Here is a 144,179-nt window from a genome sequence, read left to right on the forward strand (position 1 = left end):
TCAAAGAGGATATTACACTTTCTTTAATTTATTTTTATTTTAAAAATATTATTTTGTTTTAAAGAAGAAACTAAAGTTATTTCTTTGGGTTTGATTTAAAATCTTATTTTATTTTAAAAGACTAGAAACCCTAAACGTCTAATCAAAACCCTAGTTTCACTTGTGACTGACTGTTTTTCAAATTTCTCATATTTTAACCAAAACCCTAAATTCAACTTATGGGATTGTAAAACCCCTCACATTTTTCTTAAAAATTTCCTTTTATTTGAAACTTATGATTTTATAATAGCCCTACTATCCAATCACACCACAATAAGTGTAAATGAATATAGAAGTAAGGGGTTTCGTTGTCCGTTTTCAAGTTAGAGCAAATTAGGGTTTTCACATTTTTCCATAGTGCGACTATCCGGTACGAAGTGTGGATCAAATTTGGTGATTAAAAGTGAGTTTTAGATGATATTAAGTGTGGGATTAGAGGTGATAATAATAAGTTAGTGAATTATAAGTTAAAACCCTAGTATACGCGATTTAAGAAAAATCGGCTCAAATCGATGGGTATCGATCACTACCGATTAAACCCACCACTTGACCACCACTTCCTTACCACCACATACCCTTGATATTTTTGCAAAATATCCCCCCCTCATCCTCATCCATATGGCCGAAAATTGTGGCCAAAATACAAGGAAAAGAAAGAGAAATTTGGATGGCTTTGGTGGTGACAAGTGTCGGCCACCTATGGCCTTAACCAAACCTTTTGTCTTGTCTTCTTATATCTCATTTCAGCTCATTTTCCCTCATTTCTTTTCTGGTTTGGCCGAGAGCAAGGAGAGGGAAGAGAGTGAGGAGAGTTCTTCAAATTTTAACCTTGAATCCAACCTTTTGAGTGCAACCAAGAAAAACTAAACCGATTAATCACTAGTTGGGAAGTTTGGAAAGTTTAAGGAACCAAAGATTTCAAGGAGAGGTGAAGGATCATCCTTGCAAGCTTGTGTCTTAAGGTATAATGGCTGATCAACCATTCTTTCTCCATTAATCATGATTAAGTTGGGTATTAATATTGGTATTGTGTTTGTGATGCTTGTTTCAAGTGATTTTGATGATTAGATGGATGACTTTTGAGTTAGGGTTTCTTGTGGGTTAGGTGTGGTATGATGCATATATATGGTATATGATCTTGTGAAGGTGATAGTAGTGGTAGTTTCAATGTGAAAATATGAATTATAGTTTGAAATAACAAAAATTTCAGATTTCTGGAAAATTTAGCGTCAGTTCTGTCCGGTTCCATTTCATCATGTTAGAGACCGAATTAGGTTTAGTACAAAACATGAAAGTTGTAGAAAATGATGTTTTATGGTTGTCTAAAAAATTTCAGCTCAATCGGAGCAATGTAGCTTGTAAAAAGACAAAAATACCCCTGACTCTCATAGGTTTAGTCCAGTGGACAATTTTGATATTTCACAACACTAACTGTGTCTGTTCACCTTGATGTGTACTGAATTAGCCTTTGGCCAAAACACAAAATTTATAGTGCTATGTCTTAGCTTTCCAACTCCCCTAGAATGTTGGATTTCGGTAGCTTCAGTTATTATCATTTATACATAATGCGGTTAACTAGCCCGAATGTGAGATTCTGGTTCTGTAAATGGAAATTTTGACTTAGATACACTACAAACTGGATTGAGTGGTCTTCATCAAAGTTGTAGGTCTTTGTCTTAGCTTCGAAACGGTATAAATTTTACCCCAATTCGATAATCGTAGCTTCAGTTGTGTCTGTTACGCAAAACAATGTCAAATCTGTCTTTTGTTTCTTGACACAAACTCCATTTTCGCACATGTTCCTAGCTTGATTTTGTACTTGTATGACTTGGAGCCTATGGAATGGCTATTGAAATGAGATGATTTTGTATATGACTTTGGGTTTGATTGAGGAAAAGAATGAAGTCATAAATGGCTGGAAAATAGATAAATACAAAGGGCGTGCTGCCTAAATTTACGCTCGAAAACTTGGTCGATATACTTGCGACTTGAGTAAGGCTTGAGAGCGAATACCACGTGAACCATCTAGGGTATTTACGTTTTTTTTGCCATTTCAACTCAAATAGCGATTTTAAAGTTTTACAAGTGAGTCTAAGTTTTACAAATATTTTACTTATGTCCTTTGGTTTCAATGTATTCTTTTTCACTACCAAAACCATATTTATACTTTGTACTAGTACGTATTCGACTTGTCTTTGACTCACTTACATCTTTGATGGTTGAAGCATAATGTGTTCGTTTGATTATTAGGGTTCCTTGGTGATTGAGAGTATTATCCGGAAGGAAACTTTGGACGTTATTTTGCTTAAATAGGTGAGTGTTCCTTGTTTGCTATATTTTCCTTGACTTCATGGCTTGTGTTATTATTTGATAATGTGTTAAGTGCTTTCAAGGATTTTCAAAACGAGTTTTCTAGGCGAGCGTGCACTTTATCGCGCTCGACCTAAATGAAACGTGAAATTTCAATGATTTAATGATTGATACATTAGTTGTGCATGATGTAAGCCTTTTGGCTGAATTGGACCCTACCTTTCGTTACCGATCGACTCGAGCCAGAAGCGGATTCGGTCGGGCGATATGGTGACCTTGGGTGTGAACGTTGGTATACTCGAGTATTACCTTGTTGTCGGGTGGAGTCCGGCCAACGTCCGGATGGGGGTAAAATGAAATGAATGAACGAGTGGCAATGAATGAAATGAGGGTTTTACTTACAAAAATGCATTTTCAAATGATTGGAGGAATAAGGGGAATGACAGGAGAATGAATGAACGAACGAACGAATGGATTCTTGTGAGCCCGTATCCTTTTAATGAATGTGTTACTGTCGCTTTCCATTGTAAATATTTCTTGAATTATTGATACTCTATATTTAATGTATTGAATTGATTGCTTGATTATGTGTTCGGAATCTCACTGAACTTTCAGCTCATCCCTTTAGTTTTGTTTTTCTTAACAGGGGAAGGCGAGCAAGAACGAGAGCTTGGTATCGACTAGCCTAGTCTAGTTCTTTGATTTCGTAATGGTTCTCGCCTTAGTACTTGGCACGGGCTGGCTGTATGAAGAAATGAGAACCTTTGTATATTCGATATTTGTACTCCCTTTTGAGATGGTGATGTACATAAGTTTTGCTTTAAGTTTTGAATCGTCGTTATATTTATTCTTGTGGATTTATTCTGGTTTTATTTGAGGGTTGAAGTGAACGACCGAGTCCCAGCGAGAGTTGGGCAGGCGGTCCGCCGAGCCCTTTGGTTCGCCTTAGAGTGAGGTGGGGCTGTCACACAAGGCATCATGACTTATACTCCAAAAAGATTTCTTAGACAGTTAGGACGTGTTCAAGGGTCACCACCCACAATCTATTTGATCAAATTTACTATCAGTTTTGATAAAGGAATCTATCTAAATGAAATTTTGATGAAGATACCAATTATTGATGCTTGGGACACGTTATTCGATGATGAAAATCTTGCCTATATTCCGGACTCAAAACAAATGGATTTAATCACTCTATAATACGAAAATTGGCTCAAAGGTTTTGGTACACAAAGGCCGCAAGAGAAGCAATCCGAGGAACTCAAAAGACTAATGGTTACCATCGAGACAAAAGACAGAGAATGTGTAATTGAGGCAATCCGTAGAAGTTAACAAAAATCTGGCAAAAAAGAATAGAAAGTCATATGAGGAAAATGTAGAAAATTGTATGATGAAACTGAACACATGAGAAATCCTTATTCTAGAGAGTCAAAAGATGCTATAATATAATGCATAGGTTGAAAAAATTTAATGACTTTGTACGAAATTGACTTTGAGGAATGATGTAGATGATGTACATAGGATTCACCAATTTGGCAATGAAATGAGTTTCATCTTTTGCAAAACTATTGAAAATAGGTTTGATGAACAGGGCCCACTTCAAAGGTGCTGTATCATGTTAGACCAACTCTTGGCATAAAATGGTACCCCCATAGAACATGCATTCGAATTATTTAAATATTACTAACTCATATTCTTGTTCTTTTTTTTTTCTTTTTCTTTCAAAAAAATTGCAGCTGTTTAATTGAAAAACGAGTTTCTAAGTAGATTTTTCTACATCTTTAGGTAATTTCAAACATAGATATACGTAGAAATTCCATCATTACAAGGTTCGGCAGCAGAGCCTTGAGAAACCGTGTAAGTATGAGTTCGTATCCGGAACCATCAGAAAGGTCTGCAATGGTCTTCTCATTGGATGTCGCATTTTTAGGGGTTCAGTTGAGTGAAGTGTTGAATAAATTCAATGAGTTAAGTGCAGAAATGGGAGCACAAAGGCCTGTGATTGATCAGTTAGTTTCGAGTAGTCACGGTGCTGTCCAGACTGACCATATGCCTGATGATGGCAATCAACCTGAATCAAATAACCAACCAACTCAACTGTCCAGACCCCATTTGTTACACCTTTTACAAATCTCCAAGAGGGTGCCTTTACTTACTTTAATCCTAATTTCTCATAAGCTCATCTGACCAATATCTTGATTAACCTAACTAATACTCAAATGCCCTAAAATTATCCACAAATCAATGCAAATATCCCACCTAATCCTCAAGAATCCCAACCCCCACCACAGAATCATCCATGTTGGACACCACCCTGTAAGGGAAAACAGGAGTGGATGAACACACATCTGTTGATAAAAATTTGCTGAAGAAATTAGATCGATTTGATGAATTCATAAAGAAAAGTCAGAGTTTGACCAAGCATGGAGGCTTGGATTATGATGAGTTGTATCTCTTTCCTGATGTGCAACTGCCTTTGAACTTTAAAACTCTGAAATTTAGCAAGTATGGTTGAATCGGGAATCCCAAAACACATCTTAAAATATTTGCTAATAAACTTGGTAAACTTGTGGCTGATGAAAACTTGCTTATGCGATTGTTCCTGAAAGTCTGGAGGGCGACACTTTGGATTGGTATTCTAATTTGAAACTCGAAGAAATGAAGACTTGGTTGAATTTGTCTACAACTTTCATGAGATAGTTTGAGTACAACTGCGAGTTTGCACCTATGCAAACGACATTCGAAGGAACTAAGAGAAAACCGTCAGAGGATCACATGATATATGCAAAATGATGGAGGAAACTGGCTGCTAAGGTGGAACCCCCAATGACTGAAGAGAAGATTGTTCACACGTTTATTAAGACCCATGATCCACCATATTTTGAAGAGATTTTTCGCATGACTATAGTTCATTTGCGGCTATCATCAACAAATGTGAAAAATTAGATGAGTTTGTGACGAATTGTTAATGTGTTAGATTTCAAAATAAAGTTGGAAACCCTACAGAACCAAAATAATCTTGAAAAGAAACCTCAATTTAAGAAAAAGGAAGGAGAAACTGCTTTTGTATGGGATCAAGACCCATCTTTTAGATCAAAATTTCAAAACCACTTTACACTCACCTTCTTACCCATACTACTCAAACTCTTGATTTGTTTATCATACCACTGTCAACCCTCCTTGTTCCCAACCTAACTACATAGGTACACTTGCACCTTTCCAAATTTCTCAACCTACCTTTTAAGGTCGATCTCGTCCCCTCTATGATCCAAGATCCACTCCATCAAGTAACCTAACTCAAAATTATTCTCAAGGTAGTGCATCCTAGATCCATAATCAATTCCGAACCTTCACTAATTTAAGCCGATCTATTGATCAACTATATGAACAATTCAAGACTGCTGACGAGATTGACATTGTGCCTCCCAAGATTTATCCTAGGAGTGTTGCTATTGGTTATGATCTCTAGGCCATTTGTGCTTATCATCCTAGAAGTTTTGGTCACTTAATCGCGAATTGTTGGGCATTGAAAAGCATAAAATTCAAGACATGATTGATGTTGGAGATATAGTTTTGAGAAGAAGAGATGAACAAGGGCCAAACGTCAGTAAAAATTCTCTCCCTGAGTATAAGGGTACTATCAAAACTATTACTACTGATGAAGAGTTTGAGGAACTTGCTCAATATATTATAGATGAGACTGAGATAATAGAGATAATTGAGAAGTTGTTTGTGCCAGAAAAGGAACCCTCTGAAGTTGGAGATGTTGGAGAACCTTTCATCATAGACTTGCCACCTTTTGAGCCTATTGTAGTTGAATTTCTAGAGCAACCACTAGTTCACAATCTACAAGAAATGCTGTGGAACTATAGCGAGTCCACCATATTGATTGGAGATAAGGAGATATTGAATGAGGATGTGATTGCTATGACAAGATTTGGAAAAGTCATGAGCAATTCTGAGGTTCATATTCAATCAAAAAGTAAAGGACGGGTTGTCAAAGAAAGAACAGGTGCACATGAACCTAGCATTATGATGGCTAAGGAGATGATCAGAGAAGAATACGAGATAGGAAAAGGACTTGAAAGGAATTTACAAGAGATTTTGGAGTCGGTAGAGTTTTCGATGCAAAATGACATATCTGGATTAGGATTTCAACCAACTTCTAAGGATAAAAAAGAGATGCAAACTCGCAAGAAAGTAGAAAAGGAAGAAAAATAAATTGTTATAAGTAATCCACCACTGCACTACACTTTTTCTCATCCGTCAGGGATAATCCTATCTAAATTAAAGGAAGAAAATTCTATCGATAAGATTGAGGAGAGTCTATCCCAACTGTTTATTGGAGCTACTTGTGAGGATAAACTATTGGAGAGTCTGGAGTTCCTAACAATTCCTGAAAGAGTTATGCAAAACTAGACTGCGGATTATCTTCCTTTTCGAAAGAAATTTTGATAAATTTATGAGCTTGTCTGTGGTTGGAATCCATGTCTAGACAAAATCTTAGACAAGAATTAATTTTATTTTTAGTTATTTGTTTCCTTTCAATATTATATTAATTTGTGTTTGTTTGAGTAAGTCCCGTTCCCGCTATACAGTTCTAGTAGGGATACTTTTTTAACTAATATTTTACTTTGCAAAGTAGTTATCCTTGTTTAGTGTCTATCGGTTTTTTCAAATTCAATGAAATGAAAAATCTCTATTCATTTTTCTATTATTTTCTACTTATTCGTTGTAAGTGTTTACTTTATTTTCGGATGGTCAAAAATAAAACCTTTTGACCTTTTGGACATCACCATTCTAGAATTTAAGTATTGCAATTTCGATATCTTTTATGAATTTGAAATTATAGAATCAAAAATTCAAAACGAGAGTGATAGTGAGGAAGCACATGAGTCTATCTCAAAATTTTTTGAACAATATGAAGAGAAACTCAAACCAAACTTAGAAGGGACAGAAATCATTAATATTGACACTAAGAGGGATGTTAAAGAAATCAAAATTAGCGTGCATTTGAATAAGGAGCAGAGAAAGGAAATGATTGAATTTTTAACTATATTTCAATATATATTTGCATGGTCGTATGATGATATACCTGAAATTTCTACAGATATAATGGTACATAGATTGCCAACTGATCTAAACTTTTCACCAATATAGTAGAAGTCTCGCAAATTAAAATCAAATATAAGTTTCAAAATAAAGGAGCAGGTTGAGAAACAACTTGATGCCAAGATTATTGTGGTGTCTCATTATCTCATTTTGTTTTCAAATCCAGTACCTGCTCTGAAGAAAAGTAAAGAAGTGCTAGTATGTGTTGATTATAGAGACCTCAACAAGGCCGATCCGAAAGACAATTTTTCTTTACCAAATATCCACATGCTTTTGGACAATACTGCTGGATATGAAATTGAGTCATTTAGTGAATGTTTCATCGAATATCATTTAATTTTGATGGCATAAGAGGTTAGGAAGAAGTCCGTTTTCATCACTCCGTGGGAGACATTTTGTTATCGGCTAATATCTTTTAGTTTGAAAAATGTTGGAGCCACTTATCAACGGACCATGACAATCGTATTTCATGATATGATTCACAAGAAGATGGAGGTTTATGTGGACGATATTATAATCAAATCCAAAAAAGCTGAAAATCACTTGGTTGATTTACAGAAATTCTTTGATAGGTTGAAAAAATACAACTTGAAATTAAATCCTCTAAAATGTGTTTCTGGGGATTCTACTGGTAAATTGTTAGCATTTATTGTTAGTAAAAAGAGAACAGAGATAAATTCTGCGAAAATCAAAATAATTTGAGAAATGCCCGTTCTGAAAACTTAGAAGGATGTGAAAAGTTTTTTTTTTGGAAAAGATCAATTTAATTGACAGATTTATCACGTAGTTGACCTCTACATGTGAGTTTTATTCAAATTATTCAAGAAGAATGCGCCAATATATTGGAATAAAGAATGTCAATAGGCTTTTGAGAAAACTAAAAATTGCTTGTTGAACCCTCCGATCTTAGTGCCATCCAAACCAGGGCGACCTCTAATTATGTATTTGTCTGTACTTGATGAGATTGTAAGATATATTTTGGGGCAGCATGATGACTCAAGGAAGAAGGAATGAGTCATCTATTATCTCAGTAAAAAATTCACAGCATACGAGACCAATTATTCTTTTCTTGAGAGGAGCTGTTTGTTTTAGTTTGGGCAGTTCAAAAGTTAAGGCATTACTTATTCAGTCACACTACTTATCTCATTTTTCGTGTCAACCCTTTGAAATATTTGTTGGAAAAATCGATACCGACAGGGCATGTGACAAAGTGGCAAATGATCCTATTTGAATTTGATATTATTTTCACAACCCCAAAGGCAATCAAAGGACAAGTTATAGCGGACCACTTGATAGAGAATCATAGGAAAGATGATTATCAGTCATTACGCACCTATTTTTCGGATGAAGAGATTTTGTTCGTTGACACATTAGAAGACATGAGTGAACAATACCCTGGATGGAGATTATTCTTTAATGGGGCTTCGAATTCTTTTGGAATTGGAATCGAAACTGTTCTTGTATCACCTAAGGAAAATCACTATCAAGCTACGGTCAAGTTGCGATTTTCTTGCACTAATAACATAGTTGAATATTAGGCTTGCATAAAAATGGCTTTAGAGATAGGGGTCAAAGATTTGATAATGTTCAGTGATTCTAACTTGCTCGTGCATCACATACTCAAGTAATGGGTAACTCAAGATTCAAAATTGTGTCATATCATTGTAGTCTGCTTAGTTTTGCTGATAAGTTCAGAAGTTTGGAGTTCAGCCATGTTCCTCGCACTAGCAATATTTTCACTGATGTTTTAGCCACATTGTCTTCCATGATACAACATTCGGATGAGTTGGTAATTGAGCCTATATAGATTCAATTTCAGAAAAAGCCGATGCATTGTCTGATTGTGAAAAAAGCTTCTGATGATAATCTCTAATATAGTGATATCAAAGAATTCATAAAAATGAGATCTTATCCTTTAGATGTTGATTCAGCTGTCAAAATTTTTTTGCACAGGATGTCATCAAAATTCTTCTTAAATGGAGAGATGTTATATAAGAAGATATCAGATTTGGGCCTTCTGAGATGAATTGATAAAGAGAAAGTTGAATATATGATGAAAGAGATACACAGTGGTGTATGCGGACCACATATGAACGTGCATTTGTTGGCTAAAAAAATCATGAGAATAGGATATTTTTGACTCAATATGGAGCATGGCTGTGTAGATTTTGTCAAAAGATGCATCAAGTGTCAAATGCATGGCCATGTTATATGTATCCCTCCTACATAACTACATAGTATGACTGCTTTTTGGTCATGCTCAATGTAGGGAATAGATGTGATTGGAGCTATTGATCCTCCTGCCTCGAATGGATATCGATTCATCTTGGTGGCGATTGAGTATTTTACCAAATGGATTAAACCAATATCTTACAAGCATGTAACGAAGAAGGTAATAGCGGATTTTTTGAAGAACCACATTATCTATCATTTTTGGGTGCCAGAAATGCTGATCACTACCAATGCAAAAAATCCGAATAATGATATGGTAGATGAATTATGTGAATAATTCAAAATCAAATACCGAAATTCTGCTATCTACAGGCCTCAAATGAATAGAGTTGTGAGAGTCATAAATAAAATGAATGGAGTTGTGAGAGTCATAAATAAAAACTTGGAGAAGCTTATTTGCAAGGTGATGAAAAGACACCAAGGTTGGCACGAAAAGTTATCTTATGCATTAATGGATTATCAGACTACAATCAGGATTTCTATTGGGATAATGTCTTATTCCCTCATGTATGGAATAGAAGCGGTAACCTACAGAGGTTGAAATCTCATCCTTGCACATTCTGATAGAAACCCAGTTGGAGGAAGTTGAATGGATTAAACAGCGTCATGAACAATTGTCTCTGATTGACGAAAACTAATAAAATGCTACTTGTCATGGACAATGTTATCAATGGTGAATGCTTTGTGCTTACAATAAGAAAGTCAAACTTCACTGATTTGAAGAAGGAGACAAGATTCTGAAGCGAATGCTTTCAATTCAAGATGAAACCAAAGAAAAATTTGCCCCAAATTGGTAGGGACCTTTCATTGTTAAGAAGGTATTACTCGAGGGATCGCTCATTCTCATGGAGATAGACTGACAGGTTCTTTTTCAATCAATCAATTCAAATATGTGCAAGAAATTTTTCATCTGATTATGTAATTTTTTTTTTGGAACTACTGCATAGGGTGGATTTAAAGATGGACCTTCTTCCTTTTCAATTAAACACTTTATCCTTAGTTTTTCCTTTTGAATATCTAGAATAACTTACTCTTTTGTTTGACAGTCTCTTGAGGATCGCAAACCCCATACTGGGGCAGGTTTTATTTTCACTTGGTTTTTCTGAAAAAAAAAGAAAGTGAAAATATGTACAAAATAAAGGAAAGAGAGGAGAAGACCCAGTCAAAGTTTGAACTAGGGTAATTTTTAGTTTTAATAACCCTATACTGAGACAAATTTTGTAGCATACGACTTCACAATTTTTTAAACCCCTTAAAAAATCTGCTTTTAAGTCTTAACATTTCTTAATAACCCACCTGACCTCATTACAAAAGCCAAAAACCTCCCAACTCCTGCCTTTTGCAGTATTTCTAATAGGAAATATCTTAATCAAGTGGTAAATGATGTAAATACACATTCACCAATTTTGCAAAGGAAGGACTGTCTCACTGATGCCATCAATCTTGAAACATATTTCTAAATTGAATAGAGGTTGTTGATTGGAGCTGTTCATTAAGTGAAAACTCGAAAGGACGTCTTTTCAAAAAGAAGAAGGAAAAAAAAGAGAAGGAAAGAAAAAGAAGAAAAAGAAAAAGAAAAAAATAATAATAAACAGAAAAATGGGTGAGAGTGACCTTAGTAAAAATCCGGAAGGGTGCTAAGGTAGGGTCTTAAAGCACAAAGAGAGCCGGGAATGGAAAATAGGAGTTCGATTATTGAACAGCTGCTGACTATATTCATTTGAGTATCTCTTCACACTGTGGTTCTGTTGGCAACATTGAATTCCTGGAAGGTGATATCAAAAGGGATAAGCATGATGCTTTTTCTCACCAAAGGCTGTCCGGTCATATTTGTGTCTGATTTATTCAGAGTTTCTAAGTCATTCGTAAGCTTAATGAAAGTCATTTTTCTTGGTGAGTATTGTTTACTCTATTTTGTGTCATTGTATGAAATAATCTTGTTTAAAATCTTTATATGCTTTTCATTGAATTTTGCCAAGAGACAATCCTCATAATATATCCTAATGGATGAATGGATATGTATGTCTCATGGTATACAACATAGTTATCTAGTATAGGTACTAGAAGATCCGGAATAGGCTGCAAAACAGTTTTAAATGAGACAATTTCTTCACATCTAAAAGTTCATGCTTATGTGATTTTCAAGATTCGGAGGATCACACAGTGGTGGCATTATATTTCGTCACAATTGTTTTTGTCTTCTATTGCAAGATTGGATTACATGACTATTATTCATGCCTTCTCAAAGGAAGAGAAAGAACAGCACTTGTTTTAGTTAAGTCCAATCTACACTGGGATAAATTTTTGTAAAGGTGATATTTGATTTTATAAGTATGCTCAATATTTGCTTAAAAAAGTAGCTAAAACATCCCAGCCTTTTCATTTAATCAGAACGTATTTTCATTTCTCTGTTATTTAATTAGATTCGAATTTTATCCCACCAATTTGTCATTTAAATAGTTTGAATTTTATCCCACCAATCTGTCATTTAATTGGGATCGAATTTTATCTCATAAATCTATTACTTAATTGGGTTCGAATTTTATATCATCAATCTGTTACTTAACTGCGCTTGTATTTTATTTCACCAATCTGTCATTTAATTGGATTTAGATTTTATCCCACCAATCTATTATTTAATTGGTTTGATTTTTATTCCACTAATCTACCATTTTAATTGGGTTTGAATTTTATCCTACTAATCTGTTATTTAATTAGATTCGAGTTTTATCCCACAAATCTGTTACTTATTTGGGTTCAAATTTTATCCCACTAAACTGTCATTTAATTGAATTTAGATTTATCTCATCAATCTGTCATTTAATTGAATTTGAATTTAATCCCACTAATCTATTATTTAATTGGGTTTGGGTTTTATCCCACCAATCTGTCATTTAATTGGATTTGGATTTTATCCCATCAATCTGTCATTTAATTGGAATTGAATTTTATCCCATCAATCTGTTACTTAATTGGGTTAGAATTTTATCTCATTAATCTATTACTTAATTGAGTTCGAATTTTATCCCACCAATCTGTTATTTAATTAGATTCGAATTTTATTCCACAAATTTGTCATTTAATTGAGTTTGAATTTTATCCCACCAATCTATCATTTAATTGGACTTGAGTTTTATCCTACCGATCTGTTATTTAATTGGATTCGAATTTTATCCCACAAATCTATCATTAATTGAGTTCGAATTTTATCCCACCAATTTGTTAGGTTTCACTAGTTGTTTGGAATTGAGTTGTATACCACTGATCAATCTAGCTTCAAAATAATTTTGCAAATTTTTACTAGTTGTTTGAGATTAAGTTGGATCCTGCTGATCAATTAAAACGCTTGTTAGTTTCACTAGTTTTAATTTTGTTTAAATATTCATTTTGTTTGTTTTGATTCAGTAGCAATTGAAGCAGACAAGTAATTATTTTGGTATCTATATTTTTGTCTCAAATTTTTTCAAAATTCAGACAAAGAGGGGCAAGATGTAGATATCAATTTTTTTTAAGTTAATTTTTTTTATTATTTTCTTTTATTTTTATATTTTTATTTATTTCTAGTTCATTTTCTAAGAAAAATCATTTTATCTAATTTGATTTTTGTTTGATTGGCTTTTGTAGGAAAATCAAAAAAGAAAAGAAGGAAAAACCAAAGCAATAGTACAAGATACTAGTTGGGTTTTAAGGGATCCAAATCCATTTTGACTTTGGATTTTTCCTGCCTTCCAAGCTTTATTTGTACAGGGGACACCTCAACCTCAAATTCTTATCTTGAAAACAGTTGAAAAATTATCCAAGGGACCAAAAATGTGGCCACAAAACCTGGATCATCTCAGCCTTTCCTCTGAGGGTTTTGGTCGATTTTGTTCCATTTAAAGGAAAAGAGAGAGTCTCTAGGAGAAGCGAAGGGTAAGAAAAAATAGCAGAAAGAAAGAGACAGCAAAAAGAAAGAAAAATAGAGAAGGGGAAAGGAAATTTTGCTACAACATTTTTCCAGAAAAAGCTAACTCTTCAACCTTGTTTTGACTTAATTTTCTCCTTCAATATAGCTTCATTTGAGAAGCTTTCGATTTCTACACAATCTAGGAAGTTGGGAGAGCAAGTTTCATTTAGAAACTTTTCACAAAAATATGTAGAAAACCCTCAAATTTGGCCCCAAAGTTGCTACCATGCTATCACTGTGTTTACTGCAATTTTGCTTGAAGTTTCAACAAATTTGCTTCCCTCGTGTTTTTCTTGTTCTAATTTGATCCAAAATCATCCTCAAGTATTCCCATGAATTTTCCTTACTCTATTCGACATTCATGTAAGAGATTTGAGTGTGGTTATGAGAGTTTATGTTTAACAAACTTGGATCTATATTTTTTTAGGAGATTTGATTTTTGGGACCTTGTTTGATGTTTATTTGAGTCTATAATGTTATGAGTTTCATATATGTAAAGATCCGGGTTCTAAAGTTTGAAAAATAGGGTTCCGGCGAGATTCCGACTAACTTGGCCTCAATTTTTTTTAGTTTCCGATGGATCAACCCTCCGAAAACCTTAAACTTACCGGAAGTTTCTTGACTTCTTTTCTTTTATTTTGGCTCCAATTGGTTCTGTTTTGTTTTATTAGGTTTGATCCATTAGAGTGTAAATTGGGTATGTTTTGGGTTTAGAAACTGGGCCAAGATTTTATTTTTGTTTGGGTTTAGACATGGACTCTGAGACTTTAGCCCAACATTTCTTTTAGATTCGGTTTAGTTAAATAAACAGGCTAGTTCATTCTTTTCTTCGGGTTTTTATTTGGGCCGAAAAGGGTCTACGGCCCAAGAAATAATATAAAAATGGCCCTAGTTTGGTTTTCTGGTCAGATCAGAAATGAATTTTATGATTAGGTCCCTGATATTTTGAATAATTTCTTTGTGGCCCTAAAACTTTTGGTTTCTTTCACTTGTGTCCTTAATGTAATTGCATTTTAATCCTCGAACTTTGTCTTTTATTTAATTTTACAATTTGACCCCAAAAATTTTTCAATTTTTGGAATTAGGTCCCTAATCTTTATTATTTCGTAACTACAATTGTTCATCTCTTTTAATTGTTAATCATGTTTCATTTAAATTCATTTAATTAGTAAATTTTAGGGATTTTATATTTATTCATATTTCTTTGAAATAAATAAAGTGAATTTGCTATATGTTTATATTTTTTTATTAATTAAATTAATGCTTTGACTATTTTGTTGGTTTTGGAGTATAAATAGGGCAAATTCTACCTTATTTAATCGCTATTTCAAGGGAATTACTTTATATTATTATTTTAAATTCTTTTATGTGCTCCTATGTATTTTTTGTGTGATTGCATGTTTTGAGTGCTTTTTCTTTTATTTACTCATTTTATTCATTTCAAGTTTTCATTTATTTTATTTTATTTTTGAGGATTATTTGAGAGACATTTAAATGTCAAATTGTAATAGATAGATAACCAAGAAATGTGTGTAGTTAGGCCATTTAATAGATAGATTTTATTTTTGTTAGAAATGTAAATTAGGTAAATGTAATAGATACGTTTATTATTTTCACAATTTCCCTTTTAAATTGTAGTTAGGGCCCCATTGTAATAATTAGTGTTTATTTGCTTGTATGCTTATGTGCTTATGTGTTTTATTCATTTTTCTATAATTTTGCATCTAGATATTATGTTTATGTGCTATGTGCTCTACATGCTCTGTATGTTTTATGTGTTTATTTGTTTTAATTATATTTTATATGCTTTATTTATTTATAATAAATGCATGACGTCACCGCACTAGTTCAAAACTAATTGTGGCCTTTCTTCCCGATTTCTCATTAGTTTAATGCTAGTGAGGATTTATAGAAATGAGTCAGTTCAATGCTAGACCCTTTTGACCGTTTTTCACGCTAAATTCATACTTTGTGTGACATTTATTGCATCTCATGCATCTTTTCCTATTTTTAGGTTATTTTCAATTGCATGATATTTTTCCTACTATTATTTCCTTACCCTCTATATTTTGGACCATATCATTTAGAATTGCATCTTATTTTAGGCAATTAGAAGTAGGCTAGTCCATTTGCTTAATTAAATTAGAAGAGTCACCCTCAAATATGAGAAATCAGCAAGGATGACTCTTTAGTCTTGGCACGCTATTATCCTCTTTTATAAGGAGGAAAATTGTATCACGAATTTTAACTCTTCTGCACCCGTTATGTTGCATACTTCTTTCTAGGTCATGTATATTTGTTTATATATTATAATTTTCATTGAGTCTCATCTTTTGCATTTTTCATGACCTTTTCAAAAAATCATTCTTGAATATCACAATTAATACGAGTAGTACTAATTAAACTTTGAAAAGATATTTCAACCATGTCGATATCCTTTAGGTTTAGATTTGCATCCATATAGAAGCATCCAAAATGTGATAAGGTTTATAGGTTAGATTGGACAAATTTTCGACTAAATCTCGCAACTCGCATTGATTAGGTTGAAAGGGTGCCTTAGATCAAATCTTTGTCTTCCCTTTCTTCAAACGTAATTTTCGAACTCTTTTCTCTTATTTTTTAAAGATTTGGAATTGTCTAAAAAGGTTTTATTTATTTTTATTTAAAATATATTTTGGGTGATTTGGTACACCTAAACTCATACCAAGTGGCGATTCCTATTTTTTTTTTTTTAAAAAACCTTTTTAGACTAATTTTAGGATCCAAACCATCGCACTTTATATGTCCAATTTTAGGTCCTTTTTCTTTTTTTCCTAAAATCAAAAACACATTTTTAAAAATATCCTTTCTCTTTTATTTTAAAAGAAAAAGGGCGCAACACCTTTCTGAGGTGCGTGCTTTGACTACTAGTAGCTGTGAGATTGAGTTTAAAACCTGTCGCGCCCCATTTTTCACGATGGGAAAAGAAAAGGTGTTTACAAAAAATGTGATTTTATTTAAAAATAAGTGAAAAAGGACCTAAAATGGGACTTTGAAGAATGCGACAGTTTGGGTCCAAAATTTAGTCTAAAAAGGGTTTTTAAGAAAAAATAGGAGGCGCCACTTGGTATTGAGTTTGGATGTACCAAATCACCTGAAAAATATTTTTTGACAAAAATAAAATAAAATAAAACCCTTTTCGACAACTCCAGGTTTTTGAAAAATAAGAGAAAATGGGTTCGGGAGTCACGGTTGAAGAAAAGGAAGGCCAAGGTTCGATTAACTCAAACCTAAGGCACCCTTTCAACCTAGTCTAAGCTAGTTGCGAGGTTTAATCAAAATTTTTCTAATCTAACCCTTAATTTTATCACATTTGGATGTTTCCTACATGAATGCAAATCTAAAATATCGAAAGGGACAAAATATCCATCCAAGGGTTTAATTGATACCAATCGCATTACTTGCGAAGGTCAAAATAATTCCTTGAAGGGGTCACGAGTATACGAATGATGAAATTTAATGAAGAGAAAAGAAAATTAAATTATATACATAGATATAAGTGATCAAAGAATAGGGATGCATCATAATAGGTACGGGAAACAAAAACTCGTGACATATTTTTCTTATACAGGGATCGATGGGGTATTTAAACTAAAAAATTATAATCACCCATTTCCCTTGTTTGAAGAATAATTCTCCTAATATAAACCAAGCAAATGAACTAACTTATTCCACAATTTCTTAAATGAGATGCAATTCTAAATGATATGATTAACACATATGGAGGATAGAGGGATAATAGATAATAGGGAATACCATGCAAATGGGAAAAGATCCTAAAAATAAAAATATGCATAAAAATGTAATGAATATCACACAAAAATGAATCTAATGTAAGAACAATATAAGGGTCTAGCATTGGACTAACCCATTTCTAAAAATCCTTACTAGTATTGAACTAGCAAATAAACGGAAGGAGAAGCCACAACTAGCGTTGCACTAGTGTGGTGACGTCATGCATTAACAACACATAGTAGACAAATAAAGTATAAATTAAAACAAATAAGCACATAAGAGCACGTAGCACATAACACGTAAGCATGATATTTAGATGCAAAGATCCTAAGAAATCGAGTAAACACATAAGCACAAGAGCATTCAAACACATAAACAAATAAAAGTGAATAAGAACCTAACTATTATATTTGGGGGTCCTAACTACAATCTAAAGGGGTAAAGAATGAAAAATAATAACCTAACTATTACAATTTGGCATTTAAATGCCTCTCAAATAATCAAAAATTAAATTAAAGTAAATATACAAAATAAAAAAATAAAGTGAATAACTAAATAAAATAAATAAAAACATTAAAAAAACATGCAATTACACACATAAAATCACATAGGAGCACATACGAGGATTTAAAATGACACAAGAAAATGCCTCCTTCACGTAGTAGCTAATGGAGAATTGAATTTACCCTATTTAACTCCAAAATTAACAAAAATATCAATGCACTAATTTAATTAACAAAGAAATCATAAAAAAAGGGAAATAAACCAATTGAAGCACTTAAATGAAGTATAATCAACAATAAAAAAAGAAAAGTAACTTCTGTTGAGAAAATCAAATTTGTTAGGGATTTAATTGCAAAAATTAATAAAGTTTTGGGATAAAATTATAATTATTACAAATCTAGGGTCTAAATTAAAGAAAAATAAAGTTTAGGGACCTAATTGAAAAATATCGAAGTATTCAGGGCCATAGTGAAAATTCTCAAAAGTATAAGGACCAATCTGCAATATTCGATTATCAGATTCTTAACCAAACAGGCCTCTGGGCCATTTTATTAAATGTTTGGGCTAAAATCTCCTTATGGCCCAGACAAAAATCCAAACAAATATGTAGGCCAGCCACCATTTTTCAACGAACAAAACCCAAACCAAATAAATGGGTTTTAATCTGCCAAGCCCATGCTCAAACCCATAAAAAATAAGCCTAAGTCCACTTCTAAAACCCAAACAAAATAAACCAGATTTTATGATTTTATACCAACTCAACCAAACAAACCTCAATCCAACCCTCCAACTATTTTTATTAAACTCAATTAGATAAAAATCTACTAAAATTTATTAAAAACTGATTATACTCCAAAATCCAGAAATAATTTACTTAAAAACGCATTTAAACATGGAAAATAGGATTAGAACTCGATAGGGGCATAAATGTTTCGATTGCAAAAAGTTTTTGGGTCAAAATAACATTATGCGGAACTTGAGGGGCTGAAGTGAAATTTCTGAAAATTTTTCATGCAAAGCCATGAAGATAGCTTTCTTCTTCATTGTTCTGCAACTTTCTTTCTTCAACCCAGCAACCATTTATGCAAAGAAAAACTCCAACAAAAGCCAATAATTTATCAACTAAATTAACACCTAGACCTCAATCCATTTTGTCGACAAAGTTTCATAACAAAACATTTTATTCAAAGAATTCAAAGCAGCGTAAAAATACAAACGAAAGGCAAGGAAAAACAACAAGAGACTTCGGTTTCCATCTGAGACCAAAAAGGAAAAGAGAATCCAATGAAATCTGAAAATCTTCTAGTCAAACAAACTGAATCTCATTCCAAAAAATCCTCCAAAAAGCATTTAAAGTACAAATTTGCATACTCATAATCTTTGCTAAACTATGAACTTATGCAATAATGAAACCCATTACTTATAAGCATATACTTCCATAAGTACGCCCAGATTTTTACATGAACGTCAGATTAAACAAGCAAAAGTTTTGGAGATACCTAGAGGTGCTTATGGACTGGATTTGTCTGAGCAAAAGCAGATGGAAACAGCTTTGAGTGATGTTGCCAGTTGAACCAGGTGTGTGGCAGCAACGATTCTGGAGGAAAGTAGGCTGAAACGTTAGCCTTGTTGTGGGTTTTGCAGAGGAAATTTCTGCGTTTTTCTCTTTTCCTCTCTCGTTTTCCCTTAGCTCATCTGCGGTCTCTCCCTCTCTTTCTTGCTGCTTTTCCCTAGTTTTTCTCTTCCGCCCCCCTCTATTTCCTCTCTTGCTTCTTGTCCCTTTATCTTGTCCAAGAGAAAGTGTCAATAATGGAAGTCGAAAGCTGCTTTTCCTTCTTCTTTTGCGTTTTGGCCTTTTTTCATTGCTTCTTCCATTCCTTTCTGGAATCTTGTCCGCCAAAGCTTGGTCAAAGCAAAATTTGGTGGCCATCATGATATCTAAACATCATGATGGCCAACACCACTTCCTCTTTCTTTTTTTTTTTTTAAAAAAAAAGAAACAAATCTGTAAATATATATAAAAAATATAAGAAAATAAATAATTCAATAATAAAAAAAGTATTCAAGAAAACATTAAAATTTTGACGAAATTTTGGTGTCTATAGCTTGCCCCTCTTTATCTAAAGTTTCGAAAAAATTCAAGACAAAGACGTAGATACCAAGTTACTTACCTGTGTCTTTTAACTGCGCCTGAACTAAAATAACAAGCCAATAATTGGCTATTATTAGGTAAAATTATGCAACAAGGTTACAAAATACGTGACCGAACTCATGTAAAGTTGCCTATGTATCCCGTCATCGGAATCAGGTCAAACGTAGTTCAAATACAAGTAAACCACAATGAAACATGTGCATTGACCATCCGTGATCTTTGCAAAGTCGAAAAAGTCTGAGTTCTCAGAAGTTCTAACACGAAACACAAGATAACTGAGAAAGCACAATAATTAACCAAAACAGTCAAGAAAAGTATACTGTCATAATTTGAAAAAGATGCACAGAGGGACGTGGTTACGCTCCAAAAGGAATTTAAATACGATTGTCGTGAAGTGAGGTAGAAGGGTGTGCGGCGGACACTGAGACTCACCAATAGAAAATTAAATTATCAAGAAGGGAGGTAGAAACGTGCGCGGTGGACGCTGAAACTCACCAACAGAAATTTAAATTTAATGGAAATGAGATAGAAGGGTGTGCAGTGGTGGACGCTGAAACTCATCAACAGAAAATTAAATTTGATAGAAGGGAGATAGAAATACACGCGGTGGACGCTGAGATTCCGCAACAGAAATTTAAATTTGATCTTCTGATCTGTCAAAAACAGAGGTAGAAGGGTGCACGGTGGATGTTGAAACTCACCAATAGAAAATTAAATTTATCAAGAAGGGAGATAGAAGGGTGCACGGTGGACATTGAGACTCAGCAATCGGAAATTAAATTTGATCTTTTGATCTGTCAAGAAGGGAAATAGAAGAGTACGTGGTGGACGCTGAGACTCACCAATAGAAAATTAAATTGTCAAGAAAGGAGATAGAAGGGTGCGCGGTGGACGCTGAGACTCATCAACAGGAAATTAAATTTGATTTTCAAGAAATAACAGATTGGTGAGATATGATCCGAACCCAATTGATAGATTAGTTTGATACAACCCGAGCCCAATTAAAATGATGGATTGGTGGAATATGCCCCAGATTGGTGTGGTGCATTCCGAACCCAATTGAATGATACATTGGTGGGATAAGATCCGAACCCAATTGAAATGAAATATTTTCAAATAAAATTTGATTGTCAAGCAGGGGGATAGAGGGGTGCGCGATGGACGTTGAGATTCATCAACAGAAAATTAAATTGTTAAGAAGGGGGATAGAAGGGTGCGCGGTGAACGCAGAGGCTCACCAACAAAAATTAAATTGATTTTTGTCAAGGATCTAAGTAGTTCAATGGGACTGAATCCAAACCTAAATGCCTATCAAGAGAATGGAAATATGCTTGAAACTTGGTGGACTTACAATCTCTTCTTGATTTTTCGAACTTTAAAAGAAAGGAACTAGTGATTTTTCTTTTCTTTCTTTCGAAATGCACAGCGAAACTTGGAGCTCAATCCTTCTACCGTTGCCCTAGTGTGAATCATGCTCAACTGTACCAGTATTGTTTCACATAATTTTTCCTGCAAAAAGGAGAAAAAGAAAAGAAACAACTGTGATAGAAACAGTACCACCACCATGTGATCCATTTGCCTTGAGTGCCGTGTAAACATGAGTTTCAATATCAACAAATTGCTCCCTTAGATTTGGTCCACAACCTCTTCAGAATCTTTGCAACCTTCTAATATCAATTATCCATACTTTATTATCATAGCACCTTCAATTTCCTGACTCCTTTGGGATAAATTAAAGGGATTGTTTTTTGAATGAGATCAATAAATGAGAAATATAAACAATTAAAAAATGTATTATACATCATGCGATAATGCTGATATGAAATAAATAATGGTACCTAATAAACACAATAGTAAAAAAAAAAAACAAAATTATTAGCTTTATGAACACGGGTCCAAATGTCAAAAGTTGGACACATATTTAGAAGACAGCCTTTGATGAAAATAAGTGCTCCATCTGACCCCTTCGACGTCATCCATTTTATAATTCATTATCGGCAAAAGAATAACAGTATGAAAGAGATCCAAATCAACATAGTCACCAGCTCTCAAACGTCAGTATCTTCTTCTTCGTTGATGATCCTCTTGTATTCCAAAACCCTACCTCAGCGCCCTTTCGTGTTTTCACTAAGATTACCTCCACCCAATTTTCTTTTCTTCTTTTTTTTTCTTTTTTTCTTCTCTTTTTTTCTTTTTTTTTTCTGAAGCCTTTTCAGGTTTTCACCTTAAGACATAGACAAGAACATTTTAACCCCAACTGTATCAATCTAGTTATATTTTGATAATTTGTGGCATCAGTGAGACAAGCATCTCTGACATATTTCAGAAAAGTTGTATTTACATCATTTGCCAATTGATTAAGAAAATTTTTTCTCAAAATACTGCAAAAGATGAAAGTAGGCAACTTTGAACTCTTGTAATTAGGAATGGACGAAATAGTGGAGGAAAGGTTGAGACTTGAAAGTGGATCCTATGATGGGTTTGCAATCATTTGAGATAGCATTCTTTTGAAAACTTGATCCGATCTAGGGTTGAAAGAGATAAAATTTGCCCCAATTTAATTCTAATCCAATTTTTCTATTTTTCTTTTCTTTTTGCTATTTGTTCTTCTTTTTTTGTTCTTTTTTTGTTCTTTTTTTTTCAAAGAAACAAAATTGCCCCAGTATTGGGGTTAGTGATTTTAAGGGACTGCCAAGTGAGAGGAAAAAAAAAAGAAGGTGGTGCTGAAAAGTCAAAAAGGGAGAAATTAGAAATAGAATATCGAAATGAAAAAATGAGAGGAAGTATGCCTTAAATCCGTCTCTTGCAGTATTTTTAAAGAAAAATTTTTTATAATCAAATAAAAAACTTTTTCACATGTCTACATTGATTGATTGGGAAAAAACTTGACATCCATTTTCATAAGGATAAGCGCTCCTCCGGATAATACTTTCTTAACAATGAATGGTCCTTGCCAATTGGGAGCAAACTTCCCTTTAGTCTCATCTTGCATTGGACGAATCTATTTTAAAACCTTATCTCCAACTTCAAACAAACGGGGCTTGACTTTTTTGTTGTAACCCTGGGTCATTCGTTGCTGATAACATTGTCCATGACAGACGGCATTCAATCTCTTTTCATCAATCAGAAACAACTGCTCCTGACGTTCTCTGACCCATTTAGTTTCTTCTATCCGAGCTTCCATCAGAATGCGTAAGAAAGGAATTTCAATCTCTGCAGGTAATATTGCTTCCATTCCATACATAAGAGAGTAAGGAGTTGTTCCGGTAGAAGTCCTGATAGTAGTTCTATATGCCATCAATGCATAAGGCAGCTTCTCATGCCAATCCCGGTGTGGTTCCGTCATCTTACGAATGATCTTCTTCAAATTCTTATTTACGGCTTTGACAGCTCCATTCATCTAAGGCCTGTAAATGGCAGAATTTCAATGCTTAATCTTGAACTGTTCACATAATTCATCCATTATATCATTGTTGAGGTTCTTGGCATTATCAGTGATCATTGTTTCTGGTACCCCAAAACGATAGATGATATTATTTTTCAAGAAATTCGACACCATTTTCTTAGTCACATGCTTATAGGATGAGGCCTCAACCCATTTGGTAAAATATTCAATGGCCACTAGAATGAATCGATGCCCATTCGAAGCAGGAGGATCAATTACTCCAATCACATCCATTCCCCATATCGAACATGGCCACGGAGCAGTCATGCCATGCAGTTCTGTAGGGGGAGCACGTATGACATCACCATGCATTTGACACTAAAAATACCCTAATCCCATGATTTTCTTAGCTAGTAGATGCCCATTCATGTGTGACCCGCAAACCCCACTATGCATTTCATTCATCATATAATCAGCTTCCTCTACATCAATACATCTCAGAAGGCCCAAATTAGAATTTTCTTATATAACACTTCTCCATTTAAGAAGAATCTCGAGGACATTCTGCGTAAAAAACTTTTTGCAATAGAATCAGCATCAGGAGGGTAGGATCTCGTTTTTACGAATTCCTTAATGTAATTGTACCAAGGGCGAATATCAGAGACCCTTTCTGTACCTAGACAATGCGCTGGCCTATCTTGAAATTGAATCTGTATAGGTTCAATCACCAGTTCATCTGGATGTTGGATTATCGAAAACAGAGTAGTTAAAGCATCAACAAAGGCGTTACGAGTGCGGGGAATATGTCTGAGTTCCAAATACCTGAATTTGTTAGCCAAACTGAGCAAACTACAATAATACAATATAATTTTTGAATCCCGAGTTACCCACTGCTTAAGCATCTGGTGCACAAGTAAATCGGAACCACTGAATGCTTTCAGGTCCTTAATCTTCATGTCCAATGCCATTTTCAATTCAAAAATACAAGATTCATACTCGGCTATGTTGTTGATGCAAGAAAATCGTAATTTGACAGTAGCAGGATAGTGTTTCCCTTCAAACGACACTAAAACTGTTCCTGTTCCAGTTCCAGCTCCAAAAGAATTTGATGCACTGTCGAAAAATAACCTCCATCCAAGATACTGCTCACTCATGTCCTCAACTGCTCCAACGAATAGAATTTCTTCATCAGGAAAGTAGGTATGCAATAGCTGGCAATCATTATCTCTTGAATTTTCTGCCAAATGATCTGCTATGGCTTGACCCTTGACTGTCTTTTGTGTTGTGAAAATAATGTCGAACTCGGAAAGGATTATTTGCCACTTAGCCATATGTCCCGTGGGCATCGACTTTTCTAACAGGTATTTTAGAGAATCAGAACGTGAAATCAGGTAAGTGGTATAGTCGAGCAAATAATGTCTCAACTTTTGAGTTGCCCATGCTAAAGCACAACAACTTCTCTCAAGAAAAGAATAGTTGGCCTCATATGCTGTAAATTTCTTGCTCAGATAATAGATAGCTTGTTCCTTCCTCCCAGTTTCGTCATGCTGTCCCAGGACGCATCCAACAGCTTTATCAAGAACAGATAAATACATAGTCAGAGGTCTTCTTGGCTAAGATGGCACTAATATCGGAGGATTTAACAAATAATTCTTGATCTTATCAAAGCTTGCTAACAATTTTCATTCCAATCCATCGGCGCATTCTTTTTCAACAGCTTGAACAAAGACTCACAGGTAGAGGTTAATTGTGTAATGAATCGACCAATAAAATTAATCTTTCCAAGAAAACTCTTCACATCTTTTTGAGTTTTTGGAATGGACATATCTCGAATTGCTCTTATTTTCACAGGATCAATCTCTATACCCTTTTTGCTGACAATAAAACCCAATAATTTGCCAGCAGGGGTTCCAAAAACACATTTCGCAGGATTCAATTTCAAATTATATCTTCTCAATTTTTCAAACAGCTTCTTTAAATCAACCAAATGGTCCTCGACCTTCTTGGATACCTCCATCTCTTTGTAAATCATATCATGGAACAGGGTAGTCATGGTCCTCTGATAAATGGTTCCAGCATTCTTCAACCCGAAAGGTATCACTCGATAATAAAAGGTTCCCCATGGGGTGATAAAAGAGATTTTCTCTCTGTTTTCTTCTACCATTAAGATTTGATGATACTCAGCAAAACAATCACCAAAAGATTCAATTTCATGTCTAGCGGTATTGTCCAAAAGAATATGAATATTTGGCAAAGAAAAATCATTTTTTGGACTGGCCTTATTCAGATGTTTATAATTAACACATACTCGCACCTCCCCAGATTTCTTAAGCACTGGTACAGGATTCGAGAGTCAGATGGGATAATAAGACACCATGATTATCTTGGTATTGAGTTGTTTCATAATTTGTTCCTTTATCTTGAGACTCATTTCTAGCTTAAATTTTCGTGGCTTCTGCTTTACAGGTAAAGAATTTGAATTAGTTGGCAACCTGTGAACCACTATGTCTGTAGAAATCCTTGGCATATCGTCGTATGACCATGCAAACACATCTTGAAATAGTATTAAGAATTCAATCATTTCCTCATTCTGTTTCTTATTCAAATGAATGCTTACTTTAACTTCCTTGACCTCTATTTTAGTGTCAATATTGATGATTTCTGTTTCTTCTAAATTGGGTTTGGGTTTCTCTTCATACTGTTCTAAATCCCTTGAAATAGACTCAAATTCTTCCTCAGTATCGCTCTCATTTCGAATTTCAGATTGTATGATTTCAAATTCATGAGAGATATTGAGATTGCAGCTATCGAATTCCAAAATGGTGACATCCAAAGAGTTAAAGAATTTTATTTGTGACTATCTGAAAATAGAACATACGTAATAAATAAATAAAAGATACAGAAGAAATCTTCAATTTCATTAAATTCAAAATACATCGAGACTTCACAAAAAGACAAATACACAGACACGAATAAAGTTTCTGTGTATTTGTCTTTTTGTGAAGTCTCAATGTATTTTGAATTTAATGAAATTGAAGATTTTATTAATCCATGGCTCCTCCCTCTCCCTCTCCCTCTCTGCCCCTCTGCCCCTCTTTTTCTCTCCCCCTCTTCTCCCTCTCCCACTCTCCCCCTCCCTGGCGGCCTCCGACGCCAGAGAACTTGCAAGCTGCAGCCATGGATTAATAAAATCTTCAATTTCATTAAATTCAAAATACATCGAGACTTCACTAAAAGACAAATACACAGACACGAAGGAGAGGGAGAGTGGGAGAGGGAGAAGAGGGGGAGAGAAAAAGAGGGGCAGAGGGGCAGAGAAGGAGAGGGAGGAAGGGGCAGAGGTGCCGGGGGAGGGGGAAAGGAGAAGAAGAAGAAGAGAGAAAAGAAAAGAAAAGAAAAAAAGAAAGAAAGAAAAAGAAAAAGAAAAAGAAAAAGAAAGAAAAAAATTTTTCAACATAAAAAAGTTTTTCAACCTAAAAATTTTTCTTAAAACTTCTACAGTAAAGTTTTAAACAAATATTCAAAAAACTTACCTTCCAAACGGGCCCTAAATGTTTGGGCTAAAATCTCCTTCTGACCCAGACGAAAATCCAAACAAATATGCAGGCCAGCCCTCATTTTTCAACGAATAAAACCCAAGCCAAATAAATGGGTTTTAATCTGCCAAGCCCATGCTCAAACCCATAAAAAATAAGCCAAAGTCCACTTCTAAATCCCAAACAAAATAAACCAGATTTTATACCAACTCAACCAAACAAACCTCAATCCAATCTTCCAACTATTTTTACTAAACTCAATTAGATAAAAATCTACTAAAATTTATTAAAAAACTAATTATACTCTAAAATCCAGAAATAATTTACTTAAAAACGCATTTAAACATGGAAAATAGGATCAGAACTCAATAGGGGCATAAATGTTTCGATTGCAAAAAGTTTTTGGGTCAAAATAACATTATGGGAAACTTGAGGGGCTGAAGTGCAATTTCTGAAAGTTTTTCATGCAAAGCCACGAAGATAGCTTTCTTCTTCATTGTTCTGCAACTTTCTTTCTTCAACCTAGCGACCATTTATGCAAAGAAAAACTCCAACAAAAGCCAATAATTTATCAACTAAATCAACATCCAGACCTCAATCCATTTTCTCGACAAAGTTTCATAACAAAACATTTTATTCAAGGAATTCAAAGCAGCGTAAAAAAACAAACGAAAGGCAAGGAAAAATAACAAGAGACTTCGGTTTCCATCTGAGACCAAAAAGGAAAAGAGAATCCAATGAAATCTGAAAATCTTCTAGTCAAACAAACTGAATCTCATTCCAAAAAATCCTCCAAAAAGAATTTAAATTACAAATTTGCATGCTCATAATCTTTGCTAAACTATGAACTTATGCAATAATGAAACCCATTACTTATAAGCATATACTTCCATGAGTGCACCCATATTTTTACATGAACGTCAGATTAAACAAGCAAAAGTTTTGGGGATACGTAGAGGTGCTTATGGACTGGATTTGTGTGAGCAAAAGCAGATGGAAACAGCTTTGAGTGATGTTGCCAGTTGAACCAGGTGTATGGCAGCAACGATTCTGGAGGAAAGTAGGCTGAAACGTTAGCCTTGTTGTGGGTTTTGCAGAGGAAATTTCTGCGTTTTTCTCTTTTCCTCTCTCGTTTTCCCTGAGCTCATCTGTGGTCTCTCCCTCCCTTTCTTGCTTCTTTTCCCTGGTTTTTCTCTTCCGCCCCCTCTACTTCCTCTCTTGCTTCTTGTCCCTTTATCTTGTCCAAGAGAAAGTGTCAATAATGGAAGCCGAAAGCTGCTTTTCCTTCTTCTTTTGCTTTTTGGCCTTTTTTCATTGCTTCTTCCATTCGTTTCTGGAATCTTGTCCGCCAAAGCTTGGTCAAAGCAAAATTTGGTGGCCATCATGATATCTAAACATCATGATGGCCAATGCCACTTCCTCTTTCTTTTTTTTTTTTTTAAAAAAAGAAACAAATCTGTAAATATATATAAAAAATGTAAGAAAATAAATAATTCAATAATAAAAAAAAGTATTCAAGAAAACATTAAAATTTTGACGAAATTTTGGTGTCTACAAAACCCTTAATGAATTTGTATTCCTTTGGGATGAAGTGTTTAAGTAGTGTACACTCGATAAATTCACCTATATGAGAGTTCAGTGAGTTCCTATAAGATTTTTTTGGCCAAATATTTAAAGTTTTCATGAATAACCAGGCAGGCGCATGACCTAAAGGTACAAAACAGTATTGAATAGCAAATTGTGGGTTGCAATGTGATTGATAAAATTTCTGTCATACATCAAGATTTATTGGCTCATAAAAATTCATATTTCACCAATAATTCTGTAGGCCATGTTTGGTCAATCTAAGTTTGGTTCATATTCCAAAAGACACCAAACTAATTACATTATACCCAAACAAATTCAGTAGATTATTTTGTTATATACTTACACTTTTGTCTAAAATTTTTTGAAATAGGAAGGAGATTGCTGTAAATAATTAAGTATTTCAAAAGATATTGTCCCACATTAGAAAATAAAGAAACTTCCAATCATTTTATAAGGTTTAGCTTCTTAATGGGGTTGTATTAAGTTGGTAACTAGTTTAGGTTCGAGCCCATATAAGGGGAGCTAAGTTGGGCCTCTCCAACGCAAACTAATGAATTCCCCCTCCCAGTGTGTGGGTTAAGCATGGCCCATGCATAAGAGTTTGCGAGAGTTTTCCTCGCTGAAGTAAAGCTTAGTTTTACTTCTATCCTATTTAGCAAGAGTTTTCCTAAACTTTATGCATAAAGTTTTGGCTCTTTCCACTTGATGATAAAGTTTTATCTCCTAAAAATATTTCTTTGACTAAAAATCTCCAACGTATCTTTCATGAGACGTATAAATGCCAGTCACTCCTAGTTTAGAAAGTACACTCGTAACACAAAACTCCAGTTGAACTTTCTTGACAGTTCATTCTTTCTTCCTTCTCTCTATTCTCTCTTCTCCTTCTCCATTGGATTTATTCAATACTTGTTGTTCCTGTTCCTTCTTGTTTACAAGAAGAATGATTGTTTAATTTTGAAAAAATATTTCAACCTTTTGAAATAGTTTCTTAGAAGTCAAAGCCTTGACTCGTCCTCTCTCTAGTAGAGGCTGTTTCTCTCTCTAAGCAGAGAGCTCTTCTTCTCGGTGTGGGAGCCTCAGACAAATCCAAAAGTTGCCTTTTCTTATTGATCCTTCAACCACACCTTTAAACCCCTGTACCTTGGGACCTTTATTTCCAGGACCACTTTGGCTTTATGTGTAGTTTTTACCCAGTAAGCACAACACTGTCGGAAAAACACCAACATTTGGGTAAGTTTGCATCCTAGGTTAACTCAGTACATTCCAAAAAAAAAGAAAAAAAGGGAGAGAGAGAGAGAGAGATAATAGTTCAAAGGTTTCTACAAATAAGTAACCAGCTGCGTACTACTTATAGCTCAAGAGTTTGGAGAGAGCTGCTCCAGATGATGTTCTGAGCTCAAGCCAAAAAGCTCCAGTCAACTCTGACCAAACTACGACAGGTAAGGTCATGGTCATTACTTCTTGCACTAGCCTTGTGTCTCTGTTTTGTTTGCTTTAGTCATCTTAATATAGGTGTCTCTGGTAAATAGTGTAGATCTGGTCTCTTTTGGGTTAAGGAGTGAGTTTTCGAGTCTTTAAGGTTAGTGTGTGGTATACCAATAGTCATTGGTGTCACAATGGCGGATAAACTTGTTGAGATTATGCAAAACTTCGATCTTTCCAATACAAAACTTCAAGCAACTAGCTTGGGTACTAAGGAGATAGGGGGAGGAGTCCAAGAGTGTAAAATCAGCTTGATAGGAAAGATACTGGGTGAGAAAGCCTCAAACTACACTGGAGTGAAGAATTTTGTGACCACTGCGTGGGGATACCCAAAACAATTGAGAGTGGTGGAATTAGGATTGAACATGTTCCAGTTTATCTTGCCATTGGAAAGTGACAGAGAGAGGATCCTGCAGGGAGGACCATGGATAATAGATAATCAAATGCTTGTCCTGAACAGCTGGTATAAAGGGATAGAGGATGATGAAAGGGCATTTTGTTTAGCACCACTTTGGATTCAAGTTTGGAATTTACCGGTTCACTGGATGTCCAAAAAGTCAGGTAAGAAAATAGGCTCAGTTTTTCATCAGGGTAGAGAAGTTATAATTCCCAGGCTGGGGGAAAGGATGGTAGACATTTGAAGCTTCTAGTTATGGTGAACATAAGTCAACCTCTACTGAGAGGAACAATTGTAAAAGTGGGGGATGTTACTAAGTGGGCAAGTTTCAAATATGAGCGATGCCCAGACTTTTGTTATAATTGTGGAATCATAGGCCATAGTGAAAAGACCTGTTCGAAGCCAGGCTCTTCGAGTGGACAAAAAAAGGACAATCAGTACGGTCCATAGCTACGGAGTGGAAATTTGAGGGTATCTTCACAAGAGAAATAGACAAATATAGTGTATAACCCACAAAAACAACATTGGAGACTCCAAGATGGAGTGTGGAAGGATAAAGGAAGTAATGAGATTCAAAATAGTGAAAAGAAGGACCACTCACAGGGGACCAGTAATAGCTTCAGACAGCTAGGAGATGCCAGTAGCATTCATGACCAAGAAGGTCAACATCAAGGAGAACAGAGGACAGTTTTAACTGAGCATCTTAGTCACCCAGTTAGTAAACCAATTGTCCAGGCTGAGAGAGTTAGAAGTGATGGTGTAGATGGACAGATTTAGAGGAGAGAATTAAGTGAACATATTAGTCTCCCTGCCAGTCAAATGACTGATCTGGACGCGAGTGTTAGTGGTAAAGGTATAGGAGGTCAGATTCAGCATGATCTCAGTGAAAGACATGTGATAATAAATGAACAAGGTGGGAGTGTAGGGGAGAACAAACAGTCTGGGAATGGAGAAAAGGAAGTAGGGAGTTCAGATGTCTTGATGATGGAAATAGGATGTGGTACTATGATGATTCAGCTTCCCAAACTTGGCCATGTAGAAGACAGTAAGCAAAGATTGGAATCAGTGAGTTTACCACCTCTGCTGGAACAAAAGAGGACTGAGGCCATTGGTAGACAGAACAGATGGATCCTAAGAGCCTTGAAATCCCCCAAGAAACCAAAACAATCTCTTCAAGAGATTACATCAGATTCTCTTAGGGGGAGAAAAATAGGAAAAAGAAAATGTGGAGTGGACGAGATGGAGATAGAAACTGATGAAGTTAGTATTCAATGTGGCAAGAGGAACAAAACTGATTTAAATGGATTAGCAATAAGAATGGATACTGAGGGGGAGGGGTCCAACCCAAATGGGACCCCAACGAATAGATGAGAGTGCTGGTGTGGAATTGTCAAGGAGTGGGGAGCCCCTTGACAATTCCTCAGCTGAGAGAGGTGAACAACCTCTCTTCTCCAAGTATAGTGTTTTTGTGTGAAACTAAGAATAGGAGTAATTATATGGGAAAAATAAAAAACATTTTGAAGTCTGATGAGATACAAATTGTGGAGTCCATGAATAAGGCAGGAGGTATGGCACTTATGTGGAAGGTGGAGGTAAGGATCAAGCAAATTTTGTGTACAGCTTTTACCATTGAAGCCCACATTGCGGATCACGAGAATAGGAGTGAGTGGTGGTTTATAGGGATTTATGCAAGCTGTGATGATCAAATTCGTAAACAACAATGGAAAGTAATCCAATCCAGGAAGCATCTTTGGGGTGATAAATGGTTAATAGCAGGTGACTTTAATGATATTGTATCAAATGCTAAAAAGTGGGGAGGGAAGAAGGTAGTTTCAAGCCTTTTAAAGACTTCATTAATCACAATCAGCTCCTGGAGATTGGATTTGAGGGTCATCCATGGACTTGGTGCAACAATTGGGAGGGGGAAGGTGAGATCAAACAGCAGCTGGATAGAGGTTTGTGTAGCTTTCCGTGGTACCAACTCTTTTGGCAGGCTAGTTGCCAATATTGCTACTCCTATGCTTCAGACCATAGCATACTGCTCTTTGACACTAAACCAACCCAAGCTAGGAGGAACAAAAGGTTCTACTTTGATAAAAGATGGCTTCAACATCAAGAGATTTACGAGGTTGTGGAACAGGCTTGGAAACAAGGAAATGATGGTTCCAGGATGTATAAAGTAACCCAAAAGATCAAATTGTGTAGAATAGCTTTACTAAAGTGGAGAAATAAGGTTCAAGGAAATTCAAAGCTTAAGATTGATAGGATCAAGGGACAGTTGCAGGAGCTCAAAGAATGTGATATAAATGACAAGAAGAAGCGGGGGAAAATTCTGAAAAGTAGCTTAAGAGAGGCTTACAGAGAGGAAGAAATATATTGGAGCCAAAAAGCTAGGTTGCAATGGCTAAAGGAAGGGGATAAAAATACCAAGTTCTTCCATGCTTGTGTCAAAGATAGAAGGAGGATGAACAGAATGAATCACGTCCAGAGGGAGAATGGGAGCTGGACTACAAATGAAGAGGAGCTAGGCACTGAAATTGCAGCTTATTATACTAAACTCTTCGAAGCTTCTAAGGAAGGTGACATGCAGGAAATGTTAAATGGTATACCACACACTATCTCAGGGACTATGAATGACAAATGTACGAAGCCTGTTGATGAGTTAGAAATTAAAGCTGCCCTTTTTTCCATGAGTCCTGATAAAACTCCTGGAATAGACGGGATGCCTCCTATTTTTTTTCAAAAGTTTTGGAAAATTATTAAAGAGGATCTGGTCAAGGCTATTCAAACATTTTTTCATACTGGGCATCTTATTAAGTCAGTCAATCACACAATCATATCCCTCATTCCCAAAGTCATAAATCCTACATCCCTTAAGCAGTACAGACCAATCAGCCTCTGCTCTACTGTGTACAAAATCATAGCCAAAATTCTCGCTAATAGACTCAAGCTGGTTTTTCATCACTGCATTAGTAAAAATCAGTCAGCATTTATTCTTGGAAGGCAAATTCTTGATAATATCATGCTCTCTCATGAGTTCATTCATTATCTTAATAACAAAAGGCTAGGCAAAAATGGTTTTATGGCTGTGAAATTAGACATGTCTAAGACTTATGACAGAGTTGAATGGAGGTTTTTGGATGCTATGATGAACAAAATGGGATTCAATGACCGATGGAGGAGGTGGATCATGGAGTGCATGTCAACAGTCAATTACTCTTTCACGATCAATGGTGAAATCAGAGAATATGTGACCCCTTGGAGAGGAATTAGGCAGGGTGATCCGTTGTCACTATACTTGTTCCTCTTATGTTCAGAAGAACTCTCTAGTTTACTCCACACAGCTACTAAGAAGAAAAGGATAATGGGTCTAAAACTCAGTAGACTTGGTCCTACTGTGTCCCATTTATTTTTTGCTGATGACTCATTGATATTTTGCAAAGCCGACCCAAAGAATGCAACTGAACTGAGAAGGATTCTCCAAGTGTATGAGAAGGGTACTGGACAGATGATTAACTTGGAGAAGTCCTCAGTTCTCTGTAGTAGAAATGTGGGTCAGCAACTACAACTGGTTACTTCTCAAGCTCTAGGGGACATTCAGATAGTTAATAAAGGGAGATATTTGGGGCTTCCAATGGTAGTTACTCGATCCTAACATCAGTTATTTGGGTACATTAAGGATAATATCCAACACAAGTTACAAAGGTGGAAAAAAAGTTGTTGAGTGTGGCTGGAAAAGAGGTAATGCTTAAGGGAGTAGCTCTAACCCTACCAACATACACTATGTCATGTTTCAAGATTCCTAAAAGGTTGTGTAAGGATATAAACTCTGTAATGGTAAATTATTGGTGGGGAGAGGAAAATGGAAGAAACAAAATGCATTGGAGCTCTTGGAGTAACATCTCGCTGAATAGAAAATCTGGAGGACTAGGATTTAAAGATTTAGAGGCCTTTAACATAGCTTTACTAGGTAAGCAAGTGTGGAGATTACTCACTCAACCAAACTTGCTTGTTAGTAAAGTGCTTAAAGCTCGATACTTTTCTAAGAAGTCCATTTTCAACTGCAAGGTTCCTGCAAACACTTCGTGGATCTGGAAAGGATTGATGGGGGCTAGGAAGTTTATGGAGGGAGGAATTCGGAGGAGGATAGGGAATGGGAAAAGTACCAATGTATGGGATGATTGCTGGATTCCAGATGCTCATCTTGGCAAGGTGTCTTCAACTAAACCACAAGGAAGCGTGCTACAAAAGGTTCAAGACTTGATACATCAGCGAAAATGGATTCGACCCCTGATATTTGCGACTTTCAACAATCATGATGTAGAAAAAATTTTGAATATCCCCATCAGTTTAGGGGATAGAGAGGGCTGTCGCTACTGGATCCACATAACTAATGGCATCTACACTGTGGGGTCAGCATACAGGAAGCTAACTCAGGTAAAAATGCACCACAATAAGAAAAGCGGAATGGAGGAAGCTAGTACAAGCTGGAGCAACCTAAGACAAGGAATCTGGACATATCTGTGGAAGCTCAAAGTTAAGCTAAGGTGAAGATCTTCCTATGGAAATGCCTTAGCCAAGCTCTACCAGTAAGACATTTAATAGCGAGCAAGACAAAGCAAGGTGACCCAATCTGCAGAGGGTGCGGTGAGGAGAGTGAAACAATTGAACATGTCTTGTTCCATTGCAACTATGCCACACAAGTCTAGAGGTTAGTACCCATCCAATGGGATGCAACTCTGGACCAACAAGGTTGTTTCAAGAAGTGGTGGACCACTGTGACAGAAGCCAAAGCTAGAACAGAAGGAAATGACCACCTATCATTAATAGCCAACATCCTCTGGCAGATATGGAAAAGCAGAAATGCAAGAGAGTTCAATGGTAAGCAAAGGCAGCCATGGAAAACGATTCAGAAAGCTCAAGAAGAGTGGTTTGAATTTAAGGAAGCTAATGACAAATCATCAACACGCAGTACAGAAGAAACAGGAACTCGGTAGTCACAAGTGCAGCTACAAGAACAAAGTCACAATTCAGTGACACTGAGGCTAGCAATACAGGTGCGCAAGGTCACTTCTCAACCTGGAATTGGAATCACATGCGCTGGGAATATTCAACACCAGGCTCAAGGGTGGGACCTACACGAGAGAAGTTCAGGCAATCATCTCATTGATGAATTAGAAGCTGTCAAATTACTACTTAGTAAAGCTGCTATCCACTATTGAGGTGCAGCTGGACAACAAACGAGTCTTTCATCTCATTTAGCATGCCAAAACGCAGGACATGCGTGCCACAACACTGCTCGAGGATATTCTCACTTTGAAGTCCTTGTTTCGAATGTGCTCTTTTTGCCTAGTTAATGGAGATAATAATCATTTGAGTAACAGGATTAGCGCTTATGCATTGAATATCATTCAAGATGAGGAATTTGTGATTCCTTAGTGCCAATGTGCACTGGTTGTACTTAGTTATCAAGCCTTTGCTTGATTTTCTAAAGATTATCTTATGTTATAAAATCATTTATCGTTTCGAAAAAAAAAAAGAAATAGTTTCTTAGAACAATACTATTTAGCACAACTCAAACTTGTTCAAATTACATCTTCAATTTTGTTAGCATTGTTTGGATTATTTTTCAACACTTTCTTCCTATGCGTGGGTAATAGGTGCAAGCCATTTGAACACAAATAGAAAATTCTCTTCTTAATGATTTCCGCCAAACCAAATGAGCATACGTTTGCATGATGACAACCGAGCTTTTAAATAGGTGTGTACTATCTGCAATGACTGTTAATGAAGCCAGGTAAAATAATTAATAGTTTATATATAAATTTATAAATATTAAACATAAATTATATATAGTTATGTATTTAATTATGAGTTTGGACTAAACCTAATTTGAATTTGGAACTCGTATTATAGTGTGGTTGAATTTAAGGCTTCTAATTTGAGATTGAGTGTAAAAGTACGAAAATTCTATTTATTTTGTGAATTGAGTTTGAATTTATCAAAGTCTGCTTATGAAACCCGATCGACAGCCCTACCATCTACGACATCTCTAGTCCCTTTAAAGTATGCTTTGGAATAGGTCTGGTTCTTCTTTCCCATTCTACAATTTCTCTAATTGCATTTATGAAATTGTTTGAACTGTTTCATGGAGGCAGACTTTGCTTACCAGAATATAATGAAAATTCTACAACAACTGAAGAAATGGGAAGCATAAAACCACTGTAAGGATCGAAAACAACCAAGAGACAAACAATGCAAAGATCATAAACGTAACAGTAAGTAAATAAAAAGGAAGGAATTGCAAACCAATTAACCACACAGCTCCTCTTGAGCTTGTAGATTAATTCAACCAAGATTCTTTAAGTTGATGAATTACAATCACTCTTGTGTACAAAGGAAGGTTCACCTCCTCCTTGCCCCGAACTCCACTCGGTCAAGTCAGGACGTTTTACTATCCCTCAGGACAACCCTCACAGAGTTACACTCATGAAGTATTCACTCACAAATGAAAAGCTTACAATGAATCTCACACCACTAAGACTACAAATCTTCTTTGAAGAGTATTTTCTCACTAAAATCTCTCTAGATCTTTTGTATCTTCAGTGTGCCAAAGTTGTTTGAAGTGTCTGACCAACCACTATTTATATAGGACCAACAAAGTGCCTCATTAATGCTTCCAACGGATAGAAAGTAGCTGAACAGTCAACTAGCCGTTGGTAGTGTCGGACGTCCGATAGCCCTGTTTTATGCGTCCGACAGCAGGCAGTGAGTTTGAGAAATTTTCTTTAATTCTTTCGGACGTCCGGTAGGTTGGTTTTTTGCGTCCGAAGTGACGCAACGATTATCGGACGTCCGATCCTGACTTCTTGAGCGTCCGACAGCTTCAGCATACTTTGTCCCCTTTCAATTGTACTTGTTCATGGAATCAAATAACTTCAAAACTGAAAGTATATCTTGAAGAAATATTAGTATCATCCATTTGTTTTGTAAACATCAAAAGATAGGGATCAAGATCAACATTATCCCCCTTTTTGATGATGACAAAACAATGGATGGAAAGAAACAAAAATAAGTATAAGCTCCCCCTCAATCATCGCATCCAAAACTTATAATTTCAGAAAAACTCCCCCTTACACATAACATCCATCTCTCCCCCTTTTTGTCATCATAAGATGAGAGTAAAAAATCAACTATCATAATCCAGCAATAATAACAGAGTATAAAAACAGAAAAATGACAGCAATCACCAACATATCACAGAGAATTTGATATCAAAAGAAGTATCAACATATGACAGAGAGTTTTGACAAATCAAACCATCTTTAGATCAGAATTGTTCTTTTCTTTCCCTTTTGATATTATACAGATTCAGTAAAATTCAAAAACTGAGATCAAAGTATCAGAAATATAAAAAAAAAATATTATGAACAAGAATCACTGCAATGATTAACAAAATCTCCTACTTGTTAGAGTTAGCATCATGTCTAACTATCCACATGCATTTCATGCCTTTTTTATATTCTTTCTCACATAGCAATCACTTTTTATGTGACCTTTTTGACAACAGAAATTACACATAACCAAAGAGTTATTTACATGAACGGGTTTAATAAATCTGACTTATCTTTTCCTATAGATAGCAAATTCGTTGGAATTAGAATTCAACATATTCTTTTGAAAACAGACTTGTTTCTTGTGTTTAAGCAACTCATTTAGACCATTTATTCTTCTTTTCAAATCACCTTGTTCCTTTTTGAACAATTCACAAAGTTTTGTTTTTCTATCAAGTTCAAAATGTAAAGCAGTCTCACTATTTTTAAAGTAATCATTTTCAGCTTTCAACTTTTTATTTTGTTAAAAAAGATTTGCATTATCTCGAAACAAAAAACTAATTTTCTGTTTTAACTCCTTGTTTCTAGCATAGGATTCTTTCAAACTATCATGCAATTTTATAATGAAAGATTCAAGATCATCATTAGTTTCATCATCACTTTCAACTTGAGAGTTACAAGATGTTACCTCATCATCTCCAATGGCCATAAAAGTCAATTGAGCAGATTCTTCATCATCTTCAATTTCACCATCGGAGTTGCATTCATTCCATGTGAATTGAAATTTGTTGAATCTTGGTTTTCTTCCTTCTTTCTTCATCATCACTGGACATTCACTTGCATAGTGTCCAGGTTGGTCGCATTCAAAGCACTTATCAACTTGCTTTTTATTGAACTCTATCTTTCCTTTGTTTCTCAAATTGTTGGACTGATTCGGGAAGGAGTTGCTAGGTCCACTTTTTCTGAATTTTCTCTTATTGAGTATTCTTTTGAAACCTCGTGTGATGAGTGCAATATCATTATCATCACCTTCCATATCATCTTCACTCACAGAGGCTGGATCATCTTCATCTTGTGAAGTTTTCAGAGTAATATTCTTTCTTACTTTCGCATCCTCCTCCTCTTGCACTTTGGATTTAAGTTTCAACTCATAAGAGGTTAGAGAATTAATAAGAGATTCAATAGGTATAGTATTCAAATCTTTAGTTTCCTCAATAGCAGTCACTTTATTTTCTCAATCATTGGATAAGTCATTCAAGATTTTTCTATTTTTCTCACCTATAGAATATTCTTTTTCCAGCACCTCTAAGTCCTTCATGAGGCCATTGAATCTACAGTACATCTCATCAATATTTTCATGAGGTTCCATCTTGAACGATTCAAACTTGATAACCAGAATGGATTTCTTTTGTTCTCTAACATTCTCACTACGTTCATGAATTTCTCTCAGTTTATCCCAAATTTCCTTGGTTGACTTGCAGCCTTTGACTCTAATAGATTCATTTGAGTCTAAAGCACAATATAACACATTCATGGCTTTAGCATTTAAGGTGAGATGAGTTCTGTCTATAGCAGTCAGTTCACTTCTTATTTTTGGTTTAGATCTATGAGTATTTTCATCTATAAGAGAGGCATCATATGGACCTTCACTAATAATAAACCACAATTCAATATCAATAGATTGCAAAAAAATAATCATTCTTTCTTTCCAACTCACATAATTTGACCCATTAAACATAGGTGGTCTAATCACAGAATATCCTTCAAACAACATAGCATTATTGGTTGTCATTTTTACTCCCAAGCCGATTGAACTTAATCTCTAGGAGACCAAGCTCTGATACCAATTGTAAGGATCGAAAACAACTAAGAGACAAACAATGCAAAGATCATAAACGTAACAGTAAGTAAATAAGAAGGAAAGAATTGCAAATTAATTAACCACACAGCTCCTCTTGAGCTTGTAGATTAATTCAACCAAACTTCTTCAAGTTGATGAGTTACAATCACTCTTGTGTACAAAGGAAGGTTCACCTCCTCCTTGCCCCGAACTCCACTCGGTCAAGTCAGGACGTTTTACTATCCCTCAGGACAACCCTCACAGAGTTACACTCATAAAGTATTCACTCACAAATGAAAAGCTTACAATGAATCTCACACCACTAAGACTACAAATCTTCTTTGAAGAGTATTTTCTCACTAAAATTTCTCTAAATCTTTTGTATTTTCAGTGTGCCAAAGTTATTTGAAGTGTCTGATCAACCACTATTTATATAGGATCAAGAAAGTGCCTCATTAATGCTTCCAACGGATAGAAAGTAGCTGAACAGTCAACTAGCGGTTGGTAGTGTTGGACGTCCGATAGCCCTGTTTTATGCGTCCGACAGCAGGCAGTGAGTTTGAGAAATTTTCTTTAATTCTTTCGGACGTCCGGTAGGTTGGTTTTCTGCGTCCGAAGTTATGATGTAAAACCGAGAAATTTTCTTCAATTCTTTCGGATATCCGATAGGCTGGTTTTCTGCGTCCGAAGTGACGCAACGATTATCGGACGTCCGATAATCATTTTTCTTAGCGTCCGACAGCTTCAGCATACTTTGTCCCCTTTCAATTGCACTTGTTCATGGAATCAAATAACTTCAAAACTGAAAGTATATCTTAAAGAAATATTAGTATCATCCATTTGTTTTGTAAACATCAAAAGATAGGGATCAAGATCAATAACCACATACATGGCATCTTCTTTGGTTTTCTAATTTTTCAATTGACAAGTCATTAGAATAATGGGCAAATTCCACTTTACCTTCCTGTGATTTAGCGTTTTTTCACAAAATCCCCCTATGATTTCAAAAGTTATACATAACTCTCTTATGGTTTGAATTAAAGTGTCAAAATAACGGAAATAGTCACTCGTAACGGCGTCACCTAAAATGTCAAAAATACCCTTATGTAAGGTTAAAATTTATGTATTAACCAAGGGGGGTTATGTGTATATTTTGAAAATTATAAGGGGGTTATATGGTAAAGTATTAAACCATAAGGGGGTTATATGGTAAAATATAAAAATCATAGGGGGTTAATGTGTCATGTATTTATAAGGGTAATTTCGACATTTTTAGAAGTTCCGTTACGAGTGACTATTTCCGTTATTTTGACACTTTAATCCAAACTATGAGGGGGTTATGTATAACTTTTGAAACCATAGGAAGGTTATGTAAAAAAGGGTAAACCACAGGGGGTAAAATGTAATTTACCCTAGAATAATTTAATGTTATTGTTGTCACATATCAGACTTTAATGATGATTGGGTGTCATTATCCCATTTCTTGCAACCAACATTATTGAAAAGGGTCCATTACACTTGCAATTTCTTATCACATACGCAAACGTTTGGAGCATGAATATTATCCCATTTTGATTTTTTAACCAAAAAAGTGAAGAAAAAAAGAAAGAAAGAAGAAAAGCACTTATCCTATTACATTGACTAAGAAACCTTCCCACTCTCCTATCAAAAATAGCAAACTCGGCGAAGCATCACACTAGATTCGTGTATTTTGCATTCAAAATTTTCTGGAATTACAAAGTAAGAGTTTCTTTTGAACAGGCTTTTTTTTTTTTTTTTTAAAACAGATTTAAGCACGCTGTAGCTTTACGAAGTAATTGAACTTGTTAAACTTTAGCATCTTTTTATTTTTCGCAAAATATATGACTTTGGCCTTCAACAAATTGTTAAGTGTTGACTAACCATATAGATACACCATCTAGTCTCTAATGGATATTTGCTTGTGAAGCTAGAACATAAATATATATCACAAAGTTGATTGGAAATATTAAGCATATTGTTAGCTGCCTTTTGTGGAGTTGAACCTGCAATTCAAGATCAATTTGTGCAGATATGATCATATTAATAGCAGACTTTTCAGCACCATTACGCATAAAATAGATACAAAAATTAATAGTTGTTAAATGCCTATAAGTTTTTACATTTTTTGCTGAGAAAGTTATCCATTCAACTGTAAGAATTTCAAAACTAACAAACCAGAATTCAGACAGCTAAATTAGAAAGAAAGGAACAGAGTGTTGAAACAGGCTCCGTGAGTCGGAGTTACGCAGATCAGCTCTGAAATTTCTTTTCCTTTCTTCCACGCAGAATACAGACAGAAAATCATTTAAACTTTGAGGATTGTTAGAGTTACCACTGTTTCCATGGAACGCGAAGTTATATATAATTCAAGAGAATTCAAAGATTCTCGAATGATATTAATTAGAATTTATGAATTTAGTCAAATTTTGGTTAGGAAAATATGAAGATGACAATTGCTGTGATTGTGAGAGTTACAAATCGCTCTCAACCATTAATATTTTACCCCTATCATTATTGTATATTTTCATCCCCATCTTTCAAATATTTTCTTTCTAGATACTTTCCCGATTATTTGAAATTCCAAATGATATCAATTAGGTTGGAGGGAGTGTTACATTTGTGTGTCACCTAACTAGTATCATTTTGGTTATTAATAAGAACTAATTTCATTTTGCACCTCTGATCTTGTATCCTATTCTTATTTTGTAACTTAAATTTTAATTTGGGTTAATCACATTTAATCCCCTTAAGGCATACCCTATTTCTCAGTTTACCCCCTAACCTTTAATTTTGCTCACTTAACCCCCTATAGGACAAAATTGCCCTTGCATTATTTTAACTTTTCATTTACCTTGTTTTCCTTTCTTTTATTTCTTTTTCTCTTTCTTCTTTATTTAATTCTTCACCTTAATGATTGAAATTAAAAAAGAGGAATTGCAGAGATCTGTCTTATTCTTAAATTATTAAAAGAAATATTCAAATCAATTTCCTAAAATACAATTTTTTTTAGCCTTTCAATTCTTTCCTTTCTAATTTCTCATTTTATTCTCAAGAAAATATTATAAGATGAAATTGTTTTCCTTTTTTTTTATTCTTTTTCTCTTTCTTCTCTCTTTCATCCTTCCCAATAGAAAACTCCATTTCAATGAAAATTTTTATTTTCAGTTTGTAATTTCATATTTCTGGGTGAAGGTTTAAAAGGCATCAAAAATTAATTTTGATTTTTTGTATGATGCCACATGTCACAAATTTCAATTGATGATTATTAATCAGGTCATAATTTCATCTTATGATATTTTTTTGGGAATAAAATGAGAAACTAGAAAGGAAAGAGGAAAATCCAAAATTAAAAGAATTGAAAGGCTAAAAAAATTGTATTTTAGGAAAGTGATTTGAATATTTTTTTAATCATTTAAGGAGAAGATAGATCTCTGCAATTCCTCTTTTTTAATTTAAATCATTAAGGTGAAGATTTTTGTGGGAAAAAGGAAGAATTAAATAAAGAATAAAGAGAAAAAGAAATAAAGAAAGAAAAACAAGGTAAATGAAAAGTCAAAATAATGCAAGGGCAATTTTGTCCTATAAGCAGTTAAGTGAGCAAAATTAAATATTATGGGATAAACTGAGAAATGGGGTATACCTTAAGAGGATTAAATGTGATTAACCCTTTTAATTTTAAACACTTTTTACCTAAAGCTCTCATATTTGTTCCATTGAGCCATTGAGGCGTGTATACACGTGACGTATACCTCAACTACTCTACTAAGTAAATCTCTATCAGGAAATCAAAAAATGCGTAAATCTGCATGATCCTCTATTTTAGTTAGTTTTGCTAACATTATTATCAATTGGAATTAGGTGGAATAAATCTGAGACGTCAGAATGTAAAGTGTTCAAACTTGAAATTTAGCGTGCAATGTGAGAATCACAAGCAAGATCGGCATACAAAGTGAAAGTAGTCCTATTAATATTAGGGATAATTTAAAAAACCTCCCCTAAGGTTTTTGACTATTTCATTGACTTCCTTTCAGGTTTTAAAAATTACACTAACCTCCCTTGAGATATATTATCTTGTAACATTTAGATATAATTAACAGTTAAAAAGTAAGAAGATAATATGATTTCGCCATTGTCCCCAATCTACTAAATTGTTTAATTAATCTAATAGCCATCCAAATATTAAAGAAAACACTAGAATTTACTATTTATCATCAGAAATTAAATCATATATGGCATCAAAAATAGTATATCATTATATATATTTTATTTAATATAAGATCTAAATTGCTCTTTTTCAGTTACAAACTCATCATCAAATATGATCAACAATAAATAATCAAAAAAATCTGTAACTAAATACAAAGAGTGAACTTTAATACCATAAAAATCTCGGCAACTAACCTTAATATGTTGACAAAAATATTTGTGATGTTAAAGTTTGTTCTCTGTAATATTTTATTTGCAAATTTTTGTTTATTTGTTATTGATCATATTTGACAATGGGTATGCAACTTAAAAAAATAATTTGAATCTTGTATTAGGTGAAAAATATAACATGATATACTATATTTTGATACTACATGTGATTTGTTCCCTATGGATAAATAACAAATTTTAGTATTTATGTTTAATGTGTGGGCTGGTATTAAATTAATTAAATAATATAATAGATGAGAGGCAATGATGAAATCATATTTTCTTCTCTCTCCTAATATTACTTTTGAATTATCGATTGAATCTAAATGTTACAAGATAATTAATCTTAGGGGAGATTAGTATAATTTTTAAAACCTGGAAAGAGATCAATGAAATAGTCACAAATCTCAGGTGAGGTTTCTGAAATAATCCGTTAATATTATTGTTCTTTTAATCTTCCACCAAATCAATTCTGGAGTCTCTAGCTTTCCAGTTCCGATGCTTGTCCAGAAGGAATAGAATTGTGGAATTTTATGTAGAGAATTTCCTTTCATGGTACAGTTCAGTTTCATTACAGCATAAATGGGGAGAGGACCACTGAAACTGGGGACACGAACACACAAACGGGTTGGTCCTCCAGCACAGCTGGCAACCAGCATTGTGGGGACATTCATTTTGTAGTATTATCAAGGTACACAGGAATCAGCTGCAAATATCTAATGTTCTAGATGAAATAATCTGACTTTAAACACCTTCGCGGAATTATGTTCAACTATTCTAAGTGATACTAAAAGCTTCTCAGAATGTGATCTCAAGATTGTATAGATTAGTGACCGTATGGGAGTAATTCTTTTGTGCAGATAATGCAGTCACATTACGATGTCCATGAAAGTGATGGTTTTCGGAGGGACTCGTGATAGTGAAAGGAAGAATTAAAGCAAGCTCCATCATTAGCGTAACCATCCAATATTTCCAAGGGGCACTAGGCCTGGAAATTACAATCTCTTATCCGGGTTTAGAGTCAGTCAATACTACTGATCCATATTGATAAACGACAAGCTAAGAAATTACTAAAACCAACATCGGATTTTGGAGGAATTTTCAAGCTAGTATCAGCATTCAGCCATCCGCTAGCCATGTTGGTTCTGATCAAGCTTATACTACTTGTGATTTCTGCTCTAGCTGGCTTTGCATCTTCCCAGGACCTTAGTATCACCTACAATGGATTCCGTTCTGCAAACTTGAGCCTGGATGGCATAGCTGAGGTCACGCCAAATGGCCTCTTGAAGCTAACTAATGCCACCAAGCAAAAACAAGGCCATGCCTTCTTTCCTAGTCCTGTCATCTTCAAGAATTCAGCTAACTCCCCCGCTTTCTCCTTTTCCACCACCTTCATCTTTGCTATAGTGTCTGAATATCCTACTTTGAGCGGCCATGGAATTGCCTTTGTGGTTGCACCAACAAGAGGACTTCCAGGAGCTCTTCCTAGTCAGTATCTTGGCCTTTTCAACGGAACCAACACAGGAAATGGCACCAACCATGTTTTTGCAGTGGAGCTTGACACGATCCAAAGCAAAGAGTTCAATGATATCAATGATAACCACGTTGGGATAGACATCAACGGACTGAACTCCACACAAGCAAAGCCTGCAGGTTATTATTCCAATGACAACGGTATTTTTCAGAACTTGACTCTTTTTAGTGGTAAAGCAATGCAAGTTTGGGTGGACTATGATGGAACAGCTAAGCATATTAGTGTCACATTAGCTCCAATACGTGCTCGTGAACCAAGCAAACCTCTTTTATCTTTAACCTATAATCTTTCTTCAGTATTACATGAAACCATGTATATTGGATTTTCATCATCTACCGGCTCTGTGCTAACAACCCATTACCTTCTGGGGTGGAGTTTCAAGATGAACGGTGTGGCTCAAGGGCTTGATCTTTCTCAACTTCCTAAGCTCCCACGAGTTGGACCTAAGAAAAAGTCCAAAGTATTAACAATTGGTTTACCTATAATTTTGATTGCTTCCCTGTCGATTGCAATCTCTGGTGTAATCTACCATGTGAGAATAAAGAAGAAGTTTGCAGAAGTGCTTGAGGATTGGGAGCGTGAGTATGGTCCTCACAGATTCAAGTACAAAGATTTGTATATCGCTACAAAAGGTTTCAGGGACAAGGGATTACTAGGAAGAGGGGGTTTTGGTAGGGTATATCGCGGAGTCCTGCCTAGCTCCAAACTTGAGGTTGCTGTCAAGAGGGTATCTCATGAATCCAGGCAAGGAATGAAACAATTTGTGGCAGAAATTGTCAGCATAGGCCAGTTACGCCATCGAAATTTGGTTCCACTTTTAGGTTACTGTAGGCGAAAAGATGAACTGCTATTGGTCTATGAATACATGCCAAATGGAAGCCTGGACAGGTTTCTATACCAGCAGCCTGAGTACACTCTGAACTGGAACCAAAGATTTCGAGTCATAAGAGGTGTAGCATCTGGATTGTTTTATCTACATGAAGGATGGGAACAAATAGTGATCCACAGAGATGTAAAGGCCAGCAACGTCCTGTTAGACAGTGAATTGAATGGAAGATTAGGAGATTTCGGGCTTGCCAGATTGTATGATCATGGAACAGACCCTCAAACAACTCATGTTGTTGGAACACTTGGATACCTCGCGCCAGAGCATACTAGAACTGGCAAGGCTACAACCAGAACAGATGTATACGCCTTTGGGGCCTTTTTGCTTGAGGTAGTTTGTGGCAGAAGACCAATAGAGCCACACTCCCCAACAGAGGATGATATTTTGGTTGATCAGGTATTTTCTTGCTGGAAGAAAGGGCAAATTCTTGAAGCAGCTGATGCAAACATGGGACTTGATTATGTGAAAGAGGAGGTGGAATTGGTTATGAAGCTCGGATTGTTGTGCTCGCAGTCAGAGCCCACAGCAAGGCCAAGCATGCGTCAAGTTGTTCTATACTTGGACAGCGCCTTGGCACTGCCAGATTTACACTCACTTGGGATTTCTGCCACTGGCCTGTCTTTTGCAAGTCAGGAAGGTTTCAGTGATTTTAACTTATCATACCCATCCTCAATGGACAAGCCATTTTCACACGCTTCCTCCTCTGCTGCAGAATCGCTACTGTCTGGAGGTCGTTGATTGAGGACAAAGCTTTCGGTTAATGACTTTTGGGAGAATTATGCAATTGATGTAATTGCTGATCAATAAGACACTGGCTTTCTGTTTAGTTTGGCATTAGGGAGTAAGCGATGTACATAAAGAACAAAAGCTAGCCAATAATGAGAATTTAGTAAGTTTAAATGAGATTGGTAGATAATATTGAGTAGTAATTGATTCATAACAAAACCTATATAGCACCATCCTGGGCCTTGCTTCAACTATATCTTCTGGAAAATGATAGTACAAGAAAGATATTTTCTGCAAATAAAACCAAATTCTGTATTGAATACTGAAATAATCCCAAATGAACAGAAAGCAGAATAGAGGATTCTGTAGCTGTCATCCACGCCCCCAAACCAATAATGTAGCAGTTTATAACTTTTGGTTTCTAAAGCTTCTAACGTATATGTTAGGAAATTGGTTTAATTTGTTTTATATAAGTTTTTTGTTTTGTGTGAAAGTAACTAATTTTCTAATTGATTTTAGTTATTTGGAATAGTTGTCAAGGAATTTCCTATTTGTATGAGTTTAGGAATAGGAGTTATTTCTTATTCTGAACCAATTTAGGAATTAGCACTGATTTCCTATTATTATTTGAGTTTTGGCCAAATAATATTCTCTATAAATAGGTGGGTTAGCATACTATACAAGAGATATACAAGGGCACACAAGAGATGAGCCTTACACATGGGTAGTGAGAGAGAGTTCTTGAAAGATGAGAGATGATATACAAGGGTTGGGGTTGGGTTCAAATTGTATTCTTGTATAAGATTTTTCTCTTATAATAAAAAACGGGTTTCTCTCCATGGACATAGACTCAATGGTGGAGTCGAACTATATTAAATATTATGTATCCCTTATCTTTCATACTTGTGGCTTGTTTGTCATTAAATTGTTATGTACTTGATATCTTAATAGTTGTTAGTTCAATGTTTGGATCCTAACAAGTAGTATCAGACCTTGGTTACGAAACTGGGTTGCTCACAAACACTTGAATCCTAACAAACTGATATCAAAGCGGGGTTCATGGTTGGATCCTAGTTACCTATTGAGATCAAGTGGATTGGCGGCTATTACCAATTGAACAATTTAATAGGTGGAATTCTTGGTAAGAAACATTGAAGGTGAATGATGGAAAATCGAAATGTATGGAAATACATGACGTTGAATCTAAGCACGTGATTCAAGAGTTAAGAAAAAGGTGGAATTCAATCTTAATTTTGGACGTGAATCGGTGGAGACTTTTTCACACCTCAAACGGTTAAGCTTCATTCCGGTGGCTTTTAGATTTTGATTATGTTCTTTGGGTGGTGTGACACGTGTCCTAAAGAAACAAAGCGATCTAATTTTCATGCGCCAAAAGACTGATAGTTATGAGTTTTTCATTTTAGGTGGAGTCTTGGAAACTACACGTGACGAGACAGTTATATGGATGAGAAAAAATATGGTGATTTTACCACTTGATTAGGATTAGAACTCACAGAAGGGGATCCCAAATTGCAAGTGGTAGTGAAAAGAAATTCTGCGAAGGGAGATGGTGAATTGAAGTATTTTCTTACGAGTCAACTGGTGGTTAGATTCGGGATAACTACGCATGTTTATTTGCCGATTAAATCAATTTGGTGTCAAGACTGTATTAATTCATATATGTAGTTCGATACTATATTATTTGGTAGTCGATTTGAATGTGTACTTCGGTACTATATTATTTGGTAGTTGAAGATAAATGGTCATTAAAAGAAATTTTCGTCAAGGTGGAGATTTGTTAAAAAATAGGTTTAATTTCTTTTAGGCATATTTTTTATTTTGTATAGAAATAACTAGTTTTCTAATTCATTATATTTACTTGGAATAGTTGTCAAGGAATTTCCTTTTTGTATGAGTTTAGAAATAGAAGTTATTTCCTATTCTAAACTAGTTTAGGAATTAACACTGATTTCTTTTTTTTTTTTGGATTTTGGTCAAATAATATTTTCTATAAATAGATGGGTTGACATACTACACAAGAGATACGCAAGAGCACACAAGAGGCGTGCCTTATACATGGGTGGTAAGAAAAGGTTCTTAGGAGATGAGAGATGATATGTAAGAACTGGATTTGAATTTAAGTTGTATTCTTGTATAGGATTTTTTTCTCATAATAAAGAACGAATTTCTCCCCATGGATATAGGTTCAATGGTAGAGTCGAACCACATTAAATATTGTATATCACTTATCTTTCATGTTTGTGGTTTATTTATCATTAAATTATTGTGTACTTGATATCTTAATATTTGTTTGTTCCGCGTTTAAATCCAAATAGGGTCTTCCACATACACTATGAAAGTTGAGGAAAAAGTTAAGAAGATGCTAAACAAAAGACAAAAATAGGGGTTCACTCCCATATTCAAGAAATCTATTAGCAGACCCTAGAAGCTCTTAATCCGGTCCTCCTCCGCCTTCTATGGCAAAGATTAGAAACTTGGAATTAGTAATTGCACAAAATGACCCTCGTGAGAGTAATGGCCAAACAAGCCACAGTGAAGAAAAAGAGAGACAAAGTCCGCAACGGATCTTCTGTCCCACACCCTGTGCCATTCTCTATCCTACTTTTTATTATATTGCTATTTCTCCTTCATAAATATCATGTTTTAATTCCTTTTTGTTTTCTTAAGATCTAATAACTATTAATTCAGTAAAAAATAATACAACAGTTTTAAAAAAATAATATATAATAGAAAATTAAAAAATACAGCAGAAAATTCATTAAAAAATCTCATTTTTTTATGCATTTTGATTTTTTGAGTTTGTTAAATTTTATGTATTACTCAATTAATAGTTATTGGATCTTAAAAAAATAAAAAATTAAAACATGATGTTTATGAAGGAGAAATAGCAATACAATAAAAGTGGAACAGAGAGTGGCACAGAATCTGGGACAGAAGATCGGTTGCGGACAAAGTCCCTAGAAGACCATTTCCTGGCTGCTTTGGATGACTCAACCCTCCTCAGCGCGTCCACTTCTTTCAAGTTTCAACAGGTCAAACTCAACCCCCTTGTTCTTCAACTCCTCAACGCACGTGGCCAACAATTTGCCGTCCTCTTTTCCCTCTGCAGAAGCTTCTCCAGATGGTCCTGACGTCAGTCTTGTACCTGACAGCCCATATGATCCCGAGAGCGCACAACAGGGAAATGGGGCAGGGACGGTTAATGGCCATGATTTGGCCTCAAAAATTTGTGCGGCTGAAATTACAAGTTGTAACTCGATTTCCACGTCATGTGTGGGTCCCACAAAAATTTGCTCTAAAGTTACGCGATGTGCAAAAAAAATTACACGATGTACAAAGAAAGTTACGCGCAGTTGATAATGACCAAAACCGCCTGGGACGGTTGCACTTGCAACCGTCCGTGCCCCGTGTCCGTACAACAGGGAACACAAAGATGGGATCCAAGACCTGTGGCAGAAGGAGGCCCGGCCTGTGGAGGAGGCAGCGCTGAAGAGGAGGATGAGGGCTGTGGAATGGAAGAGGAAGAAGAAACAGTAGAGTTGGGAGATTTCTTTGCGGACGGAATCGCTTTGAGTCTCCTTGAGGGCTATTCTGTTGAGGATTATCTCTTCTTCTTGATCCATTGCTTGAGGAGAAGCTTGTGAGTTGGGGGGGTCTCGGCTATCTGGTGGAGCAGGATGAAGGGGCTTCGACTCCATGATCTGTTTTTCTTTAAATTGTTTTCATTTTTTGTGGCCGTTTGTATGTGTCGCTCTATTAATCTAAGGTGCAAAACTTGTAAATAAAGATGATGGGCAATCCAACGCTAGAATTTTAAATTGGACAGCTGACTTTGGAAAGCCATTCCGAAGGGCAATCCAATGCTATGATTTTGGGCAGATTTGAGATTTTAGCCCATGTCCTATCGTCTTGTTAGGTGTTGGTTCTTACACTTTGATTTTGCATATTTCGCCTATCATATGTTTAAACTGTAAAAATGTCAGCAAATTACGTATAACCCCTTTGTAGATTTCATAGATTGCCATGTGATCTATTAATGTTTTAAAGTATCCACATCACCCCTATGATCTTTTATGTGAACTGAAAACTTGATACAGTAAATAACCTCTATAATATTGCTAGTTGAAATACTAATATTGCCCAAGTACGAGATTGAATAATGGCACTTTGTTCTTATGCATTTTCCAATCATCAAAGTTCGAGAAATTTACTCTCCTGGCATTCATTTCATTAGTTAATTGAATCATTTATGGTTTTTCTTTGTCTCTGGTGAACCAGGCAACTGAGTATTGATTACTGACCAAGCGAATTCTTCACAGCTAAGTCTGGAATGATGTCAATTACAAAAAGAATACATGTTTTTAAAGGTGGTGTTTAAGTAATTCATCACTGTCAATTGCCAAACGCGATTTTCAGTTGCATCTATTACCATTAGCAACTTCAGATTTAGTTCTGCTTAAGATGTCATTACTTAGGCAGCTGCGCACCTTTTTGTAAGACTAACACAAACTAATAAACACATTGCTGCAGAAGCTGACTTCAAGCAAGTGAAGCCCTATGCGGACAAGTGTGACTGCTGAGTTTTTGTTCATTTGTAAATGACTTTTAACAAGAAAACTTCACAATGCTTGCTTAAAAGTTACAATCACGTTTGAGGCATTTATGAACACACATGATACAGTAAATGCAGAAGGGACAAACTGCTCCATACAACTGTTGTTCACTCCAGAAGGAGTACATGAGATCTATCTCGATTTTGGAAGAGAAGTCAAATTTGAACATCTTAATTTTTGTATCCTTACAAGCTATGGACACAAACAGCTGCAATTACTTACTACAATTTGTGCAAAATCAAGTGAGCACCATACTGCGGTTGAATAGTTATGACTTCACGAGGTGCATGAGCATAAGATAGGGAGAGTTCAAAGGAGAAACGCTGGAGAACCATAGCTACTGCCAGTTTTGCTTCCACCATGGTAAAGTTTTGGCCAATGCATATGCGAGGTCCCCAACCAAATGGGAAGAACGCAACTTGCCCCTTCGTTGCATTTGAGAATCCATCAGCAAACCTCTCTGGCTTAAACTCCTCCACATCATTGCCCCATATTTCAGGGTCATGGTGCAACAATATTGTTGGTAACGATAACAGCACTTGAGCTGGTAGATTTAAATTTCCCAACTGAATTTCTACAGCAGCTCTTCGAGCAATGGTAGCTGCTGGCCGATATAGTCTGAGAACTTCGTGTAGTATCATAGTGACCTATTACAGATGATAAACCACTCAGATTCCCCACTAAAGCTCTCCATAGCACCATTTTTTTAAGAGTATCTGTTCTTGAGACCTCACTGGACAAGATTATTGCATAGAGTTTTGTTCTAATATTGAAGATTGAAAGCAAATAAAGATTAGTCAAAAGTAAATTAAGATCTATTTAGCAAAGCTACATTATATACATCCAAGTATTTTTTTTCCTAATCAAGAAACTAAAGAGTGTACGTATTCAAGAGTTTGAGGTGATTTTACATCTATGGTGGTGGCAGAGCAACTATAAAAGCATTAGAATATCACAATGATACAACGATATATGTAAATTGTAAATACTACTTACCAATTTTAGGTGATTTAACCCTTCAAAATCAGGCTTGTTAGTCCCAAAGTGTTGCAAAACTTCTTCTCTAGCTCGCGCTTGCCAGTTTGGATACCTACTCAATAAGATCATTGTCCATACAAGCAGCACTGAGGTGGTCTCCTGCCCCGCAAAATAGAACTGCTTGCATTCATCAATAACTTCTTTAATAGTCATGCCAAAATCCTTGTTGCCGTGATTATCAATTTCTTTAGAATTGGATTCGAGTAATATACCCAATAAGTCATCAGCACAAGCTTCCCCTTCTTTCATTGCCTTCAATCTTGCATTTATAATTTCTCTAATAGATTCTTGAACATCTTTGGCAATTTGTTTCATTCTTCTATTTCTTTTTGTTGGCAAAAACCTGAAAAGAACATAGTTTCACAAACAAGCGACAAAAGATTATATATCGAACTTCATTTACTGGGTAAAGGGATCTTTTCCAAGCAATAACATTGAGTTTAGAAGTCAAAAGCTTCTTTAGAACAGAGAAGGCAGTGAGTTAACAAAATTTACCTCCATCCTAGAACGTATATTGATTCTCTAGCCTTTAGAAAATGTTCAGACTGTTCTCTTTGAAGTTCAAATATCCTTTTTCCTTCTTTATAGTTACTTCCAAATGCCATCCGTGAAATTGCATCACAAGTCAGCTTGAAGATCCGGCCAAACATCCAACTCACAGGAGCCATTGGTTGAAACAATCTCCTCCCATTTGCTCTACATCTCACTAGCGCTTGCATAAAATGATGGGACCATATGCTACAGGCAAGAACACGGGAAAACGAAAAAGAGGTCATGTACAATGCTATTCCTCCAGTAAGAATTCTCAGTTCATTTTGTCAACTAGGTATCATATTTGTTTTTGCTTTTCCTGTAATCAGATACTTTACCACTTCATCACAAGGAAATCATTCGTTCCAATGAACTAATCAAAGTTTCCAAGGTTTCTGGTATGACAACCTTACCTTGTAGATCTTATAAAAGATGAAGAGATAATTCATTAAATACCCAGATAAAATGAGAGAGAACCTTCAATTTCTCCACATTGAAAGCGGGATTGATGAGTTTTCTGTGTTTAGCCCATTTACCTCCATCATAGCTCACCAGCCCTTGTGTCAGCAATTTGGTAAGTGGATTAGCACGAGGCTTTTGAAAGATGTAAATCTTTGTTGTGATCTCCCTTATGTGTTCAGGGTTCATGATCATCACTATCGGTTTTGAATTCTTACCTGAGAGTCATTCACCACTTGTTTCAACTCAAGATTGAACAAACATCTTAAATCAATCAAGGGTACTTAGTACCACTATCTTTATCTGTTTCTTTTATCATTTGACAAGATGGATATATTGAAACCAAGATACTGGAGGGTACTTGACCTTATGAACTCCTGCCAGTACCTGAAAATCAGCCAGTAATGTATACAACAAGCACGATTCAAAGAATTGCGTTACTAACAATTCACAGTAGATGAATTGGACTCCTTGGATGAATTATGATCGTAATATTTAATTTTGATCATCTTAACCAATCACTCAAGAGGATATAAAGGCCTCATTTATTTTCGAATACTCAGTATTGCTATCTATTTGATTCACCATGTTTGAGGTTTACATTAATCATGAGAAGATTGAGGCTTCCTGTAGTGCTACAGTATCATTGAGTTTAAGCTCTTGAGACTGGAAAGTTGACAAGCAACCTAATTTAGAATAATTTGTCCAGATTAGCACATCCACTCATTTGTATTCATATGGCAAGGTTCAACTCTCTCTCGTTGCTCCAATTTGCATTTATTCTGCAATCTCCTTCATGTACTCAAAATAGGGGGAAAAGAAAATTTCTTGCTAAAAACTGCTGTCTCATTTACTGAATAGTGAAAACAGATTAGTATCCACTAGTCCAAAAAAATTTCCTCCAACCTCAAATATGAACTGGTACTCGTAACTAAGGGTATGTTTGATTCCCCCATGAAATTGGGGTTTAGAATTGGAATTGGAGCCCCAATTCAAATTCTGCTGTTTGGATTCTGCTCTACATAAAGAATTAGAATTGAATTTGAATTCTATGGGGTCCAATTCCATAAATTGAATTCTTTACCGGACCAAAAGAATTCAAATTCCAATTCCAATTCCACAACTAAACCGGATCTAACATGGGTCAAAAATTAAAATCGGGTCAAACATAAGTTGCAAGAAATAGCTTCCTGTTCCGATTGCTCCTTCTCCACCATCGTTTCCACCTTCAACACTAACCTCTCCTGCCTTCTATTTCTCTGGCCACTCCCTCCATCCTTTGCCAATCCCGCCACCTTCCGCCCATCACTTTGCCCATCACAAGACCTACTCCGTCCAATTTTTGTCACTCCGTCTCTACACTTGCCTCTGCCACTCCTCCATTGCTGTTGTAATCACCATTATTCCTCTCAGCCTGACGTTTTGGACTCTCTGCTTCAGCTCTTCTGCTTTCCCCAAATTTCACACATTTAGGGCTTGTGAAAGGTAACTTTATCTTTGAAATTTTTTCAATTAATCATTGGTTATGGGCTTTATTACATAGCTTTGTTTCATTGGACACATTCCAATGGTTTGTTCTGTTTTCATGTCTATTTTTTCTTATGATGAATGCTAATTGACTATCATCCTTTGTTATCTCTGTGTTTTAGAATAGAGATGGTAGTCTTGGAAGAGGGTTTATGTTTGTAGTGTTTTCTGGTTTTTATTTCAATAATAGTGAGCAGATACCACTTAAGAATGTGATAGCCCATTTCCCTACTCTTTTTCATGTTGCAATGCACTACACATCAATTATATCTGCTCTTTTTTTTTTGGGTTACAGAGGAGGGGTTTAAGGCCCCTTAAGCAGGAATTAATGATATCTGCTCTTACATTAGTAGCTCTCTAGGTTCTAGTGGAGGCGCTTGCTTCCAAATGGGTTTTGACTGAGCTGTAGTTGAATATGAAATCATGTGAAGTGTGTATAGAAAAAATTCTGAAGGCTTAATAACCAAATACATCAAAAGTTAATTTTATTTCAAAAAGATTGTGGTGTTTTCTGTGTCTAATGGTATATTGTGGCATTAATTTAAATATTAATCAATTCCCTGGTTGATTTGTCATCTCTTGTAAAATGTTGAGATGTTTGCTTCATGGTCTTTATTTCTATAAGCATGAGCTATTGTTGATTGGGATTCTTGATGCCAATTAGTAAACTATATATCTTGAATAATTACTAACTATCCAGTTATTAGTTTGGTGCAATAAACTGAGATACTTTGTATGGGTGGCAACGTTTACTGATTAAGTGCTAGTTAATTGTTCCTAAAATGGTTGCTTGTCTTCAATTTTTGCACGCTTTATGGTAAAAGCATGCATTAGTTATTCACAAATATTCGGAATACCTTGAACACCAATCTGCTTATGCACTATAAGCTAGTATACTGGTTTTCTACTAAGTTAGAGAAGCAGAGTGGGCGAATTTTTGGACTGAAGAGCGAAGGAAGATTATTTCGTTTTTCTTTTTGTATTCTGCTCAACAGACTTGTGTCCTTTTCACTTGTCCTGCACACCTATAAGATTGTACTCCATGCTACCAATATGTAACTTTGCATTGCCTCATTGTGGCAGCTGGTGTTCCTGTTTTTAGGACTGCCCATGCGCATTTTGTTTTTGTGACAGCTCTACCTCACCCTAAGGCGAACCAAAGGGGTCGGCGGACCGCCTGCTCAACTCTCACATGGACTACGGATTCGGAACAAACGTAAACCCTACCAAACGCTCAAAAGAATTTCGAGAAGATAAACATTCAGAACCCAATTGAGCTGAACTAAAAGATACAATAAATCTTTGGTACAATGTTCCCATGAAAAATCAAAACGAAATGGAAGTACCGCTGCCACGTCACAATCCGGTCGGTTTCTAGTTGGATATCAGGCCGGATTCCTGGCCGGATTGGAGGCAATAGCTCATCCCACAACTTTGAAAATTCCCCTGCATATCCGGCCAGATATCCGGCCAAGAACTGGCCGGATTCCATGAACAGTAACCTCCAAAATTTCTGCTTTCCTCGTTCAACTTCCGCACTCGTCCACAATCCAACCAAATACAAGTAAACTTTGTCTAACATAAGAGAATGTACATTCCCACATACATATGCTACATAAACATGAGGAAACTCTTTAAAATATACATATTAGTAAGTTTACAAACCCAAAAGGAAACATTGTATTAAGATACATTTAGCGTTTCCAAATTGTCGAGGAGCTATACCAAAAGAACAAAAGAATTTCTAACTATCTCAACTCATTCTTCAAAACATCGAAGTTCCAAAAGATTGTTCCCTGTAAGAAAAACAAGGATAACGATGAGGTACCAAAAGTATAAATAGTAGAAATCATGAGAAATCACTTTTAAGGCACATATACACATCAAATACAAGAAATGAATGAACACCATAATTTAAAGGATACAGGTGGCTCTCAGGAGCCAAATCCCCGTTGCAATACTTGATCTAGTCTCGTTGAACCTCTGTCAACGATTAATGAAACACACATGTCCGTAGACTCCGCTTACGCCAAAATTTCGATCACCAAACATACCCCTTACCGGGCCCGAACGCCAAACAGGAACAGAAATGGCAATACTCGAATATACCGAAAATCCAGAGTCTCCAATACCCAAAGATTTCCCAAGAGCAGGCACCCATGGATTGTCAATTTTCCTCGATCAAATCTTTGCTAGCTCGATTCAATTGACTCCCCATGAGGTTGAGCTCAGGTTTAACAGGAAGGTCGTTGGATACACTTCCAAACGACATCATAACAGGCATAGATAACAAGTTCAAATTGATACAGGAACTAGTAAACAAGCAAGAGACATGAGTGTGATAAAGTACACCATCGTCTCATATAGAATAAACAGGAGTCACAGTTAATCGAGTCACAAATTATAAGTACGGGTAAACCGGTTAAATAACAAATCAGGGAAATGGTACACTCACCAGTTCACGTAAAGATACGTCAAAAGTTGTCAACCAACGTATGACTTTAGTCACCAAGAAATCCTAGAATAACCAAGGGAAACAATTATGGTTCCCACAGCTGCAAATCCAGCAAAATAAGATGCATAATTGAGGCTCGACTACAAGTCATATACCTCTCCAAATAATTACTAATGCAAGGGTGCAAAACATGATTTTAGAAACGAAAAGGTAACATGAAAACGTAGGGCTCGAACAACCCCAAAAACCCTTCTTATATATCCCAAACCAAACCAAACTCGAAGAAATCCAATATTCCCAAAATTTGGATAGCATATCCCCTACATTTCCTTACTTTTCCATCCTACAATCACACCAATGTCATCTCAATTCAACCACATACAAATCATAGACTATAAAACACACCTTTCGGCACAATAAGGACAACTATAGCTACACTTATCAGATTGAAACGAATCTTATGGCGTTTCGAAGCCAAGACATATACCTACATTTCTTATGAAGATCTCCAAAGTCAAATCATGCATTTTTATGGTCAAAATTGAAATCTCAGTGAGAACAGAAAACTGTCCGTGAAACAAGGCTTGTGGGCAGTTAAGGGTATTTCGGTCATTTCACAAGCTACAGTGCTCCGATTGAGTTGAAATTTTACCAATAGCTAGTTAACTCAATTACCAATAACTTTCATGTTTTGGGCAAGGCTTATTTGGCCTCCTTCAAGGACGAACATGCAATGCAAGAACAGGGCAGATTGAAACCCTACAACTGAAATTTCTGCGCAAATTCTGAAATTTTCCGCAAACAACCACAACTAACACACAAAAGCTCCATTTCACACCATATCAAGCTATCATTCCATGGCCAACCCACAATTATCATATAAAATCAGAAAATTCACTAATAAATCAGAAATTTATCAAACTCTACTTTAAATCATGAAATCTTCCACAAAATCACATATTTAGCTACTATAAGTCACTAATTTACCATTCTTAGAACAAAAAGGGAATTTACCAAGTAAGGTACCTTATAAACTCAAGAAAGATAATAGTTTAGAGCTTCTTCTCCAAAAATCACTCCACCAAATCCTCCAAACCTACTTAAATAACACTTTTATGGAGTATTTTGCAAAGTGGTTGGCTAAATCTTAAGATTCAAGCAAGTTTGGAAGTTAAAATGAATGTTTCTCTCTTGTTCTTTTCTCTCTTGATGGCCGGCCAAGAAGCAAGCAAATGAAGATGAATTTTGGTCAAAATTTAGTAAAGGTAAAAAAATTTGGTCAAAGTCCCCATCTAATGGTTTCATGACACTCGGCCTTTCTTAAGTTTATTCTTATCCCTCTGTCTACCAAGCTTAACCTAGATAACTAATCTTTAATTATCTTCTAGCACCTTGTAAAATAATATCCTTCAATACGAAACTTAACCTAGTCGTCAAAATTTTATCGCACTTACCGTACTAGCGGGTTCCACGTCCTTAATATACTTCCAAATTAACTCGAACTAACTTATACTAGAAAAATGTTTTGAAAACTATATTCACTTATAAAATGTCTAGAAAATTAAGGTAGTAAAATAAAATAAAGAAAATGCATGAAAAGGAATAGAATTAAATGATATAAAACAAGGAAAATTTTACGGGTCCTCATATTTTTACCCCTAAGAAGTATCACGGATAGATACTTTGTTATGCCAATCAAGTTACTATTCAAGGCTAGCTCACTGCTGGTCAGGTAGGTGATGAATGTCCAATATGATCTATGATGTAGTGTTTTTCATTTTTTTTGGGTGAGAATCTGATGTAGTGTTTTTCATGACTGTCTAATGTTATATGATTGTAAAGTAGATGTTCTAATTTCAATTTTGCACAACTTTTGAATGGTGAAAAACTTGTCAAGTTGACGGCAAATTTTGTAAAAATTAGTCAACTTAATTTCACTTTTGTGTATAATAGTAGTTAAACTCGAGCAATGAAGTATATATGTTATAAATGCCAAAGCTTAAACTTAATTTCGATGTTGGCGTATGATAAAATTAGCGACGAGGTATGTTATAAACGGTAATGACTTTTACAAATAATCCCATGATTGAATTTATTACAGGGTAGTGGAGAAATGAATTTATAAATGAAGCAGAGCCTGGTCTACTTGAACAAGAACTTAAACTAACTGCTTGTAAAGTAACATCTGTAAGTAAGCCTTGGATATACTGCAATTTCCAATGATTAAGCCTATTATTCTACAACCTTATTTTGTTAACTTTTCACACCAGGTGTAGTGTCTTGTTCTATAAAGGAGGTGAGATTATTGTAAACTTGTTGTAGCAAATTAGTGACCCTGTCAAATTTCTTGGTAGGTGCTGAATATTAGATGAAAATGATATTAAGAAGCAAGAGGAAAAGCTAGAGGCAGGTGCTTCCTTTCTTGTGAAAATGGTACATTTGCTCTACAGCTAAAGCAAAATGGTTGTTGTGTCCTTATTCAAGTATTATTTGTCAAAGGAAAATGGTCTTAATTTAGCATTGAGCTTATGCAGTTTTACAGTCACCCTTACCTGACATGGAAACATTGTGAACTGGCATGGGCATCTGTGTCTTAAACCACGTAAAAAATCAGGAGTATTTCATACAGGGAAAAGGAATGTTGCTGGTGCATTTGCTGACTATATTTGTGCAAGAACTTTCCAAGGCAGTTGTGGACAATATGTTTTGACGTGACCAATGAATTTTTGATGTGCATGAAGGCTGTGTAGGTCTGCAAGGAGGAGGAAAGTGGTGGTGCCTTGGTGTTTCAATGTTGAAGCTGATGGCTTGGTTCCTTTGTTTTGTGTTTATGAAATCCACAATTGGTTGAATTCTTGTCTTACTTTGAAGCTAGAAAGGACTATTACAATTCAAAAGGGCTACCTTTCTCTTTGGCTTGTTTTAGGCTTTTAGCGAGAATACATTTTTCTATTTCTTTTAGCGAGAATACATTTATTAAACTTTTTGTGAGAATGCATTCTTCTAAAGAATCGTGAATTTGTGTTGCAATATTTTCTATTTATATTGTCATTGTTGGTTGTGGTTTTGCCAGAATGTCTCAGCTGGTTGTTGCTCTTGAGGCTTATCAAGATTTTGGCTGGTATTTTGCAAAAAAGGAAGTAATTTGCTTTTTTCATTATAGTAGTCATGTATTATATCAATATTTGGCTGTATCAATGTTTGCTTTTTTCAGACGCCAAGAGACTACTAATGGCTAGGGCTGGTGTTGCTTCCAGAGGCCAAAAGTTTCGATTTCTAACAAACCATTTCAATGTTAAAGTAGCTAGAAATGAGGGCTACTTTTTCCACTACAGTGTATATAACCTCTATCTTTGACAAAAAAAAAAAGTATATAACCTCTATCTCTATGATGGTTGTTTAAGCAAGCAATTTAGCACAAGTATTCTGTTCTTGATATGCAAGTGTCGATTTATATTATCATTGTTACAATATTTTCTATTTATATTGTCATTGTTGGTTGTAATTTTTGCTTGAATATCTTAGACGGTGTCGGGTTTTGGCTGATAATTTGCCAAAAAATGAAGTAATTTGCATTTTTCATTAAAGCTTGAGTAACAATTAGCTAAATGCAAGAAAAAGTAAATTATTAAAGGTACAAATTGGTTTTTTCCTTTAAATTTTTAGTAAAAATTAGCTAAATGTAAGAAAAAAAGAAATTATTATATAAAAAAAGAAAAAAGAAAAATTTTATGTAAGCAAATGTTTCATGAAAACAATTCTAATTCCTAATGAATTATTCTCTCATTCAAACAAAGAATTTTGGAATTCCAAATAAATTCCGTATCAATTCTATGCACTTTTCAAACGAAAGAATTGCAAGGATTTGGAATTCCAATTCTAATTCAATTCCCCAAACGTACCCGTTTCTCTTGAACTTAAGGAAAAATAAAACTAAGAGCGCCTTTTTTTGGATTGTTTGTAGTTTTTACTAATTCAATACTTCATTAACAGATTATCGCGACCATTTGAGTTAGGATTTGGAGTTTAAGGTGATATCTTGGAATCTGGATTTAGTTTGTATGTTTCATATGAAACTTAAAATTAACTACCTGTATGCAATGAAAATATTGGTATTTTTAAGATGTACAATGGCCTTAAAAACTATGTGACCAAATCTAGTTTTAATTTGGCATGGTGCAAGTCTATAAGTGAAAGGAAAATTACGTGTTAATACTATTAAATAATTCTTCTAAATCATTAAGTTGATAGAATAATGTAAAGGATGGGGCTAAATCTACACTCCCTCAGTTTAAATCCACACCTCTAGCATTATGATGATAATAAAGCCCATAGGAGTTTGATAGAAACTTTTTCCAATAGAAAAACTTGTCTTTCATGCAACAAAAGATGCTTAAAAAATCAATTATAAATTTTAATTAATTGAAATTGTTTGATACCATCATCCTAATCATCGATGTTTTTTTAAAATTATACTTTAATTAACATTAAAGTGCAATGTGACAAAAAGATAAAAATATTTTATTCACACAATTTAAAAAAATCTCTTATCTCCTCTTACATGATAAAACGATATAAAACATTCTCTCCACCAAATAAGAGGAAAAAAAAATGTCATCAAAGTGAATGAAAAAAGGTCAGAAATTTTAAGATCATTCGTAATGATGTAAATTTTAAATCCAAATTGGCACCATCTATTTTCACAAAAAAAAACTAATTTTTTTATTGAAAATTTTTCTATCAAAGCCCCATAAATATTAGGGATTTTTCCGTCAACTGATTATAAAGATGTGAATTTAGATTGTGAAGGTGTAGATTTAGCTAGCTTGTAATTAAAAGACACAAATGTAGATATCCAATAGTGGCATTTCTATTCATTGTCTCATTTTCTCTCTAAACAAATTAACCGTTTTCAGAAATGTTATGTATTCTCAAAAGTCGAGTTTGGCATGTAAACCATTTCTTCTTTTGCCAGCGTAGGAATAAAATTGTTAAGTTTGTAACTTTCAAAATCAAGTATGGCCATGTGGCCAGAACTTTGGGCCACTATCAAGCATGATAACCCGAACTGGAACAGACTGGACCTTGGACCTATGTCTACACCGGGTCTGGCTTTCAAGTTTCCAAGGTTAGCCCATATTTAAATAGTTGTTTTGTTTGTTACTGTCAAAATCAAGATTGGCCATACGGCTAGAATTTTGGGCTACTAGTTAGCATGATGACTGGGACTGGACTGGACCCTGGACCTAGGTCTTCAGCCAGTCTGGCCTTGAAGTTTCCAAGGCTAGCCCATATTTAAATGGTCGTGGTTGGACATTGGCAAGTCAGCCGCATCATAACCTCTCAAGTTGGAGTGTTCAGTGGTGTCCCGTTATGTGATTGTCACATTTAGTGCAAAAAATTGATACAATTTCGATGTAGATATAAATTTGTCAATTCATACAATTAAATTAAAATAACAACTATGATAACATCAAAATCGTATGAGTTTGTGCTAAAAGTTACTATGAGAATTATAAGAACCGACTGAATTGGATAAAACTGAATTTGAAAGGCCTTGATCTAAGTTCGCCAAGTATTTGATGCTCTAGGATTTTGCCACGTGTGGTTTTGCAAAAATAATTTCTAAACTTACACTGATTTAAAGCAAATTTTATTGTTGAACAAATTGTGTTTCAATTTGAACGCACAGACTTTAATAATTAATTGGCAACTTCCCTGCCCTTAATCCGGATGAACTCCTAGTCTACGACATTGATGACTAAGGAGGGATTCATTGAGGCAATATATATTTGACTAGTCTCGCATGGTTTTATTTATTTTTTACTGGAAAAAAAGTTATACTCAAACATTTTGATCTGTTATGAATTCAGGTTTTTCTGACTACCTATTCAAATTACATGCAATTAACATTTGGTCGCTTTTACATTAGTTGGTCTATGCAAAAAAAAAAAAAAAAAGATAAAAAAAATCATCTGTAAAATCTCTTTACCTCTATTTCTTATGTCCTTCCAGGCTAAACAGGATTTTGAGAATCATCAAAAATTCATAACCTTCTTTTACGTATAACCATTGAAATTTCAAAGTCTTAGGTAAAATTTACCGAAGAATGCACATACAGAAAGGTCAATAACTATACTTCCTATAAAGGTTAGAATTCGTAGTTTGAAAAATCAAATTTTGCAATGGCAGTCACCTATGCATCAAGGGGAAGACTGCAATGCAAGTGTACGCGGAGTAATAAAAAAAGGTTGGAGATCTAGATACTACTCAGTGACATGCTGCGAAATTTCCATTCGCCTACTAGTCTTTGACGGTTGAATGTAGAAATTTTGAAGTCGCATTTATGTAGAACATACGCAACGGATGTTCTGTCCCACATCCTGTGCCACTTTCTGTCCTATTTTTTATTATATTACTATTTCTCCTACAAAACATCATATTTTAGTTTTTTTTTTATTTTCTTAAAATCCAATAACTATTAATTGAGTAATACACAAAATTTAATAAACTCAAAAAATTAAAATGCATAAAAAATGTAATTTTTTAAGAATTTTCTGCTATATTTTTAATTTTTTATTATGTATTACTTTTTTGAAGCTGCTGTATTTATTTTTTACTCAATTAATAGTTATTAGATTTTAAGGAAACAAAAAAGAACTAAAACATGATGTTTATGTAAGAAAAATAGCAATATAATAAAAAATGGGACAGAGAGTGGCACAGGTGTGGGACAGAACATCCGTTGCGGTAGAACATACGGATTGACTATCCTTTTCATCAAAACACGAAAGGAAGAAAACCAAAAAAGAAGGTGAAAAGAACAGTAGCCTCTTATTCTTGTTATTATAGACTAGTGAAGAACTCATTTGGCGCCAAGATAAATTCTATAGCATACAGAAGAGAACAAGCCTAATTACACGATGTTACTCAAAACAACTTTAGTACTGGTGGTGGCGTGTATACTGGCTGGATGCGCAGCCTTGAACGATCCCGGATTCAGCTATAACGAGTTCCAATCAGCGAACCTGATTCTTGATGGAGCAGCAAGAATCAGAAGAAATGGCATCCTTGAGCTGACCAACACATCTGACTCCAAAAAAGGGGGCATGGGGCATGCCTTTGTTCCCAATCCCATCAATTTCAAAAACACCTCTAACAGTTCTGCTTTCTCCTTTTCCACCTACTTCGTCTTCGCTATGGTGCCAGAATTTCCAACCCTGGCAGGTGGTCACGGGATTGTTTTCGTGATTGCACCAACAAGAGGTCTTCCAGGGGCTCAATCGAAGGGATTCTTGGGCCTGTTCAATGAAAGCAACAATGGCAATGCCACTAATCACGTTTTCGGGGTGGAGCTGGACACTGACGAGACCAATGACTTCGGTGATATCAATGACAATCATGTTGGTATAGATATTAACAGTTTAAGGTCTAAAGCAGCAAAGCCAGCAGGATACCAGGCTAGTAATGGTTCAGATTTAGATATAAGTCTTACTAGTGGCCAGCCAATTCAAATTTGGGTGGAATATAATGGGTTGGATAAGCAAATAGATGTTACAATAGCTCCGTTGTCACAAGGTAAGCCAAATGCTTCTCTCTTGACTCTGTCCTACGATCTTTCACCAATATTGAAGAGGAAAATGTATGTTGGATTCTCATCATCCACGGGTTCACGACCAACATCCCATTATATCCTGGGATGGAGCTTCCAGATAAATGGGGTTGCACAAAGGCTAGATCTCAGTAGGCTTCCAAAGCTTCCTCGAGTTGGAAAAAAGGAGGTGTCTCAACTTTTGACAATCGGCTTGCCCCTGATTTTTGTAATTTCAACATCAATTGCGATCTCAGGAGTAGTTTACTATGTAAGGAGGAAGAGGAAGTTTGCAGAAGTGGTGGAAGAATGGGAACTTGCTTACGGACCACACAGGTTCAAGTACAAAGATTTATACACCGCCACCAAAGGGTTTAAAGATAAAGATTTACTAGGTGCAGGAGGGTTTGGAAAGGTCTACAGAGGAGTTCTGCCAACAAACAACATTGAGGTTGCTGTCAAGAAGGTATCTCATGAATCAAGACAGGGAATAAGAGAATTTGTGGCTGAAATAGTTAGTATTGGCCGTCTTCGCCATCGAAATCTGGTGCCACTCTTGGGTTATTGTCGGCGCAAGAGCGAGTTGCTTTTGGTCTACGAATTCATGTCCAATGGGAGTCTGGACAGGTTCTTATACAACCAGAAGGATTACACCCTCAATTGGAACGAAAGATTTCGAGTTATTAAAGGTGTAGCATCTGGATTGCTTTATCTACATGAGGAATGGGAGCAAGTAGTTATTCACAGGGATGTAAAAGCCAGCAATGTATTATTAGACGGTGAATTGAATGGAAGGTTAGGAGATTTCGGGCTTGCAAGGTTATATGATCATGGAACTGCCCCACAGACTACCCATGTAGTGGGAACTCTTGGTTACCTTGCCCCTGAGCTTAATAGAAGGGGAAAGGCCACAACAGGCACGGACGTTTATGCATTCGGGGCCTTTATGCTTGAGGTTGCCTGCGGGAGGAGGCCAATCGAGCCAGCAGCGCCCACAGAGGATGTGGTTTTGGTTGATCGCGTGCATTCATGCTGGAATAGAGGTGAAATTCTTGAGGCGATTGATCCAAAATTCGGAGCTGATTATGTGATAGAGGAGGCAGAATTGGTGTTGAAGCTAGGTCTGTTATGCTCGCTTTCTGAGCCCACTGCTCGGCCAAGCATGCGGCAAGTTCTGCTCTACTTGGAATGCTCTGCGGAACCACCTGAATTTCCATCTCTTGGTATAACTGCAAATGGCTTGGCATCTGCAGGTTATGATGGCTCTAATCATTTTATTAGCTCCTATCCATCTTCTGCGGAGAAGCCATGTTCTAAATCTTCTTCTTTCATTGCTGATTCTGTTCTTTCTGGTGGCCGCTGATCGATTAATATGCTTCTTATAATTCTGTTTAGTCATGTTTGGTTAGAAAGTGCAGAATGACAATTGAGTAAGTTTGTAAGCGATTGTGCTTTTGTCCAATTCTGTGCAGTTATCTATCTATCTATTTATTATTATACAATGTAATCGTGTTCTTCCGTTCTTTTGTAACACCTAATATATCCTTAATGAAATTATTACACGTCTAAAACATCTTTAACTTCTTTTACTACTAATAACTTGTCGTACTCATTTAATTACTGGGAACTACTTCCGTCAATTAGAGTCATAAGTCTTCTTAATGAATCCTTACACGTAAATCCCATTTCCATACTCCTAAAATTTGTTGAGTCCAAGTTTTTTTGGTTTAAGGGAATCACTTATGACTACTTTCAAAAGTCTATTATGTGCAGAGAAGACAGCTTTCAGAAGTCTATCACGTGTAGAGAAGACAGCTTTCAAAGGTCTATTACGTGCAGAGAAGACAACTTTTGAGGAGAGTAAATTGTTGAGTCCAAATTTTAGTTCAAGGGAATCAGTTATGACTACTTTTAGAAGCCTATTACGTGCAGGGCAGAGCAAAACAATCTCAGTTGCCAAGTCTTAATCAAATTTAACCACTTGATTAGCAATCACATACGTACATACAAAGCTAAACATTTGTTACACGTTCCCTCTCCTAATTATCATTTATTGGAATAAGTAACATGATGAGGCAGAGAAACATGATAAATTTTCACGTTTCTTAGCAGCTTATGTTATGATTTATTGACTTTCAGATAAATAATAGCAAAAGCAACGGCTTTATAACTTTAGTTTAAGAACTCTTTTTGATGTAAAGTACTTCTTTACTCTTTATGTTATTTTTCAATTTTCGCTGGTGGATGCTAGCTATTGAGGATCTAAAAGACAAGTATTAAATAGGAGTATGTATCAATTGGAATTCAAATCACACAGAGGGAGAGCATTCACGAGATTAAAGAAGAAAAGGATGAAGTAGAAGGATATCACTCTTCCATCTTTCTTATACCATATAGGTTTTTCTTCCAAACTTGATTTTTATATGCTTTTAGTAATATAACATATTATTGTGTTTTATCTACATTGCAACTTCTAAACTTTAATGTAGCGATTTTGCAAATAATCAAGTAGTGGCAATCAAAATTCACGAATTAAAAGATTGCTTATTACAACATCACGCCAACCATGAATTGATAATTCAGGAGTCGTGTCAATTGTAGATTGATAGTGCACACAAGAATGTTTTGGAATAGCTTGGTATACATCTTCATATGTGACAAGTGTTGAACATATGCAATAATAAAAACCTATTTAACAAAAATATAAATTTGCGAATAGCGGTGGGTAAGATCGTCTCTTCAGGAATTGAGGGAAATTCGTTTCTTTTCAAGTGAAAATTAACTGGGGAAGTTTGGAAAATTGAAATTAAACTACACAAAAAACTTAAATAAGAATTTGCAAATAGAAGAGAATTGAAATTAAATCAATAAATACACAAGTCCTAGCCAAGGAGATAATTTCAAAAGTGGTTCATGCAGCTATTCATTGATTCAAGAATTATTTCTTTTATTCGTTAATAAATAGGTTATAGTTGCCAAATAAGTAATAACAATCAACTTTTCCTTACCGTCTCGATAGTTAAGGTATGCCTGTTAATCACTTCCTTAACCAAAAAACAACCCTAGGTACGCCAGTAGAATTTAATTTATTGATTGCATTAGAAACTAGAAAAATCCTATCCTAATCAACAAACATACTATGAGAGTTCATTTAAATTAGATCATATGTTTTCCTAACATGAAACCAATCACACTAGACACCACTAATTTAAGACAATTAAACAATTACGGATTTAATTGCCCTAATTGGCAATAGTTTGTTAAGTTGAATTAAATATCGAGGCCCTTGATATTCAAACAACAAAACAACTATGAGAAATTAAATCAGAAAACACGCAAATACTAATGAATAAAAGAAATTAGGAAAAATCATTCAAAATGTCTATAACATTTTGTAAAATGACTTTTTTCGTCTCTCACTTTTAAAAGTGTAATTTTACATCCTTTATAAATTCACATTAGGCAAATTTGGTCCCTACCTAGGTTTTCATCTAGTTTTTAGTCGGAATTCATCACGTGCCTTGCATGTGATCATTTTTTAGGGGAATTGTTAAATCAAAATTTACATAATCCATCTATAGTCCCTTATATTTCATAAAATGAATTGTTTCATCCCTAACATTTCACAAAATAAATTTTTCATCCCTCATTGACCATGTGTACGAATAGTTTTTTTTATCCATGTATAAATTTATGTGATTTCACCTGGACAATATGAATAGCACGTAATATTTCTATTTGATTTCACCTAAATAGATTAATTGTAGTTATATATATGCTATTCAATAGATATATACATGAGTTTAAATCTAACAATTTTGTTTTAAACCCATATATACACATATACGTATCTATTTGATTTCACCATGTAAATTTATTCAATATTTGTAGCCTTTTCTATTTTGGTAATAATTCATTTATTGAGTTGTGTAATAAGGCCATCTAATTAATCGATCTTAACTCAAATTCTATAGCCATGCTAACAAATTGCAGTTTAAATCTGAAATTTTTACTCGCTACCCTTAAAACCAACAGTTGAATTTCGTGCCTTCTGATACTCTTAAAATTTGAAGGACAAAAAACCTTGGCGACCACTAAACTATTTGTCAAGTCAAGTTTTGACCATCAAACAATTTTTCGTCACAAGTTGGCTACTAAACTAACTAATTAGTACACTCATGACCATTGCATAAATTAATACTTGTAATCTATGAAATAACCAGAACACGTGGCATGGTTTTGCTTTCAATCATGTAAATGGTGGTCAAAACTGCTCCTACACTTCACCACATGTTCTACTTATTTCATAGATTAAGAGCATTAATCGATGCAATGGTCACGGGTGTATTGATTAATTAGTTGAGTGGCCTATTTGTGACGAAAAATTATTTGATGGTCAAAACTTGATCTAACTAATAGTTTGTGGCCGCTGAAATTTTTTACCCAAATTTGAAGGTGTCAATCATTTACTTCTCTTTGTTATACTTTTCCTTTGTTTATTTTTTCTATCCAAATTTAATTCAATATAAACACTTGATAATATTTAGAATTAAATATCTTATTTGTTTTCAATTTTCAAATAAAAAGAAATTAACATGAGTGAACAGTACATTCAAGCGAAATCAAATAGAGATATATTCATGCTATTCATATTATTTAGGTGAAATTAAATAAATATATACATGAATTTAAAAAAAAGTTATTCATATACATGATCAATGAGATATGAAAAAATTTATTTTGTAAAATATGAAGGATGAAAAAATTTATTTTATGAAATGTGAGGAACAAAATAATTTATTTGTGAAATATGAGGGACAAAAAAATTCATTTTGTGAAATGTGAGGGAATATGGATTGGATTATGTAAATTTTGATTTGAAAATTTTGCCCTTAAAAAATGATCGCATGTGGTGGATTCCGACAAAAAATGAATCGAAAATCTAGATAGGAACCAAATTTGATCAATGTAAATTTGTAAGGGATGTAAAAGTATATTTTTAAAAGTGAGGAACGGACAAAATTATTTTACAAAATGTAAACAGCATTTTGAACGATTTTTCTAAGAAATCAATAAAAATAATTAGATCTCATAGATGTAGTTGAACCGAATCCTTTGTTAATCCTTGACTAGAAAAGAGGAATTTAGTTGCGCATCATCAGGATAAATCCGCACGAATTGGATGAGAGTGTTCGCATAAGTGTTCAGCAATAGAAAAACTCCCAAGAAAGAAAAGACAGAAAGCGGTCGTCCCCTTCTCCTGATGCTCCCATCATGAATTTTGTTTCTTGCCAAAGTACTAATCAAGAAGCCAGCCAACTTCCTCTCCCCTTGTTTCCTACTCCGTGTCTACTACTAAAAATAATAAAACATTTTCCTAAATAGAAAAAAGAAACTACAAAAGATAATGTTCATGTTTTCTAATCCAATACTACTACTAACAGCGATAGTCAAAGCCTTCCAAGTCTCCAACCAAAAGTACCCATAGCTGATTCGAATTAAGAAATCCTTGTGTGTTGTAAATTCTCGATTCTTTTGGACTTGAAAGCAGGTTCCGATCGTGCCACCATCAAACTAATTCTTCACATACTAAAAAATTGCTCCTCTTAATTGCGTTTTGCTCATTTTCCTACAATTAACACCATTAACTAAATATAAGTAGAATCTATTAATTAACACAATATTTGGCTAGAATCAAAGGCAAAATAATCATAAATCTAATAACAAAAAATGCATCCTATTACTATGTAAATGGTTTCTTTCAGGTTAAAGGATATTAAGATGCTATAATAGCCTTTTAATCGTATTGTATATCAATAGATTGAAAAGTATGATCCATTGAAAACTCTAAATTTCAACGATCAACAAACTATTTACAAAAAAATTAACTTTTATAACAAGTAAGGCTTCTCAATTAATTAAAGTTGTATATAGATAATTCTTGAACTTTAACTTTTTTTTTGTATAAGCAACATATTTTTTTGAGCATGATGAAAATCATAAATAAAACAAATTTTATGACTTCTTACTAAAGGAACAAAAGAACATGACAATGAGAATGTTTTAAAATTACAAGCTTATTAGATGAACTAAAGAACATGAGAATGAGAACCCTTTAACAGTATTGCAGCGTCAAAGAGTGTTACTATTAAAAATAGGGTAAAATACCAAAATACTCCCTGTAGTTTGATAAATGGTCAATTTAATTATCTTTCATTTGGAAACCTACACTATAATTCTCTGTGGTTTCGACTAAATTGAAAATTGCATAGAAAGCGTCAAACCTAACAGTTCTGTGTGAAATGTCAATATTGCCCCTACCATATGTGAGATGCTTTCTATTCAATTTTCAGTTTACTCGAAACCGTAAGGAGTCATAATGTAATTTTTCAAATCAGAAGAAGTTAAATTGAACATTTGACCAACCATAGGGAGTTCATATATATAGAAACAATATTGATATTTCGCATATAATCGTTAGATTGGATGTTTTCCATCCAATTTTCAATTTAGTTGAAATCACATAGAGTTATAGTGTAGGTTTTTAAACAAAAGGGAGTTAAATTGAACATTTAGCAAGCTATAAAGAGTTTTTTGGTATTTTACTCTTAAAAATAAGAATATACTTGATTATGAGTTATTCTGACAATATGAAATAAAACTTTGGATAAATTACTAATAATTTTCGTGTGGTTTCATCTATTGCCATATAACCCCGCTATTGTTTTAAAATATCCATTTTACCCTCTATAGTTTCACATGAACTAGAAATTTAATAGAAAATAGTCTATGTAACATCATTAGTTGAAATACTAATAGTACACTCACTTAAATGCTAAATCAAACGATGACTTAGCTTCAATGACTCAGCTTCCTTGTACAAAATCATAGGGAAATTACATGGATAAATGCAAAATCACAGGGATGTAATTAGGATATTTATGCAAACTATAGGGAGCGCTAAGTGGGTATTATGATTCATCATATGCACTTTTAGAGTGCTCGTAGTCTAACTGCCAAAACTAATTGTGCATTCTATCAATTTTTCACTTTACGTAAAGCCACAGAGGGTTACATGGTTATTTTGAAACTTTTGGGAAATCATTTGGCATTATGTAAAATCATAGTGGGTTATATGTAATTTATCCTAAAACTTTTAGAAATGGGCATAAGTGCATGTGGGATCTAAGATAAATATGAGGAAAAAAAGAATCAAGAAGAAAGGAAGAACGATCCAAGATGAGAATAATGAGCCTCTATAGGCTTTATTTTGACTGAAAATGAAACCTTTCTAGGCTATTTACTTTCTAATTGTCTTTTCTTCTAAATACTAATAAAAGAAACTTCTTAAACTCGGTAAATAATCCTCTCAAAGAATTAATTGTATCTGAAATTCTTGATTGCCTAGTGTATTTAGGATAAATTTTATGATAACCAGGATCTCTAGCTGCGAAAAAATAAAAAAGAGACCAATCGTCCTTATCTTTTGGACTTTCCGAATCTTCCCTTAGCATTATGCACGGACAAATTTGGAGTTTAGTGCACTGATTACTAGGTTACAAGTTATTTAGATTCCTAAAGTTTGCAAGTCATCTTTGTTTCTTGATAAATTTATAGTTTTCAATCCTTTTAAAATGTTTTAGCAATGAAAGGAGAAAACAGTGTGCAAGAGGATGATGAGAATGAAAATTTGAAGTTACCTTTGGAGTCATTGCTAATTCTTCGTATAATAAAAACAAAAAGTGCACCAGCAATGCTTTTGAGAATTAGTACAAGTTAGTGAAATGCCGAAAGTGTAAAATTCTGGTCTCAGGACTAAATACATAGGCCCAACAAGTGCACTTGGGATCCTCGGTGACATATATTCTATAACAATTCAATGCCACCTATAATATTGTGCCAAGTGTCCTGTTATTATTTACATTTTAATTTTTAAATAATTCAACTTGGTTTGGTTTAACACAAGTGTAAATAATAATAGGACACTTGGCGCAATACTATAGGTGGCATTGAATTGGCATAGAAAACATGTCACCGAGGATCTCAAGTGATATTCCGAGTCACAATACGGTGTCCTTTGGCAATGTGGTGTGGAACTATAGATATGACAATCTACACAAATGTGGTAATGGCTGAGGATACAAGGTCTTAACAGAGTATTTAGGTCAATCACTCACCATTTCTATCGTGGTACACAATCTTGGAGATTGGTATATATAGCTAGCAGTTCTACTATTTTATTATCACAGCTCGTGCATGTTAGTGAAAAATGAGAATTAGCCACAAAAAAATTTTATTCATAAGATTTTCGGAGATGATACTATTTCATTTTAGTCAAATTGAATAACTCTCTACTTTTTGAGAGTTGGAAATGACATTCTTGATTAAAAATGGTCAAAGAATGGCCTTTCTTTCTCTCTTCTCACTAACATTCAAACACGAAACCTTATCAACCTTTACCGGGATTAATCATTATAATAAAATATGTCATTTTTGTTTCAGTTAGTTAGGACTATTGGTTGATAAAATATGTTATTTTTGTCAGTCATTATTTTAAGCAAAATTTTGAAAAAGAAAGTAGGCACAAATCACTACCGCTATCCAAATGAAAATTCAAGTGACAAAGAATAACGAAAAATAACTTAGACATGGCTGGTAGTAGTCGCAAACTCGGCGCTTCATTTCTTGAAATTGAGTCATAAGATATTCTAATCTCATTGTAATGAAAGAACCTATGCGATTTTCTTGAATACATGAATATTTAGGTAAATTCTTGAACTTATTTTGCGTATGTTTCAAGGAAATTAGACAATGAATGATTAATTTCTGTAGTGAATAAAGAAATAGTCCAAAAGAATTTTAATAATTTATATGTTTACCATATGGCTGAGGAAAATTTAAGAAATAAACCAGTAAAGCAACATATACCAATAAGAAACTATTTAGAATAAAGAATAGATCCACATGAACAAATAAACCATTTAATCATCATACTTGAGATTATAATTACAAAAAAAACAAACCATTTTCCATTGGACATTTTTCATATTATGTATCACAGAAATTAAAAGTAAAAAAGAATTTGAACTTCTTTTGTTATTTCGAACAAACAACTAGAAGCAAAGTTCAATCTGTGTATACGCAAAATGTACAAGGGAAGAAGATTTATAAAGAGTCAAAGTAAAATATCTATGAACCAAAATAACTGTTTTCTATGCATTTAATTAATTATCTTCTACAATAAGATAAAGGCAATAATTATTAATGCCCAATATATAGGCCAAACCTGTAAAACCCATGTTTTTGCACATGTTTTTATCATTTTATTTTCCCAATTAATTAAAAAGGTAAAATTACTATGGGTTAAAAAAATAAATAAATAAAATAACTATAGAATGGGGTAAAGGATAAATTAGGGTTAGTAAGGAGATAAGATGGGAAAAAAGTACATAATAAACTAAAACTCTTATATAACCACCTACTAGTGGGTAGTGCTAGGGTTTAAAATTTTATCGAAACCATAGAGTGAAAATAACACCATCCCCACCTTTCTTTCGTCTGCTTCCCCTAGAGCAAGAATCAACTAAGAGTAGAGGAGAAGTAGAAGATGTCGCCATCGAACAAGTAGACGATTAAACGCCTAGACCTGTAAGTCCCAAATTCATGTGAAAACTCCTCATTTAAAATTCTATTAGTCACATTAATTATTCTAAAGATTTTACAGATATGTATTACGTTATATATATATATATGTATATATATATATTTACAAAAGCACTGTAGCGGTACTGTAGCGGAGCAACAGTAAAAACACTGTAGCGGGTACTGTAGCACTACGAAAAATTTTGCTGTAAATACTCCTCAAACCCAACACCATTCACACACCATTCCTTCAAAACAATTTCTCTCTCTAGCTTGAAGAAACTCTCCTCCTTCTCTCTACAAACTAGTTCTTAGTTTTTATATTTTAGTTTTTAATCAAACAAAGGAGCAAGTCTTGTGCAAGCTTTATATCCTTGTAAGTTCTCTTTTATTTTTACATTCAATATCATTCAATCAAATGGTTGGCTGAGCCACCTACATTCATATTCATTTACTTGTATCAGAGCCAGAGGGGGAAGTGGGGTGATGGCTATCTTTCTTTACTTATTATGATGTTGTTAGTGTAGATCTATAAGATTAAATCTTCCTGATGAGATTTATTAATTTCGTGATTACCATTTTTCTTTATTTATGCTACTGATAGTGTAGATCTACAAGTTTAGATCTGATTAGATGAGACTGGTTAACTTCGTGATTACTATCTAATGTATTCAAGTTTATTATAATTTTGATAGTTTTGATTTCATGACTTTGGATCTGATTAAATGACATGGATCCAGTAAGTGCCAACGTCCGGTCCAGGTAAGACCATGAGGAATTTGGCTCTGTAGGGGCGTTGAGGTTCTTAGGGTGTGATGCTCTAGGACGGGAAGTGTCACAAGATCAGATCCAGGGAAAATGGGTTTTTACTATCATTCTTATAATTTTGTTTGGAAATATAGTCATCATGCATAGTTAATCTTTCTCAAATGATTTAGATATGTTCTTGTAGGTTTATTACTATCTTTATTATGATGAAAATATGGTCGTCATGTATAGTTAATCTTTTTCAAAAAGGTTAGATCTTTTCTTGTAGGTATCACACTATCCTTTATAATCTGTTTAGAAAAATGGTTATCCTCCATGGATCCTGAAGGATTCTGTGCCAAAGGGAAGAGGAATATAAAGTTTATTCATTTATTTAAGCTTATTTTTATTTTTACTTGTCATTACGTATGGCATCCTTTTTCAGAACAAATTCTGCGTCTTCTAGTTCTTCTTCAAACAACAAACTAAAAGAAGAAATTCATATACAAGATGTCAATCAAGACATAGACAATTGGGAAATTCCAAAATATACTCAAATTGATATATATGAAAGAAAATGGATGTTTTCTACTTTGGATTATACAATTAAAATAGTAGAACAAACTATAGCTTCAGATGCTGATCATGAAGAAATTAAATTACTATCCAAAAGAACAATAGAAAAACATAAAGAAAAATACAATTATATTCATTTTGAATTAGTACAAATTGCAGTTAAATCTTTGACAAGAGAAGGACTTGACACATCCCTATTCCTTTGTCTTAGAGATAGCAAATTTCTAGAATTCAATGATTCCCTCCTAGGTATGGCAGAAACTAGTCTTTGTGGAGGACCAGTATATTTTGATTGTTTTCCAAACTTTACAGTTTCTTTAAAAGACAAAAATATTCTAGATACTTTAACTTTAAACATAAAAACTGCCAATTATAGAGTCAAAACTGGGACTCTTCCTGTGGCTATCATTTATAGAATTCAATACAAAGTTATGAATTCAGCATTCAGGACAGGAGCCTTAAAGACATTACAAAAAGGAGAAACAGTCCTATTCCAAACAGATCTGGCCAGATCTAGGATTACAGTTCCAAGATCTATCACCTGGAACCAGATCTCACTACCAGAAAGCTGGGTTCTTCCCGAAGTAGCTCCGGCAAATCCAATACAAAATATATCAGTTTCAAGCATTCAACAATTTGCTTCTGGAGCTGTTCAAATCAAATTTAACAGATCTATGAGTTTCAGGGCATCATCTTTATCAACAACTGGCATCGATATGCCTAGATACTCAACAGCAAGAAGGTCAGTTTCAGACAGATCACTGACTCCTTCCATCTCAACCAGACTACAAGATCTAGATCTTTCTTCTAAGATTCCATAGGCAAGGTATGCAGCCAGCAAACCTACTCCTTCAGAGGCCTAAGATGAATCCTCTGATGATGCGGAGCAAGAAGGACTTTCTAGATCTCCTACATATTCTTCAATAACAGAGAGTCGTCCTCAACTTGATGAGTTAAGGGTGATTTCTTTGGATAAACAAAATATAAGAACAGAATTTTATGCTGACAACAATTATTCAAAAAGAATGTGGTTCTTTGACAAATACAAGGGACAACATCGACAAAAGATACAAGAAGAATTCTATGGGTTTCTTAGAAGAACAAAACAACATATTCAGTTCTTCGACTGGTTTGAAGTATAATCACAAAGAAAAGGGATTGATTATCCTTTTTCGCAAACAACAAATGTGGTAACAAAGTGGCAAATAGCTGAAGGAGAAATCCAAGCACAACTTCCACCATCCAAGTCAATCACCTTCACATACAAGTCAAGGGAAATTAATGCCAAGCCATTCAAGGTCAAAAATATCCAGGATGAAGGAGCAATTAATAACAAGGATATCTAGAGAATTTATGAGCAAAACAACTATACCAATAAGCATCTCCAAACACTTGGAGAATATCTTTTAACCCGACCTATTCCCAAAATTCCTTCTACAACCACTTCTTCATCAAACCCAATTTTCAAACCTCATGAAATACCAACCAAATTTCAAAAAGAACTTCAAAACAAACCCTTAACCCAATTAGAAAAATGAATAGCCAAAATAGAACAATCTTTCTCTACCCCATTATCCAAACAAGGGTCAAATAACCAAGGTTCTGCAAGTATTAGTCAAACAGCTTGTACCATTACCAAAGAACCTCAAGAGTCTTTGACCTTAAACAAATTACATCAACCCTCTTCTTCAAAAAATCTGATTACCAACTGGAAAAATCCACAAAAACTATACTACTCCAAAGCCACTTATCCAGATATCCTTCTTGAAGAAAACCCAATATTTTGTAAAATTCATATAATGCCAATAACATATATGAATGGAGTATAGATGAGATTTCTGAATACAACATTCTTACAATCCTTCAAAAATGACAATGGTGGCAACAGCCTACAGGACATCACATGGCTGTACTGACCAATTAGCTGCTCATATCCTAATAACAGGATTTACTGGGCAATTAAAAGGTTGGTGGGATGAACACCTCACCACAGAAGACAAAGACAACATTCTCAATGCTATCAAGGTGCATACTAATGGTGAACCAATTCTTCGAGATGAAGACACTATCTCTGATGCGGTGGCAACCTTAATATTCACTATTGCAAAAACATTTGTTGGTGATCCAGGGATATTCAGGAAAAAATCATCGGAATTGTTAAACAATCTCAAATGCAAAAGTCTCTCAGACTTCCAATGGTATAAGGATACATTCGTAACCAGAATATACTCCAGGACAGATGGCAACAAGGCCTATTGGAAAGAAAAATTCCTTGATGGTCTTCCAAAATCATTACGAGACCTTGTTCGAGAAGAATTAAGGACTCAATACAATGAAACTATACCATGGGAAGAAATAACCTATGGACAGTTAACCAGTCAGATTCAACAAGTTGCACTCAAAGTGTGTAGACAAGACAAAATGCTCAGACAACTCGCAAAGGATCGAGCCCAAAGGAGAAAAGACCTTGGATCCTTTTGTGAACAGTTTGGGTTACCTAGTTGTTACAAAAAACCTCACAAACGGCCCAAGCCAACAAAACATCTTGAAAAACCACCCATATACAAAAAGAAATATCAACCCAAACAACCTTTACCCATACAATTTCCTCAAATACCAAACTCTTCTCCAGTTTGCTACAAATGCCATAAACCCGGGCATATAGCTCGTTACTGTAGACTTAACCAAAAGATTAGTACCTTGGATTTAGATGACCAGGTCAAAATCCAAATTTCAAACCTTTTGATTGATTCAGAAATTGATTCTGAAAGAGAAGAAGAAGATTATCTCAACCATTTGGAAGATGATATTTCAACATCTTCTTCCTCACAACCCACTAGTGATAAAGAAGAAGGAGGTCACACCATCAATGTTTTGACAAAAGACCAAAACCTTCTTCTTGACATCATTGAAGATACTCCTGAAATAGAGAAGAGACAACTCTATTTAGACAAATTCAAAGAATCCTTGAACCAAGACACAAATTCTTCAAATCCTTTAACCAGAGATCTTAGAATCCTCAAAACCTACAATCTCACAGAAATTCTTGATAGGTTTCCCTCCAAACCTATTAAACCTTTGACTCTTCAACACCTCCAAACAGAAATTGATCTAATTAAAGAAGAAATTAGATCAATCAAAGCCAAACAAGACCTTAACAGCCTTCTCCAAAACCAAACCTCAAAAAAAAAACCTATCAACCAGGAGGGTTCTGAGTTCTTAGAACAACTATCTAAAAAACCTAATGAAGACAAGGATCATTTGGTCCAAATCCGATTACTAATTAACAATAATTATGTAATCGAAACTGAGGCCCTATTTGATACTGGGACAGACCAAAGCTGTACTCTTGAAAACCTTATCCCACCCCAATTCTTTGAACAAAACAAAGAAGTTCTAAGGGGAGCCGATGGATCTAAACTTGATATCAGTTTTAAACTAACCAATGTTCAAATCCAGTTTTCTTCCTTATCCCTTCCAGATACATTTTTTCTAGTCAAAAGATTATCCAACAATGTTATTCTTGGAATACCTTTCATTCATAAACTTATTCCTTACCTGACAATAAATGAGGGTATTATACCTCAACTTCTTGATCCTAATGCCCTCCTACCTTTCTCTAAACCCTTAAAACTAACAAATTCTATTTTGTAGGAAAATGGAGAACCCAATCAACAATTGGATACCTAGCAATCTTATTAATAATCCTGTTGCAAAAGATTATTATTCTTACAAACAGCAATGCAAGGAGGACAGAATCCGATATTTCGATGTTGTATTTTACAACACTGAAACTAGACAACGTATTCCTCCACATCTTCGACATCAGCATGACAACATTGCTTCAAAACCAACAAACAATACAGTTCGTAGCTTGAAGGACTTGAGCTTCATAAGGCGAAGAAAAATTCAGAGATTAATCCTGCACAAACGTTGGCTTAATAACCAATGGAAAATACAAGAACCTGATTTTGACAAAATGATTCAAGAGGCAAAATAAGAGTTATCTGTAACAATCTGCTAAAATATGAGGCAAGATATTCAAGCTGGCTCAATCGGAACAAAATTCAGAAAAAATTGTTTTTACTGTAGCATCGGAAGAATTATAGCAGTCCAGCAAGTTACTGTACATGCACGGCAACAAAAGACAAACAAAGCACTGTAGCGCGCTGTAGCAGTACTGTAGTGGAACTGTAGCAACAGTAAAAATACTGTAGCGGGTACTGTAGCACTACGGAAAATTTTGCTATAAATACCCCTCAAACCTAACACCATTCACACACCATTCCTTCAAGACAACTTCTCTCTCTAGCTTGAAGAAACTCTCCTCCCTCTCTCTACAAACTAGTTCTTAGTTTTTATATTTTAGTTTTTAATCAAACAAAGGAGCAAGCCTTGTGCGAGCTTCATATCTTGTAAGTTCTCTTTTATTTTCTTTTGTATTCTCATATTCAATATCATTCAGTCAAATGGTAGGCTGAGCCACCTACATTCATATTCATTTACTTGTTTTTATTTGTTTTGATTATACTAATAATCAATGGTCGGTTATACCACCTGAGCTAACACTAATTTGTTTTTACATTCTGTTATTTATATTCTATTTATACATGGCTGGTTCAACCGCCTATACTAATTAGTGGTAGTCCGACTGCGACCTACTTCCTTACTCGTATGTTTTTTATTTCTTTAATCTTCTTTACTTTCCTGGTTTAAGGGGCTAACCCTCGTCCCGTCTGGTATTAGAGTCAGAGGGGCTAACCCTCTGGTATATATATATATACTGGTATAAGAGATTTAGGAGAATTCATATCTGGATTAGTAGGATTAGAGTATTGAATTTTAATTATGGGATGAATAGGGTTTACCCAAATCTATTGGAAAGTTATAAAAAAAAAAGAGGGGAGAAGGGGAGAGCAGTGGCTTGTCGTGGCTACTAATTGTGCGCCATTGTTGAAGCTTTAGCTTCAGCAATGTAAAAAAAAAAAAATGAGGAGGAAAGTCGCTGGCAAATGGCTGGCGACATTGACCAAGTAGGAAAGGAAATGAGAGTAATCAGACCCTCATCTCTTCACAAGCTAGAAGGGCGGCCAAAGGGCCGACCAAAAGGAGGAAAAAAATTGCGAATAATAAAAGGTCATAATAATAATAATAATAGAATATGAAAAAATAGCAAGTATATTTGAGACCAAAAATATAGTATGGATTTAGTGAATGTTCAATAATTAAATTTTAGGTATAATCAACCCACCTTTTTGGACTAACATAGGAACTAAATTTCAAGACCCAACCTAAATTAAGTGAATATTTTAAAAGATTTCATTAGTCAGGGTTATTTAATTAGCCTAAGGTATTTAAGTAGAAATCTAAAACGTTTTAATCTATCACTATTAGATTAAGTTATACAATATAAGATAGGTTTTGGATTTCTTTTAAATGCTTAAAATAATAACAATAATAATAACAATATAGATATAGATGAAGTAAATTAAAGATATAAACAAAAATAAAAAAAGAAGAAAATATAAATACAAGTGGAATAAGTTAAGATGATAATTATAATAATAAGTCAATATATATATATACATGTACACATAAATAATAATAACACCTCCACGTGCACAAAAATGGCAGTAAAGCAAAAGATAATAGTAATTAATTAACAAGTATATATAGATGGTAATAAAATAAAGTAGCGACGACAAAGACGATAATAATAGTGAATAATTATAAATTATAAATATGTATGGTAAGATAATAGTCAAGATAATAAATATGATTAAAAATAATTACTTTCTTTTAAATTAGGAAACTTTACAAAAAGGAGGGCTTTCCCAATTAAGAAACTTTCTAAAAATAGAAGCCTTCCAATTTAATAAACTTTTCAAAAATAGAAATCATCCAATTTAGGAAAATGCTGCTAGGGGGTCATATAATGGTTTAGACATGAATTTTCGACTCGCTCAGAGTTTGTATATTTATGCATCTATAGGAAAATCAACTAATTAGGAAACCTATGTATTTGATAGGTACGATACAAGTTTAAAAGACTTAAGGTAGCCCCACTCGAGCAGCCAGACAAATGTAGGTGGCACTTACCCTTATGAGATTTCAAAGGTGCAAAATGAAATTTTTTTTGTCAATCATATTTTGTTGTGTTGATTCGAAATGTATTTGACTAAATGCTTTACTTGGATATTTATGAAAGTTATATTTTTATTATACAAAAATGGACCATGTGACTTACTTGAAATATTTTAGTATGTTATTATATACCCAACAAGCTATATCTTTTATGAAATCAAAGAATTATATATGTGACGTGTGAAATGAATTTATGACAAGTAAAGCTCCAAACAGTCATGGAACAGACAGTAGGGACTATAGTCCTATCTAATTATCATGGTAGCCTGGTTTAACAGTCATGGAATAGACGATAGTGGCTATAGTCCTATCTAATTGTCATGGTAGATTGGTATAGAGTCCAGCCGATTGACAAGCCTGGTATAGAGTCTGGCCGATTAACAAGGTCATGGTAGCCTGGTAGAAAGTCCGGCCGATTGACTCATGTATGAATGAGACCAATCGATAGTTGCGAAATCTATTGGTCACCCACCTAGAAGGGATTTACTCTCTAGGCTGAATACTCAGTAGCCGGTCATTACATGTACTTGTTATGAGTTGATATGGAATGATTTATGAACTGATATGATGAAACTTATGAATTGATATGAAATGATTTATGACCTTATGATTTCTCATTTACAGTTATCAATAAGATGTTTTTAAATTGCTTGCCACTCGTTGCTACTGATTATTTTATAAACAACATTACTTTCATGATTACGGATGTGATCGATGTGCAAATGGTTTGATTTATTTCTATATATGTACCTATAAAGTTATGAGTGTATGGTCCAACAGAGAGGTAGATATTACCTACTGAATGATTTGTCGCTCAACCCACTTTTACCGTCTTTACAGATTCTGAAGAGTATGAGTTGATTTACATAGAAGACCCTGAGGATGACTTTTATTAGTTCTTAAGTGAACAGAAGTTAGCAGGCTAGCGACTTCTAGTTGTTAGTTTTATTTACTTTTGTTTCCGCTGTTTTAACCAGAGAATAAATATACGAATTTATTGGATATTTGTAGACTATCCTTCATATGATATTTGTACCGCACTTTATCTAATTATGTTATTTAGTACTTTTAAAATTTAGTATAGCATGATATAGTATTGTATTCTTGAGCGAGACTTGAGGATACGACGGATGTCACGTGACTGGCATGTGCGGGTTCGGGGCGTGACATTTTTTAGTGGTATCAGAGCCTAGGTTACATGGTCTGGGAGTGTGAGAAATTATGTTTGGATATTAATGATTGTGGAAATTGAAAGGAGATAAAAAAACAGATCAAAAGAAATAAGAGATTGCTGTGACTTTTTTAGTGGTATCAAAACTTAGGTTATATGATGTGGAGGTATGTGAAATGTTGTTTATGATATTCGGGGTTTTGAGAATTGAAATGAGATTAAAAAAAAAGATTAAGGCAATAGAGATTCTCGTGGTTTTTAATGTTATCAAAGTTCAGGTTATGTGATCCAGAAGTATGTTAAATAATGTTTATAATATTAGTTATTTTAAGAATTGGAATGAAGTTGGATAAAAGATTAGAGCGAAATAAGAGATTTTCATAGTATTTAGTGATAATTGAGCCTGGAGTAAGATTTATTCTTTAGAGGAAATACATACTAGAAAATGATCAATTGTGATTGAATAAATAGGCTTAAAAATTTGCATGTGTGATTTAAGTCGAAATGGTACTATTGGTGTTTATGATGTCCTTTTATTAGATATGATTTTGATTGCACATTTTAAGTTTAAGATGTCGGATATGTAGGAAATATTATATATATTTGAAGTATTGTCTGCAGGAAATTGAAAGTATCAAGGAATTAAAGTACGCATCAAGCGTGGTGGATTAAGTGAAGAGACCCAATTTAAGTAGTGTAGGATTAATTGCACAATGGGTGACAACGATATTGGAGGTTATATTGACTTATCTTGACTTGGGATTAGGCTTCACGGATGAAACCATTTTAAAGGACGAAGAATGAAATGTTGTGGATCTTTTCTACTTGCAATCAAGCTCTATATATAGTGCTTTTACCTGGATAGAAGTACTGCTGATGATGCTACTATTTTATTCTAGTTGAACTAGTACCACTATTGATGACAACTAATAGGTGTATGGTCTTATCCCATACAAATTGATATAGTCTAGTAGTAGTATTCCTTTGGTGGGAGGTTTGGTCAAGAGTGAATAGACTTATCTTTTTTGAGATTTACAACGAATAGATCTATGCCCCAAACAATTATTGAACTAGCTTATTGGCATTATTACATCGTGCTTAGTCAATAAATATGTTAAAAATTTCTTAGAATACATAATCTTACATAGTTCTTGTTTTAAAAAAAAATTATTTTGCAAACAAATGTTAATCAAGATTTTTGAATAAGTATATAATTTCTATAAATATGTATGCACCAAGAAACATAAGTTAACAATAAAAGCAAATAAATAAATATTATAAATAATTATATTCTATAACCCTGTACAAAATATTTTTGTGATGCTCATCCAATCTCAAAAAAAGCTATAGATAAATGTGTTCTACATTAAAAAAAAATCATATCATATAGAGAGAATCTAACAATAATTCTTGATAAATTCTCTTCATACTCTAAGTTCTGATAGTGTAAGAAGTACAATTAATTGACTTATGGTAGGTTTCTAAACTTGTGAGAGTTTGAAATTCTATGCATAGATAATACTTTACCAAGGTTATGATAAAGTTATTAATTTCCTATATGAGAATTTGGTGATAATTTTTGTATGATCAAGAGGTTTGTGAAATGATATTTGAAATATTAATGTTTTCGGAAATTGAATTGAGTTAAGAAAAAAAAATGACCGAAGGAAATAAGATTCTCATGGCATTTAGTGGTATAATAACTCAGGTTATAGGATTTGGCAATAGGAGTGATGCTATTTGAGGTATTATTGATCTTTTTGGAATTTGAAATGAGATAGATATGAGATTTGAGGGAAATAAGATATTCTTATTACCAATTACACACAATGGGCAGGAACCCGTATATCGAGATAATGACTACTTTTTGTGATAGTGGATAAGTAAGTTGTGATAGAATGTGTGACAAAAGAAGAAATGGTACTGTTAGTGTTTATGGCATCCTTTCTATAGGTTGATCTCTATGGAGCATTATAAGCTGATATTTAGAATGTCGGATTTGTGAGAGATATTATGTCCATCTGAGCTACATAAATATGAAGGTGGAAGGTATTGAGATAAATAAGAGTGCGCAGCAGAAGGCTGATGCAATTCAATAAGGAAATCCAATTTAGACATTGTAAGAATAATTCTCAAGATGTATTGTAAGAACATTGATAATTTTGTTAACTTATTTTGATGTTTATGTCTTTTAGGTTTCGAGGACGAAACCTTTAAAAGGGGAGAAAATGTGATATCTAGTTTGAAAATGAATTGCGAGAGTAGTGTCGGATTGGCACCCTAAATTCACGTCTAGATTTTGGTCGTCCTGTCAAGAGGTTATGGGGACTAATCTAAAATTAAGTACCGCCTTCCATCCCCAAACAGATGGTCAGTCGAAGAGGAGCATACAGACTCTGGAAGACATGGTGAGAGCTTGTGCTCTAGACTTCTCGGATAGTTGGGTTAAGTTAGTAAAACTAATGGAATTCTCGTATAACAATAGCTATCATAGCGGGATCGGTATGGCACCGTTCAAAACATTATAGGGGCAAAAGTGTAGATTTTCCTTATATTGGGATGAAGTAGGCGAGAAGTTGATCGCTAGCCCCGATTTGGTGAAACGAACCTTGGAGAAGATTAAAGTTATTTGAGAGAGGCTAAAGTAGTTCAGGATTGAAACAAGAGTTGGATGGATTTAAAGAGAAGACCTTTAGAATTTCAACCGGAAGAAAAGGTATATTCAAGCATATCCCCTACCGAGGGAGTGATGAGATTTGGAAGACGTGGTAAGTAAAGTCCAAGATACATAGGACCTTACAAAATACTAGAGAGAGTTGGACCTTTAGCGTGTCGACTGGCCCTTCCACCTGCTCTGTCGAGGATATATAAATTTTTTAATATCTCCCAACTGAGGAAGTATGTATTTGACCCGAGTCATATTTTGGAGGATCAACCCATCGAGGTGAGAGAGAACTTATCAGTGGAAGAAGTTCCTTTGAGGATCGTGGATCGGAAAAGTCAAGTTCTAAAGAGAAGGACCATACCCTACGTGAAGGTGCAGTGGACTAACCATACACCGCGAGAGGCAACGTGGGAGATAGAGGAGGACATGCAGAATAGATACCTATATCTTTTTATCAAGGCACGTAAGTTTCAAGGACGAAACTTTTTGTAAGGGGGTAGAATGTAAAATCCATGTTTTTGCACATGTTTTTATCATTTGTTTTTCCCAATTAATTAAAAAGGTAAAATTACTATGGGTTAAAAAAATAAATAAAATAACTATAGGATGGGGTAAAGGATTAACTATGGGTTAGTAAGGATATAAGATAGGATAAGAGTACATAATAAACTAAAACTCTTATCTAAATCACCTACTAGTGGGTAGTGCTAGGGTTTAGAATTTTATCGAAACCATAGAGAGAAAATAACACCATCGCCACCTTTCTTTCATCTGCCTCCCCTAGAGCAAGAAGTAGAGGACGTCGGCATCGAACAAGCAGACGATTAAACGCCTAGACCTATAAGTCCCAAATTCACATAAAAACTCCTCGTTTAAATTCCATTAGTCGCATTAATTATTCTAAAGATTTTACAGATATGTATTATATTATATATATATATATACTAGTATAAGAGACTTAGGAGAATTCACATCTGGATTAGTAGGATTAGAGTATTGAATTTTAATTATGGTATGAATAGGGTTTACCCAAATCTATTGGAAAGTTATAAAAAAAGAGGGGGAAGGGGACAGCAGCGGCTTGTCGCGGCTACTAATTGTGCGCCATTGTTGAAGCTTTAACTTCAGCAATGCAAAAAAAAAAAAAAAAATTAAGGAGGAAAGTCGCTAGAAAGTGGCTGGCGACATTGACCAAGTAGGAAAGGTTGAGAAAAAAAAGGAGGGGCATCAGACCTTCATCTCTTCGCAAGCCAGAAGGGCGGCCAAAGGGCCGACCAGAGGAAAAAAATTGCGAATAATAAAAGGTTATAATAATAATAATGATAGAAGATGAAAAAAATAGCAAGTATATTTGAGACCAAAAATATAGTATGGGTTTAGTGAATGTTCAATAATTAAATTTTAGGTATAATCAACCCACCTTTTTGGACTAACATAGGAACTAAATTTCAAGACCCAACCTAAATTAAGTGAATATTTTAAAAGATTTCGTCAGTCGGGCTTATTTAATTAGCCTAAAGTATTTAAGTAGAAATCTAAGACATTTTAATCTATCACTATTAGATTAAGTTATACAATATAAGATAGGTTTTGGATTTCTTTTAAATGCTTAAAATAATAACAATAATAATAACAATATAGATATAGATGGAGTAAATTAAAGATATAAACAAAAATAAAAAAAGAAGAAAATATAAATACAATTGGAATAAGTTAAGACAATAATTATAATAATAAGTCAATATATATATACATGTACACATAAATAATAATAACATCTACACGTGCACAAAAATGGCAGTAAAGCAAAAGATAATAGTAATTAATTAACAAGTATATATAGATGGTAATAAAATAAAGTAGCGACGACGAGGATAATAATAATAATGAATAATTATAAATTATAAATATGTATAGTAAGATAATAGTCAAGATAATAAATATGATTATGAATAATTACTTTCTTTTAAATTAGGAAGCTTTACAAAAAAGAGGGCTTTCCAAATTAAGAAACTTTCTAAAAATAGAAACTTTTCAATTTAGGAAACTTTCTAAAAATAGAAATCATCCAATTTAGGAAAATGCTGCTAGGGGGTCATATAATGGTTTAGACACAAATTTTCGACTCGTTGAGAGTTTATATATTTATGCATCTATAGGAAATATCAACTAATTAGGAAACCTATGTATTTGATAGATACGATACAAGTTTGAAAGACCTAAGGTAGCCCCACTCAAGCAGCCAGACAAATGTAGGTGGTACTTGACCTTCTAAGACTTTAAAGGTGCAAAATGAAATTTTTTTTGTCAATCATATTTTGTTGTGTTGAATCGAAATATATTTGACTAAATGTTTTATTTGGATATTTATGAAAGTTATATTTTTCCTATATAAAAATGGACCATGTGACTTATTTGAAATATTTTGATATGTTATTATATACCCAACGAGCTATATCTTTTATGAAATCAAAGATCTATATATGCAACGTGTGAAATGAATTTATGACAAGTAAAACTCAAAACAGTCATGGAACAGACGGTAGGGGCTATAGTTCTGTGTAATTGTCACGGTAGTCTGGTATAGAATCCGGCCGATTGACAAGGTCATGGTAGCCTGGTATAAAGTCCGGCCGATTGACCCATATATGAAATGAGACCAATCGATAGTCACAAAATCTATTGGTTGTCCACCTAGAAGGGGTTTAATCTCTAAGTTGAGTACTCAGTAGCCGGTCATTGTATGTACTTATTATGAGTTGATATGGAATGATTTATGAACTAATATGATGAGACTTATAAACTGATATGAAGAGACTTATGAATTGATATGAAATGATTTATGACCTTATGATTTCTCATTTGCATTTATCAATAAGATGCTTTGAAATTGCTTGCCACTCGTTGCTACTGATTATTTTATAAACAGCGTTACTTTCATGATTACGGATGTGATCGATGTGCAAATGGTTTGATTTATATCTATATATGTATCTATAAAGTTATGAGTGCATGGTCCGACAGAGGGGCAGATATTACCTACTGAGCGATTTGTCGCTTAACCCACTTTTACCGTCTTTTGCAGATTCTGAAAAGTATGAGTTGATTTACGTAGAAGACGCTGAGGATGACTTTTATTAGTTCTTAAGTGAACAGAAGTTAGTAGGCTAGCGACTTCTAGTTGTTAGTTTTATTTACTTTTGTTTCCGCTGTTTCAACCAGAGAATAAATATGCGAATTTATTGGATATTTATAGACTATCCTTCATATGACACTTGTACCGCACTTTATCTAGGTATGTTATTTAGTACTTTTAAAATTTAGTATAGCATGATGTTGCCTTGTATTCTTGAACGAGACTTGAGGATACGGCGGATGTCACGTGACTGGAACGTGCGGGTTCGGGGCGTGAGAAAACTAGTCTAATGTGTATCCAAAAACTGTCATTTGGTTAGCGAGGAACACGAATTTCTTTTACTTATAATTGCTTTCATGTACATGAAGTTTTCTAATTAAATTAGATTGATTGCATGAGTTTCTTTAGATAAATAAGTTATATTGTTGTTGCAATGTCCCTTATGTATAACCTTAGGATGCGTTTGGCACATGGGCTGGATGACAGGGAATTACTTATCCTTGAATTACTCATCTTGGGTTGAGTCATTCTTGAATGAGTAATCGTATTATCTAGTGTTTAGTTGGTTTTACATTAGATGGGATGTGTTAGGAAATAACATCATCCTATGTTTGGTTAGAAATGGTTAGAAATAGGATGAGGTGGGATTATGTATTATAGACTAAAATACCCTTTTGTCAAACCAACAATTAGGAGTATTAATCATGCTTGATAAATCCAAAATCAACTTGTAAAAAGTAGAAATTTTAGATTTTAGGTTTTGGGCTAGCACTACGAGACCATACTTGAGTCACAAATATCTTGGAGTTTCGATCCTAGTTCAAATTTGGCCCAAACTCACAAGTCTTAATTGACATATCTAATCTTTTATGAACTAAAATTGACCATGCAAATATGGTTTTGCTTTTAGTAGGGGCAAAATAGTCTAGAATTTTTAGTAAGGGCAAATTGGTCAAAATATTAGTTTTATTAATAATAGGGGCAAATTAGTCTAAATTTTAGTTATTTCATTAATATGGGCAAATTAGTCCAAAACATAGATTTTCTATTGGTAGGGACAAATTTGTCCAAAATTTTAATTATTTCATTTATATGGACAAATGAATTAAAGAATTAGTTTTGTTAATTGTATGGACAAATTAGTCCAACATTATGTTATTTCAGTAATATGAGCAAATTAGTCCAAAATTTAATTTTTTATTGGGATGGGCAAATTTGTCTCAAAAATTTTATGTCATTAATAAGAGCAAATTAGTTCAAAACTTAGATTATATTATAGCAAGAGAGTAGAGTTATATAATTTTAGAGTAAAGTATTATTCTATTAGCAAGGATAAATAAATTTGAATTGGTATTATCCTAAGTTATATACCTCTTACTCCTTCTAGAATAAGTTATATACCATCTCCCTCATGGGATTATTTTATCCCCTACATGAGGGACTAATTAGGTTAAGTGGGATATATCATCCCATGCAAAAAATTAAACCAAACATGGGCGACACAGGATTAGCTGGTAATCTAATTCTGTGTCATCCCATGAACCAAATGGATCCTTAGCCAATTAAAATATTCAACCCAGAACATTTCACTCTTCAAACAAACACTGAAATCATCATAAATAAACAAGAGCAAGCTATACTTATGGACAGGAAACTTCAGCTCTTCCAGACATTAAACTTAGACAAGAAATGGATACTAAATGCATAGCTCACATTTTTCTCATGGTTCCAAAAATAATTGATAGTTGATACGTTTATGACATAACAGTCAAACAATAAACACAGGGAACATGTTAACCAAACCACAAGTTCAGCAAATAAAAGGAACAACAATTGTCCGCACGTACTGTTACAATGAGCCGAAAATTTCATGCTTATTGCAGCAGCTTTTGCACTTGTAACCTCGGCCAAACAAAAGGTCCACAGATTCCATGAGCAAGTTTGAGCAAGACTCCATTTTTCTTGAAAAATTCTGACCGGACATTTCCAGACCACAGAACAAACAAAAAACAAAACAATCTGATTGCAACTTTTGCTGCAGCTTTTCCTGATGCTACCAAGTTTTAACAAATCTCATGCATCAATTGTTAACGCCAAATCCTAAACAAACGAACAACCTCAAACCCTTATTAATCTTCCTAAACCCAAATCGTAAAGACAAACAAGGTACTAGGAATGGACTTCCAACTCACGGATCATAAGCATTCCACTTACGGAGGAAAGAAAAGCATGAAAGTTGACAGCTTTTTGGATTCATAAGTTTTCAATCACACACATTCAAAATACACATCATAACCCACGTATAATCACAAGACCTGGCCTTTTTACTCAAGAAGAAAAAGAATCACTTACAGTGTACGAGCTTTTCTTGATGAAGGTCCGCAACTGTTGATGGCGTGAGGGTTAGCAGTCCAGTGGCTCTCTTTTCCTCAGCCGTAGCTTTCTTCCTTTGCCTGTAACCCTTTTATCCTTTTCTCCAGCTTTCGGTTTTTCCTCCTCAGCCGCAAGTCTGACTTTATCTCGTCCCTTTTGCCGTCACTTCCAGTTTTCTTGATCTCGCTCACCAAAACCTCTCTCGGCCGTCACGTTCTCTCTCCCTCAGGTTTATAGCTTTCCAAAAAAACTTAGAACCTCAGCTCTCGTTTTGTTTTCAGTTTCTTCCTTAGCCGTCTCTTTCTCTCGGCTTTTCCAGATTTTTCCAGCCGTCCCCCCTGTATGTTCTCTCTCTTTTCCTTTAATCAGCCGCCAGCTCTCTCTCCCTCTCCTCCCCCTCTTGCATCCCTTTCTTTTTATACGGGACTTCCAACCCTAAACCCTCAACAAACTCTTCTATAATTGCAGCCCAAGGGCTGCCCGAGCCCTTCTTTGCAAGCTGCGAAAAACGCAGCTTGCATGTCGCGTGTTCTTTTTTTTTTTTAAAATTAAATTAGTAGATAAAATAAAAGCTTGTAAACAAATTAAAATATAATAAGAGACACGAAACAAGAAACAACCAAAATAAACCTAAAATTGAAACAAAGAAATCTAAAATTAAACTAATAAAATAAATAAAATTCGAAACCAAAAATTTGGTGTCTACAGTTTGCCCCTCTTTGTCTGAGTTTTGGAAAAACTTGAGACAAAGAAATATATACCAAATACTCACCTGTATTATTTGGTTGCGAACGATCCGAACGACGGATGCTTCTGAAACGAGGACTGACCACTTTAACAAAAATTTTTCTTTTCATTTTTTTTTGAAATGAAATGAAATGGGACTGACCCAAACGAAAAATTTAAACAGCAAATTTAATTGGGACTGACCCGAACAGGAAATTAAAAACGGGACTGGCCCGAACAAAAATTTATAACGGGACTGGCCCGAGCAGGAATTTAAAACGGGATAGACCCGAGCAGGAAATTTAAACTGGGATAGACCCGAGCAGGAAATTTAAAACGGGATAGACCCGAACAGGAAATTTAAAACGGGATATACGCGAACAGAAATTTAAAAACGGGGTAGACCCGAACAGAAATTTAAAACGGGATAGACCCGAACAGAAATTTAAAACGGGATAGACCCGAACAGGAAATTTAAAATGGAATAGACCCGAACAGGAAATTTAAAACGGGATAGACCCGAACAGGAAATTTAAAACGGGATAGACCCGAACAAGAAATTTAAAATCATGGGACTGACCCGAATAAAATAAAATCATGGAGTGCTCACTTGTGGGACTGACCCACGGCTAGTGGCTGTACAAAATAAAATGCGCACTAGTGGGACTGACCCACGGCTAGTGTTGATGCAAACGAAATGCGCACTAGTGGGACTGACCCACGGCTAGTGGCAATACAAAATAAAATGCGCACTAGTGGGACTGACCCACGGCTAGTGGCTGAGTAAAATGAAAATGCACACTAGTAGGACAGACCCACGGCTAGTGGCGGAATAAAAGGAAATGCTTACTAGTGGGACTGACCCATGGCTAGTGGTGGAATAAAAGTGAAATGCACACTAGTGGGACTGACCCACGGCTAGTGGCAGTGAAAATGAAATGCACACTAGTGGGACTGACCCACGGCTAGTGGCAGAGTAAAAGAAATGCTGGTATGTATGAAGAGACTGTGTAAGACTTGCTCGAAAATTTATCCGAAGATTTGTCCCAGTGTGATGAATTGTCAGTGGGATTAAACCCGAGCCCAACGGGTATGAATGGTCAGCGGGATATAACCCGGTCCTGCCGAGATTGGCGGGATAAAATCCGGTCTCAATGTGATATAAACGGTCAGCGAGATAAAACCCGGTCCTGCCGATATTGGCGGGATAGAACCCGGTCCCAATGAGATATAGGCGGTCAGCGGGATAAAACCCGGTCCTGCCGATATTGGCGGGATAGAACCCGGTCCCAATGAGATATAGGCGGTCAGCGGGATAAATCCGGTCCTGCCGATATTGGCGGGATAGAACCCGGTCCCAATGTGATAGTTGTGAACAAGAAATTGAATTTGATTTGTCAAGAAACAAGAAATTTTGATTTTCCAAGAAACAAGAATTTGAACTTGATTTTTGATCTTTGACTTTTGAATTTTTCTGATTTTTCGAGAGAATCTTTTCAAAATAATTTGTCCGAATTTCCACCAATTATTGTACAACCGACCAATTGATTCGCATCATGGCATGGTTGCTCCTCCTTGAGGCCTTAATTCGTACGATTCTGACTTATACTTCTTCATCGATTTCAGCTATGGATACCTGCACAGGGGCTTGCCAAAGTACAACATGCACTTTATTTTAAAATATTGCAACTACTACTCATGGAAAGAGCAGTGTGATTGATTTGAAAGTATATTACTTGGCTCTTTGACGAAATCCTCAAATGGACTATAAAAAATTTGCCATAGTGTGGGCTTATTTTGCGAAATCTTGCAAATAAAATTTTGCCCCAGTGTGGGCCCATTTGATTGCAAAAATTGGTTTGGATGATTTTCCATTTATTTGAACACTGTAAGAAACTATGTTTCCTAAAAGACAATTTCATGATGAATTTCTTGAAATAATACTAAATTACAGAAGATTTCTTCCTCACTTTTAGCATATGTGTTTCGGGTAATGGGTCACCATTTCCCAGTTGGCTCATCTTCAGGACCAATCAAGTGACTTTATTTCTGATGAGAGGTCAGGATTTGTCTTATTTTTGTGCCCAAATTGTATGTAATCCCTTCAATACCACATCTTAGTGAAAGCAAAGAGTTTGTCACCCCTATTTCTTAAGAAAACTTAGTCAACGTATAAGCTTTATAGGCTTGCAACAAAATGGGTAGAAGCGATAGCTAATCCTGTGAAAACTGGTTATACCCCCATGATCACAAATGATTGATGAATTTCTTACGAGCAAAATCATCACTTTGGATTGTCATGAAGGAATAAGTCAACGATGGACTTTATGAGCTTGTAATGTGGCTTGAAAACGATAGTCAAAGAATAAGACTTTTAGGGACATTGTACCGAAAATCGCATTTTTCCAAAATTGTCCCTATTTTGAACTAAAAAAATCTCAGACTTTGTTTGCATTTTTTCTCATCATTCACCAGGGACTTCAGCGTCGAATTTTTTCTGCATTTTCCTTGCATTTACTTTTCTTGCTTTGCTTTTTGCCTCTTTTTCCTTTCCTCAACTTGGTGGGTTTTCACATGGTGAGTAGCGTCATCCCCATACCCAAGCAATTCAGAAATACAGCTAAAATTTTTCGACCTCAGAAATTTCCTTGACAGGGCCATTGCAAAGAACAGAAGTCAAGACTTTCAACTTTTGTAATAGGGTCAGGTGGGGTGCTTAGAAAGGTTAAAGCTTGAAAGCAGATTTCAAAAGTGGTTTGAAGAATCTGAGATCTCATTGTTGCGCCAACCCTATTTTAGGGCTAAATCAGAATTTTGCCCCAGTTTATGCTCAATTGAGGCTTTTTCTCTTTCATTTTCTTTCTTCTTTTGATTTTTCGGCCTTCTGCCATTCTTTGAAATTTTCAAAATTTTGCCCCAGTTTATTTGTGAACTGAGGTTCTCATTTCTTCTTTTGTCTTTTGATTTTGTGGCTTTTCACTTTTTCACTTCTTGAAATTTTCCTTTTTCAACTCAAACTTGCCCCAGTGAGGGGTTTGCGATTCTCAGGGGTTGCCAAACGAAATAATTTATTTTGAAGGCTCAAAAAGGATAACTAGGGGTAGAATGTTTGATTGGAAAAGAAGAGAGCCTGACTTTTATTCCGTTCCTTACAATAACTCTGAGAGGAAACTTTCATTAATGCGAAATTTCTGACATGTATCTGAATTAACTGACTGAGGAAGACCCTTGTTCATCCATATTTGTGAAACATAGGCGATCCACGCGGACAAAACTCTTCCTTTTCTTCTTTTTTTTTTCCTTTTTCAAAATTGAAACCCAAGTGGAATCGAATTTCCCCAATTTGCGGTTCCCTCCTTATTCTAGCATTTTTGCTTTTCCCCTTTTTGGAAAATTCTGCAATCTCCCTCCCCAATACGGGGTACGATCGTAAGTGCTTTGAAAAGAACCACCAATTTTAGCTCAAATGAGGATGCAAGGGATGATCAGTGTTTAGGTTGCAGAAACGACGGTCAAAGTATCATTCTTACACCTCATGACAACCAAAGTAACGAAATGGTCATTGAAAATCCATTCCCCTTTTTGATATTTGAAAATCTTCCAATATAGGGTAGTGATCATTAGGGCTCTTATTTGAAACGAAATTATTCTTTCAAATGTTCAAATGGGAGAGCAAATGATAAAATGTGTATAGGTAGAGAAAAGAATGGTCAAAGTATCATTCCAAATTTTCAAAACAAACAAGAATAATGCACATTTTTGCTTTCACTTAGATGTGAATTGAATATAATTAGACACAGTGGACATTTCTCAGGCAAAGATTGCCCCAACTTGCAATTCATCAATCAATGTGACTGATTTTATTTTGGAGTTAAGTGAAAGAGAAAGGCATCTCATGGGCCTTCTGAGTGATCTCTTCTAATTTTGAGCACTTTTATTGCACAACTCGGATCACCGATCTAATGTATACATTTTTGAGTTTTCAGGCTGGAGGTTGAAAAAATCCCAATTCAGTCTTATTTCTTAAAATTCATCATGAAATCTCTTAATGAGCTCAATAAACAATGAAATGTACATGAATATACATACAAAACAATAATTGTCTGAATAAAGGTTCATTAATGCCAATGTTTGAAAAATTTAAAAGCAATACATATGTGAAAACTTCTACAAAATTCCTTTGCACATGTATACACATTTTCTCTCTTAATATCCCCTTTTCTTTGAGCAATGAAATCCCTTAAATGTTTAGCACGAGCGCTTTCAAATGAATTTTCGAATTCATATTGTAGGGCCTGCCTAAGAATCAAGTAACACTTGTAATTTTCAAACTTTATCAGATCAAAATTGTTATCAGATATAGAAAGGTATTTTCCCCTTATTGAAATATTTTATGAATGCAGGGGGAGGGGAAAAACAAAAGGAAAAAGACCCAGAGTCAGTAAGTAAGAATAAAAAATCGGTATGCATGTCCTATGGGGGAACCCTTTTTATGCCAAGAGTAGGCCTAGTATGAAAATGCAATCCTCTAGGGTAGGCACTATACCATACCTGATGAATCCAATCAACTTATTGAGCGAAGAATGATTAAAAAATGAAAATTGTCCAATTGGAGTGAAAAAGGGACATTTGTCCCAAAGATGAGGACAAAGTCCGAATGGATTGCATGTTTTGATCAACACATAATGTGCAAAAGGGGTAAAATGGTCAAATGCATTGAATAAAATTTGATTATTTATTGAAAATTGAATGGATAACCCTGAAAATGAATTAAACTGATCAAATAAATTGAATGAAACCAATTGATCAAACCGATCGAGTGAAAGGATGATTTATTCAAAATAGACCGAATTGCCCTAAAAATAGGTAAATTGGTCAAATGGATCGGATGATTTATTCAAAATTGATTAGATCACCCTAAAAAGGGTAAACTAGTCAAATGAATTTAAAACCGACTAGTTTGCCCTAAAAATGAATCAAATTGATAAAATGGACTGGATGTAATTGGTGAATAAAATGATCCAATGGACTGAATGGAATTGGGAGCTTATTAAAAAAATCAAGCTATCCACTGGTAGTTTCAAAAAATTATTACGATGCATTAGCCTATGAGCCTTCTAAAATCAAATTTTGGCCTCAATTTATTTATCGTCTCAATAAGAGGAATCATTTGTGAATTTCTTCAAATTAATGTCCTTCGCGCAAGGGATTTTTACCAACTTTGATAAAATGGCCAAAAAGTGATTATTAGACGTTCATATTCCAAAAATCGCTCTTATGAAGACGATCGGATCCTACCTTACCTTGTGCACTACCCCTTTGGATGGTACAAAATGTAAACGTGCAAATCTCCTTGGATTAAGTATCCGAGACACAAGGTGGCTTATTCCTAACACGGGATCCCCTAAATGGCATTCCCTTTCTAGGGTTTTTGCAAGATGCCATTTTATTAAAACAGTAAAATGTGCAATTCGAAATGAAACATGACCTAAGGAACCCTTTATTTGCCAGGGTAGGCCTGAAATGGCATGGCATTATTAATTTATGAACAAAATATACCAAAATTTCTTAAACGTGCAAAAGCCTATCTACAAGGGTAGGTTCTAAAAGAAGGTCATGCCAGACCTCTTATTTACTAGGGGTTTGTGAATGCAATGGGGACACAAAATCAAGAAAAGTTAGTTCAGCCAGATAAATACACATAACACATTGTAGCAACGAGATAAAGCAATCAATACAAAGCAATAAAAGGGAAAAAGGGGTTGGATCCCTCCCCTCGTGAATAGTGTCCCTAACTCAGGATAAGGCCGACTCTACCCTACGCAAGCTATCATGGATGCATGAGGTATTGGCTCACTAATGCATCTAGACTCGATAGGTTTTAGGTCCCCGAGCCTTCAGACTTGGAAACCAAGGGTCATCAATTCCAAAGTTCTTTGTCGGTGGCTCGAGCGATTCCCCAGACATTGCTACGCACACGTCGTGTCACGGCTACATGTCTGAGTGAATCTATAAAAAAAACCTCAACCTTCGACTGAAAGCTAAAGGCTATCAACCCAAAGCTTAAAGTGGAAGATTGAGTGACCCCTCGGATCGTGCTACGCACACGTCGTGTCACGATCACACGTCCAAGTAGGTCGCCTAAAATCCTAATAGGGTGGAGTGGCGTGACAAGCCACTAAAGAAAAATAAAGGAGGGATAAATAAATAAAGCGTATGCACGTATGCTAGTGCTCGTTTGGAGGGGAGGGATCAAGAATCAACGCGAGACTCTAGGGTATATCCCCCACCCAAATGCAATGCAAAGCGCGAGATAAAACAAGTACAACATACATCCAATAAACCAATCATACATACGCAAGTGATGGAATAGTTTGATACGCGCGCGAGGCAAAAGGCCCTAAAATGGAAAATGCAACCCTAATATCCAAATGCTATACATAAAAAGGGTAGAAAAAGGAAAAGAATAGCTAAATCGAATGCTTGGACCCACTTAGGAAGTCTCCAGTGGAGTCGCCAAGTTGTCGCGCCCCATTTTTGATTGGTGTGTGAGTAGTGTGTGAAATATGTATGTGAACGTGTGCGAAAGTGAAAATAAAGGCCGTGGGATTGTGAAATGCGACGGTTTGGCCAAATAAAATTCAAAAAGGGTTTTTGGATGAAAAATGGAGTCGCCACTTGGTATGGAGTTAGGGTGTACCAAGTCACCCAAAAATGATTTTTTGTTTTGTTTTTTTGAAAGAAAAAGTAAGCAAACCCTTTTAAAGAACTTTTAGGTTTACGCAACCAAAGAGAGGGATCGGGGGTCACATTTGATAAGGGAGAAGGCAAAGGCAACGCCTAAAGCATTCCCTTACCCTAGCCAAAGCTAGTTGCGTGACTTAGCCCCTACTTTTCCTAATTTTTCTACCCAAGGTACGTATCGCATGATGCAATCCTAAAGCTAAAATATTTCTCATGAGGCTTTTAGGTCCAAACCACATGAATTGTGGTGGCCAATAAGGATAGCTCTCATGGAAGTCGTGATTAATGCAAGTGATGACTCAAGTGCAAGTGTGCAAATGTGAGAAAATAAAGGTGCTTGTGTGTGCAAATGAATGAAAATAGGATATTAAATACTATAAGTGCAATTTGAGTGCCATTTGTGAGGTAGAAAAATAAATGAGCGATAGGAAAAAGGTGATGAGAAAATGGATTGAGAAAAATCTAAATAGTGAGAAAAATGTGGCTAAAAGAGTGAGGAGGTGATATAAAAAGAATGCAAGTGTATGACCCTAAGGGAATGCATCAGGTCGGGCACGGGAAGAACTCCTAACTTTACGACTTTGATTTTCCCTTGGATTAAAAGGAAGAACTAGCGTGCTAAAGCTATTTTGTAGCCAAACTCGCTCGTTTCCCTTATCGAAAGAGGACTCTCAAACAAATGTACCCTATAACTAGCATGAAGATGCAAAAACCTAAAATGAGGGAAAAAGGGTTAGAGGAGCATGCCAAATGATAAAAACTAAGAAAAATGCATGAAATGTAATGAACATGCAAGTATGCACTAACGAAAGGGGGACGGTCTATTGGGTCTAGCGTTGGGCTAGCCCTTTCTATGAATTCCTACTAGCGTTGGACTAGTGGAAACGGACAATGAGCCACAACTAGCGCTGGACTAGTGTGGTGACGTACATTCATCCATCACATTCATTCATGACTATAAAAAGCGAGTAGACATGCAAATCACTTATAAACACGTAGCACATAACACTTAGCATGCTCGACTAGATGCAAGAGCCTAATAAAGCAAGTAACATGTAGCACGTAAGCATGCAAATCACACAAGGCAATTAAGGCCCTAACTAATACATTTGCTAACTAAAACAAATGGGAAAGAGGGAAAAATGGACAAAATTGCTCTCCAAGCCTTATCTATTACAAGCCAAGAGGTGTACACATACCCCATAAAAGAATAACTTAATAAAAACCAAAGTAAATGAAATAAATGCAAGGAATTAAGGAAAAGCTAGGAAAGCAAAGTAGACATGCAATTCACTTAGCACGTTGGATCACATAGGAGAGACAAAAAAAAGATAAAAGAAGTTATACCTCCCTTGAAATGGAGCTCTAATGGGGTGAAGTCACTTATTTATCCTCCAAAATAAAAGAAATGGTCAATGTACCAATTTATTTGGAAAAATTAAAGAAAATGTGCAAAACAAAGCTCACTTGATCATGAAGCCCCTAAAGTCATGACTTAAGTGCAATTGAAACAAAGCATAGTAGTTAATTGAAGCAAACAAGCAATGAAGCTGTAAAATTAAAACTACCAAGGACCGAATTGAGGAGATTATTCAATTGATTGGGTCATAGCGGCATTAGTTGGAAGCCAAGGGGTCAAAGTGAAATTTTCTTTTGTTTTCCATGCATGCATGCACACGAAGCTTTCTTCCTTATTTAGATGATGTTTCTGCAATTCAGCACTTCACAAATCCAGCTTTCAAACACAATCAAATCCAAGCAAAACTACCACACAATCCTCTCACTTTTGCATCATGAAACTTGTAGATTTAAACATCAAAAGTCGGACAACAACATGCACATTTGGACAGCTCAAGCAATCTTCATATAAAGCTTACGAAACATTTCTGCAACAATAAGAAATTTTCGGTAGCCAGCCGAAGCTTTGGGAATTTCAGCAACCGAAAGTGCAGGCCTGCTGCATTTTTTTACTTCCAAACTCGGACTTCACATTCCAAATACACAAAGTTTGATCAAGACCTTTTAAACCAAACATCACATAAATCCATGTATGATCATTCAACTCTAAGGATTCCCACAGAAAAGACTTCGTCCAAGGAAATAAGAAAGAAAAAAGTGCAGCCGAGGAGCTTTATCATCTACTTGCACTGGCCAATTAAAATATTCAACCCAGAACATTTCACTCTTCAAACAAACACTGAAATCATCATAAATAAACAAGAGCAGGCTATACTTATGGACAGGAAACTTCAGCTCTTCCAGACATTAAACTTAGACAAGAAATGGATACTAAATGCATAGCTCACATTTTTCTCATGGTTCCAAAAATAATTGATAGTTGATACGTTTATGACATAACAGTCAAACAATAAACACAGGGAACATGTTAACCAAACCACAAGTTCAGCAAATAAAAGGAACAACAATTGTCCGCACGTACTGTTACAATGAGCCGAAAATTTCATGCTTATTGCAGCAGCTTTTGCACTTGTAACCTCGGCCAAACAAAAGGTCCACAGATTCCATGAGCAAGTTTGAGCAAGACTCCATTTTTCTTGAAAAATTCTGACCGGACATTTCCAGACCACAGAACAAACAAAAAACAAAACAATCTGATTGCAACTTTTGCTGCAGCTTTTCCTGATGCTACCAAGTTTTAACAAATCTCATGCATCAATTGTTAACGCCAAATCCTAAACAAACGAACAACCTCAAACCCTTATTAATCTTCCTAAACCCAAATCGTAAAGACAAACAAGGTACTAGGAATGGACTTCCAACTCACGGATCATAAGCATTCCACTTACAGAGGAAAGAAAAGCATGAAAGTTGACAGCTTTTTGGATTCATAAGTTTTCAATCACACACATTCAAAATACACATCATAACCCACGTATAATCACAAGACCTGGCCTTTTTACTCAAGAAGAAAAAGAATCACTTACAGTGTACGAGCTTTTCTTGATGAAGGTCCGCAACTGTTGATGGCGTGAGGGTTAGCAGTCCAGTGGCTCTCTTTTCCTCAGCCGTAGCTTTCTTCCTTTGCCTGTAACCCTTTTATCCTTTTCTCCAGCTTTCGGTTTTTCCTCCTCAGCCGCAAGTCTGACTTTATCTCGTCCCTTTTGCCGTCACTTCCAGTTTTCTTGATCTCGCTCACCAAAACCTCTCTCGACCGTCACGTTCTCTCTCCCTCAGGTTTATAGCTTTCCAAAAAAACTTAGAACCTCAGCTCTCGTTTTGTTTTCAGTTTCTTCCTTAGCCGTCTCTTTCTCTCGGCTTTTCCAGATTTTTCCAGCCGTCCCCCCTGTATGTTCTCTCTCTTTTCCTTTAATCAGCCGCCAGCTCTCTCTCCCTCTCCTCCCCCTCTTGCATCCCTTTCTTTTTATACGGGACTTCCAACCCTAAACCCTCAACAAACTCTTCTATAATTGCAGCCCAAGGGCTGCCCGAGCCCTTCTTTGCAAGCTGCGAAAAACGCAGCTTGCATGTCGCGTGTTCTTTTTTTTTTTTAAATTAAATTAGTAGATAAAATAAAAGCTTGTAAACAAATTAAAATATAATAAGAGACACGAAACAAGAAACAACCAAAATAAACCTAAAATTGAAACAAAGAAATCTAAAATTAAACTAATAAAATAAATAAAATTCAAAACCAAAAATTTGGTGTCTACATTGAATCTTTTAGAATATACAATAAAATAATAATTAGTTGTTCTTGAATCCAATTTCTTTTCATTTGACTTTTAAGGTCTTGTCTTGATTAGACATCCTCAAATATGTAAATGTTTCAAATGGAACTTTTTTTTGTCCAAATTTCATAAGAGATTTTGATAGTTGTTTTAGTTGAAACTCTGTTAATAATATATATTGCAGTTTTAAGTGTTTCTCTCTAAAATGATCTTGGTAAGGTAGAATGACATATCATACTCCTTACCGTATTCTTAAGCGTTCCATGTCATCTTTCAGTTACACCATTCATAGTAGGTAAACTCGATATATTGTATTATGGGACGATCTGTATTTTTTTAGGTATTTAGCAAGATGCTATTCATCTGAAACATCACATCTACTATATTATTCACCATCACAGTCAGATTTAACGCTTTTGATTCTTTTGTTGATTTGATTCTCGATTTCAGATTTAAAAATTTTAAACACGTTCAACGACTATGATTTTTTAGGAATGAGATATATGTACTTATATCTTGAAAAATTATCTATGAATATTCAAAAATATTATTGATCATTCGAAAAAATGTAACAAATAACCCACAAATATCTATATGTATAAGTTTTAAGACGTCCAATTACTTATTGGTTTCAAATCTCCTTTTATTCATTTGTTTTCCCTTTATACAGTTAACACAATCATCAAAATCTGTAAAGTTTAAGGAGTCAAGAATTTCATTTGAAACAAATTTTTTCATTCTCCTTTTAAAGATATGATCCAATCTCTTATGCCGTAATGTAGTTGAATTCTTATTGGTTAATTTTTTCTTTACTCCTCTAATACTCAAATGTAGATATTCATTAAATGAGACAATTCTATCAATTAATTATAGATTATCATGGTGTATTAAAGAATCAGAACCAACCAATTTTTAATCATGAAATAATTTAAAATTTTCATTTCTAAATGAACAAAAATAACTAAATTTATCTAAAATGGAAATAGAAATCAAATTTCATTGAAAAGATAGTACAATAAATGTTTCATCCAAATAAAATTTGATTTTTAACAATAATCTAAAAACTCATATTGTCTCAACTTGAACTATTTTGTCATTGCTTACGTAGATATATCTTTCATTATTATTGGACTTTTCACAATTCAGGCAACCCTGCGTGGACATATTGATGTGAGTTGTTGCACCAGAATCTAGTTATCATATGTGTCTAGGTATTGAAGTTAAATTAACTTTAAAACAAACCAAATTAAGAGGCATACATTTTTTAGCATGCCAAACGTGATAGTTGGTGCAATATTTTTTTATGTCTTTTAGCTACACAGAAGAAACAACTATTTTTTTTCCAAATCAACGGATTTCTTTTGTTGTTTCTTTTGAGGTACTGCACCTGCAGTTTCTTTATCCTTCTTTCTTTTATGTCATTTGAAATCAAATGATGTGACGCCCCCACTTCTCCCAAGGGTGAATCTAAGGGTATCCGCGGGACGCCTGCCCAACTCTCGCCAGGACTCAAGACAAATCGATTCAAACTTATCGATACATAACAATTAATACGAGCCAAAAAAAGAAAAGTCACTTCCATAAACAACCATCCAAGGCTCACACCACGAGTTCAAAATACATCAGTTAACCAATCGTTACATCAAGTTCCCAAAAGATACATCAGTTCCCCAAACTATACAACAATCACAAGTCCAGCCAAAACATTTGAAACCCTAATACCAAAATACATCAAAAGGGGGTTTCTCCGAAGTTCACTTCCTCCATTCCTGTTAAGAAAAACAAACTAATAGGATGAGCCAATACTCAGTGAGGCCAAGAAACACACATGCAAACACATAATCCAAGTAGCCGCAAATTACATAGTAAGTAAAGCTATAAAGTTTGAATAATTCACATTTCAAATAGGAAAAATAAACAGAAACAATTCAAGGATACTGTAGCTCTCAGGAGCTAAATTCCACGTAGTCGAGTCAAAGTTTTGATCACATCTCACGTTGACACTCCGTCAACCACATAAGTATCGAATCCGTAGATACACCACTTTTCTTCGAATTCCGTCACCGTTACACCCCCTTACCGGGCCGGCTCATCAAAATTTTTTTTTTGATAATACTCGAGTATATCATGGCAATACTGCACGAGTAATGCCGAGCAAGATCTCTCTAATAGATCATGCTCTACGAATATCTCATGGTTTGCTAAGCTTGTCGACCAAGCCCATGCTGGCCCGATTCGCAAAGTTAGCCAATGAGTTTGGGCGTCTCCCGAATACGAATACGAATACGAATGTAAATACGAATATGGATATAAGTCGATGAGCAACGCTCAAATCGACGATTCCAAATAGGAATCACAAATACGGATCACATATATGAATCACAAATACGAATCACATCCACATTACTATGTACAAGTCGAATATGAATTCACATAACAAAATTCAAATATAATTTCATTCGAAAGAGAGTGAGTGCGATAAACTACACACTCATCTCAAATTTTCAAATTCACATAATGGATAAGAACCAATTAACCATTTAGCAACAAATTCATGCACTTGACACTCACAGTGATTCAAGTAGCAAGTTCAAATGATGGTTTAGGCGTCTCCCGTGAGATCCTCTAGAAGGTCCTCTTGAGCGCCTGAGCATTTAATAATAAACTATGACTTATACATCCCAATTAATAAGGAAGATTGTACCCTTGTACAATCTAAGAAAATTTCACGAGAATGAGCCTTAATTACGCGTAAATCGAGACTCAAAAGTGAGGTTTTAAAACACAAGCAAAATCTGATTTTCATCCTTGAAATCGAGTGTAAAACGATCCAGTGATATCAAAGGAAAAAGAGAGTTTGCAAAACTCTATTTCCTTGAAGTTAGAAATTTTCAGATTTGTTACACTTACTTTGAAAAATCGTATCTCACTCATTAGAACTCCAAAATTGGAAAACTTGGTACCGTTGGAAACTTCTTCCAAAGTATAAAAGTTCCTAGAATACACTTTTCTAAGATTCCAAATAAAAACCATTCAAAAAATGAGCTCAAAGTTGCTGTTTTGGTTCATAAGGCAGATTTAAGTTGGTTTTTGGCCAACTTTGAAAATTCGGCAAAATTCACTTGATTGGAACTAGCCTTTGAAATTTGTAAATATATTAGAGTTGTAATCCAAGTTTACAACAAAGCAAGCAGAATGAGAAACGGAGTTTTGAGCACCAAGATATGGTAGCTCAAATTTACCCAAATTTCCTAGTCAAACAAGGGTTTTCCAAAATCAAGTCTTGAACTTTGGTAAGTTAGTCGAGCAGTGAAATGGACTCGGATTGGTACCAAATTTGGAAGTATAATACTCCTATGTGAAGGGTATCTCTCTATCAAATTTCATGGAAAAATACCTTCGGGAAGGTAGTCAACTACACACCTAAAATTTCGAAAAATTCTAAGGCAAATCTGCCTTGAACTTTTTGTTTTCCCATTCCAAACATTTGGCCACAGAAAATCCTTCAAACATGATTCATTTGTGTAGGAAAAGCCTAAGTAACATTCATGGTACACTTGGTAAGTGTTTTAACTCCAAGAAATTCAATTAACAAGTCCACACCAAGTCTAGCATTAATTTTGCCCAAAATTTAGGGTTTTCAAGAACAAGGCAATTTTCGTATTATGATCACAACTCACTCAATTCAACTTAGAATTGAGCATGGTTAGTGGCTTTGGAAAGCTCTTTCATAAGGCTAGAATTTATTAGAAGAAATAATTTTCAAATTCCATTCAAAAACAGCTTGTTTTTGAGCATCAAGATACGAGTCCTGTCCTATCTCCTGGAGAGAAACGAAACAGGACAGTGATTTTCAATCGAATGGTGTGGCTCACTCAAATGGAACCAGAACATGCATTTGGTACCAATGGAAATCTGGTAATGTCTAGTTTCAAACGCCACTGATGGCACTCAATTTTGACGTCGGGGCACCGAGTTATGAACAAAACAAGAGAGCTGCCTGAGTATTACGGGAACAGTTTCCAGGTCTGCTACCTTCACGAAAATAATTCATTTGACCAACCAAACCTCAATATTTTTCAATGAAATTTTGTACACCATCTATACAACATATAAACATTATATACAAGCCATTAAACTCTCAAAATTCTGCAGAAAAGGGTACGTTCAAAGCAGGGGCAGAATCTGAATTTTTTTACTCCATGCACTCCTTGAAGTTTCTTCTAGTTATGCAACATTAATCTACCATTTTGAGCACTAAATCAACATTAGATCCATCATCAAGCATGAGATCAGTCCCCAAGACAAAGGTGGGAGTTCATAGAGCCCACCCATTTCATTTTGCACCATAAACAAGCTAACCAAAGGCATGCTAGAGCTTAATCATGCTATATGACTTCCAAAAGACAAGATTCTATGAGTTGATCATCACTTACCTCTTTAGTGTGCAAAAAACCAGAAATTTCGATCTCCCCTTTGGCCAAGAAAAACCGTGAAAGCTTCCCCTTTTTGTAACTCAAGATGATCCTCTAGTGTAGAGCTAAGTGCTGTGAAAATTTGGTGCCAAATGGTGCAAGTTTGGTGATGTTTTTGTGCAAGAAATAAAGAGGAAAAATGGAGAAACTTTGTGTTGTTTGTTGCAGCTGAAGTTCGGCTGTCTTAGTGAGGAAGAGAGAGGGAATTTTGGTCTAAATGAGGCTTCCAAAGGAAGCTTCAATGTGTGGTTAAAATTCGTCCAAAAGTCAACTCTCCTTCGCGCGTATACGCGCGCGTTTTGTACTCGATTCCTCTCGGGTTTATTTCACTAGTGCACTAAACCTCTAATGCACTTATATTCATATAAATATTATTCACTCTTAAATTGTCCCAAAATAAAGGTCTAAAGTCCCTCTATTAAATCGCGCGCGTGAAAACGCGTATCTCCACTTTAAGTGCGATAGAGTGAAATTTTCGAGAAATTCTTATAACGATCGTACTACTAACTATCACTTGAGTACTTAAATCTAAAATTACCTATTTTAGGACCATTGTACATGTCTCCAATTTCTCAAACTTATTGTACCCTCAATCGGTTAAAATTTTCGAATACGTTTTCACTATTTTCATTAATCGAACTTCCAAAAATTAATTTTTGAAACGAGTCATTTTAAAAATATAATAAAGCCATAATTCCATGTATTTAGCTCTAATAAGGTTAGAAAATAATAATCGGTGCATTTGGCCGAGTAAATAATTAAATAAGCTAGAATTGGGAGTTAAAATAGATAAATTGTAAGTCTTTACAATGAGCACTCTCTGTCTAATCTTATTTCAACATTTTTTCTTTCTTTACACAGTGTGAGATGAGTTCATTCAGAGAACATGTCTTCTTTTGAAAGTTGTAAGTCATCTTAAATTAATTAAACCGTGTAGGAAGAGAATCAAAATTAAATGTACTAGTAACTCTTCAGAGAGTAGTAACTTAAGTGCATTTAATTTCGAAACAAGATGAGACATTTCTATGATATACTCTCTAATATTACCTTTTTCACTATATTTTATTGAAATTAGGCAGGTCAAGAGTGTACTTATTTCAGTCTTTTCGTTCTTAACAAAGCTTTTTTCAACGTCCTGAACGAACTTCTTAGCGGTAGCTGTCGTTTCTAATATTGTTCCTTTGAATCCTTTTGGAGCGACATTTTTAATGATTATCAAGCACAAATAATTTGATCACTCCCACCTTTTCTTATCCCTCTTTTTATCAGAGGTACTTTAATGTGTAAGAGGTGGAGGAGAATCATCCCCTAACACAAGATCGAAACCATTACTATGATGATCCCACATCCCCTTAGGGCGTACCCAAGAGTTTGACAAACCATTCGCCTAGATCTCATCAGGTCTCATGCATAAGTCCTAATATAATACAAGAATCTCAATAACAAAAAGCAATAACAATTTCGAAATTTAGATATATACATTCATGGTCACCAAGTTTCCATACAGACTTATAATATACTAAGAGATTCAAACTCAAATCAAACTACTGAAACTAGAAGAACGCTAGAACAAAAAACAAGGGATCTAGACCAAAACACTAGTTTTCTCCAACTCACATTCCCACATTTTCGTCCCCTGTAAGGAAAACAAACTAACGGAATGATCTATCGTCTAGTGAAGTTCCAAAATAACATACAAACCAAGTAGCAAGTTGACAGTTACATATATTTCAATCTCAAACTGAAGAAAGTTAATGTTCACAAGATAAGTCAGTAATATTTCAAGTAAACGAGTCAGATAAGCATTAACATTTTCATACATAAGGATACAATTTGTTCTTGCGAGCTAGTTAAGCAAAAACTTGATTAGGATCCGTTGACACTCCATTAACCATGGAAATATAGTAACAAATTTAGTAGAATACCACTTATCTCCAATCTCCATCCACCGATCAACCCTCTACCAAACCTGAACTCCAAAGATAACAATGAAGGTAATACTCGAATATACCAAATTCAATGGATCGAATTGAGTGAAATAAATAGTAAATAGTACCCATGGTTCATCAATCTCCTCGACCAAACTCTTGTTGGCTAGATTCAACTAACTAGTCGATGGGGTGTGGGATCCCGAACAGTTACTTTCAAGTCATGTACATAAATATCAATTCACATGCAAATAGTGCATAGTACTTTAGTCAAGTTAGAACAAGTGCGATAAAGTACACACTATCCCAACCAAACAAGTCAAATACTGTCCAATCACAACAAGAGAGCATTTTAATCAAATGGCAAGTTCTACCATGCAATTTGAAACATTCATACCATGCAATTTGAAACATTCATCAAACCAATTAAAATCTAGCAAATCCAAGCTCAATCTTTACTTCCTGACCACTTTGGAAATCTGTGATCAGATATTATATAGTAAGAAATTATCAAATTTCCAACATAGAGGTTCAAAAATCACATCTAGTACTTGTGAAAATTAATGAAAAAAATCACGTAAATGTAGCTCACTATTATAGGCATAACATGGAGCAAAAATAGGTAAAATGTAGACATGACTTTTTGAAGCAAAGTGACAAAATCTTGAGTTTAAAACCAGACACTTCCGACTATAAAATATTTTTGGGCAAACAACATTTTTCTTCTCTTAAATCGCTTGGTTTTAGTTAAAATCCAATCTATGTGTGAAAATCAAGGTGTTCTTAAGTAACTTTGAGTAAAGTAGGTCCAAATCACTCTAAACTTACCTCTCAACTCTTACTCTCTCTCACTTGACCAACAAGTGAAAATTTCAGCAGCATCTTCCCCAAATTTCTCAAGTTAACCTTCCAATTCAAACCCTATTTTCATGGCAAAATCACTAATAATTAAGATAACATATCATAGCGTATACAATGCATGTTCTAGATAAGAAAATCTAGCAAAATTTTACATATATAAAGTTCTAAATTAAACTACATATATCTTGCATCAAAGGTGGAAATTTCAATAAAACTTACCAAAATCATGAAATCTCCATAAGCGTGCTTCCTTTAACTTCTTTTGCTTCATATATTGGATAAATTTCAAGATACAAATAGGAAAGAGATGGTTCCTAGCACTTTTACCTCAAATTTTAAGATGGAATGCAAATCAAGAGTTTTTTTCTCCAAGATTTCACCAAAAGCTTTCTTCTGCAATAGCTTTAAGATCTACAAAATAGATTAGGGTTTCTCTTTGATTTTCTCACCAATCAAGCAAGAAATCAAGGCTTGAAAATTGAGTTTTTCTATCCTTTTTCCCCCTTTCAAATTTTGTCCACTATAAGAAGAGAAAGAAGAAAAATGGTGATGAAATAAAAGGTTTGGTTTGGATAGGGATGAACTTATTCTTGATCAAGACTTTGTAGATGAGTGACACGTTACAAAATTTGGTTCATCTCTATCTTTTTGTCTCTTGTTTTTGTTTTTAATCGCTAACATATCTTGTGTTCCACCAATTAACTCTTAACATCTTTTGTCACACAATTCCCTTTACACAAAACTCCTTCTTGTCTACCAAATTTATAGTTGATCACACTAATATAATATATTACGAAACTTAACATGCACCAATTTTAATAAGGAAAAAGCCTAAAAATCATGACTCAACTATTAAAACAGCCAAAAAATTAAGGCAAGTAAATCAAAATAAATAAAATATAAATTAACTTAAAAATATAAGAAAATATAAAATAACTTTTGGGTTCTCGCTCTCTCCCTCTTAAAAGAATTTTGATATCGAAATTCTTACCTTTACTTACAAACAACCCGGGGTATTTCTTCATATCCTTTTTTAATTTCCAGGTTGCTTCTTCTATTTCATGATTTTTTGCACAGAACTTTGACCAAGGAAATTCGCTTATTATTCAGTTCCTTCACCTTTTGATCCAAGAGTCAAATAGGTTGTCTTCATAAGTTAGAGACTCGTCAATCTTGACATCCTTTGATTGAAGTATATAAGTCGGATTTGGATGATATTTCTTAAGCAATGAAACATGAAAAAATTATGAATTTGAGATAAACTCGTTGGTAACTTCAATCGATATGCCATCTTTCCTACTCATTGGAGAATTTTGAAGGGACTTATATATCTCAGTTTAAGTTTCTTTCCTTTTTTGCCTTGATACTGCCTTTTAGTGGAGTGATCTTAAGAAATGTTTTATCTTCAATTTCAAATTTTTAATTCTTTTCGATTATCTGCATAGTTCTTTTGTCGATTTTAGATCGTTTGAAGTTTTTGACAGATTAGTTTCACCTTTTGGTATGTTTTCTCAACTTATGGTATTGCTGTCAAGTCCAGAACTTTTTTCTCTCCTACTTGATCCCAGTAAATTAGTGAACGACACTTTTGCCCATAAAACGCTTCATATAGTACCATTTGAATAAAAGCATAATAACTATTGTTAAAGTAAACTCAACCAATGTCATGTATTAGCTCCAATTTCCTTTAAAATTCATGATACATGATCTCAACATATCCTCAAAGGTTTGAATGGTTCTCTCCGATTGTCCATCTGTTTGGGGATGATATGTTGTATTAAAATTCAACTTAATCTCTAAATTTTCTTATAACTTTTGCCAAAATCGGGATACAAATCGTGGATTTCTATCGGACACTATATTCACCTATATCCATGTTATCTCACAGTCTCATCCACACATAATTTAGCGAGTTTCTCCAAGGAATACTTCATATTAACTGGTAAGAAATATGGCAACTTAGTTAATCGATTCTCTATCACTCAAACTGTATCATAACCCCTTTGAATTCATGGCAAACCTAACACAAAATCCATCGTAATGTGTTCCCATTTCCACTCAAGTATTTCAAGAGGTTGCAGCAATCCGAAAGGTTTCTGATATTCAGTTTTAACTTCCTGGTAAGCAAAACATGTTTGGACATATTGGATAATCTCCATTTTCATATTGTCCCACTAGTATAATTATTTTAGATCTCGGTACATCTTGTCACTAACAAAATACACCGTATATCTGAAATGGTGAGCCTCTTCCAAATTTTCTTTTCTAACTCTTCATTCTTTGATACCACGATTTCAAAACCATAAAATTTCATCGGGACCAATATTAAAATTGGGTAACTCTCTTTTTTGCACTTTCTCCAGTCAACCTTACATTGTCGGTTCCTTTTTCTAAGCCTTTTTAATACGTTTCAATAGTGTCGATTTCACTGTAATATTTTCAAAGATGACTTTTTTGTCGCTCGAGATACGGGTTCCATTCACTAATGTCCTCTAACAGGTTCCACTCCTTCATCATTAATCCTGTTAGTTGAGCCTTTCAGCTCTGAGTATCGACACTATATTGGTCTTTTCAAGATGGTAATTGATGGTACATTTATAATTTTTCAAAAATTTCATCCACCAACGTTGTCTCAAATTCAATTCTTTTTGGAAAAATAGATACTTAAGACTTTTATAATCTGTATACACCTTAAAGATCACCTCTTATAAATAATGTCGCCACTTTTTTCAAAACAAATACAACAATTACAAGTTCTAAATCATGAGTCAAATAATTTTACTTATGAGGTTTTAACTTTCGAGAGGCATAGATAATTATGTTTCAATTTATATTAATACACACCCTAAACTTTTCTTCGAAACATCTGTATATACGATGAAACTATTCTGTTCATTTGACAGAGTTAATACTGGCTCCATGGTCAATCTTTTTTTCAACTCTTGAAAGTTGATTTCACATCTGGTGTCCCAGATAAATTTATCATGCTTTTTCATCAAATCGGTTAAAAGTCCTGCAATTTTTTAAAAATCCTTTATAAATCACCAATAATACTCTGGTAGACCCAAGAAAAAATAAATCTCAGTAGAATTCTCTGATTGTTTTCACTTGGCAACAGTTTCTATTTTAACCAAATTCACAGTGAGTCTATCTTTCGAAATTATATGATCTAGAAACGATATTTTCTCTAATCAAAATTCGCATTTACTAAGTTTAACGAACAATTGATGCTCTCTTAGGGTTTGTAATACTATACTCAAATGTTGCTCATGTTCCTCCGTAGTTTTTAAGTAAATCAAAATATTATCAATGAATACCACTATGAACTGGTCTAAATAGAGTTTAAAAATCCAATGCATTAAATTCATGAATGCTATTGGGATATTGGTTAATTCAAAAGGTACCACTACAAACTCATAATATCTATATCGAGAGTTAAAAACAGTTTTAGCACATTCTCTTTCTTAATTCTTAATTGATAGCATCCTTGCCTAAGATTCAATTTAAAGAATACCATGACTCCTTGCAATTGGTCAAAAAATTCATTAATGTGGTGCAAAAGATATTTATTCTTAATAGTCACCGCATTTAAACCCCGATAATGGATGCACAATCTTAAACTCCTATCCTTCTTTTTGACAAAAAACACTAGAACTCCGCAAGAAGATTCACACTTCTGTATGAACTCTAGCTTTAATAAATCTTGTAATTGCAAATTCAATTCTTTAAATTCGACAGGTGCCATCCGATAAGGAGTCTTAGAAATAGGGGTGGTTTTAGGTGTCATATCAATTTTAAATTCTATCTCTCTCTCAGGAGGCAATGACACTAGTTTATTAGAAAAAAATCTGAATAATTGTTTATCACCGGTACATCCTTCAGTTCACCTTATCTCCCAGGATGGTGACTAGAGAGATTAGATACTCTTGTGCTCCCTTACTCAATAATTTTGAAGTCTGAATTCTTGAAATAAGAGCAAATGAAGCTAAAGTATCCACCACGTCTAACTTTAAGGTCGCTTCACCTAATATGTAAAACTCAACCACTTCCGTTCTGCAATCCAACTGAACATAATATCTGGTTAACCAATCTATTTCTATAATTAGTTATAAAGTCTACTACCAATTTTCACTCACCAATCCAAACCCCACAGTTTCTATAGACTGCATTAGCAAGTAAACACTGGTCATCTATGGATGTTCTCAATTCTAAATCATATGGTAGTCTCTCGATTTTCACATCAATTTTACACATAAAAGTAGGATTTACAAAGGAATAGATTGTATTAGGGTCTATCAAAATCTTAGCTAAATGGTGAAAAATAGGGATCGTGTCTTCTACCATTTCAGATGAGTCGAACACTTGTTGTTGGTCTAGCACTATACTCTGGTGGGCTTTCTTGGTTTGTTCTCTCCTACAGTTAGTTGTTTAGAGTTTGATCTATCAGAAAGTTAGGTCTTACTCCCCTCTTGAGGTGTGAGTGGGTAGGTAACAATCTGGTACTCGGTACTCTCGCATTGTAAGTACTTCCGTGCCTTTAACCAACAATTATTTTTGGAATGATTTGACTTTCTGCAAAATCCACAAGATAAACGGGAAGTCGATGCTTGGTCTACTTGTGAGGCACCTTTCTATTATCCTCTTCCACGTTGGGCTCCTCTTGGAGAAATTCCTCTGGGTGCTCCCGAAAGTCTCACATCACCGACCCTTCTTCCTACCTTGAGAGTCGGTATATTTCGATCACCTTACCTTTGTCCGAGACTACTACTAGGCACAACTTTTTTCCTTATATGAAAAACCTTTACCTATGCTCTCGCGTGTTCGATCCTTTTGGCCTTTTCAAGAGTTTCCATAAATGTATTGATTTGAGCCACTGCCAAAGATTTCTAGATTTTCACATTCAACCCTTGCACAAACAGTTTCTTTCTTCTGCTTCGTAACTACTAGTTTAGAAGCAAATTTAGACAATTTAGTGAATTAAGTTCACAGCATCTGATAAAATTAGAGTTCCCTGATACAGTTTGATAAAATTATCCTCTTTTTTTTCTTAGATTAAGGGTAGGAGATATTTCTCATTGAACTCCTTTGCAAAGTTGATTCAAGTCCACAACATCTGTAATCTCTCCAACTTTGCCCTAATAACGTTTCATCATGCCTGGTCCTATTCTCCAAATTGAAAGACAGCGAACATCACATGTTTCTCCTTCGTATAGTGCAGGGCTACCAAAATATTAATTATTGTCTCTAAACAGTTCTTGACTGCCTCAGGGTCAAGTCCTCCAAAATATTTAGGTGGAGAAAATTTCTAGAAATGCTCTAGAGCTCTATCTTTTCTTACCTCAGGGTTCTTAGGCTAGTTAATAGGCGTTTGACCCTGTTGCTCTAATAAACGTGCTAAAATATTGATTATTCGTTGTATAATTGTCGCTACTTGGTCATCTACTTCGGTCCTCAGTTCATGACTTTGCTCAACTGTCGCTTCTCTTTCATTTCTTTGTTCTTGTTTCTGTTGTTGTCTAGGCTTACGTGTACAATTTCGTCTACTATCCATGCCTTTTTTAAAAATAGGGTTATATATACATAAGAAAGAATACATAGAGTTATAAATATGTAAGCAGAAAGAAATTGTCAAATAATGAAACCGAAGATCACGAAACACACTTAGTATGTATAACACAAAAGTTCATATCATAATCACTGAAACCAGTGCACAAAAGTATTGTACATATCAACCTTAACAAAGTCAAGTACACATAGCAAAGTCAAGTATTGTACACATTAACCTAAACACGTCGATAACAAAAGCAAAACCAAAATTGTGACATGTCGATCCATCTACCCTATCTCACGACCTGCAGCCCCAATTTCCTAAGTCTCAAACTTAGTTCATCACCGAACTAGCTGATTTCATTTCTCCCTCAGGTGCAACTTTCCTTTCCTCAAGTTCAAAGTCAGATTCATTAGACACTATATTTGCTTGACCTTTCTCAGCTAAGTTCACTTGTACCACCTCGTTAACAAGCATCCCACACTAAGCTAAAATATTCTCCGTTTAGTCTATCACTTCTCTTACCGCCCGAACAAAACGACCATTGATATCCTACACTTGTTCTCAAAAAGCATTAGTCCGCTCTGATTCCTCGAGAATAGAGGTTTCAAGCTTTCGAATTCTATCCCCTTACATTCTTAGCATTGCTCTCGAGCATTGTGTAATGACCTCACCTTTCCCTAGGGGGTACCCCAGGGATTAGCGAACCGCCTATCCAACTCTCATTAGGACTCACTCACTCACTCACTCACTTCAAGAAAATAAATTGCAACTTCGAAAGAAAAAAAAACAATAATTCCAAACTTAAAACGTACACTGATGCTTAAGTTAAGCTCCAAGGCTCATATATTCCCGAATATCTCTAAATATTTAACATTCCAGATATATTCAACCCTAATCGAGCACTAGCGCGGTACAATTGTAAAAATTTAAAAACACTAGACTATGCTAGCCTGTACTAGTCTCACGCCCTCGCTCGTACCTCCTGTAAGGAAAACAAATTTAACGGAATAGAGTGAATCAAAGTTCAGTGAGATTCCAAAACTTCATGCAGACCCAAGTAGCAAGTTGGTCATTATGTAAAACTTGAAATATCAAAATAGCGAGCATAACAGTTCATAAAAGTGAGCAATAATACTTCAAGTAGCAAATATCGAAATGAGTGAGTGTAAAGTTTTTAAAAAGAAACAATAACACTACAAGTAACAATCATTTCAATGTATAAGGATACAGATGACTCTCAAGAGTTAAATTCCCGCTGCATTATTTGATCTGAACCCGTTGATACTCCATCAACGTTTGAAGAAGCAAACCATGACCGTAGATCTCCACTTTACACTAATTTCCATCCACCAATCAACCCTCTACCGGGCCCGAAATTTAAAATAAGAGTGGTGGTAATATTCGAGTATACCGAATCCAGTGGATCAAATTCAAAGGATTATACAATAAACAATAAACAGTAAACAGTAGTACCTATAGTTCGCCAATTTCCTCGACCAAACCCTTATTGACTCGATTCGACTGACTAACCAATAGGGTGTGGATCCAAGAAGTGAGACGGGATGAGAGGCACCTCCCACTCGGATTGAGTGTGGTACATGCTACCGTTCAACACTTATAAGTCAAGTATAAGATTTCGGGTAGTATTCAAGTTGTAAACATGTATATCAAGTCAATAATAACCAGTAAACAGTAAGAAATCACATTAGGGCAAGTGCGATAAAGTATACCCTTGCCCGTTCAAACAAGTCAAGTATTTCTTTCAAATATCAAGTTAAATCATGTACTTGAAAACACTCACCAACAATTTATTGCATTTTAAAACCACATCCAAGGTCAACTCCTTGGTTGGAGTCCAAATTTGTGATAAAATATCATTGGATAGTTTGAAAGCAATTAAGGTTCAAATATATAAGAGTTTCGCTTAATGAAAAGCAAATAAATGAAACTCATTGAAGTAGTATTCATTTCACTTATCAAACTCTAGAAAATTCATGCTCGCTCGTTTAGTTTCGATAAAGAAGCAATTAAAACGTTTAAATTTGAAACTTAGTCTAAAAGACGAGGAAAACGTCTTTCTAGTTGTCACTACTTTCACCTTTCAAAGGGTACGAGTTTTGGTAAAATTTCAACTTATATATCTTTACTAATGGAAACTTGAATACCATAGACAATCCAAGTTCACTTCGACCTCAAATCGTTGTTCAAGTTTCAAGTTCACTCGCTTATCCTTTGGGCTAAAATTTGGGCAGCATTTCCCCTATTTTTTTACTTTTCCCATCCAAGTATAACTTGGATTCACAAGCCAACAAACCTCCAATCCAATCACAAGTGATAACCAACAACATACATCTATTCAAGGTCTCAAAACCAACCAAACAAACCAAATAATAAACTTATCACCATGTGTAAGGATCGAAAACAACCAATCGAAAAGCAATTAAAAGATCACAAATGTAATAATAAATAAATAAAAAGGAAAGAATTGCAAACCAATTAACTACCCAACTCCCCTTGAGCTTGTAGGCTAATTCAAACAAGCTACTTCAAGTTGATGAATTACAATAACTCTTGTGTACAAAGGAAGGTTCACCTCCTTCTTGCCCCGAACTCCACTCGGTCAAGTCAGGACGTTTTACTATCCCTCAGGACAACCCTCACAGAGCTACACTCATGAAGTATTCACTCACAAATGAAAAGCTTACAATGAACCTCACACCACTAAGACTACAAATCTTCTTTGAAGAGTATTTTCTCACTAAAATCTCTCTAGATCTTTTGTATCTTTAGTGTGCAAAAGTTATTTGAAATATCTGATCAACCACTATTTATATAGGACCAAGAAAGTGCCTTATTAATGCTTCCAACGGATAGAAAGTAGCTGAAGAGTCAACTAGCCGTTGGAGTGTCGGACGTCCGATAGCCCTGTTTTATGCGTCCGACAGCAGGCAGAGAGTTTAAGAATTTTTCTTCAATTCTTTCGGACGTCCGGTAGGTTGGTTTTCTGCGTCCGAAGGTATGATGTAAAATTAGAAATTTTTCCTCAATTCTTTCGGACGTCCGGTAGGCTGATTTTCTGCGTCCGAAGTATCGCAATGATTATCGGACGTCCGATCCTGACTTCTTGAGCGTCCGACAGTTTCAGCATACTTTGTCTTCTTTCAATTGCACTAGTTCGTGGAATCAAATGACTTCATAACTGAAAGTATATCTTGAAGAAATATTAGTATCATCCATTTGTTTTGTAAACATCAAAAGATAGGGACCAAGGCTAACATTCTCCCCCTTTTTGATGATGACAAAACAATGGATGGAAAGAAACAAAAATAAGTATAATTTCCCCCTCAAACATCGCATTCAAAACTTTTAAGAGCCAAACTCATAATTTCAGAATAACTCCCCCTTACATATTGCATCCATTTCTCCCCCTTTTTGTCATCATAAAATGAGAGTAAAAATATCATATCGAAATTCAGCAACAATAACAGAAAATCCAATATTTCAAACAAAGACAGAGAAATGATACCAGAATTCATCAATCACCAACATACCAATATATAAAAGCAAATCATCATTAAATCAGAATTATTTTTTTCTCTCCCTTTTTGACATCATATAAATTCAGTAATATTAAAAAATATCAAGAAAAAACTCAGTTCTAAGCCTATTCACATGTCTAACTATTCACATGCATTTCATGCCTTTTTTTATATTATTTCTCACATAGCAATCATTTTTTATGTGACCTTTTTGACAACAGAAATTACACATAATCAAAGAGTTATTTACATGAACAGGTTTAATAAATCTTGTCTTCTCTTATAAATAGCAAATTCGTTAGAATTAGAATTCAACCTATTCTTTTGAAAACAGACTTGTTTTTTGTGTTTAAACAACTCATTTAGACCATCCATTCTTCTTTTCAAATCATCTTGTTTCTTTTTGAACAATTCACAAAGTTTTGTTTTTCTATCAAGCTCCAAATGTAAAATAGTCTCACTCTTTTTGAAGTAATCATTTTCAGCAATCAACTTTTTATTTTGTTGAAAAAGATTTGCATTATCTCGAAACAAACACTAATTTTCTATTTTAACTCCTTGTTTCTAGTATAGAATTCTTTCAAACTATCATGCAATTTTATAATAAAAGATTCAATATCATCATCAGTTTCATCATCACTTTCAAATTGAGAGTTAGAAGGTGTAATCTCATCATCTCCAATGGCCATAAAAGCTAATTGAGCAGATTCTTCTTCTTCTTCAATTTCACCATCGGAGTTGCACTCATTTCATGTGAACTGGAAATTGTTGAATCTTGGTTTTCTTTCACTTTTCCTCTTCTTCATTGGACACTCATTTGCATAGTGTCTAGATTGGCCGCATTCAAAGCATTTGTTACTTGCTTTTTGTTGGCCTCATATCTTCCATTATTTCTTGCATTGTTGAATTGATTAGAATCTGAATTGCTAGGTCCTCCTCTTCTAAATCTCTTTTTGTTGAGAATTCTCTTGAAACTTCTTGTGATGAGAGCAAGGTCACTGTCATCAACTTCCACATCTTCTTCATCTAGGGAGGCAGAATCATCTTCATCTTGAGATGCATTTAGAGCAATATTCTTTCGCACTTTTGCATCCTCTTTCTCTTGCATCTTAGTCTTAAGTTTCAGCTCATAAGAGGTTAGAGAATTAATAAGAGATTCAATAGTCATAATATTCAAATCTTTAACCTCCTCAATAGCAGTCACTTTATTTTCCCAATCATTGGACAAGGCATTCAGGATTTTTCTATTTTTCTCACCTAGAGAATATTCTTTTTCCAGCACCTCTAAATCTATAATAAGATCATTGAATCTACAGTACAAATGTTTTCATGAGGTTCCATCTTGAAGGATTCATACTTTGTAACTAGAATGGACTTCTTTTGTTTTCTAACATTCTCACTAACTTCATAAATTTCTCTCAGTTTATCCCAAATTTCCTTGGCTGCCTTGCACCCTTTGACTCTAATAGATTCATTTGAGTCCAAAGCACAATATAACACATTCATGGCTTTTGCATTTAAGGTGAGATGAGCTCTATCCACAGCAGTCAGTTCATTTCTAGTTTTTGGTCTAGATGTACGAGTATTTTCATTTATAAGAGAGGCATCATATGGACCTTCACTAATAATAAACCACAATTCAATATCAACAGATTACAAAAAGATAACATTCTTTCTTTCCAACTCAAATAATTTGACCCATTAAACATAGGTGGTCTAATGACAGAATGTCCTTAAAAAAACATGGCATTATTGGTTGTCATATTTACTCCAAAACCGATTGAATTTAATCTCTAGGAGACCAAACTCTGATACCAATTGTAAGGAACGAAAACAACCAATCGAAAAGCCAATCGATAAGCAATTAAAAGATCACAAACGTAACAATAAGTAAATAAAAAGGAAAGAATTGCAAACCAATTAACTATCCAACTCCTCTTGAGCTTGTAGGGTAATTCAAACAAGCTACTTCAAGTTGATGAATTACAATCACTCTTGTGTACAAAGGAAGGTTCACCTCCTCTTTGCCCCGAACTCCACTCGGTCAAGTCAGGACGTTTTACTATCCCTCAGGACAACCCTCACAGAGTTACACTCATGAAGTATTCACTCACAAATGAAAAGCTTACAATGAACCTCACACCACTAAAACTACAAATCTTCTTTGAAGAGTATTTTTTCACTAAAATTTCTCTAGATCTTTTGTATCTTCAGTGTGCAAAAGTTATTTGAAATATCTGATCAACCACTATTTATATAGGACCAAGAAAGTGCCTTATTAATGCTTCCAACGGATAGAAAGTAGTTGAAGAGTCAACTAGCCGTTGGAGTGTCGGACGTCCGATAGCCCTGTTTTGTGCGTCCGACAGCAGGCAGAGAGTTTAAGAATTTTTCTTCAATTCTTTCGGACGTCCGGTAGGTTGGTTTTCTGCGTCCGAAGGTATGATGTAAAATTGAAAATTTTTCCTCAATTCTTTCGGACGTCCAGTAGGCTGGTTTTCTGCGTCCGAAGTGTCGCAACGATTATCGGACGTCCGATCCTGACTTCTTGAGCGTCCGACAGCTTCAGCATACTTTGTCTTCTTTCAATTGCATTAGTTCGTGGAATCAAATGACTTCATAACTGAAAGTATATCTTGAAAAAATATTAGTATCATCTATTTGTTTTGTAAATATCAAAAGATAGGAACCAAGGCTAACACCATGGATATCAAAACTAGAAACCAGTTTAAAGAAGAAATTATAAGTAACAGATTTGTCATCCTTCAATTTTTTGGTCATAATTATAGCTAGGGATATCAGATCGAAGTAAATTTGATGGCGTTTTGAAGCAAAGACATAAGTCTACAACTTTGACACCGGAATTAAACCCCTGTTCAAACATTATCAGGGTCAAAATTGACAAAAATAGAGACATAAAAATTCTGTCAGAGCCAAAACAGGATAACTGAACAGTTTTGGTAAAATAGTTGTAACTTGGTGTAGAAAAAGCGAAATTGAGCTCTGTCAGCGGTGTTTAAAACTAGATTCATAGAGGTTTCCAATGGTATAAAATTCAGGTTCTACTTCATCTCCTACAACTACCGGCAAGCTCAGGAAATTGACTAAAATTCACTATCAAATGCTGAAATTTTGCATATCAACCCTAAAACTATTCATCAAAGTTGGAAATTCAACTTTCAACTCTAAAAAGTAACAATCATGCCACTAATTACTTCACAAATTCCATTTCTAAGTTCAATAACAACATTTGCTAGTTAGACATCAATAATCAAAGCTGAAAATATAAACCTTAGCTGAAATTTCATGAATCACCACCAAACTAGAGTATCCAATATTTTCTAGGATTCAAAATTTCTATAGCATATTTAACAAGATTAAGGTAAAACAAGAAGTAGATGAACTTCAACCTTCCAAAAGTCTTCTTGAAATTGAAGAACCAACCACTTTCTCCCAAGATTTTCACCATTCCTAGCTTCCTAAGTATCAAGAGGTAAGTTTAATCAGTTTGGTTTGTGTGATCTCAACTCAAACAATCAAAATCAAGGTTGGAATTGAAGGTTTCTTCTCTCTTTTTCTCTCCTAAATTTCATCCAACACAAGAGGAAAATGAAGGAAACTTAGCCAAAAGGAAAGATAAGAAGAAAGGAAAATGTCTTGGTCGAACTTCCATGGATTGCCAACACTTGTCATTTAAGATCTTTTCTTCCTTTTCCTTAGTCAATAATGGTGGCTGATTTAAGGGTTAATTTAGGGAGATTTAAGTGAAATAGAAACAAGAATATTACGATAAGAAAGTAGTAATCAAGTTGTGTGCTCAATCGGTAACAAACGATGCACGTCGATTCAAGTCTATTTTCCTTAACTCTCGCGTACTTGTGTTTTAATTGATAATTCACTAACTTATTAATAGCACTTCTAATCACACACTTCCTCTTATCTAATACTCACTCTTATCCACCAAATTTAGTACATACCTCACCAAGTTATCACACGACCAAAGTGCACAAAACCCTAATTTGCTCTAACTATAAAAGTAAAAGTAAAACTCTCGATTCTTTGATTTATTACCACTATTGAGAGAGTAAATTAGTAGTAAAGAAATTATAAATTAACTTATTCAAAATAAGTGGGAATTATAAGAAAAATATAAGTGAATTTTCAAGTCATCACACATTGGATCTCAGTTTGAACCCTATTGTTGGCATTGGCCAACCTTCACCTCTCGTCCTCTATAACTAGGACCACTCGATCAGGGTATGAGTAAGTCCTCCAACAGTTACAGTGTCTCACCTTGCGTCCCGAAACCCAATGATGAATAGGTTCTCCTGGATGTTTCTGGTAACCAAGCACTCAGTGAGACCGTTCAGGATTCTCGTTCTCACTGTCTCCTTCCATTTCCTATATTACAAGCAAGTATCAAGAAAATAAGAAATTTAGACAAATGAAACAAAGTTGGCCACCTAACACTCTAAGTTCTCAGACTTAGATATTCGTGCTTAAATTGTCACAACTACTAGACACTCAATTCATCTAGATCAAATTCAAATATAAGCTCTGATATCACCTGTGACGACTCCACCTCCCCTCAGGGTGTACCCCAAGATTTGGCGGACCGGTTGCCCAACTCTTATCAAGTCTCACGCATAAGTCCCAATACAATACATGAATCTCGATAGCAAAAGCAATAGCAATTTCAAAACTTAAATATATACATTCGTGGTCATCAAGTTCCCATATAGACCCATAATATAACAAGAGATTCAAACTCAAGTCAAATCGCTAAAACTAAAAGAACACTAAAGCAAAAGACAAGGGATCTAGACCAAAACGCTAGTTTTCTCCAACTCACACGCCCACATTTTCGCTCCTTATAAGAAAAATAAATTAATGAAGTGAGCTATCAGCCAGTAAGGTTCCAAGACAACATGCAAATGAAGTAGCAAGTTGGTAGTTACATATATCCCAATCTCAAACTAAACAAAGTAAACGTTCACAAGATAAGTCAGTAACATTTCAAGTAAACAACTCAGATAAGCAATTAACACTTTCATGCATAAGAATAAGTTTGCTCTGGCGAGCTAGTTCAGCAGTAACTTGATCAGGATCCATTGACACTCCGTCAATCAGGGGAATATAGTAATAAGTCCAGTAGAGCACCGCTTATCTCCAATCTCCGTTCACTAATTAACCCCCTACCGGGTCTGAACTCCAAAGATAATAGTGAAGGTAATACTCAAGTATAGCAAATTTAGTGGACCAAATCCAGTGAAATAAACAGTAAACAGTACCGATGATTCATCAATTTTCTCGACCAAATCCTTGCTTGTTCGATTCGATTAACTAGCTGATGGGATTTAGGATCCCAGGTAGTTACTTTCAAATCATGCACATGAATATCAATTCACTTACAAAACAGTACACAATACGTTAGTCAAGTTAGAGCAAGTGCAATAAAGTACAAACTCGCCCAACCAAACAAGTCAAGTATTATCGAATCACAACAAGAGAACTTTTCAATCAAGCGAAAAGTTCTATCATGCAATTTAAAACCTTCACCAACCAATTAAGGTCTAGCAACTTCAAGCTCAAACTCTGCCTCCTAGCTACTCTCGAAATCTACGATCAAATATCATATAGTAACAAGCTATCAAACTTCCAACATAGCGGTTCAAAAATCACACCTTGTACATGTGAAAACCAATGGAAAAATCACATAAATGCAGCTCACTTGTGACGCCCCCACTTCTCCCTAAAGCGAACCAAAGGGTATCCGCGGGACGCCTGCTTAGCTCTCGCCAGGACTCAAGCAATTCTATTCAAGCTTATTATCGCTCTACCCAACACACGTAAATAACTTAAATACAGAAAATACGAAAGCGTTCAAGCTTAACAATAGTCATCCATTATCCAGCCCGCACGTCGGGTGTTCAAAATACATCATAATTCCCAAATATACATCACGCCCCAAAAGTTACATTTCAATTCCAAAAGTACAACCCAAAACCAAGGGCATAGCCAAAATATAATAGAAATCCTAAACAAAAGCTCATTAGGAGGGTTTCTCCAGTACGCCTCCGAGTTCAAACCTGTTAAGGAAAACAAATCTATAGGGTGAGCAAAACGCTCGTGAGGCCAAGAACACACATGCAGGCACATAGTTCAGGTAACAAACCCAAGTAACAGTTCAAGTGATAACTTGCAAGTAATTAACAATGCTAACAAAATGTAAACAGAAACGATTCAAGGATATGGTATCTCTCAGGAGCTAAGTTCCACTTGCTTTGCCAGTTCATTCGTATATCTTCCCGTGATGACTCTCCGTCAACCGGATTGATATTTCCAAACCGTAGATCACCACTTACTTCCCAACCGTCCACCATACACCGCTTCAGGCCCGCACGACATTTATGAGGCGATACTCCACGAGTATGCCAAGTAAGATCTCTCCAATAGATCAAGCTTATCATGTGAATCTCATGACTCACCGAGGTTCCCGACCAAGCCCATGCTGGCTCGAGTTCCAAGGTCGGCCTATGAGTTTGGGCGTCCCCCATGTGTCATGTAAGTGTCGAGGAGATTCACTCCAACGACGTATGCAGCCATAGCATACCATGTCATATATTCAAGCATTTGACAGGTCTAAGCATGTATTTCAGGTCATGTAAATCAGGCAAATCATGTTAAGCATGAGTCATTTATTTTCAAATGAGAACGAGTGCGATAAAATACACACTCGACTCCATTTTCAAAAGAAAATCAAGTAGGTTAAGCATGTAATCAAATCCATAGAGTTCAAGTAGTCAAACACTTGACACTCACCAAGTTACGCAAGCAAGCAGGTTGGATTGAGTGTTCAAACATCCACGGTAGGGTCCTCTTGGAGGTCCTCGTGCGTGCCTGAACATCGAATAGAAGACCATTACTATAGGTCCCTAAGAGACGAGGAGATCGAACACAAATGTGGTCTGGAAATATTTTGGAAATTTCGTTTGAATTTGTCTTTGAAGTTGGATTCGTAAAAAGGTACTAGACTCGAGTAATATCAGATTATTATTCCTGAAATCATTGGATGGAAACGAGTATGCGGGAATAAATCTCAAAATGAATGACCGAAGTTGAAAGTGGACTGGCCACGTCACAATCCGGCCGGAATCTGGGCGGATATCTGGCCGAATTGGAGGCAGTAGCCATCCTCATTTTTTCAAATCCCAACTACAATCCGGGCTTCTATCCGGCCAGAAACTGGCCGGATTCAAGGCCGGATTCTAGAAAAATGCTTTCCGCGCGGATTTATTTTGAAATTTCAGAATTCTCGATTTTTTGGTAAAATCTTTGAAAAATCATAATTTCTTTTCTACTAGTCAAAAATTGATAAACTTGGTATCGTTGGAATCGTTTTTGAAGGTACTAAAAGTACCTAGAAGACACCGTTCCATGAATCTAAATGGAAGGTATTAAAAAATGAGTTTAAAATTACTGTTCCGGATCACCCAGGATTGAGCCGGGGTTGGTTTTTCGCTAGCTTTGGAAATTCGACAGAATTCACTCGTTGCAAACCAGCCCTTGAAATTTATATCTCAATTAGAGATGCAAGTAAGGTTTAGGGCAGAACAAGCGGATCGAGAATCGGAGTTTCGACCACAAAGATGGAAAAAATTCAAGACTGTTGAACAATTTCCAGATTTGGGTTTCCGACTTTGGACCTTTAGTTAAGTGTCGAAACGGACATGGATTGGTACCAAATTTTGCGGTATAGTACTCCTATATGAAGGGTATTTCTCTATCAAATTTTATGGAAAAATACCTTCGGGAAGGTGGTTAACCAATCAACCAAAGTTTTCAAATTACTAAGGCAAAACTGCCTTTAGCTCCCTTTCTCTCCGTTTCCAAACATTCGGCTAAGGAAAACCTCCAAACATGGTTCATTTGTGCAAAAAAAGTCTAAGAAACATTCATTGTACATTTGGTAGGTATTTAGTACCAATAAATTCATATAGTAAGACCACAACAAGTCTCACATCAAATCTGTCTAAATCCAAGGTTTTCAAGAACAAGGCAGTCACCATATTTTGATCATAACTCACTCAATTTAACTCGGATTTGAGCATAGTTGATAGTGTTAGAAACTACAGTCATAGGGATATAATTTCACAGAAGAAATCATTTTAAGATTCAGCATGCAACTGGCTCGAAATTAAGCCTAAAGTTGCAGCATCATCAAATCATTCCAACGGAACAGAGAAACAGAACAGCTGAATTCAGAAGAGTCGTGCGGCTCACACACATGGAACTAGAATGTGAATTTTACACCGTTGGAAAGGTGTGGACGTCTAGTTTCTAATGCCATGAACGGCACTCGATTTGAACATCGGAGGACAAAGTTACGGCCGAAATACGAACACTGGTCTGGTCATTACGAAAACAGTTTCCAGATTACTAGCTTTGGGAAATAAATTCATTTGACCAACCAAAACTCAATATTTTTCAATGAAAATTTTTATACAACTACTACAACATGTAAACAACACAGTCAAGCCATTAAATTCTCAAATTTTTGCATTAAAGTGGCCGAACAAAATAGGGGTAAAATGGTCAGATTTGGCCTTTGCACCCGTCATGAGTTTCCATCAATTTTCCACCAATAATCCACTAGTTTAAGCACTAATCTAACATTATAGACATCATCAAGCATGAAATTAGCCATCAACACAGAGGTGGGAGTTCATAGAGCCCACCATCAAAATTTTCCAACAATACTAGCTACCCATGTGAAGATTCAAGCTCATATATATAATTTAACCTCCATAGGACAAGTTTAAGGTATTGGATCATTACCTACTTTGATGGTTGGTCAAGTCAGAATTTTCGGCCCTTTGAAGCCTGAAGAAAACCGTGGAGAGCTCCTTTCTTTTGCAGCTAGATGGACTTCCCAAGTGTAGAGTTAAGTGTAGTTAAATTTTGGTTGAATTTGGTGGAGGTTTGAGCAAGATTTGGAGGTGAAATTTGCAAAATTTGAAGGTGTTTTGCTTCAGCTGTTGCTCGGCCAGAATGAGAGGAAAAGAGGGATGTTTTGATCTGATTCCTTTGCGTACAAATGAAGTTTGACGTCTAATATTTTAAGGGCACAAAAATCAACCGCAAAAGGTGCGTATACGCGCGCGTTTTGTGCTCGATTCCTCTTAAGTTTGTTGCACTAGTGCACTAAACCTCTAGGGCACTTACATTCATATAAATATTATTCATTCTTAATTGTCCCAACATAATGGTTCAAAGTCCCTCAATTAAGCGCGCACGTGAAAACACGTATTTCCAATTTAGGCGCAATAAAATGAAACCTTCGAGAAATTCTTATAACAATCGTACCACTAACTATCACTTGAGTATTTAAACCTAAATTTACCTATTTTAGGATCATTGTATATGTCTCAAATTTTCGAGCTTATTGTATTCCCAATTGGCTAAAGTGTTTGGACACGTTTTCACCTTTTCACTAAACAAGCTTATAAGAAAATAATTTTTGAAACGAGACACTTTAAAAATATAACGAAACTATAAAACCATGTACTTAGATCTAATAAGGTTAGAAAATAATATTCGTGGTAAAAATCCAAATAAATAATTAATTGAGCCAAAATTAGGGGTTTTAAAAATAATAATTTTACGAGTCCTCACGTGAATTGAGTATTAATTCCTCCTTTAATCTTTCTTAATCTATTATTGATCGTTCTTAATTCTCCAATATTAATACACTCCCGATTCAAGTATAGCCTAGAAAAACGTGCACCCGTCGTTCCGGACTAAACAAATTTTCGAAAAGCGAATTTTTCAACAAAACGCTTTAAAAATATAAAGTGGCGTCGTTCCATATACATGGATTTAAAATGGTCGAAATAAATAATTTGAAGAAAATAGGTGAATAATCATTTAAATATTCCAGTAATATTCTATAAAAATAAGAAAATTTTCGGGTTCTCACATCCTCCCCTCCTTGAAAGGAATTTCGTGTTCGAAATTCATACTTAGAACAGTATCATTCCCTTCATGGTTAAGCCTATCAGATCAATCATTGACTTACGTTTTCCAACTCACTCCAAATCATGAGTTGATTACTTTCTTCCGGGAGATTTTAACTTTCAGAAGGCATATACAATCACCTCATTATATATTATTAATATATATTCTAAACCATCCTTTGAACCATCTGTATAAATCATAAAATCACCTTATCCGCTCGGTAAAGCCAACACAAGTGCACTGGTTAAACGATTTTCACCTTCAAATTCTTCCTCACATTTAAAATCTCAAATAACTTGCCAAGTCTCGTATCCTTAGAAGTCCCTGATCAAACCAAGGTAATATTCGACTACCTCTAAGAACTCCAAATTTCGGTAGGTTTTTCTAGTCATTTCCTCTTAAACAGCTTCCACTTAAGCTGAGTTAACAATAATTTCTTCCTTAGATATTATATAACTTAAAAAGGTTATTTCTTCCCATCGAACTCACATTTATTGAATTTAACAAAAGTTAGCGTTCTTTCGGGGTTTGTAAAACTACCATTAGGTATTTTTTTCATGATCTTCTCAAACTTTAGGGTATATCAATACATCATCAATAAATGCCATCACAGATTAATCCTATTACGATTTAAAACCTTGATGCATTAATGCAATAATTGCTGCTAATACATTAGTCAACCCAATTGGCATAACTGAAAATTCAAGCATCCCCATCTTGAATTGGAAGTGGTTTTAAGCACATCAGTTTCTAGGATTTCCGGTTGGTAGTAACTCTATTTTAAATCCCTTATTCGCTGCTCCTGACCCTTGATTATAATTCTCGTTTATGTGAGGTTATGGAGCATTTGTTCTTAATAGTCTCATTGTTCAAATCTCAATAATCTATGTATATATAGCCTCAAGCGTCCATTCCAAATATAACATCCGGTCCCTAATCGTTAGGCTCATTCAAGCCATCAAATATTTCCTTTCACTCACCCAAATCTCACAACTTTTAATATCTCAAATTGGCGATTAAACATTGGATCCCATCTTCAACCCTAAGTTCTCGACTTTTTTTTTTCTTCCCAGAATTCAACCAATTTAGTTTGGAATTCCAACTCCTTGTGAAGAATTTCTATTTCTATACGCATCTCTTCCAAACTTTTCATTCATCCATTTTCTTAATCCTGACTGTTAGCCTATCAACAGCTCAAGCATCTAAATAAGTAGCAAATCAGAATTTGAAGCTCAACTATCCACAACCTGTAAATTCTCACGCATCTAAGTCATCCAGGTATATTTACTCTTCCCTCTCCTCGAATGATACTTAAGAAAATCCACACACACGACTAAAGTAATACCTCTTGATATAATGATATGTACTTCCATTCTAAGGTCTTACTCCCGTGTGTAGTGAAACCATAAATTACACGCCATATGAAACAAGTTCCAAATCCTAACAAAAAAACTGTTACGCACTAGTAGGACCAAAATCCCTTTCCTCAAAATTTTGTCTAAATCAAACCAATCATGACTTACAAGATAAGGTCAAGACTTTTGATGTATTTTGATTGTATCTGTGGCAAAATACAATTCAAAATTTTTAAAATTAGGGTTAAAGGTACAAATTTTCTTCACGATCCAAAACTAAATTTTCTTAGTAAGAGATTTCAAATAATGTTTAACCACAATCATCAATACATATTTAAAATCTCTCAAATAGATTTAAGAATATTAATCATGCAACTTAATGCATGATTTTTAAAACATATACATAATAATTATAACATATACATGGAGGGTGTTCCAACACTTTTCCTCAAAGTTTCGAGTTAAATCTATGTTCGAGTAAGGCGTATATTTTAGAAAATACTTTTAAGAAAGATACGTAAACATGTAGGCTCATATTCGCATAACCTGTGATCCAATACCTTTACCACCCTTTTATCCAACCAAGAGTTAACTCTACTGGTACATAAAATCCGATCATTTCTAATCTCTGATTCATAACAAATAGGCATTCATGTTCCTAAGAAAGATTCGAACTTGAACTCTATCTGATTTCGAGTCTCAAACGAGTTCAAAATGTGTATACATATATATATATATACATACATATATAAATTTTGTGAAAAGTAAAACAAGTGAATCTGGGTATAGGATTAGTCAAGTAAAATTGAAAGCGCTTTTGTTCAAGTAGAACAAATTGGTAATGAGTTCAAGTCATCTCACCGAACCCACGAAATACTTTTGAAGTTTAAACTTTCACAAAAGTTGAAATATGGCCACAGGACCAATCATAATATACGTATAAAGCAGCTATTAAAATTTCACACAGGAAAATCTCACTAAGTTCCCAACTAGGTTAATCCATTATACACTGGTAGATCTAATCTTCTGATTTATTTTCGATTCATATTCAGTACTAGGATCTCATTAAATTATATAAGACTATCCATCAATTTTTCTCACGAGTACAGGGTTGTCTAAGCCCTCGGTTACAACCCCTTTTTCCTATTCCTACTACCATACTTAATAGGAGTCTATAAGCGCAAGAAAAGGAATAATTAATCATAAAAGAACTTAATGCATATACAAGTTGCAAAAATATTTAGAATCAAGACATGATTCTTTACATGTATCGAAGGTTATAGTACGAGTTAAGAAGTCACAAAACAAGCCCAATATGTCAAATACTGTATATAGGCAATTAAGGGTCACAAAATGTAGAAGTATATGCAAGCGGAATACAAAAGGTCTCACGGTGTGCACCACCCTTCCTAAGTCCTTAATTAAACCAATGGGTCCGAATATCACTAATTCCAATCAGATCACTTGCCTTTACGAAATTAGATCCAATCAAACCATAACACAAGCAGAAACCAAAGGTTATCCATTCGAAGTTCAAAATCTTTAATAAGCAAGCCACCAACCAGAGCACCATCATCTCCAAGAATAACCAGTCTTAGGGTTTTATAGTTAAAGTCTCAAGCTCCAAGTTCAAACCCAAGAAATAAGTACAACTTGCTAACTTACGTGTCAAATGGAAACCAAATCAATTCACACTAACTGCGTGTTCTTGAATGCGATTACTCTATATTTCAAAGTTCCCTCAATCCGTACACCTAAAGATAGGCTCACCCTTCTTGAAAACCAAGAATTTTAAAACATAAGAAGAGTATTTAAAGTAACAAAAATATTACCAAGTTCAAGATTTTCATTATAAAAACATAAGTCCGCCGTTCTTCTGAAAACTCAAGATATTATTATTATTATTATTATTATTATTATTATTATTATTATTATTTGTAAAGTATAGACGAATTCAAGTGTGAGAATACACCAGTATACAATCAAGGGGGAAAATCTAGTTTAGAAAATTTTAACCTTGTATCAGCCCATCACATACAAAATTTCAACAAACTCATCAATTATTCACAAATTTTTAAATTGAAATTCAAGTAAAATTCACATATTTACCAAAATTGAAGAATTACACATACTTAAAGCATATATATATTATTTCCAATCATCGTTTGAAAATAAAATTAGTACATCCTCATTTTTTCTTTAGAATTTCAAAGCATAAATTCTCTAGGAGGTAAATGAGCAGGAAAATGCATTTTATTCATTTGAAACTCTTTTATCTGGGTTCACAATCACGATACATGGAGTTTGACCATCAAATCTCGGTCTCTTATCCTCTTTAGCCAGCACTAATAATTGCCTCACTTTTTTCCACACTTACAAGTATAATAATAATTCAAATTCATCCAATCTTTCACTACTAATTTCTCATCCCATATTTTCCTTCAATATAACATCAGCTAATTCCTCAATTTTTATTTCTACAAGTCCCAAGTAAGAAACTCTCAAGTAACCAATTTCTTTAACCCGTAGGATACAATAGATCCTCTAGTTCACATAATATTCAAATTAATCCCACAGTCAGGCATCCTAAACTTTAAACCTAGGATACACTACAAGATCTAAAGCCTATACTCTGATACCAACTGTGACGCCCCCACTTCTCCCTAAGGCGAACCAAAGGGTATCCGCGGGACGCCTGCTTAGCACTCGCCAGGACTCAAGCAATTCCATTCAAGCTTATTATCGCTCTACCCAACACCCGTAAATAACTTAAATACAGAAAATGCGAAAGCGTTCAAGTTTAATAATAGTCATCCATTATCCAACCCGCACGTCGGGTGTTCAAAGTACATCATAATTCCCAAATATACATCACGTCCCAAAAGTTACATTTCAATTCCAAAAGTACAACCCAAAACCAAGGGCATAGCCAAAATATAATAGAAATCCTAAACAAAAGCTCATCAGGAAGGTTTCTCCAGTACGCCTCCGAGTTCAAACCTGTTAAGGAAAACAAATCTATAGGGTGAGCAAAACGCTCGTGAGGCCAAGAACACACATGCAGGCACATAGTTCAGGTAACAAGCCCAAGTAACAGTTCAAGTGATAACTTGCAAGTAATTAACAATGCCAACAAAATGTAAACAGAAACGATTCAAGGATATGATAGCTCTCAGGAGCTAAGTTCCACTTGATTTGCTAGTTCATTCGTATATCTTCCCGTGATGACTCTCCGTCAATCGGGTTGATATTTTCAAACCGTAGATCACCACTTACTTCTCAACCATCCACCATACACCGCTTCGGGCCCGCACGACATTTATGAGGCGATACTCCACGAGTATGCCAAGCAAGATCTCTCCAATAGATCAACCTTATCATGTGAATCTCATGGCTCACCGAGGTTCCCGACCAAGCCCATGCCGGCTCGAGTTCCAAGGTCGGCCTATGAGTTTGGGCGTCCCCCATGTGCCATGTAAGTGTCGAGGAGATTCACTCAAACGACGTATGCAGCCATAGTATACCATGTCATATATTCAAGCATTTGACAGGTCTAAGCATGTATTTCAGGTCATATAAATCAGGCAAACCATGTTAAGCATGAGTCATTTGTTTTCAAATGAGAACGAGTGCGATAAAGTACACACTCGACTCCATTTTCAAAAGAAAATCAAGTAGGCTAAGCATGTAATCAAATCCATAGAGTTCAAGTAGTCAAACACTTGACACTCACCAAGTTACGCAAGCAAGCAGGTTAGATTGAGTGTTCAAACATCCACGGTAGGGTCCTCTTGGAGGTCCTCGTGCGTGCTTGAACATCGAATAGAAGACCATTACTATAAGTCCCTAAAAGACGAGGAGATCGAACACAAATGTGGTCTGGAAATATTTTGGAAATTTCGTTTGAGTTTGTCTTTGAAGTTGGATTCGTAAAAAGGTACGAGACTCGAGTAATATCGGATTATTATTCCTGAAATCATTGGATGGAAACGAGTACGTGCGAATAAATCTCAAAACAAACGACCGAAATTGAAAGTGGACTGGCCACGTCACAATCCGGCTGGATTGGAGGCAGTAGCCATCGTCATTTTTTCAAATCCCAACTACAATCCGGCCGCCTATCCGGCCAGAAACTGGCTGAATTCAAGGCCGGATTCTAGAAAAATGCTTCCCGCGCGGATTTCTTTTGAAATTCCAGAATTCTCGATTTTTTGGTAAAATCTTTGAAAAATCATAACTTCTTTTCTACTAGTTAAAAATTGTTAAAATTGGTACCATTAGAATTGTTTTTGAAAGTACTAAAAGTTCTTAGAAGACACCGTTCCAAGAATCTAAATGAAAGGTATTCAAAAATGAGTTTAAAGTTGCTGTTCCGGATCACCCAGGATTGAGCCGGGGTTGGTTTTTCGCTAACTTTGAAAATTCGGCAGAATTCACTCGTTGCAAACCAGCCCTTGAAATTTATAAATCAAATAGAGATGCAAGTAAGGTTTAGGACGGAACAAGCGGATCGAGAATCGGAGTTTCGAGCACCAAGATATGGTAGCTCAAAGTTGGGAAAAATTCAAGACTGTTAAACAATTTCCAGATTTGGGTTTCCGACTTTGGACCTTTAGTTAAGTGTCGAAACGGACTTGGATTGGTACCAAATTTGGCAGTATAGTACTCCTATATGAAGGGTATTTCTTTATCAAATTTCGTAGAAAAATACCTTCGGGAAGGTGGTTAACCAATCAACTAAAATTTTGAAATTACTAAGGCAAAACTGCCTTTAGCTCCCTTTCTCTCCGTTTCCAAACATTCGGCTAAGGTAAACCTCCAAACATGGTTCATTTATGCAAGAAAAGTCTAAGAAACATTCATGGTACATTGGTAGGTGTTTAGCATCAAGAAATTCATTTAGTAAGACCACAACAAGTCTCACATAAAATCTGTCTAAATCCAAGGTTTTCAAGAACAAGGCAATCACCGTATTTTGATAATAAATCACTCAATTTAACTCGGATTTGAGCATGGTTGATAGTGTTAGAAACTAAATTCATAGGGCTATAATTTCACAGAAGAAATTATTTTAAGATTCAGTATGCAACGGGCTCGAAATTAAGCCTAAAGTTGCAGCATCATCAAATCGTTCCAACGGAACAGAGAAACAGAACAGCTGAATTCAGAAGAGTGATGCGGCTCACACACATGGAACCAGAATGTGAATTTTACACCGTTGGAAAGGTGTGGATGTCTAGTTTCAAATGCCACCAACAGCACTCGATTTCGACATCGGAGGACAAAGTTACGGCCGAAATACAAACACTGGTCTGGTCATTACGAAAACAGTTTCCAGATTACTAGCTTTGGGAAATAAATTCATTTGACCAACCAAAACTCAATATTTTTCGATTACAATTTTTATACAACTACTACAACATGTAAACAACACAATCAAGCCATTAAATTCTCAAATTTCTGCATTAAAGTGGCAGAACAAAACAGGGGCAAAATGGTCAGATTTGGCCTTTGCACCCGTCATGAGTTTCCATCAATTTTCCACCAATAATCCACTAGTTTAAGCACTAATCTAACATTATAGACATCATCAAGCATGAAATTAGCCATCAACACAGAGGTGGGAGTTCATAGAGCCCACCATCAAAATTTTCCAACAATACTAGCTACCCATGTGAAGATTCAAGCTCATATGTATAATTTAACCTCCATAGGTCAAGTTTAAGATATTAGATCATTACCTACTTTGATGGTTGGTCAAGTCAGAATTTTCGGCCCTTTGAAGCCTGAAGAAAACCGTGGAGAGCTCCTTTCTTTTGCAGCTAGATGGACTTCCCAAGTGTTGAGTTAAGTGTAGTTAAATTTTGGTTAAATTTGGTGGAGGTTTGAGCAAGATTTGGAGGTGAAATTTGCAAAATTTGAAGGTGTTTTGCTTCAGCTGTTGCTCGGCCAGAATGAGAGGAAAAGAGGGATGTTTTGATCTGATTCCTTTGCGTACAAATGAAGTTTGACGTCTAATATTTTAAGGGCACAAAAATCAACCGCAAAAGGTGCGTATACGCGCGCGTTTTGTGCTCGATTCCTCTTAAATTTGTTGCACTAGTGCACTAAACCTCTAGGGCACTTACATTCATATAAATATTATTCATTCTTAATTGTCCCAAAATAATGGTCCAAAGTCCCTCAATTAAGCGCGCACGTGAAAACACGTATTTCCAATTTAGGCGCAATAAAATGAAACCTTCGAGAAATTCTTATAACGATCGTACCACTAACTATCACTTGAGTATTTAAACCTAAATTTACCTATTTTAGGACCATTGTATATGTCTCAAATTTTCGAGCTTATTGTATTCCCAATTGGCTAAAGTGTTTGGACACGTTTTCACCTTTTCACTAAACAAGCTTATAAGAAAATAATTTTTGAAACGAGACACTTTAAAAATATAATGAAACTATAAAACCATGTACTTAGGTCTAATAAGGCTAGAAAATATTATTCGTGGCAAAAATTCAAATAAATAATTAATTGAGCCAAAATTAGGGGTTTTAAAAATAATAATTTTACGAGTGCTCACATGAATTGAGTATTAATTCCTCCATTAATCTTTCTTAATCTATTATTGATCGTTCTTAATTCTCCAATATTAATACACCCCCGATTCAAGTATAGCCTAGAAAAACGTGCACCCGTCATTCCGGACTAAACAAATTTTCGAAAAGCGAATTTTTCAACAAAATGCTTTAAAAATATAAAGAGGCGTCGTTCCATATAAATGGATTTAAAATGGTCGAAATAAATAATTCGAAGAAAATGGGTGAATAATCATTTAAATATTCCAGTAATATTCTATAAAAATAAGAAAATTTTCGGGTTCTCACATCACTACTATAGGCACAGTATGGAGCAAAAATACATTAAGTGTATACATGACTTTTTGAAGAAAGTGGCAAAATCTCGAGTTTAAAGCCAGACAGTACTTCCAACTATAAAACATTTTTAAGGCAAACAACATTTTCCTCCTCTTAAATCGCTTGGTTTTGATTAAAATCCAACCTATGTGCAAAAATCAAAGTATTCTCAAGTAATTTTGAGTAAGGTAAGTCCAAATCACTCTAAACTTACCCCTCGACTCTCACACTCTCTATCACTTGACCAACAAGGGAAAATTCCAGCAGCATCTTCCCCAAATTCCTCAAGTTAACCTTAAAATTCCAACCCTATTTTCATGGCAAAACCACTAACAACCGAGATAACATATCATAAGGTGCACGATACATATTCTAGACAAGGAAATCTAGCAAAATTTCACATATATAAAACTCTAAACTAAACTACATATATCTTGCATCAAAGTTGGGAATTTCAATAACACTTAACAAATCCATGAAATCTTCCATAAGCATGCTTCCTTTAACTTCTTTTGCTTCATATATCGGATAAATTTCAAGATAAAAAAAGAAAGAGATGGTTCCTAGCACTTTTACCTTAAACCCTAAGATGGAATGCAAATCAAGAGCTTTTTTCCTTCAAAACTTCACCAAGAGCTTTCTTCCACACTAGTTTCAAAGATCTACGGAGTAGATAAGGATTTTTCTTTGATTTTCTTACTAATCAAGCAAGAAATCAAAGCTTGAAAATTGAGTTTGTTTTTCTCTCCCTTTCCCGCTCTCAAATTTTGGCCACCACAAGAAGAGAAAGAAGAAGAATGGTGATGAAATACAAGGCTTGGTTTGGATAGGATGAACTTAGTATTGGTCAAAACTTTGAAGATGAGTGACATTTGGCAAAATTTGGTTCATCTCTATCTTTTTGTCTCTTGTTTTGTCGCTAATCACTAACATATCTTGTGCTCATTCAATTAACTCTTAACACATTTTGTCACATAATTTCCTTTGCACAAAACTCCTTCTTGTTCGCCAAATTTATTACACACATCTCACTAGTTGGTCACACTAATATAATACATACGAAACTCAATATGCACTCATTTAAATAAGGAAAAAGATTAAAAATCATGACTCAACCATTAAAATAACCAAGAAATTAAGGTAAGCAAATTAAAATAAAGAAAATATAAGTTAGCTTAATAAAAATATAAAAAAATATAAAATAACTTTCGAGCCCTCACAATTACTTCAAGAGCTATTAAGAGGTTTTCTTTCGAGCACTTGAAATTTGTGCCATTGAGCATAGAAATATTATTGATGTTGGTAGTAACATTTATAAGATCATTCGCAACTAAATAGAAAACATAAAATAATTAAAACTAACTCACATACATCAAAATAATAATAAATTCAAATAAAGGTAGACCCATCTCAAGATACAATGTTTTCATTAATATTTTATTTTTGGACAAAAATATTAACTTCTAAATGATATCTTGGCGCAGTAATAAATACTGACAATATAACATGTCAAAAAATAAATTTTTCTTTGAGTCAATTTGTAATTCACATGTAAAAAAAAATCGAATAATCATTACGTGTTTATTACCACAAGTGCATATGCAATTTTGTTAAACATTGACCTTCCTTTGGACCGATCAATATTCATAAAATAACAAATACCTAACTAGTTATATTTTAGAATAAATTAATTTTCGCAAAATATGTCACTTTGGTGGCATATTGTTTCAATTAATTTATTTCAAAAAATATATAATCATACCAATATTCAAATTTAAAATTACACAAAATTTTGATCAAAGACAAATTTGATCAAAGTCAACTATGATTACAACGTGGTCAAACAAGTCAAATTGGTCAAATCTAGTCAACCCAATCAATTCTGGTCAAAGGTAGTCAAACCAATCAAATTTGATCAAATATATTCAAACAAATTAGTCAAATTTGGTCAAATATAGTTAAACCAATCAAATGGATCAAAACTTATTGGACTAAAAGTCCATATTCATAACTTAATCCAAATTTATTATTCAAGCCCAAAGTTTTTAAAATCCATAAATACCTTATAAGACTATATACTTAGTGGGCTAACTTTATAGACTTTGTAAGATTTAAACGTTCAATTAACTTTATTGGGTTTACTCAAACTAGAGAAACCCTAATTTCTTTTATATAAATATAGGCATATTATCTCTTAAACTAGAAAACAAGTCAAAGAATCCAGTATTAAAACTTGTGCCTTAATATATTAATAAGTCACATGTCATGCGGGTCCTACCATGACTTGTGCAACAAATCATGTAAACTTAACATCAAAAGACCGATAGAAATCATGTAAGCATGCGGGTCCTACCAAGTTTTATGTAAATCAAAACTCTTCGAAGAATAAACAAATAAGACAGGCCGCAAGACCTTTTTGCAATGTTTTAAAAATCGGACCGTTAATTGAACCGGTGAAGTGAAAGGATCGAGGTTCAACCGATCGGACCGGTTCAATCTCGGTTCAATGAATTTTTTAAAAAATAATTTATATAAATATATATATGTACAAAATAAGACATGTAATGGACTAATTTAATATTTTATATGATGAAAAGTTTACTATTTTTTAATAACTTGGATTTTTAAAAATAAACTTTTTAAATTATAAGTTAAAACAAATAAATTTCATTTCAATTTCAATTATATCTAAATCCAACCCCAAAATATCACAATATTTTGAAATTATACAAAATTCATGTCTCTGAGAATTTAGATATTATGAATTTAAATTTTAATTTACGTTTTGAGATTTAGAGATTGCAATTTAAAAAAGAAAATTTGGAGTTCGAAGGAAATCAAGAAAATCGAAAATAGAAATGTAAACTTGATAAGAAACAAAAAATAAGATAAAAGTAAGTGGTTGTGGCATTAAATAATTTGGGTTAAAAAAATTCTTTTTTAACTTTTTTCAATTTAATGGACAAAAACAAAATTAAAAGATGGAAGAAAACATTAATAAATTAAAAATAAAGAGGTTTGATTAAAAAGCGAGTGACAAAAGAAAAGAGGATAGAGAGAGAGAGAGAGAGTTGAAAATTAAAAAGAAAGAGCCATGAGGGGATGAGATTTTGTAAGAAAAATGGAAAAAAGAAATATGAGTATTTGCTTTATATAAATAAGTTATCAAAAAAAACTAATATGATGTGATGGTGCAACGGTTAATACATTGGTCTTTTATTACAAAGGTCTTGGGTTCGAATCTTGATTGTTGCATTTTGCAAAACTTTAAAAAAAAAAAGGGAAAGCTGAAAATCGGAAAACCGCCGGTTCAATCCGGTTCGGCGGTTTTCACGGTTCAACCGGTCTTTGACCGGATTTCTAGCAAAGTCAACAATGTCATTGAACCGGACCGGTGCCATGGCCGGTTCGCGGTTCAACCGGTCGACCCGCCGGTCCGGTCCGATTTTCAAAACATTGCCTTTTTGTTGAGATAGGAAAAAGATGAACGACGCCCGAAACCAGAAACCAAAGTTGATGGAGTTCTTTATTAAAAAATTCAAAGACTATGAATTATTAAATTCAAATTATTTTTTAATAATCAAGCATAACCTGCTCTGATTCTACTTGTTAGTAGTTGTTTATATTCATTTTTTATGAAAACGATCACCTATTAAATCCAAAATCTTTATGGTGATTATTAAGAAATAAATTAATAGTAAAATTGTGGGAGCGTACCTGAATTCATGTTGACTAATTGATCTTGAATCCTCACAAATTTTAGAGTGGCCTTTTAGGTTAACACATATTCGCTAATCTTTTGAGAGATGCCTTTAGTTTCTCTCTGATATCTTTCCTGACGATGAGATATCAGGAAAGAACTATTTTTGTGATACTAAAAAATACAATAATAAAAATACGTGTGATTTGGGGAGCATAACACTATTTATAGATAGCTTTCTTATTATCTTTTGGACTCCTATTTCAGTCCATCATAGAATTAGGGATTACTCTTAAATATCTATACATGAAAAGTTCACATTTTCTTAGATACATTAAAGCCCAAGCCATAATTGATTACTTTAATTGAATTTAACCTTATTTGACAGTCTGCAACATATAATTATTCACATATAAGTCCAGCATTAGTTAAGTATCCAACATTTCATTCAATCAATGGCTGTGAAGAGTAAGGATCAGAGCTAGTTCTATTCGGATTAATTTTGGTATTGAGGACCCTAACAATCAGGATTTCATTCGGTTGAGTTTCAAGAAGTATTGTAGCCCCTAAAATGCAGTTAATAAATTAGTTGATTTTATACCAAACATGTAAAATTTTTCATTTAAGAATGGACGTGATTCTCACATGCACTAAGCGTCTGTTTGTTTGGAAGGAAAATATTTTCCAGAAAATGTTTTCCTGATTTTCTATTGTTTGGTTGGGTTATTGTTTTGGGAAAAATTTTTCCTGCCGAAAATGTTTTATATTAGATGGTGTAAAATGACTTCCCATATAAATGAATTGAAGTTATTTTCCATGTCCGCATCGTTGGTCATGAGACTATCCATTCAAGCTCTCCCACCAGCCTTAAGTTTCAGAACAAAACCCACCACTTGTGCAATAGTCCACTAAAGATTTGTAGCCTCCATCTCCTCCCAAACACAGGAAAAAATATGGGGAAGGATATTATTTTCCTTGATAAAATTTTCAATGGAAGACATTTTCCGTTGAAAATATTTTACATTGAATCAAACGGACCCTAACTTTTGTCTATTTTAATAGCGAAAGTCAACAGAATATCAAGCTAAAATGCTTGTACGAGTTCAGTGTGCTTTTTGGCATGAAAAAATAGCTTAGTGGGTCAACTAAGAATCTTGAAAGGTTTAGTAACCTACAATAACTCTACCCTAAGAAAATTGAGGAGGACAAAATAGCAATCAAGTTCAAAGAACTCATCCTGTATGATGATGTTCATTGAACTGCATCGAAGAAACAAATGCTAAGTATATGACAATGCAATAAAAATTCACCTTTGCCATGACTGTGGGTGGGGGTCTTTGTCGGTGGAAAAGCATCAGGACTTTAGCTTCATGCTCTAATGATCTATTTAGTATGTAGTTTTCAGCTCATCGATCTATCTTTCGAAAGTTGGATTCAGTCTTTTAACTTTGATAGATTCCATATGTAAGTGCATCATTTGCAATAATTTTGTCTAAATTAATTTCTGAGGCCGTGTAGGTATGTTTAGATAAGACTGTTTTAAAATGGGAAAATGGCCAATTTAGTCTCTAAACTTTTTTTTCGTCAATTTAGTCCCTATATATTATTTGTTGCCATTTTGATCCCTAAACTCATATTTCGGTTCCAATCAAGGAATTTAGCAGCGGCGCCACCGCATAATATCCATCAGGCTCCTAATTGAGCAACCCAAAAGGAGTATTTTAGGGACTTTGATGCTAGAGTTGTAATTAAACGGAGTAAAGGAGTAAATCGATGAAAAAAAATCCAATTCTAAACCTAGGGTTCTTTCAAAAAGTGAGATCTGTCCAATTTTTCCAAACCCGTGTACAAAAAGCATTGGAATTATATGCATCCAAGGAGGAATTGGGACAAATCATGTTAAGCTCAGCTAGCGATCGAGTTGTTAACATTGCCATCCATTCAAATGGTTCATAAATAGGAAACTCAATTTATGAAAGAAATAAGGAATACTACAATAGAGACAAAATCGTGTGATGTTACTGCCTCGAACAGTGTCGAATTGTGATTGCATGGACAGAGGCAAACCCATCATGAAGGTTTCATGGCTGCAGAAATTTTAGGGTAATTTTTTGTATGTGCTAAAGCTTAGAATTTGTTGAAATATTATGGCTATTTAGAATTTGTTGCATGGCTATTGAAAAATCTCTACTGTTTAACATAAGATTAACCCCTACCAACCATGATTAAGCTATTAACATAACAAAATGGACAAGATTTAAGTCCTTAAACTTACTCGATTTGCTTGACTCCCCTTCCTCAATATTGCATCTTTCGTGCATTTCATCCCCTATTGCCTATATCCTTCGATTTCTTACGCCCTCCGATTCCTTATTCATCATAATCTATTTCGATTTTATTTAGTAGATCATCGACTACAACTCAAGATTTTGTCCAAAATTTTTTTTTTTCGTTTTGGGTTTTAGGCATTTCTCAAAAGACTTATCTACCGGTTAATTTTTGTTACAATCCCATCATCGAAATCCTTAAAATACCCTTTTTGGGTTGCTCGATTAGGAGCTTAATGGAAATTATGTAGAGGCGCCGCTACTAAATTCCTTGATTGGAACCAAAATATAAATTTAGGGATCATATTGGTTAAAAATAATATATAGGGACTAAATCGACGAAAAAAAGTTTATGAACTAACTTGGTCATTTTTCCTTTTAAAATTAAGACTGTTTTAAGGCTGTTTGAATTAATGTGATTTAGTAAAATTAAGACTGTTCTAAAATATCGAT

At 34.9% G+C, this 144,179-nt stretch overlaps 5 protein-coding genes and 1 pseudogene across 5 annotated transcripts; 2 read left to right on the plus strand and 4 right to left on the minus strand.

Moving 5' to 3' along the window:
* Nucleotides 1–23,070: 23,070 nt before the first annotated feature.
* On the minus strand, nucleotides 23,071–23,415 carry LOC140035609 (uncharacterized). Its single transcript, XM_072076908.1, has one exon. The coding sequence runs from the start codon at nucleotides 23,413–23,415 to the stop codon at nucleotides 23,071–23,073; it is 345 nt and encodes a 114-aa protein (XP_071933009.1).
* A 78-nt stretch (nucleotides 23,416–23,493) lies between these two features.
* On the minus strand, nucleotides 23,494–23,826 carry LOC140035610 (uncharacterized). Its single transcript, XM_072076909.1, has one exon. The coding sequence runs from the start codon at nucleotides 23,824–23,826 to the stop codon at nucleotides 23,494–23,496; it is 333 nt and encodes a 110-aa protein (XP_071933010.1).
* A 125-nt stretch (nucleotides 23,827–23,951) lies between these two features.
* On the minus strand, nucleotides 23,952–25,049 carry LOC113724251 (uncharacterized). The gene has a single exon (XM_027247173.1). It carries the CDS (start codon nucleotides 25,047–25,049, stop codon nucleotides 23,952–23,954), a length of 1,098 nt encoding a protein of 365 aa, XP_027102974.1.
* Nucleotides 25,050–45,046: 19,997 nt separating this feature from the next.
* Nucleotides 45,047–47,390, plus strand: LOC113727178 (L-type lectin-domain containing receptor kinase IV.1-like). Its single transcript, XM_027251195.2, has one exon. The coding sequence runs from the start codon at nucleotides 45,204–45,206 to the stop codon at nucleotides 47,223–47,225; it is 2,022 nt and encodes a 673-aa protein (XP_027106996.2). The 5' UTR covers nucleotides 45,047–45,203; the 3' UTR covers nucleotides 47,226–47,390.
* Nucleotides 47,391–51,988: 4,598 nt separating this feature from the next.
* LOC113723224 (cytochrome P450 CYP72A219-like) lies at nucleotides 51,989–54,074 on the minus strand (annotated as a pseudogene).
* Nucleotides 54,075–64,621: 10,547 nt separating this feature from the next.
* LOC113723049 (L-type lectin-domain containing receptor kinase IV.1-like) lies at nucleotides 64,622–66,922 on the plus strand. The gene has a single exon (XM_027246315.2). The coding sequence runs from the start codon at nucleotides 64,781–64,783 to the stop codon at nucleotides 66,809–66,811; it is 2,031 nt and encodes a 676-aa protein (XP_027102116.1). The 5' UTR covers nucleotides 64,622–64,780; the 3' UTR covers nucleotides 66,812–66,922.
* Nucleotides 66,923–144,179: the final 77,257 nt, after the last annotated feature.

Source organism: Coffea arabica, chromosome 2c (assembly GCF_036785885.1).
Source record: "Coffea arabica cultivar ET-39 chromosome 2c, Coffea Arabica ET-39 HiFi, whole genome shotgun sequence".
Classification (NCBI taxonomy): domain Eukaryota; kingdom Viridiplantae; phylum Streptophyta; class Magnoliopsida; order Gentianales; family Rubiaceae; genus Coffea; species Coffea arabica.

Excerpts from the sequence above, each read along its gene's own strand:
- LOC140035609 (XM_072076908.1), bottom strand. The coding sequence starts at position 23,415 with ATGACGGAACCACACCGGGATTGGCATGAGAAGCTGCCTTATGCATTG.
- LOC140035610 (XM_072076909.1), bottom strand. The coding sequence starts at position 23,826 with ATGCATGGTGATGTCATACGTGCTCCCCCTACAGAACTGCATGGCATG.
- LOC113724251 (XM_027247173.1), bottom strand. The coding sequence starts at position 25,049 with ATGTATTTATCTGTTCTTGATAAAGCTGTTGGATGCGTCCTGGGACAG.
- LOC113727178 (XM_027251195.2), top strand. The coding sequence starts at position 45,204 with ATGTTGGTTCTGATCAAGCTTATACTACTTGTGATTTCTGCTCTAGCT.
- LOC113723049 (XM_027246315.2), top strand. The coding sequence starts at position 64,781 with ATGTTACTCAAAACAACTTTAGTACTGGTGGTGGCGTGTATACTGGCT.